Source organism: Ascaphus truei, chromosome 2 (assembly GCF_040206685.1).
Source record: "Ascaphus truei isolate aAscTru1 chromosome 2, aAscTru1.hap1, whole genome shotgun sequence".
Classification (NCBI taxonomy): Eukaryota; Metazoa; Chordata; class Amphibia; order Anura; family Ascaphidae; genus Ascaphus; species Ascaphus truei.
Genome location: NC_134484.1, coordinates 296,902,515 through 297,046,693, shown reverse-complemented (window position 1 = coordinate 297,046,693; position 144,179 = coordinate 296,902,515). Strand labels below are relative to the sequence as shown.

The following is a 144,179-nucleotide window of genomic DNA, read 5'->3' as shown; positions in this document are numbered from 1 at the left end:
TATTTATTTATTCTTTTACATTTATTTATTTAGTGTGGGGCTGCTGTGTGTGATTATTTTTCATTGTGGGTAGTGGGGGTGGGTGAAGGGGGTATTAGCCCCAACGGTGGTTGTTTAGGGCTTGCGGGGGGGGTTGCGGGATGGGTTAACCCCTTCATTACCGTAGCGGTATTAACTGCTACGGTCCTGAAGGGGTTAAGTGCACCCACAACCCCCCGCAAGCCCTAAACTCACACCAAGGGCCAAATACCCCCTTCACCCACACCCGCTACCCACAATAAAGCTGGCACGGTGGGTTAACCCCTTCATTGCCTTAGCGGTTACCCGCTAAGGTAATGAAGTGGGCTGTACATGCATTTTTCCTGCCTTGGATGCATGCCGGGGGCCTTCGGTGCTGATATTCCTGGGTATCAGCTCTGGAGACCCCCGGCATCAATCCGAGCCAGGAAAGGGGATGATTTTTTTTTTTATGGTCCCTCTCGCCGCTCAGCTCCAGCTTCTTGCCAACTTTTTTTGGCGGAGCTATTTGGAGAACATCTCTCCATTTTAATGGCGCGATCAGCGGCGAGATGGTGATCGGGGCTTCCTGCATATGGCCCTTTTTAAAACTGGCGAGATATTGCTTCTCGCCACCCGCGCGGCGAGTTTTTAAAACAAAAAAAAAACTGGCGCTTTTTACTCATCTTCCCAGTTTCTCGCCATTTACTAAATTGCTATAGGCATATTTGGCTAAAAACTGGCGAGAATGGGCTTCTCGCAGCGCTCTGCATAGGCCCCTTTATGTCTGTCATTATTGCTTAGCCCTGCATGGGGTAATTGGACATTTGCTATTTCAGTGGATAATAATCCTTGAACTTTGTACTAGTGCACCATGAGTGCGTGCTAATAGGGACCTAGGTGACCTTGTTCACTATCTGTGTTTGTGCTCTTCATAGGAGTAATACCAGGATTAGCTATGACTTTAATAATGGAACGTTATTTCTCCATGTTAACTTTAACAGAGTTTGTTAAATTGGTGATGATATTTGCATCTCATTATAACTAATGTCTATTATAACTAATACTATGATCTCTATGTGAGAAAACATGGCTTGATGTTAGTTTTATGAACTTTAGTGAAAACATATACTGTAAATATACTGATTCCATCATAGGGTTAGGTTTTGGCTCACCTGGTTTCTGTTTTACTAAACAGTTCTTTGGAGGTGTATGGCTCCTCCCTTCAGGATAGAACTTCTTACCAATTCACAATTAGCATAAAGTTATTATACACCTCGTTGTCAGTCTCCACTGAAGAGTAGGTGAGTGTTTATGGGTGAAACGGAATAGGTAGCGCTAAATCTAAAAAGGTATAATGGTGTGAATCCACCCAATGCATAGGAGAATGTGATAGTGACCTACTATCCAATTTGATAGATTATAGTCGGCTGCCTAAGATATAATTCTGACCACCTGGTCAGAAAAACAGTGATGTGAAAAAGATATATCTCTGGCACCTAACACATATAAATATATGTAAAAATAAAGAAATGTATACAACCAGGACTGGCAGATGATTCAAATCCCAGGAAGGACTCCAGATGGTAGAGGAATCATGTACATAGAATAAAACAAATAGAATACATAGCGTAATACTGCAAGGCTAAAACAAGATTAGCACAAACAAAACACATGAGCAAGACATATTATATTGGAAGCTAAAACGAACAACAGGTGTACTGAAATAATTAAAAACATTTAATAAACATCATAAATGTGTAACACTGATATGGGTAAATATCCTATGGAATAGGTCCCATTGAAGTTCCTCTGCTGTAGATAAACTGCCCACTTACCAGATGGAAAGTGGTAACATGCTGTGGAGATATCTGAGTGTCTCACCTCTCGTCTGTGGCGCAGTTGTTCCCAGCCTCTCTCGTCAACGCAGACGGCTTCCTGATCTCCGGCAAGGGCTGTCCGGGTGGAGCGCCACTCCTGGTCTCGCGAGGCCAGATGGAGACTCGCAGTCAACTCCGAAATCACCGACAATAGCAGTCTCCAGACAGTGCAAGGGTGCTTACTCATCTGCTGCACGATATCCAGGGAGGGCGATGGGCGTCCTCTCGGAGTCACACTCTCGGACTGGTAAGGGTCTTATCCTCCACACCTCTGTTCCTCCAGCTGGGTCTTCTTTCTTCCGGCTCCTAGCCAGAGCAGGCAGGAAGTGCCTCCCCCCATGGAGTTATCACTGGCATCTTTGGACTTCTTGCTGGATTTCCTGGACGATAATACAGATTATAGAGGTTTAGATGCTGCAATCTCTGTTGCGGGATACCCACTGCACCGCAGCTGTGGTGTTTCCCCTGCCGCACACCGTTTCTCCTGAGGCCGGGGCTGGAACAGCTGAGAGGCATGTGAGGGTCAACTCCGTGACGGAGCCAGTCAACTGAGTGGGATTTTCCTCCCCTGGGCACACGGCCACCTTGTACGGCGGCTAGGAGCTGGACGAGAGAAGACCCAGCGGCTCAGAGGAGTGTACAGTGGGAGGCTTGTAACGGACCAATGTGCCCTGGAGCGGTCCCTGTGGACCTTGGAGGAACGGAGGTGTGGAGGATAAGACCCTTACCAGACCGAGAGTGTGAATCCGAGAGGACGCCCATCGCCCTCCCTGGATATCGTGCAGCAGATGAGTGAGCACCCTCGCGCTGTCTGGAGTCTGCTATTGTCGGTGATTCCGGAGTTGACTGCGAGTCTCCATTTGGCCTCGCAAGACCAGGAGTGGCGCTCCACCCGGAAAGCCCTTGCCGGAGATCAGGACGCCGCCTGCGTTGACGAGAGAGGCCGGGAACAACTGCGCCACTGTAAGGAATCTGGTGTCTAAGCGCCGTCAGCGCGACCATTACTCACCTCCCGTCGGTACTCAGGCGTCCAAGCGTCTGCAGCGCAATTCCCACATACCTCCGTTGTCTGCCATTGGCACTCTGGCTCCTCGCCATCACAGGATTGCACCAACCGAAGAGGTGCCTGTTGAACCGCAGCCTCTGCGTGTGTCCCCAGCTCCGCGCTCTATGCGCACACGTGCATCTGTCTCTGTCCCCATGCGCATACGCGCGTCAGTCACCGAATCCACGCACACACGCACGCCAGCCCCAGATGTTATGTGCATGCATTCCCAGCTTACAGAGCACACGCCTAACAGAACACTTTTAACCACTGCTCCTGCAGTGAGGCGTCGCCCCCAAGCATCACACAGTTCCATGCAAATCAATGATTACACTCAGCTGGGCTGTAACACCTCCCTCCTATCAGGGAGGACTCCTTGCAGTCCTCCAGGCCTGCCCCCTTTTCCCATTGGTCTGCCCAGCTTTATTATGCCTGTGCTTCCCATCACTCGTCGCTCGACATAGTTCTGTATGGAAGCATTTGACTACTCTCTCAGTGACTCCTCAGGTATTGACGCGGATTGGACGACTACCCCCTCTGGCTCTCGACTTCGGCTCTACTTGGACTTCGTGACTTCTGGCATCCCTGTAACACGGCTTATACCTTCGACCATCCGCAACTCTCCAATCCCTGATCTTGGCAACGGCAATAACTACTCCTCCTCTACTACCGGTACCGGCAAGTATTGTCTTCCTTACTATACCTGGCCTGGCAAACACTAACACCACACTCCGGACGCGCTCCGTTTGCTGCGGGTGCGTGTATCCCTACGTCCCACCTCAGCACAGGGGACAGGTCTGGTCTGCGGGCAGCACCGGCGTAACATTATGTCGAGCCCACAAGATGCAGACAAGACTGAATTAGATATGAGGATTCCTAACCCCAAACCTTACGCAGGTGAATCTCTAGATTTTCGGGGCTTCATTAATCAATGTGAGGTACAATTTGAAATGGCCCCCCACCAGTTTTCTACTGGCCGAAAGAAGGTGGCCTACGTTTATAATCTGTTGACGGGTAGCGCACTGGCTTGGGCCTCCCCCATCTGGGAGCGGCGAGATGACCTTACCCAGAATTACTCAACCTTCAAGACGGAATTCAGGCAAGTGTTTGATTCCCCCGCACATCGGGAGGTGGCGTCTTCTTCTCTTTTACAGATTACTCAAGGGCAAAGACTGGTGACTGAATATGCCATAGAGTTCCGGACCCTTGCAGCAGAGACCAACTGGGAACAGGAGGTCTACGTCGCCGTATTCTGGCAAGGACTGTCAGACAGCATCAAGGATGTACTTGCTCTCCAACCCAGGCCAGGTCTTTTGGAGGATCTCATCACTCTGGCGATTAGAGTGGACCAACGTATTCAGGTACACCGCACGGAGCGCCAGCGCACTCGCTCGGTAACCTCTTCGTCTCTCTCTCTCAGCACTAATACAGTCCCCAGGTCCACTTCACCGCTCCGTTCTTCCTTGGACTCGTCCGAACCGATGCAGTTGGGGGTTCAACGGGTTCGCACACCAATACAGCAATTCCGCCGCGCCAGGGAATTGTGCTATTATTGCGGACCTGCAAAAACATCTGACCCAAGAATGTCCTCCATCTCTGGAAAACGGGAACACCCAGTGAGTATGAAGGGGCTCTTCGTGGGTGTTATGTCTCCTCGTCCCCTTCCCCAAAAAGGATTCCCTAAGAAACTCACTATACCCGTGTGCCTCTCAGGCCGTAAGTTCCGCGTCTCCACAGTAGCCTTCATAGACTCCGGAGCCGGAGGCAATTTCATGGATCAAGAGTTCGCCAAACACTACCAGATACCGCTCGTGGAGAAAAAGTTCTTCATCGCCTTGGTCGGAATTGATGGGCATCCACTCACGCCGGCATTTATCTCATTAGAGACGGTTCCGGTTGTACTTTCCTCTGATAATCACAAGGAAACCCTGACCCTCGACGTAATTCAGGCTCCAGGAACACCCATAACCCTAGGTTTGCCATGGTTACAACTACACAACCCACGGATCAATTCGACATCCACCAACCCCATCACTTGGGAACCAAGGTCAGGCGAACCACACCGACTCCTAGCAAATACCACCGTTCCTGAGACGAACCTCCCTATGGTTTACCACCAGTTTCTGGACGTATTTAATAAGGTACAATCTGACCTTCTACCCCCACACAGGTCATATGACTGTCCTATTGACCTGATTCCTGGTTACACATTACCTAAGTCCAAGACTTATCCTCTGTCTCTCCCCGAAACTAAGGCTATGGACGAGTACATCCAGGAGAACCTGAAGAAAGGTTTTATTCGTCCATCTACTTCACCAGCTGGGGCAGGGTTCTTCTTCGTAAAGAAGAAGGATGAAACTTTAAGACCTTGTATTGATTATAGAGGGCTTAACCGCATCACCGTAAAGAATCGCTACCCACTCCCCCTTATCACTGAACTTTTTGATAGGTTGCAAGGTGCCAAAGTCTTCTCCAAGCTGGACCTCAGGGGAGCTTATAATCTTGTACGTATACGTCAAGGAGACGAATGGAAAACGGCCTTCAACACGCGTAGTGGCCACTACGAATACCTTGTGATGCCTTTCGGACTGTGTAATGCTCCGGCCGTTTTTCAAGATTTCATTAACGATGTCTTCTGTAAATTACTCAACAACTTTGTCATAGTCTATCTGGATGATATCCTGATTTTTTCAAAGGATTTACAGGACCACATCTTTCATACATCTTACGTACTCTCTCGCCTTCGTGAACATCGCTTAAATGCCAAGATGGAGAAATGTACCTTCCATCACACTTCGATCCAGTTTCTAGGCTACATTATTTCCAGCAATGGTTCCATGATGGATCCGAACAAATTAAAAGCCGTTACTAACTGGCCTAGACCCGACTCTCTTAAATCCGTCCAGCGCTTCCTGGGATTTACTACCGCAAGTTTATCCATGATTTCTCCAGAATTGTTGCACCTATCACAGCCCTTACAAAGTCGGTTTGGTCACCAGAGGCCAATACCGCCTTCAACACACTTAAGGAAGCTTTTGTGTCCGCACCGGTTCTCCATCACCCCAACACTGATCTCCCTTTCGTGTTGGAGGTGGACGCCTCTGATTCTGGCGCCGGTGCCATTCTATCCCAGAGACCTTCACCCCAAGAAAAATTGCATCCCTGCGCATTCTTTTCGAAGAGATTTACCTCAGCGGAGAGGAACTACGACGTGGAGAACAGAGAGTTACTGGCCGTTAAAATGGCACTTTAAGAATGGAGGCATCTCCTGGAAGGGTCGAGGGAACCGTTCACCATCCTCACAGACCATAAGAATTTATTATATATAGAGAACGCTCGCCGTCTGGGTCCACGGCAAGCCCGCTAGTCTTTGTTCTTTTCCAGATTTAATTTCCAACTGTCATATATTCCTGGGTCTAAAAATGTCAAAGCCGATGCTCTCTCAAGACAACATTCTTCCGAAGAGAGACCAGAAGATTCCATGGAGACCATTTTACCTCACGAGAAGATTTTCGCCGCATCTTCCTTCAGAAGCTTTGACAAAATCGTCAAGTCACAAAGGTCCATTCCAAAGAACCTGAAGGTCCCCAGGGGCAAGCTCTTCGTCAGACCTAATTTCATACCCGAGGTTCTGGATTGGGGACATGCCTCGAGAGCAGCTGGTCATCCTGGCTATAAAAAGACTTTGGACCTTATACGTCGCAACTTTTGGTGGCCCAAGATGTCCAAAGACATTTTCGAATATACGCACGCTTGTCCGGTCTGTGTGCAAAACAAGACAATTCATCAAAGGCCTCACATTCTTCTCCTTCCTCTGCCCAACCCAGAACGTCCATGGTCACACATATCAATGGATTTTATTGTGGAGTTGCCAAGGTCCAAAGGGATGAATACGATTTTAGTAGTGAGAAAAATTTAAACTAAAAGCATGTGATCAGCGCTCAAACCTATAAACTATACCTAAATATTAACTAAAATAACCAGGTGCTTAACAATAATAAATGAATATTTAAAGTGTCCCCTATAAGGAAAAATCTAATGTGAATTCCTCACAGCCTGTTGTGGCAGGTTGGGGAATGGCTGCCGTGGGAATATAACAACCCTATCCACAAGGGCTGTATAACATACACAGAGAGATAACAAATGACACAGATAAAACAAACACAGACAATAATTCCCTGGCGCAATATCAGATAATAAACCTGACGAATCGGAGTAGTCCCATGAATCAAAAGATGGTATAAAGAAGATCCACAGTCCACAATGTCCCGTTCTTTTACACAGAATGCTGGTCTGAAAATACAAATAAAACAACCATTGCGCAGTACCCTATGGTCAGTATTCCAAGACCCCACCGTTGCTATCTACTTACTTAAAAATAGATAAGAATGGGCCTCAAAAGGTTTCTTTAAGTCCCCCCACGATTGGCTCCGACTGATTCCTGCTGCTGGTATCGCGCTTTACACTTCCAGCATCAGCATCACCATACCGATTGGGAACAGAAAGGGGCACCAATAGTATAGCACTATAACATTTATTGTTAAAAAATGACAAGCATAAAAACATGCACTCACATGCGAGAATGCCCTATGTGTGTCCTACAACGTGCCGTCCGCTTCACATGGGAGGATGCCGAGGGATTGCAGGGGGAGGCAGGAGCCGGCGTGGGTCCCCGCTTCGTGGCCGCGACTCGGAGCGCCTAGTCCCTCCTCCGATGACGTTCCCCGTCAATCAACCTCCTTTCCTTCCACAGGGTCTGCACGTTGCAGCACGTTCAACAAGCTCCACCCTACGCGCGTTTCGTGACTCTGACGTCACTTCTTCAGGGGTAATGGAGCTGTGGGGGCACTTGAGGTATTTTATACCCTTGTGCAAAGCTGACAGGGAGTTCCCATTAGTTGAATGTCTGATTGGGAACTCCTGTTGATTGTCCACTTGTTGGCTGATACCTGGCAATTCGTGTGTTTAGCAGGTTTAACCACTTCATGCCTGGACAGCCAATTGCACTAGATGATTACATTCTAGCATGCTGTAAAATACTTTACACAAAATTATTTAATACATCAGTATCATAAAAACCATAATAAAACTCTATAAATTGTAGAAATAAAAAGTTATTAGCAACCCTGTGGCTTATTATTCAATGTGCGAGATAGCTATTTGTATTGATCACTGTTGCTAACAGCATAAAGGACCCAGAGGTGGAAAGAGATTATTTGCATAGCAAAAAAACAAAAACAGATAACCTGGTTATGCAATATTCAACATCAGCAGTTACAGACCTAACTGTCCCTCAAAAAAGCTGCCAGGTCAAATTCGATGTTTAATCCTCTCGGGGTTAAGGTTTTGAGGGTATATATCCAGTAGCTTTCGCGTCTGGATATAAGATTGATTTTATCACCCCCCCTCCAATTCTGCTTGGGGCAGTCAATCCCTTTACAGATTAACCCTTCCGGATTTTGTCCATGTTTATTTTTAAAGTGACTGGAGACGCTATGTGTCTCCAGACCCCTTTTTATATTATAAACATGTTCTGCAAGACGTCGTTTCAATGGTCTACCTGTTCGCCCTACATATTGTAGTCCACAAGGGCACTCTAACAGGTAGACCACAAAAGGAGTCTTGCAGGAAATGAACGATTTGATGGGAAATCTGACACCTGTAACATTGGATTGAAAATGTTTGCATTTACTGCTGTACCTACAGCCAATACATTTGTCACATGTAAAGAATCCGTCCAATTCCTTAAGCCATGTTGTACTTTGTGTTTTTACGGAATTGAACGGACAACTCGGGGACAGTTGAAGCTTTAGATTATTGGCCCTTTTAAACACTATCTGGGGGTGTTTTGGTAGTATTGTTTTAAGTATAGCATCCCCCTGGAGAATACTCCAATGCTTCCTAATTATTTGTGTTATTTTGTTTGACATCCCATTAAACTTGGTTATAAAGGGGATGAACTCTACACCCTCTACTTGTTTTAATTTCTTTTTGTCCATACTGATAAGGACATTTCTATCTATGTCCTTTACACTTTCTAAGGCCTTCTCAACCATATTAGGATTATATTCCCTCTGGATAAATTTATCCTTAAGGTCATTGGCCTGCATCTCAAATATTTCTGGTTGAGAGCAATTTCTTTTAGTTCTTAGGAACTGGCCCTTGGGAATATTGTTAATCCATCTATGGTTGTGATGGCTAGACGCCAAAAGGTATGTATTGGCATCTACTTTCTTATAAAAGGTCTTAGTTTGAATAGACCCTCGCTCTATGAACAATGTAAGATCTAAAAAGTCTATACTTGTGGGGCTGATGTTGAAGGTGAATTTTAAGTTCATATTGTTGTTATTTAAGTATTTTTGGAACTCCCCAAGTTCCTCAACACCTCCACCCCAGATACATAGCACATCGTCTATATAGCGTTTCCATAGTACAAGGCCCGCCCCAAATGGGCCGCCGGAATGGATGTATTCATCCTCCCACATGCCCATAAAGATATTAGCATAACTAGGGGCGAACCTTGTACCCATGGCAGTGCCACATATCTGGAGGTAGTGGCTGTTGTCATAGCTGAAGAAATTATGTGTAAGTATATACCGTATCCCTTCTATTATAAAATCTCGAAATCCCTGTTCTAGACTATCATCTTGATTTAACACCCTACTGACTGCTCTGATACCTAGGTCATGATTTATGACGGTATACAGAGACGTCACGTCACACGTGACCCAAATATAATGATCTTCCCATTTTAGGTCCCTAACTAGATTTAATACGTGTGTGGTGTCTCTTAGAAAAGACGGGATTTTAGGGACATATTTCTGCAGAGTGGAGTCAATAAACTGCGACAAATTGGATGTCAATGATTTGATCCCCGATATTATGGGGCGTCCAGGGGGATTCCAAAGATCCTTATGGATCTTAGGAATAAAATAGAAAATTGGAATCCTTGGCTGTGGTACATCCAAGAACTCCAATTCACCCTTTGAGATATTACCATCCAAGAAACCCCTACTAAGGTATTCCTGAAGTTCTGTCTTGAACTCTATGGATGGATTACCCTGCAGTTTTTTATATGTAACTCCATCACTTAGGATTCTCAAGGACTCTTTTTTATAGTAGTCAGAGTCCATTATAACTATGCCTCCCCCTTTGTCCGCAGACTTAATAACAATTTGTTTGTTGTTTTCCAGACTCTTTACTGCATCTTTTTCTAACTTACTAAGATTGTTTTTGGGGATTTTAAACTCACTGGTTGCCTTTTCCATGTCCTGAATGACTAGTTCAGAAAAAGTTTCTAAGAAACTACCCTTCATGTGTTTAGGATAAAACACTGAGGGTCTTTTGAATTGAGTGGTGGAGGACGATCTGCTCTCACTATTTATATTACTCTGGAGAGTCTCCCTACTTACAGCATCTTTTATAAAGTACTTTTTAAGTGTTAACCGTCTAACAAATTTTTGGGTATCTATGAATAAGTCAAACATATTGGGTCCTTTAGAGGGAGCAAAGTTAAGGCCTCTGGACAAAACTTTTTCCTCAACCTCAGTGGTTTTGTAACTACTGATATTGAATATATTACCAACCTCTACCGGTGGCTTGGCTGCTCTGACTTTTTTCTCTTTCCTTCTTCCACCTCTTTTTCCTCTGAATCCTCTATTCTTTTGCGTCTCGCTGACCTGGGGGTGTCTTGTCTCCCCACTGCGTTCTCTACCTCGCTGTTTTTCCATATAGGGAAATTGTACTCTCTGTCGTGATCTAAAAAAGACAATTGATGTTGATTATTTTCATAGTTTAAAGAAGGTGCATTGAAGGGCCTGAAATTGTTAGATCTAAAAACATTATTATCATACCCTCTATATGCTTCTCTGGGTCCATCATGATAATAATCATGGTGCCCATACCCATCATTCCTATTGGCATACCCTCCTCGTGGTGGGCCATGGTATCTATGATGTTCCTCCCTTACAGGTGCTTGTGGCCTAGCTCCCATGTAGGGCCTATGGGATCCCATCTTTCTATTTAATGATTTTTCTTTTTCATTGTCTTTTTTTGATTTTGGTTTAATATCTTCCTTTTGTAGCACTTTGTTATTTGGAGTGGATTTCACCTCAACTGTGGGTGTATCCTCTGCAATAATGACTTTCTTTTCAGTTTTCCAGTCCCTTTGTCTATTCTGTTCATAATCTTTCTTGTCCCTGATAAATTTTTTCTGTTTGGAACTAATGACCTCTTTCTCTAATTTTTCTATTCTCTGAGTAATCTTTTCGTCTAGTACCTTGTACTCTTTGAGATCAGAGAATTGGCCTAATTTTTCTTGGATTTCTATAATCTCTTTATCCAAAACTTCTAGGGATTTTGTTCTGTACTGAATAGACAACTGGACTAAACCGAATGCACATGTATCCAGAAGATTGTTCCACTCTTTCATAAAGATCTCATTATCAGTTTCTAGAGTGGGTACCTTGAGGACCCTAAGTCCCCTTGGTATTCTTTTGTGTTCTATATATTTTCTCAATGCTACCACTTCCCAGATCTGCCTCATTTCTTGTGTGAGGAGTTTTTCTACTTTATTAAGGAGTGTATCTAAATTCTCAGTGTCTACATCTATATTTTCTACGTCTGCATCCTCTGAAAATATTTTATCTAGATTACAACTACGAAGTGCTCGACTAGAAAAAAGTGACATGTTTGTGATATGGTTGGCTGCTGATATGCAATAATGGATAGAACAAATAGTGAGAAAAATTTAAACTAAAAGCATGTGATCAGCGCTCAAACCTATAAACTATACCTAAATATTAACTAAAATAACCAGGTGCTTAACAATAATAAATGAATATTTAAAGTGTCCCCTATAAGGAAAAATCTAATGTGAATTCCTCACAGCCTGTTGTGGCAGGTTGGGGAATGGCTGCCGTGGGAATATAACAACCCTATCCACAAGGGCTGTATAACATACACAGAGAGATAACAAATGACACAGATAAAACAAACACAGACAATAATTCCCTGGCGCAATATCAGATAATAAACCTGACGAATCGGAGTAGTCCCATGAATCAAAAGATGGTATAAAGAAGATCCACAGTCCACAATGTCCCGTTCTTTTACACAGAATGCTGGTCTGAAAATACAAATAAAACAACCATTGCGCAGTACCCTATGGTCAGTATTCCAAGACCCCACCGTTGCTATCTACTTACTTAAAAATAGATAAGAATGGGCCTCAAAAGGTTTCTTTAAGTCCCCCCACGATTGGCTCCGACTGATTCCTGCTGCTGGTATCGCGCTTTACACTTCCAGCATCAGCATCACCATACCGATTGGGAACAGAAAGGGGCACCAATAGTATAGCACTATAACATTTATTGTTAAAAAATGACAAGCATAAAAACATGCACTCACATGCGAGAATGCCCTATGTGTGTCCTACAACGTGCCGTCCGCTTCACATGGGAGGATGCCGAGGGATTGCAGGAGGAGGCTGGAGCCGGCGTGGGTCCCCGCTTCGTGGCCGCGACTCGGAGCGCCTAGTCCCTCCTCCGATGACGTTCCCCGTCAATCAACCTCCTTTCCTTCCACAGGGTCTGCACGTTGCAGCACGTTCAACAAGCTCCACCCTACGCGCGTTTCGTGACTCTGACGTCACTTCTTCAGGGGTAATGGAGCTGTGGGGGCACTTGAGGTATTTTATACCCTTGTGCAAAGCTGACAGGGAGTTCCCATTAGTTGAATGTCTGATTGGGAACTCCTGTTGATTGTCCACTTGTTGGCTGATACCTGGCAATTCGTGTGTTTAGCAGGTTTAACCACTTCATGCCTGGACAGCCAATTGCACTAGATGATTACATTCTAGCATGCTGTAAAATACTTTACACAAAATTATTTAATACATCAGTATCATAAAAACCATAATAAAACTCTATAAATTGTAGAAATAAAAAGTTATTAGCAACCCTGTGGCTTATTATTCAATGTGCGAGATAGCTATTTGTATTGATCACTGTTGCTAACAGCATAAAGGACCCAGAGGTGGAAAGAGATTATTTGCATAGCAAAAAAACAAAAACAGATAACCTGGTTATGCAATATTCAACATCAGCAGTTACAGACCTAACTGTCCCTCAAAAAAGCTGCCAGGTCAAATTCGATGTTTAATCCTCTCGGGGTTAAGGTTTTGAGGGTATATATCCAGTAGCTTTCGCGTCTGGATATAAGATTGATTTTATCACCCCCCCTCCAATTCTGCTTGGGGCAGTCAATCCCTTTACAGATTAACCCTTCCGGATTTTGTCCATGTTTATTTTTAAAGTGACTGGAGACGCTATGTGTCTCCAGACCCCTTTTTATATTATAAACATGTTCTGCAAGACGTCGTTTCAATGGTCTACCTGTTCGCCCTACATATTGTAGTCCACAAGGGCACTCTAACAGGTAGACCACAAAAGGAGTCTTGCAGGAAATGAACGATTTGATGGGAAATCTGACACCTGTAACATTGGATTGAAAATGTTTGCATTTACTGCTGTACCTACAGCCAATACATTTGTCACATGTAAAGAATCCGTCCAATTCCTTAAGCCATGTTGTACAGTACTTTGTGTTTTTACGGAATTGAACGGACAACTCGGGGACAGTTGAAGCTTTAGATTATTGGCCCTTTTAAACACTATCTGGGGGTGTTTTGGTAGTATTGTTTTAAGTATAGCATCCCCCTGGAGAATACTCCAATGCTTCCTAATTATTTGTGTTATTTTGTTTGACATCCCATTAAACTTGGTTATAAAGGGGATGAACTCTACACCCTCTACTTGTTTTAATTTCTTTTTGTCCATACTGATAAGGACATTTCTATCTATGTCCTTTACACTTTCTAAGGCCTTCTCAACCATATTAGGATTATATTCCCTCTGGATAAATTTATCCTTAAGGTCATTGGCCTGCATCTCAAATATTTCTGGTTGAGAGCAATTTCTTTTAGTTCTTAGGAACTGGCCCTTGGGAATATTGTTAATCCATCTATGGTTGTGATGGCTAGACGCCAGTCCCTTTGTCTATTCTGTTCAAGCACCTGGTTATTTTAGTTAATATTTAGGTATAGTTTATAGGTTTGAGCGCTGATCACATGCTTTTAGTTAAAATTTTTCTCACTATTTGTTCTATCCATTATTGCATATCAGCAGCCAACCATATCACAAACATGTCACTTTTTTCTAGTCGAGCACTTCGTAGTTGTAATCTAGATAAAATATTTTCAGAGGATGCAGACGTAGAAAATATAGATGTAGACACTGAGAATTTAGATACACTCCTTAATAAAGTAGAAAATCTCCTCACACAAGAAATGAGGCAGATCTGGGAAGTGGTAGCATTGAGAAAATATATAGAACACAAAAGAATACCAAGGGGACTTAGGGTCCTCAAGGTACCCACTCTAGAAACTGATAATGAGATCTTTATGAAAGAGTGGAACAATCTTCTGGATACATGTGCATTCGGTTTAGTCCAGTTGTCTATTCAGTACAGAACAAAATCCCTAGAAGTTTTGGATAAAGAGATTATAGAAATCCAAGAAAAATTAGGCCAATTCTCTGATCTCAAAGAGTACAAGGTACTAGACGAAAAGATTACTCAGAGAATAGAAAAATTAGAGAAAGAGGTCATTAGTTCCAAACAGAAAAAATTTATCAGGGACAAGAAAGATTATGAACAGAATAGACAAAGGGACTGGAAAACTGAAAAGAAAGTCATTATTGCAGAGGATACACCCACAGTTGAGGTGAAATCCACTCCAAATAACAAAGTGCTACAAAAGGAAGATATTAAACCAAAATCAAAAAAAGACAATGAAAAAGAAAAATCATTAAATAGAAAGATGGGATCCCATAGGCCCTACATGGGAGCTAGGCCACAAGCACCTGTAAGGGAGGAACATCATAGATACCATGGCCCACCACGAGGAGGGTATGCCAATAGGAATGATGGGTATGGGCACCATGATTATTATCATGATGGACCCAGAGAAGCATATAGAGGGTATGATAATAATGTTTTTAGATCTAACAATTTCAGGCCCTTCAATGCACCTTCTTTAAACTATGAAAATAATCAACATCAATTGTCTTTTTTAGATCACGACAGAGAGTACAATTTCCCTATACGGAAAAACAGCGAGGTAGAGAACGCAGTGGGGAGACAAGACACCCCCAGGTCAGCGAGACGCAAAAGAATAGAGGATTCAGAGGAAAAAGAGGTGGAAGAAGGAAAGAGAAAAAAGTCAGAGCAGCCAAGCCACCGGTAGAGGTTGGTAATATATTCAATATCAGTAGTTACAAAACCACTGAGGTTGAGGAAAAAGTTTTGTCCAGAGGCCTTAACTTTGCTCCCTCTAAAGGACCCAATATGTTTGACTTATTCATAGATACCCAAAAATTTGTTAGACGGTTAACACTTAAAAAGTACTTTATAAAAGATGCTGTAAGTAGGGAGACTCTCCAGAGTAATATAAATAGTGAGAGCAGATCGTCCTCCACCACTCAATTCAAAAGACCCTCAGTGTTTTATCCTAAACACATGAAGGGTAGTTTCTTAGAAACTTTTTCTGAACTAGTCATTCAGGACATGGAAAAGGCAACCAGTGAGTTTAAAATCCCCAAAAACAATCTTAGTAAGTTAGAAAAAGATGCAGTAAAGAGTCTGGAAAACAACAAACAAATTGTTATTAAGTCTGCGGACAAAGGGGGAGGCATAGTTATAATGGACTCTGACTACTATAAAAAAGAGTCCTTGAGAATCCTAAGTGATGGAGTTACATATAAAAAACTGCAGGGTAATCCATCCATAGAGTTCAAGACAGAACTTCAGGAATACCTTAGTAGGGGTTTCTTGGATGGTAATATCTCAAAGGGTGAATTGGAGTTCTTGGATGTACCACAGCCAAGGATTCCAATTTTCTATTTTATTCCTAAGATCCATAAGGATCTTTGGAATCCCCCTGGACGCCCCATAATATCGGGGATCAAATCATTGACATCCAATTTGTCGCAGTTTATTGACTCCACTCTGCAGAAATATGTCCCTAAAATCCCGTCTTTTCTAAGAGACACCACACACGTATTAAATCTAGTTAGGGACCTAAAATGGGAAGATCATTATATTTGGGTCACGTGTGACGTGACGTCTCTGTATACCGTCATAAATCATGACCTAGGTATCAGAGCAGTCAGTAGGGTGTTAAATCAAGATGATAGTCTAGAACAGGGATTTCGAGATTTTATAATAGAAGGGATACGGTATATACTTACACATAATTTCTTCAGCTATGACAACAGCCACTACCTCCAGATATGTGGCACTGCCATGGGTACAAGGTTCGCCCCTAGTTATGCTAATATCTTTATGGGCATGTGGGAGGATGAATACATCCATTCCGGCGGCCCATTTGGGGCGGGCCTTGTACTATGGAAACGCTATATAGACGATGTGCTATGTATCTGGGGTGGAGGTGTTGAGGAACTTGGGGAGTTCCAAAAATACTTAAATAACAACAATATGAACTTAAAATTCACCTTCAACATCAGCCCCACAAGTATAGACTTTTTAGATCTTACATTGTTCATAGAGCGAGGGTCTATTCAAACTAAGACCTTTTATAAGAAAGTAGATGCCAATACATACCTTTTGGCGTCTAGCCATCACAACCATAGATGGATTAACAATATTCCCAAGGGCCAGTTCCTAAGAACTAAAAGAAATTGCTCTCAACCAGAAATATTTGAGATGCAGGCCAATGACCTTAAGGATAAATTTATCCAGAGGGAATATAATCCTAATATGGTTGAGAAGGCCTTAGAAAGTGTAAAGGACATAGATAGAAATGTCCTTATCAGTATGGACAAAAAGAAATTAAAACAAGTAGAGGGTGTAGAGTTCATCCCCTTTATAACCAAGTTTAATGGGATGTCAAACAAAATAACACAAATAATTAGGAAGCATTGGAGTATTCTCCAGGGGGATGCTATACTTAAAACAATACTACCAAAACACCCCCAGATAGTGTTTAAAAGGGCCAATAATCTAAAGCTTCAACTGTCCCCGAGTTGTCCGTTCAATTCCGTAAAAACACAAAGTACAACATGGCTTAAGGAATTGGACGGATTCTTTACATGTGACAAATGTATTGGCTGTAGGTACAGCAGTAAATGCAAACATTTTCAATCCAATGTTACAGGTGTCAGATTTCCCATCAAATCGTTCATTTCCTGCAAGACTCCTTTTGTGGTCTACCTGTTAGAGTGCCCTTGTGGACTACAATATGTAGGGCGAACAGGTAGACCATTGAAACGACGTCTTGCAGAACATGTTTATAATATAAAAAGGGGTCTGGAGACACATAGCGTCTCCAGTCACTTTAAAAATAAACATGGACAAAATCCGGAAGGGTTAATCTGTAAAGGGATTGACTGCCCCAAGCAGAATTGGAGGGGGGGTGATAAAATCAATCTTATATCCAGACGCGAAAGCTACTGGATATATACCCTCAAAACCTTAACCCCGAGAGGATTAAACATCGAATTTGACCTGGCAGCTTTTTTGAGGGACAGTTAGGTCTGTAACTGCTGATGTTGAATATTGCATAACCAGGTTATCTGTTTTTGTTTTTTTGCTATGCAAATAATCTCTTTCCACCTCTGGGTCCTTTATGCTGTTAGCAACAGTGATCAATACAAATAGCTATCTCGCACATTGAATAATAAGCCACAGGGTTGCTAATAACTTTTTATTTCTACAATTTATAGAGTTTTATTATGGTTTTTATGATACTGATGTATTAAATAATTTTGTGTAAAGTATTTTACAGCATGCTAGAATGTAATCATCTAGTGCAATTGGCTGTCCAGGCATGAAGTGGTTAAACCTGCTAAACACACGAATTGCCAGGTATCAGCCAACAAGTGGACAATCAACAGGAGTTCCCAATCAGACATTCAACTAATGGGAACTCCCTGTCAGCTTTGCACAAGGGTATAAAATACCTCAAGTGCCCCCACAGCTCCATTACCCCTGAAGAAGTGACGTCAGAGTCACGAAACGCGCGTAGGGTGGAGCTTGTTGAACGTGCTGCAACGTGCAGACCCTGTGGAAGGAAAGGAGGTTGATTGACGGGGAACGTCATCGGAGGAGGGACTAGGCGCTCCGAGTCGCGGCCACGAAGCGGGGACCCACGCCGGCTCCTGCCTCCCCCTGCAATCCCTCGGCATCCTCCCATGTGAAGCGGACGGCACGTTGTAGGACACACATAGGGCATTCTCGCATGTGAGTGCATGTTTTTATGCTTGTCATTTTTTAACAATAAATGTTATAGTGCTATACTATTGGTGCCCCTTTCTGTTCCCAATCGGTATGGTGATGCTGATGCTGGAAGTGTAAAGCGCGATACCAGCAGCAGGAATCAGTCGGAGCCAATCGTGGGGGGACTTAAAGAAACCTTTTGAGGCCCATTTTTATCTATTTTTAAGTAAGTAGATAGCAACGGTGGGGTCTTGGAATACTGACCATAGGGTACTGCGCAATGGTTGTTTTATTTGTATTTTCAGACCAGCATTCTGTGTAAAAGAACGGGACATTGTGGACTGTGGATCTTCTTTATACCATCTTTTGATTCATGGGACTACTCCGATTCGTCAGGTTTATTATCTGATATTGCGCCAGGGAATTATTGTCTGTGTTTGTTTTATCTGTGTCATTTGTTATCTCTCTGTGTATGTTATACAGCCCTTGTGGATAGGGTTGTTATATTCCCACGGCAGCCATTCCCCAACCTGCCACAACAGGCTGTGAGGAATTCACATTAGATTTTTCCTTATAGGGGACACTTTAAATATTCATTTATTATTGTTAAGCACCTGGTTATTTTAGTTAATATTTAGGTATAGTTTATAGGTTTGAGCGCTGATCACATGCTTTTAGTTTAAATTTTTCTCACTATTTGTTCTATCCATTATTGCATATCAGCAGCCAACCATATCACAAACATGTCACTTTTTTCTAGTCGAGCACTTCGTAGTTGTAATCTAGATAAAATATTTTCAGAGGATGCAGACGTAGAAAATATAGATGTAGACACTGAGAATTTAGATACACTCCTTAATAAAGTAGAAAAACTCCTCACACAAGAAATGAGGCAGATCTGGGAAGTGGTAGCATTGAGAAAATATATAGAACACAAAAGAATACCAAGGGGACTTAGGGTCCTCAAGGTACCCACTCTAGAAACTGATAATGAGATCTTTATGAAAGAGTGGAACAATCTTCTGGATACATGTGCATTCGGTTTAGTCCAGTTGTCTATTCAGTACAGAACAAAATCCCTAGAAGTTTTGGATAAAGAGATTATAGAAATCCAAGAAAAATTAGGCCAATTCTCTGATCTCAAAGAGTACAAGGTACTAGACGAAAAGATTACTCAGAGAATAGAAAAATTAGAGAAAGAGGTCATTAGTTCCAAACAGAAAAAATTTATCAGGGACAAGAAAGATTATGAACAGAATAGACAAAGGGACTGGAAAACTGAAAAGAAAGTCATTATTGCAGAGGATACACCCACAGTTGAGGTGAAATCCACTCCAAATAACAAAGTGCTACAAAAGGAAGATATTAAACCAAAATCAAAAAAAGACAATGAAAAAGAAAAATCATTAAATAGAAAGATGGGATCCCATAGGCCCTACATGGGAGCTAGGCCACAAGCACCTGTAAGGGAGGAACATCATAGATACCATGGCCCACCACGAGGAGGGTATGCCAATAGGAATGATGGGTATGGGCACCATGATTATTATCATGATGGACCCAGAGAAGCATATAGAGGGTATGATAATAATGTTTTTAGATCTAACAATTTCAGGCCCTTCAATGCACCTTCTTTAAACTATGAAAATAATCAACATCAATTGTCTTTTTTAGATCACGACAGAGAGTACAATTTCCCTATACGGAAAAACAGCGAGGTAGAGAACGCAGTGGGGAGACAAGACACCCCCAGGTCAGCGAGACGCAAAAGAATAGAGGATTCAGAGGAAAAAGAGGTGGAAGAAGGAAAGAGAAAAAAGTCAGAGCAGCCAAGCCACCGGTAGAGGTTGGTAATATATTCAATATCAGTAGTTACAAAACCACTGAGGTTGAGGAAAAAGTTTTGTCCAGAGGCCTTAACTTTGCTCCCTCTAAAGGACCCAATATGTTTGACTTATTCATAGATACCCAAAAATTTGTTAGACGGTTAACACTTAAAAAGTACTTTATAAAAGATGCTGTAAGTAGGGAGACTCTCCAGAGTAATATAAATAGTGAGAGCAGATCGTCCTCCACCACTCAATTCAAAAGACCCTCAGTGTTTTATCCTAAACACATGAAGGGTAGTTTCTTAGAAACTTTTTCTGAACTAGTCATTCAGGACATGGAAAAGGCAACCAGTGAGTTTAAAATCCCCAAAAACAATCTTAGTAAGTTAGAAAAAGATGCAGTAAAGAGTCTGGAAAACAACAAACAAATTGTTATTAAGTCTGCGGACAAAGGGGGAGGCATAGTTATAATGGACTCTGACTACTATAAAAAAGAGTCCTTGAGAATCCTAAGTGATGGAGTTACATATAAAAAACTGCAGGGTAATCCATCCATAGAGTTCAAGACAGAACTTCAGGAATACCTTAGTAGGGGTTTCTTGGATGGTAATATCTCAAAGGGTGAATTGGAGTTCTTGGATGTACCACAGCCAAGGATTCCAATTTTCTATTTTATTCCTAAGATCCATAAGGATCTTTGGAATCCCCCTGGACGCCCCATAATATCGGGGATCAAATCATTGACATCCAATTTGTCGCAGTTTATTGACTCCACTCTGCAGAAATATGTCCCTAAAATCCCGTCTTTTCTAAGAGACACCACACACGTATTAAATCTAGTTAGGGACCTAAAATGGGAAGATCATTATATTTGGGTCACGTGTGACGTGACGTCTCTGTATACCGTCATAAATCATGACCTAGGTATCAGAGCAGTCAGTAGGGTGTTAAATCAAGATGATAGTCTAGAACAGGGATTTCGAGATTTTATAATAGAAGGGATACGGTATATACTTACACATAATTTCTTCAGCTATGACAACAGCCACTACCTCCAGATATGTGGCACTGCCATGGGTACAAGGTTCGCCCCTAGTTATGCTAATATCTTTATGGGCATGTGGGAGGATGAATACATCCATTCCGGCGGCCCATTTGGGGCGGGCCTTGTACTATGGAAACGCTATATAGACGATGTGCTATGTATCTGGGGTGGAGGTGTTGAGGAACTTGGGGAGTTCCAAAAATACTTAAATAACAACAATATGAACTTAAAATTCACCTTCAACATCAGCCCCACAAGTATAGACTTTTTAGATCTTACATTGTTCATAGAGCGAGGGTCTATTCAAACTAAGACCTTTTATAAGAAAGTAGATGCCAATACATACCTTTTGGCGTCTAGCCATCACAACCATAGATGGATTAACAATATTCCCAAGGGCCAGTTCCTAAGAACTAAAAGAAATTGCTCTCAACCAGAAATATTTGAGATGCAGGCCAATGACCTTAAGGATAAATTTATCCAGAGGGAATATAATCCTAATATGGTTGAGAAGGCCTTAGAAAGTGTAAAGGACATAGATAGAAATGTCCTTATCAGTATGGACAAAAAGAAATTAAAACAAGTAGAGGGTGTAGAGTTCATCCCCTTTATAACCAAGTTTAATGGGATGTCAAACAAAATAACACAAATAATTAGGAAGCATTGGAGTATTCTCCAGGGGGATGCTATACTTAAAACAATACTACCAAAACACCCCCAGATAGTGTTTAAAAGGGCCAATAATCTAAAGCTTCAACTGTCCCCGAGTTGTCCGTTCAATTCCGTAAAAACACAAAGTACAACATGGCTTAAGGAATTGGACGGATTCTTTACATGTGACAAATGTATTGGCTGTAGGTACAGCAGTAAATGCAAACATTTTCAATCCAATGTTACAGGTGTCAGATTTCCCATCAAATCGTTCATTTCCTGCAAGACTCCTTTTGTGGTCTACCTGTTAGAGTGCCCTTGTGGACTACAATATGTAGGGCGAACAGGTAGACCATTGAAACGACGTCTTGCAGAACATGTTTATAATATAAAAAGGGGTCTGGAGACACATAGCGTCTCCAGTCACTTTAAAAATAAACATGGACAAAATCCGGAAGGGTTAATCTGTAAAGGGATTGACTGCCCCAAGCAGAATTGGAGGGGGGGTGATAAAATCAATCTTATATCCAGACGCGAAAGCTACTGGATATATACCCTCAAAACCTTAACCCCGAGAGGATTAAACATCGAATTTGACCTGGCAGCTTTTTTGAGGGACAGTTAGGTCTGTAACTGCTGATGTTGAATATTGCATAACCAGGTTATCTGTTTTTGTTTTTTTGCTATGCAAATAATCTCTTTCCACCTCTGGGTCCTTTATGCTGTTAGCAACAGTGATCAATACAAATAGCTATCTCGCACATTGAATAATAAGCCACAGGGTTGCTAATAACTTTTTATTTCTACAATTTATAGAGTTTTATTATGGTTTTTATGATACTGATGTATTAAATAATTTTGTGTAAAGTATTTTACAGCATGCTAGAATGTAATCATCTAGTGCAATTGGCTGTCCAGGCATGAAGTGGTTAAACCTGCTAAACACACGAATTGCCAGGTATCAGCCAACAAGTGGACAATCAACAGGAGTTCCCAATCAGACATTCAACTAATGGGAACTCCCTGTCAGCTTTGCACAAGGGTATAAAATACCTCAAGTGCCCCCACAGCTCCATTACCCCTGAAGAAGTGACGTCAGAGTCACGAAACGCGCGTAGGGTGGAGCTTGTTGAACGTGCTGCAACGTGCAGACCCTGTGGAAGGAAAGGAGGTTGATTGACGGGGAACGTCATCGGAGGAGGGACTAGGCGCTCCGAGTCGCGGCCACGAAGCGGGGACCCACGCCGGCTCCTGCCTCCCCCTGCAATCCCTCGGCATCCTCCCATGTGAAGCGGACGGCACGTTGTAGGACACACATAGGGCATTCTCGCATGTGAGTGCATGTTTTTATGCTTGTCATTTTTTAACAATAAATGTTATAGTGCTATACTATTGGTGCCCCTTTCTGTTCCCAATCGGTATGGTGATGCTGATGCTGGAAGTGTAAAGCGCGATACCAGCAGCAGGAATCAGTCGGAGCCAATCGTGGGGGGACTTAAAGAAACCTTTTGAGGCCCATTCTTATCTATTTTTAAGTAAGTAGATAGCAACGGTGGGGTCTTGGAATACTGACCATAGGGTACTGCGCAATGGTTGTTTTATTTGTATTTTCAGACCAGCATTCTGTGTAAAAGAACGGGACATTGTGGACTGTGGATCTTCTTTATACCATCTTTTGATTCATGGGACTACTCCGATTCGTCAGGTTTATTATCTGATATTGCGCCAGGGAATTATTGTCTGTGTTTGTTTTATCTGTGTCATTTGTTATCTCTCTGTGTATGTTATACAGCCCTTGTGGATAGGGTTGTTATATTCCCACGGCAGCCATTCCCCAACCTGCCACAACAGGCTGTGAGGAATTCACATTAGATTTTTCCTTATAGGGGACACTTTAAATATTCATTTATTATTGTTAAGCACCTGGTTATTTTAGTTAATATTTAGGTATAGTTTATAGGTTTGAGCGCTGATCACATGCTTTTAGTTTAAATTTTTCTCACTATTTCTTCTATCCATTATTGCATATCAGCAGCCAACCATATCACAAACATGTCACTTTTTTCTAGTCGAGCACTTCGTAGTTGTAATCTAGATAAAATATTTTCAGAGGATGCAGACGTAGAAAATATAGATGTAGACACTGAGAATTTAGATACACTCCTTAATAAAGTAGAAAAACTCCTCACACAAGAAATGAGGCAGATCTGGGAAGTGGTAGCATTGAGAAAATATATAGAACACAAAAGAATACCAAGGGGACTTAGGGTCCTCAAGGTACCCACTCTAGAAACTGATAATGAGATCTTTATGAAAGAGTGGAACAATCTTCTGGATACATGTGCATTCGGTTTAGTCCAGTTGTCTATTCAGTACAGAACAAAATCCCTAGAAGTTTTGGATAAAGAGATTATAGAAATCCAAGAAAAATTAGGCCAATTCTCTGATCTCAAAGAGTACAAGGTACTAGACGAAAAGATTACTCAGAGAATAGAAAAATTAGAGAAAGAGGTCATTAGTTCCAAACAGAAAAAATTTATCAGGGACAAGAAAGATTATGAACAGAATAGACAAAGGGACTGGAAAACTGAAAAGAAAGTCATTATTGCAGAGGATACACCCACAGTTGAGGTGAAATCCACTCCAAATAACAAAGTGCTACAAAAGGAAGATATTAAACCAAAATCAAAAAAAGACAATGAAAAAGAAAAATCATTAAATAGAAAGATGGGATCCCATAGGCCCTACATGGGAGCTAGGCCACAAGCACCTGTAAGGGAGGAACATCATAGATACCATGGCCCACCACGAGGAGGGTATGCCAATAGGAATGATGGGTATGGGCACCATGATTATTATCATGATGGACCCAGAGAAGCATATAGAGGGTATGATAATAATGTTTTTAGATCTAACAATTTCAGGCCCTTCAATGCACCTTCTTTAAACTATGAAAATAATCAACATCAATTGTCTTTTTTAGATCACGACAGAGAGTACAATTTCCCTATACGGAAAAACAGCGAGGTAGAGAACGCAGTGGGGAGACAAGACACCCCCAGGTCAGCGAGACGCAAAAGAATAGAGGATTCAGAGGAAAAAGAGGTGGAAGAAGGAAAGAGAAAAAAGTCAGAGCAGCCAAGCCACCGGTAGAGGTTGGTAATATATTCAATATCAGTAGTTACAAAACCACTGAGGTTGAGGAAAAAGTTTTGTCCAGAGGCCTTAACTTTGCTCCCTCTAAAGGACCCAATATGTTTGACTTATTCATAGATACCCAAAAATTTGTTAGACGGTTAACACTTAAAAAGTACTTTATAAAAGATGCTGTAAGTAGGGAGACTCTCCAGAGTAATATAAATAGTGAGAGCAGATCGTCCTCCACCACTCAATTCAAAAGACCCTCAGTGTTTTATCCTAAACACATGAAGGGTAGTTTCTTAGAAACTTTTTCTGAACTAGTCATTCAGGACATGGAAAAGGCAACCAGTGAGTTTAAAATCCCCAAAAACAATCTTAGTAAGTTAGAAAAAGATGCAGTAAAGAGTCTGGAAAACAACAAACAAATTGTTATTAAGTCTGCGGACAAAGGGGGAGGCATAGTTATAATGGACTCTGACTACTATAAAAAAGAGTCCTTGAGAATCCTAAGTGATGGAGTTACATATAAAAAACTGCAGGGTAATCCATCCATAGAGTTCAAGACAGAACTTCAGGAATACCTTAGTAGGGGTTTCTTGGATGGTAATATCTCAAAGGGTGAATTGGAGTTCTTGGATGTACCACAGCCAAGGATTCCAATTTTCTATTTTATTCCTAAGATCCATAAGGATCTTTGGAATCCCCCTGGACGCCCCATAATATCGGGGATCAAATCATTGACATCCAATTTGTCGCAGTTTATTGACTCCACTCTGCAGAAATATGTCCCTAAAATCCCGTCTTTTCTAAGAGACACCACACACGTATTAAATCTAGTTAGGGACCTAAAATGGGAAGATCATTATATTTGGGTCACGTGTGACGTGACGTCTCTGTATACCGTCATAAATCATGACCTAGGTATCAGAGCAGTCAGTAGGGTGTTAAATCAAGATGATAGTCTAGAACAGGGATTTCGAGATTTTATAATAGAAGGGATACGGTATATACTTACACATAATTTCTTCAGCTATGACAACAGCCACTACCTCCAGATATGTGGCACTGCCATGGGTACAAGGTTCGCCCCTAGTTATGCTAATATCTTTATGGGCATGTGGGAGGATGAATACATCCATTCCGGCGGCCCATTTGGGGCGGGCCTTGTACTATGGAAACGCTATATAGACGATGTGCTATGTATCTGGGGTGGAGGTGTTGAGGAACTTGGGGAGTTCCAAAAATACTTAAATAACAACAATATGAACTTAAAATTCACCTTCAACATCAGCCCCACAAGTATAGACTTTTTAGATCTTACATTGTTCATAGAGCGAGGGTCTATTCAAACTAAGACCTTTTATAAGAAAGTAGATGCCAATACATACCTTTTGGCGTCTAGCCATCACAACCATAGATGGATTAACAATATTCCCAAGGGCCAGTTCCTAAGAACTAAAAGAAATTGCTCTCAACCAGAAATATTTGAGATGCAGGCCAATGACCTTAAGGATAAATTTATCCAGAGGGAATATAATCCTAATATGGTTGAGAAGGCCTTAGAAAGTGTAAAGGACATAGATAGAAATGTCCTTATCAGTATGGACAAAAAGAAATTAAAACAAGTAGAGGGTGTAGAGTTCATCCCCTTTATAACCAAGTTTAATGGGATGTCAAACAAAATAACACAAATAATTAGGAAGCATTGGAGTATTCTCCAGGGGGATGCTATACTTAAAACAATACTACCAAAACACCCCCAGATAGTGTTTAAAAGGGCCAATAATCTAAAGCTTCAACTGTCCCCGAGTTGTCCGTTCAATTCCGTAAAAACACAAAGTACAACATGGCTTAAGGAATTGGACGGATTCTTTACATGTGACAAATGTATTGGCTGTAGGTACAGCAGTAAATGCAAACATTTTCAATCCAATGTTACAGGTGTCAGATTTCCCATCAAATCGTTCATTTCCTGCAAGACTCCTTTTGTGGTCTACCTGTTAGAGTGCCCTTGTGGACTACAATATGTAGGGCGAACAGGTAGACCATTGAAACGACGTCTTGCAGAACATGTTTATAATATAAAAAGGGGTCTGGAGACACATAGCGTCTCCAGTCACTTTAAAAATAAACATGGACAAAATCCGGAAGGGTTAATCTGTAAAGGGATTGACTGCCCCAAGCAGAATTGGAGGGGGGGTGATAAAATCAATCTTATATCCAGACGCGAAAGCTACTGGATATATACCCTCAAAACCTTAACCCCGAGAGGATTAAACATCGAATTTGACCTGGCAGCTTTTTTGAGGGACAGTTAGGTCTGTAACTGCTGATGTTGAATATTGCATAACCAGGTTATCTGTTTTTGTTTTTTTGCTATGCAAATAATCTCTTTCCACCTCTGGGTCCTTTATGCTGTTAGCAACAGTGATCAATACAAATAGCTATCTCGCACATTGAATAATAAGCCACAGGGTTGCTAATAACTTTTTATTTCTACAATTTATAGAGTTTTATTATGGTTTTTATGATACTGATGTATTAAATAATTTTGTGTAAAGTATTTTACAGCATGCTAGAATGTAATCATCTAGTGCAATTGGCTGTCCAGGCATGAAGTGGTTAAACCTGCTAAACACACGAATTGCCAGGTATCAGCCAACAAGTGGACAATCAACAGGAGTTCCCAATCAGACATTCAACTAATGGGAACTCCCTGTCAGCTTTGCACAAGGGTATAAAATACCTCAAGTGCCCCCACAGCTCCATTACCCCTGAAGAAGTGACGTCAGAGTCACGAAACGCGCGTAGGGTGGAGCTTGTTGAACGTGCTGCAACGTGCAGACCCTGTGGAAGGAAAGGAGGTTGATTGACGGGGAACGTCATCGGAGGAGGGACTAGGCGCTCCGAGTCGCGGCCACGAAGCGGGGACCCACGCCGGCTCCTGCCTCCCCCTGCAATCCCTCGGCATCCTCCCATGTGAAGCGGACGGCACGTTGTAGGACACACATAGGGCATTCTCGCATGTGAGTGCATGTTTTTATGCTTGTCATTTTTTAACAATAAATGTTATAGTGCTATACTATTGGTGCCCCTTTCTGTTCCCAATCGGTATGGTGATGCTGATGCTGGAAGTGTAAAGCGCGATACCAGCAGCAGGAATCAGTCGGAGCCAATCGTGGGGGGACTTAAAGAAACCTTTTGAGGCCCATTCTTATCTATTTTTAAGTAAGTAGATAGCAACGGTGGGGTCTTGGAATACTGACCATAGGGTACTGCGCAATGGTTGTTTTATTTGTATTTTCAGACCAGCATTCTGTGTAAAAGAACGGGACATTGTGGACTGTGGATCTTCTTTATACCATCTTTTGATTCATGGGACTACTCCGATTCGTCAGGTTTATTATCTGATATTGCGCCAGGGAATTATTGTCTGTGTTTGTTTTATCTGTGTCATTTGTTATCTCTCTGTGTATGTTATACAGCCCTTGTGGATAGGGTTGTTATATTCCCACGGCAGCCATTCCCCAACCTGCCACAACAGGCTGTGAGGAATTCACATTAGATTTTTCCTTATAGGGGACACTTTAAATATTCATTTATTATTGTTAAGCACCTGGTTATTTTAGTTAATATTTAGGTATAGTTTATAGGTTTGAGCGCTGATCACATGCTTTTAGTTTAAATTTTTCTCACTATTTGTTCTATCCATTATTGCATATCAGCAGCCAACCATATCACAAACATGTCACTTTTTTCTAGTCGAGCACTTCGTAGTTGTAATCTAGATAAAATATTTTCAGAGGATGCAGACGTAGAAAATATAGATGTAGACACTGAGAATTTAGATACACTCCTTAATAAAGTAGAAAAACTCCTCACACAAGAAATGAGGCAGATCTGGGAAGTGGTAGCATTGAGAAAATATATAGAACACAAAAGAATACCAAGGGGACTTAGGGTCCTCAAGGTACCCACTCTAGAAACTGATAATGAGATCTTTATGAAAGAGTGGAACAATCTTCTGGATACATGTGCATTCGGTTTAGTCCAGTTGTCTATTCAGTACAGAACAAAATCCCTAGAAGTTTTGGATAAAGAGATTATAGAAATCCAAGAAAAATTAGGCCAATTCTCTGATCTCAAAGAGTACAAGGTACTAGACGAAAAGATTACTCAGAGAATAGAAAAATTAGAGAAAGAGGTCATTAGTTCCAAACAGAAAAAATTTATCAGGGACAAGAAAGATTATGAACAGAATAGACAAAGGGACTGGAAAACTGAAAAGAAAGTCATTATTGCAGAGGATACACCCACAGTTGAGGTGAAATCCACTCCAAATAACAAAGTGCTACAAAAGGAAGATATTAAACCAAAATCAAAAAAAGACAATGAAAAAGAAAAATCATTAAATAGAAAGATGGGATCCCATAGGCCCTACATGGGAGCTAGGCCACAAGCACCTGTAAGGGAGGAACATCATAGATACCATGGCCCACCACGAGGAGGGTATGCCAATAGGAATGATGGGTATGGGCACCATGATTATTATCATGATGGACCCAGAGAAGCATATAGAGGGTATGATAATAATGTTTTTAGATCTAACAATTTCAGGCCCTTCAATGCACCTTCTTTAAACTATGAAAATAATCAACATCAATTGTCTTTTTTAGATCACGACAGAGAGTACAATTTCCCTATACGGAAAAACAGCGAGGTAGAGAACGCAGTGGGGAGACAAGACACCCCCAGGTCAGCGAGACGCAAAAGAATAGAGGATTCAGAGGAAAAAGAGGTGGAAGAAGGAAAGAGAAAAAAGTCAGAGCAGCCAAGCCACCGGTAGAGGTTGGTAATATATTCAATATCAGTAGTTACAAAACCACTGAGGTTGAGGAAAAAGTTTTGTCCAGAGGCCTTAACTTTGCTCCCTCTAAAGGACCCAATATGTTTGACTTATTCATAGATACCCAAAAATTTGTTAGACGGTTAACACTTAAAAAGTACTTTATAAAAGATGCTGTAAGTAGGGAGACTCTCCAGAGTAATATAAATAGTGTGAGCAGATCGTCCTCCACCACTCAATTCAAAAGACCCTCAGTGTTTTATCCTAAACACATGAAGGGTAGTTTCTTAGAAACTTTTTCTGAACTAGTCATTCAGGACATGGAAAAGGCAACCAGTGAGTTTAAAATCCCCAAAAACAATCTTAGTAAGTTAGAAAAAGATGCAGTAAAGAGTCTGGAAAACAACAAACAAATTGTTATTAAGTCTGCGGACAAAGGGGGAGGCATAGTTATAATGGACTCTGACTACTATAAAAAAGAGTCCTTGAGAATCCTAAGTGATGGAGTTACATATAAAAAACTGCAGGGTAATCCATCCATAGAGTTCAAGACAGAACTTCAGGAATACCTTAGTAGGGGTTTCTTGGATGGTAATATCTCAAAGGGTGAATTGGAGTTCTTGGATGTACCACAGCCAAGGATTCCAATTTTCTATTTTATTCCTAAGATCCATAAGGATCTTTGGAATCCCCCTGGACGCCCCATAATATCGGGGATCAAATCATTGACATCCAATTTGTCGCAGTTTATTGACTCCACTCTGCAGAAATATGTCCCTAAAATCCCGTCTTTTCTAAGAGACACCACACACGTATTAAATCTAGTTAGGGACCTAAAATGGGAAGATCATTATATTTGGGTCACGTGTGACGTGACGTCTCTGTATACCGTCATAAATCATGACCTAGGTATCAGAGCAGTCAGTAGGGTGTTAAATCAAGATGATAGTCTAGAACAGGGATTTCGAGATTTTATAATAGAAGGGATACGGTATATACTTACACATAATTTCTTCAGCTATGACAACAGCCACTACCTCCAGATATGTGGCACTGCCATGGGTACAAGGTTCGCCCCTAGTTATGCTAATATCTTTATGGGCATGTGGGAGGATGAATACATCCATTCCGGCGGCCCATTTGGGGCGGGCCTTGTACTATGGAAACGCTATATAGACGATGTGCTATGTATCTGGGGTGGAGGTGTTGAGGAACTTGGGGAGTTCCAAAAATACTTAAATAACAACAATATGAACTTAAAATTCACCTTCAACATCAGCCCCACAAGTATAGACTTTTTAGATCTTACATTGTTCATAGAGCGAGGGTCTATTCAAACTAAGACCTTTTATAAGAAAGTAGATGCCAATACATACCTTTTGGCGTCTAGCCATCACAACCATAGATGGATTAACAATATTCCCAAGGGCCAGTTCCTAAGAACTAAAAGAAATTGCTCTCAACCAGAAATATTTGAGATGCAGGCCAATGACCTTAAGGATAAATTTATCCAGAGGGAATATAATCCTAATATGGTTGAGAAGGCCTTAGAAAGTGTAAAGGACATAGATAGAAATGTCCTTATCAGTATGGACAAAAAGAAATTAAAACAAGTAGAGGGTGTAGAGTTCATCCCCTTTATAACCAAGTTTAATGGGATGTCAAACAAAATAACACAAATAATTAGGAAGCATTGGAGTATTCTCCAGGGGGATGCTATACTTAAAACAATACTACCAAAACACCCCCAGATAGTGTTTAAAAGGGCCAATAATCTAAAGCTTCAACTGTCCCCGAGTTGTCCGTTCAATTCCGTAAAAACACAAAGTACAACATGGCTTAAGGAATTGGACGGATTCTTTACATGTGACAAATGTATTGGCTGTAGGTACAGCAGTAAATGCAAACATTTTCAATCCAATGTTACAGGTGTCAGATTTCCCATCAAATCGTTCATTTCCTGCAAGACTCCTTTTGTGGTCTACCTGTTAGAGTGCCCTTGTGGACTACAATATGTAGGGCGAACAGGTAGACCATTGAAACGACGTCTTGCAGAACATGTTTATAATATAAAAAGGGGTCTGGAGACACATAGCGTCTCCAGTCACTTTAAAAATAAACATGGACAAAATCCGGAAGGGTTAATCTGTAAAGGGATTGACTGCCCCAAGCAGAATTGGAGGGGGGGTGATAAAATCAATCTTATATCCAGACGCGAAAGCTACTGGATATATACCCTCAAAACCTTAACCCCGAGAGGATTAAACATCGAATTTGACCTGGCAGCTTTTTTGAGGGACAGTTAGGTCTGTAACTGCTGATGTTGAATATTGCATAACCAGGTTATCTGTTTTTGTTTTTTTGCTATGCAAATAATCTCTTTCCACCTCTGGGTCCTTTATGCTGTTAGCAACAGTGATCAATACAAATAGCTATCTCGCACATTGAATAATAAGCCACAGGGTTGCTAATAACTTTTTATTTCTACAATTTATAGAGTTTTATTATGGTTTTTATGATACTGATGTATTAAATAATTTTGTGTAAAGTATTTTACAGCATGCTAGAATGTAATCATCTAGTGCAATTGGCTGTCCAGGCATGAAGTGGTTAAACCTGCTAAACACACGAATTGCCAGGTATCAGCCAACAAGTGGACAATCAACAGGAGTTCCCAATCAGACATTCAACTAATGGGAACTCCCTGTCAGCTTTGCACAAGGGTATAAAATACCTCAAGTGCCCCCACAGCTCCATTACCCCTGAAGAAGTGACGTCAGAGTCACGAAACGCGCGTAGGGTGGAGCTTGTTGAACGTGCTGCAACGTGCAGACCCTGTGGAAGGAAAGGAGGTTGATTGACGGGGAACGTCATCGGAGGAGGGACTAGGCGCTCCGAGTCGCGGCCACGAAGCGGGGACCCACGCCGGCTCCTGCCTCCCCCTGCAATCCCTCGGCATCCTCCCATGTGAAGCGGACGGCACGTTGTAGGACACACATAGGGCATTCTCGCATGTGAGTGCATGTTTTTATGCTTGTCATTTTTTAACAATAAATGTTATAGTGCTATACTATTGGTGCCCCTTTCTGTTCCCAATCGGTATGGTGATGCTGATGCTGGAAGTGTAAAGCGCGATACCAGCAGCAGGAATCAGTCGGAGCCAATCGTGGGGGGACTTAAAGAAACCTTTTGAGGCCCATTCTTATCTATTTTTAAGTAAGTAGATAGCAACGGTGGGGTCTTGGAATACTGACCATAGGGTACTGCGCAATGGTTGTTTTATTTGTATTTTCAGACCAGCATTCTGTGTAAAAGAACTGGACATTGTGGACTGTGGATCTTCTTTATACCATCTTTTGATTCATGGGACTACTCCGATTCGTCAGGTTTATTATCTGATATTGCGCCAGGGAATTATTGTCTGTGTTTGTTTTATCTGTGTCATTTGTTATCTCTCTGTGTATGTTATACAGCCCTTGTGGATAGGGTTGTTATATTCCCACGGCAGCCATTCCCCAACCTGCCACAACAGGCTGTGAGGAATTCACATTAGATTTTTCCTTATAGGGGACACTTTAAATATTCATTTATTATTGTTAAGCACCTGGTTATTTTAGTTAATATTTAGGTATAGTTTATAGGTTTGAGCGCTGATCACATGCTTTTAGTTAAAATTTTTCTCACTATTTGTTCTATCCATTATTGCATATCAGCAGCCAACCATATCACAAACATGTCACTTTTTTCTAGTCGAGCACTTCGTAGTTGTAATCTAGATAAAATATTTTCAGAGGATGCAGACGTAGAAAATATAGATGTAGACACTGAGAATTTAGATACACTCCTTAATAAAGTAGAAAATCTCCTCACACAAGAAATGAGGCAGATCTGGGAAGTGGTAGCATTGAGAAAATATATAGAACACAAAAGAATACCAAGGGGACTTAGGGTCCTCAAGGTACCCACTCTAGAAACTGATAATGAGATCTTTATGAAAGAGTGGAACAATCTTCTGGATACATGTGCATTCGGTTTAGTCCAGTTGTCTATTCAGTACAGAACAAAATCCCTAGAAGTTTTGGATAAAGAGATTATAGAAATCCAAGAAAAATTAGGCCAATTCTCTGATCTCAAAGAGTACAAGGTACTAGACGAAAAGATTACTCAGAGAATAGAAAAATTAGAGAAAGAGGTCATTAGTTCCAAACAGAAAAAATTTATCAGGGACAAGAAAGATTATGAACAGAATAGACAAAGGGACTGGAAAACTGAAAAGAAAGTCATTATTGCAGAGGATACACCCACAGTTGAGGTGAAATCCACTCCAAATAACAAAGTGCTACAAAAGGAAGATATTAAACCAAAATCAAAAAAAGACAATGAAAAAGAAAAATCATTAAATAGAAAGATGGGATCCCATAGGCCCTACATGGGAGCTAGGCCACAAGCACCTGTAAGGGAGGAACATCATAGATACCATGGCCCACCACGAGGAGGGTATGCCAATAGGAATGATGGGTATGGGCACCATGATTATTATCATGATGGACCCAGAGAAGCATATAGAGGGTATGATAATAATGTTTTTAGATCTAACAATTTCAGGCCCTTCAATGCACCTTCTTTAAACTATGAAAATAATCAACATCAATTGTCTTTTTTAGATCACGACAGAGAGTACAATTTCCCTATACGGAAAAACAGCGAGGTAGAGAACGCAGTGGGGAGACAAGACACCCCCAGGTCAGCGAGACGCAAAAGAATAGAGGATTCAGAGGAAAAAGAGGTGGAAGAAGGAAAGAGAAAAAAGTCAGAGCAGCCAAGCCACCGGTAGAGGTTGGTAATATATTCAATATCAGTAGTTACAAAACCACTGAGGTTGAGGAAAAAGTTTTGTCCAGAGGCCTTAACTTTGCTCCCTCTAAAGGACCCAATATGTTTGACTTATTCATAGATACCCAAAAATTTGTTAGACGGTTAACACTTAAAAAGTACTTTATAAAAGATGCTGTAAGTAGGGAGACTCTCCAGAGTAATATAAATAGTGAGAGCAGATCGTCCTCCACCACTCAATTCAAAAGACCCTCAGTGTTTTATCCTAAACACATGAAGGGTAGTTTCTTAGAAACTTTTTCTGAACTAGTCATTCAGGACATGGAAAAGGCAACCAGTGAGTTTAAAATCCCCAAAAACAATCTTAGTAAGTTAGAAAAAGATGCAGTAAAGAGTCTGGAAAACAACAAACAAATTGTTATTAAGTCTGCGGACAAAGGGGGAGGCATAGTTATAATGGACTCTGACTACTATAAAAAAGAGTCCTTGAGAATCCTAAGTGATGGAGTTACATATAAAAAACTGCAGGGTAATCCATCCATAGAGTTCAAGACAGAACTTCAGGAATACCTTAGTAGGGGTTTCTTGGATGGTAATATCTCAAAGGGTGAATTGGAGTTCTTGGATGTACCACAGCCAAGGATTCCAATTTTCTATTTTATTCCTAAGATCCATAAGGATCTTTGGAATCCCCCTGGACGCCCCATAATATCGGGGATCAAATCATTGACATCCAATTTGTCGCAGTTTATTGACTCCACTCTGCAGAAATATGTCCCTAAAATCCCGTCTTTTCTAAGAGACACCACACACGTATTAAATCTAGTTAGGGACCTAAAATGGGAAGATCATTATATTTGGGTCACGTGTGACGTGACGTCTCTGTATACCGTCATAAATCATGACCTAGGTATCAGAGCAGTCAGTAGGGTGTTAAATCAAGATGATAGTCTAGAACAGGGATTTCGAGATTTTATAATAGAAGGGATACGGTATATACTTACACATAATTTCTTCAGCTATGACAACAGCCACTACCTCCAGATATGTGGCACTGCCATGGGTACAAGGTTCGCCCCTAGTTATGCTAATATCTTTATGGGCATGTGGGAGGATGAATACATCCATTCCGGCGGCCCATTTGGGGCGGGCCTTGTACTATGGAAACGCTATATAGACGATGTGCTATGTATCTGGGGTGGAGGTGTTGAGGAACTTGGGGAGTTCCAAAAATACTTAAATAACAACAATATGAACTTAAAATTCACCTTCAACATCAGCCCCACAAGTATAGACTTTTTAGATCTTACATTGTTCATAGAGCGAGGGTCTATTCAAACTAAGACCTTTTATAAGAAAGTAGATGCCAATACATACCTTTTGGCGTCTAGCCATCACAACCATAGATGGATTAACAATATTCCCAAGGGCCAGTTCCTAAGAACTAAAAGAAATTGCTCTCAACCAGAAATATTTGAGATGCAGGCCAATGACCTTAAGGATAAATTTATCCAGAGGGAATATAATCCTAATATGGTTGAGAAGGCCTTAGAAAGTGTAAAGGACATAGATAGAAATGTCCTTATCAGTATGGACAAAAAGAAATTAAAACAAGTAGAGGGTGTAGAGTTCATCCCCTTTATAACCAAGTTTAATGGGATGTCAAACAAAATAACACAAATAATTAGGAAGCATTGGAGTATTCTCCAGGGGGATGCTATACTTAAAACAATACTACCAAAACACCCCCAGATAGTGTTTAAAAGGGCCAATAATCTAAAGCTTCAACTGTCCCCGAGTTGTCCGTTCAATTCCGTAAAAACACAAAGTACAACATGGCTTAAGGAATTGGACGGATTCTTTACATGTGACAAATGTATTGGCTGTAGGTACAGCAGTAAATGCAAACATTTTCAATCCAATGTTACAGGTGTCAGATTTCCCATCAAATCGTTCATTTCCTGCAAGACTCCTTTTGTGGTCTACCTGTTAGAGTGCCCTTGTGGACTACAATATGTAGGGCGAACAGGTAGACCATTGAAACGACGTCTTGCAGAACATGTTTATAATATAAAAAGGGGTCTGGAGACACATAGCGTCTCCAGTCACTTTAAAAATAAACATGGACAAAATCCGGAAGGATTAATCTGTAAAGGGATTGACTGCCCCAAGCAGAATTGGAGGGGGGGTGATAAAATTAATCTTATATCCAGACGCGAAAGCTACTGGATATATACCCTCAAAACCTTAACCCCGAGAGGATTAAACATCGAATTTGACCTGGCAGCTTTTTTGAGGGACAGTTAGGTCTGTAACTGCTGATGTTGAATATTGCATAACCAGGTTATCTGTTTTTGTTTTTTTGCTATGCAAATAATCTCTTTCCACCTCTGGGTCCTTTATGCTGTTAGCAACAGTGATCAATACAAATAGCTATCTCGCACATTGAATAATAAGCCACAGGGTTGCTAATAACTTTTTATTTCTACAATTTATAGAGTTTTATTATGGTTTTTATGATACTGATGTATTAAATAATTTTGTGTAAAGTATTTTACAGCATGCTAGAATGTAATCATCTAGTGCAATTGGCTGTCCAGGCATGAAGTGGTTAAACCTGCTAAACACACGAATTGCCAGGTATCAGCCAACAAGTGGACAATCAACAGGAGTTCCCAATCAGACATTCAACTAATGGGAACTCCCTGTCAGCTTTGCACAAGGGTATAAAATACCTCAAGTGCCCCCACAGCTCCATTACCACTGAAGAAGTGACGTCAGAGTCACGAAACGCGTGTAGGGTGGAGCTTGTTGAACGTGCTGCAACGTGCAGACCCTGTGGAAGGAAAGGAGGTTGATTGACGGGGAATGTCATCGGAGGAGGGACTAGGCGCTCCGAGTCGCGGCCACGAAGCGGGGACCCACGCCGGCTCCTGCCTCCCCCTGCAATCCCTCGGCATCCTCCCATGTGAAGCGGACGGCACGTTGTAGGACACACATAGGGCATTCTCGCATGTGAGTGCATGTTTTTATGCTTGTCATTTTTTAACAATAAATGTTATAGTGCTATACTATTGGTGCCCCTTTCTGTTCCCAATCGGTATGGTGATGCTGATGCTGGAAGTGTAAAGCGCGATACCAGCAGCAGGAATCAGTCGGAGCCAATCGTGGGGGGACTTAAAGAAACCTTTTGAGGCCCATTCTTATCTATTTTTAAGTAAGTAGATAGCAACGGTGGGGTCTTGGAATACTGACCATAGGGTACTGCGCAATGGTTGTTTTATTTGTATTTTCAGACCAGCATTCTGTGTAAAAGAACGGGACATTGTGGACTGTGGATCTTCTTTATACCATCTTTTGATTCATGGGACTACTCCGATTCGTCAGGTTTATTATCTGATATTGCGCCAGGGAATTATTGTCTGTGTTTGTTTTATCTGTGTCATTTGTTATCTCTCTGTGTATGTTATACAGCCCTTGTGGATAGGGTTGTTATATTCCCACGGCAGCCATTCCCCAACCTGCCACAACAGGCTGTGAGGAATTCACATTAGATTTTTCCTTATAGGGGACACTTTAAATATTCATTTATTATTGTTAAGCACCTGGTTATTTTAGTTAATATTTAGGTATAGTTTATAGGTTTGAGCGCTGATCACATGCTTTTAGTTTAAATTTTTCTCACTATTTGTTTTATCCATTATTGCATATCAGCAGCCAACCATATCACAAACATGTCACTTTTTTCTAGTCGAGCACTTCGTAGTTGTAATCTAGATAAAATATTTTCAGAGGATGCAGACGTAGAAAATATAGATGTAGACACTGAGAATTTAGATACACTCCTTAATAAAGTAGAAAAACTCCTCACACAAGAAATGAGGCAGATCTGGGAAGTGGTAGCATTGAGAAAATATATAGAACACAAAAGAATACCAAGGGGACTTAGGGTCCTCAAGGTACCCACTCTAGAAACTGATAATGAGATCTTTATGAAAGAGTGGAACAATCTTCTGGATACATGTGCATTCGGTTTAGTCCAGTTGTCTATTCAGTACAGAACAAAATCCCTAGAAGTTTTGGATAAAGAGATTATAGAAATCCAAGAAAAATTAGGCCAATTCTCTGATCTCAAAGAGTACAAGGTACTAGACGAAAAGATTACTCAGAGAATAGAAAAATTAGAGAAAGAGGTCATTAGTTCCAAACAGAAAAAATTTATCAGGGACAAGAAAGATTATGAACAGAATAGACAAAGGGACTGGAAAACTGAAAAGAAAGTCATTATTGCAGAGGATACACCCACAGTTGAGGTGAAATCCACTCCAAATAACAAAGTGCTACAAAAGGAAGATATTAAACCAAAATCAAAAAAAGACAATGAAAAAGAAAAATCATTAAATAGAAAGATGGGATCCCATAGGCCCTACATGGGAGCTAGGCCACAAGCACCTGTAAGGGAGGAACATCATAGATACCATGGCCCACCACGAGGAGGGTATGCCAATAGGAATGATGGGTATGGGCACCATGATTATTATCATGATGGACCCAGAGAAGCATATAGAGGGTATGATAATAATGTTTTTAGATCTAACAATTTCAGGCCCTTCAATGCACCTTCTTTAAACTATGAAAATAATCAACATCAATTGTCTTTTTTAGATCACGACAGAGAGTACAATTTCCCTATACGGAAAAACAGCGAGGTAGAGAACGCAGTGGGGAGACAAGACACCCCCAGGTCAGCGAGACGCAAAAGAATAGAGGATTCAGAGGAAAAAGAGGTGGAAGAAGGAAAGAGAAAAAAGTCAGAGCAGCCAAGCCACCGGTAGAGGTTGGTAATATATTCAATATCAGTAGTTACAAAACCACTGAGGTTGAGGAAAAAGTTTTGTCCAGAGGCCTTAACTTTGCTCCCTCTAAAGGACCCAATATGTTTGACTTATTCATAGATACCCAAAAATTTGTTAGACGGTTAACACTTAAAAAGTACTTTATAAAAGATGCTGTAAGTAGGGAGACTCTCCAGAGTAATATAAATAGTGAGAGCAGATCGTCCTCCACCACTCAATTCAAAAGACCCTCAGTGTTTTATCCTAAACACATGAAGGGTAGTTTCTTAGAAACTTTTTCTGAACTAGTCATTCAGGACATGGAAAAGGCAACCAGTGAGTTTAAAATCCCCAAAAACAATCTTAGTAAGTTAGAAAAAGATGCAGTAAAGAGTCTGGAAAACAACAAACAAATTGTTATTAAGTCTGCGGACAAAGGGGGAGGCATAGTTATAATGGACTCTGACTACTATAAAAAAGAGTCCTTGAGAATCCTAAGTGATGGAGTTACATATAAAAAACTGCAGGGTAATCCATCCATAGAGTTCAAGACAGAACTTCAGGAATACCTTAGTAGGGGTTTCTTGGATGGTAATATCTCAAAGGGTGAATTGGAGTTCTTGGATGTACCACAGCCAAGGATTCCAATTTTCTATTTTATTCCTAAGATCCATAAGGATCTTTGGAATCCCCCTGGACGCCCCATAATATCGGGGATCAAATCATTGACATCCAATTTGTCGCAGTTTATTGACTCCACTCTGCAGAAATATGTCCCTAAAATCCCGTCTTTTCTAAGAGACACCACACACGTATTAAATCTAGTTAGGGACCTAAAATGGGAAGATCATTATATTTGGGTCACGTGTGACGTGACGTCTCTGTATACCGTCATAAATCATGACCTAGGTATCAGAGCAGTCAGTAGGGTGTTAAATCAAGATGATAGTCTAGAACAGGGATTTCGAGATTTTATAATAGAAGGGATACGGTATATACTTACACATAATTTCTTCAGCTATGACAACAGCCACTACCTCCAGATATGTGGCACTGCCATGGGTACAAGGTTCGCCCCTAGTTATGCTAATATCTTTATGGGCATGTGGGAGGATGAATACATCCATTCCGGCGGCCCATTTGGGGCGGGCCTTGTACTATGGAAACGCTATATAGACGATGTGCTATGTATCTGGGGTGGAGGTGTTGAGGAACTTGGGGAGTTCCAAAAATACTTAAATAACAACAATATGAACTTAAAATTCACCTTCAACATCAGCCCCACAAGTATAGACTTTTTAGATCTTACATTGTTCATAGAGCGAGGGTCTATTCAAACTAAGACCTTTTATAAGAAAGTAGATGCCAATACATACCTTTTGGCGTCTAGCCATCACAACCATAGATGGATTAACAATATTCCCAAGGGCCAGTTCCTAAGAACTAAAAGAAATTGCTCTCAACCAGAAATATTTGAGATGCAGGCCAATGACCTTAAGGATAAATTTATCCAGAGGGAATATAATCCTAATATGGTTGAGAAGGCCTTAGAAAGTGTAAAGGACATAGATAGAAATGTCCTTATCAGTATGGACAAAAAGAAATTAAAACAAGTAGAGGGTGTAGAGTTCATCCCCTTTATAACCAAGTTTAATGGGATGTCAAACAAAATAACACAAATAATTAGGAAGCATTGGAGTATTCTCCAGGGGGATGCTATACTTAAAACAATACTACCAAAACACCCCCAGATAGTGTTTAAAAGGGCCAATAATCTAAAGCTTCAACTGTCCCCGAGTTGTCCGTTCAATTCCGTAAAAACACAAAGTACAACATGGCTTAAGGAATTGGACGGATTCTTTACATGTGACAAATGTATTGGCTGTAGGTACAGCAGTAAATGCAAACATTTTCAATCCAATGTTACAGGTGTCAGATTTCCCATCAAATCGTTCATTTCCTGCAAGACTCCTTTTGTGGTCTACCTGTTAGAGTGCCCTTGTGGACTACAATATGTAGGGCGAACAGGTAGACCATTGAAACGACGTCTTGCAGAACATGTTTATAATATAAAAAGGGGTCTGGAGACACATAGCGTCTCCAGTCACTTTAAAAATAAACATGGACAAAATCCGGAAGGGTTAATCTGTAAAGGGATTGACTGCCCCAAGCAGAATTGGAGGGGGGGTGATAAAATCAATCTTATATCCAGACGCGAAAGCTACTGGATATATACCCTCAAAACCTTAACCCCGAGAGGATTAAACATCGAATTTGACCTGGCAGCTTTTTTGAGGGACAGTTAGGTCTGTAACTGCTGATGTTGAATATTGCATAACCAGGTTATCTGTTTTTGTTTTTTTGCTATGCAAATAATCTCTTTCCACCTCTGGGTCCTTTATGCTGTTAGCAACAGTGATCAATACAAATAGCTATCTCGCACATTGAATAATAAGCCACAGGGTTGCTAATAACTTTTTATTTCTACAATTTATAGAGTTTTATTATGGTTTTTATGATACTGATGTATTAAATAATTTTGTGTAAAGTATTTTACAGCATGCTAGAATGTAATCATCTAGTGCAATTGGCTGTCCAGGCATGAAGTGGTTAAACCTGCTAAACACACGAATTGCCAGGTATCAGCCAACAAGTGGACAATCAACAGGAGTTCCCAATCAGACATTCAACTAATGGGAACTCCCTGTCAGCTTTGCACAAGGGTATAAAATACCTCAAGTGCCCCCACAGCTCCATTACCCCTGAAGAAGTGACGTCAGAGTCACGAAACGCGCGTAGGGTGGAGCTTGTTGAACGTGCTGCAACGTGCAGACCCTGTGGAAGGAAAGGAGGTTGATTGACGGGGAACGTCATCGGAGGAGGGACTAGGCGCTCCGAGTCGCGGCCACGAAGCGGGGACCCACGCCGGCTCCAGCCTCCCCCTGCAATCCCTCGGCATCCTCCCATGTGAAGCGGACGGCACGTTGTAGGACACACATAGGGCATTCTCGCATGTGAGTGCATGTTTTTATGCTTGTCATTTTTTAACAATAAATGTTACTGCACCGACACACTTTATTCGAGCAAATACCCAGTATGTACCTGGCAGATACCTGGAATGAGCCGCTCCTCACCTCTGACAAGCCCTGTTGCGTTTGCCTTCCCAGCCTGGGTTCATGCCTGGCTGACGGGCGGCTGATCTGTTAAATGATAATGATTAGGATTTAATAGGCTGCAATGCTTCGCGTGTCTACCAGATGGCATAAATTCATGAATTGTAATGCAGTATATATATATATACTGTGCAGTATTGCAGCCAGCGGGAATAAAATGCTTCAATCCCTGCATGGAAAATACCTCAATGCACTCGGGCAGAAAACAGTCACAAACCTCAATACACCCGGGTATACCCGAATTCGTGGGACTAGCCAAGCTCGAATAAAGTGTGTCGCCAGTGTATAGTGCTATACTATTGGTGCCCCTTTCTGTTCCCAATCGGTATGGTGATGCTGATGCTGGAAGTGTAAAGCGCGATACCAGCAGCAGGAATCAGTCGGAGCCAATCGTGGGGGGACTTAAAGAAACCTTTTGAGGCCCATTCTTATCTATTTTTAAGTAAGTAGATAGCAACGGTGGGGTCTTGGAATACTGACCATAGGGTACTGCGCAATGGTTGTTTTATTTGTATTTTCAGACCAGCATTCTGTGTAAAAGAACGGGACATTGTGGACTGTGGATCTTCTTTATACCATCTTTTGATTCATGGGACTACTCCGATTCGTCAGGTTTATTATCTGATATTGCGCCAGGGAATTATTGTCTGTGTTTGTTTTATCTGTGTCATTTGTTATCTCTCTGTGTACGATTTTAGTAGTGGTGGATCGTTTTTCTAAGATGGCTCACTTTATCCCGCTCAAAGGACTTCCCACCTCACCCGCCCTTGCTGATATCTTCACTGATCACATCTTTCGCATTCATGGTATTCCTTCGTCCATCATGTCTGACAGAGGGTCACAGTTCGTATCCAGATTTTGGAGAACTTTTACCAAAAGACTAGGGATCTCTTCTTCTTTTTCCTCAGCTTACCATCCTCAGTCCAATGGTCAAACAGAAAGGGTCAATCAGTCCCTGGAAAAATACCTTAGGTGTTTCATTTCCAATTCTCAGGATGATTGGGCACAACTTTTGCCATGGGCCGAATATGCTTTTAACTCCGCTACGAATGAGTCGACCCGAGAGTCGCCATTTTTCATCAATTACGGTTTTCATCCCCCATGTCTTTCCGTCTCCAACATTCCTTCCGGAGTCCCGGCTGTAGACGACCGTGTCACATCTCTGCAATCAGCATGGTCCAAGATTCAGTCTGCTCTTCTTACCGCCTCTCAACGGGCCAAACATCAGGCATATCGCCACCGCCGTCCGGCACCCAGATACAAGCCAGGGGATATGGTATGGCTGTCCTCAAGAAACATTTATTTGAAGGTACCTTCCCCAAAATTGGCGCCGAGGTTCCTGGGCCCTTTTCCGATAACTGAACAGATTAATCCGGTAGCATTCCGGCTTCAACTTCCCGACAGCATGAAGATACCAAACGTGTTTCACACATCTCTACTCAAGCCATTCGTATCCAGTTATTTCTTCCCCAACCATAACCGTAGGCCTGATCCGGTTATTACCCAGAATAGGGAAGAATATGAGGTCCAGTCCCTGCTCGATTCTCGCATATCCAGGGGTCAACTTCAGTTCCTCGTGCACTGGAAGGGTTTCGGCCCAGAAGAAAGATCTTGGGTTCCACTTCGTGATTTCCACGCTCCGGTTCTTCTGAAGACTTTCAGGAAGAGGTTTCCAAACAAACCATTTAAGGACCATCCTGAGGCCGTTCCTGAAGGGGGGGTACTGTAAGGAATCTGGTGTCTAAGCGCCGTCAGCGCGACCATTACTCACCTCCCGTCGGTACTCAGGCGTCCAAGCGTCTACAGCGCAATTCCCACATACCTCCGTTGTCTGCCACTGGCACTCTGGCTCCTCTCCATCACAGGATTGCACCAACCGAAGAGGTGCCTGTTGAACCGCAGCCTCTGCGTGTGTCCCCAGCTCCGCGCTCTATGCGCACACGTGCATCTGTCTCTGTCCCCATGCGCATACGCGTCAGTCACCGAATCCACGCACACACGCACGCCAGCCCCAGACGTTATGTGCATGCATTCCCAGCTTACAGAGCACACTCCTAACAGAACACTTTTAACCACTGCTCCTGCAGTGAGGCGTCGCCCCCAAGCATCACACAGTTCCATGCAAATCAATGATTACACTCAGCTGGGCTGTAACACCTCCCTCTTATCAGGGAGGACTCCTTGCAGTCCTCCAGGCCTGCCCCCTTTTCCCATTGGCCTGCCCAGCTTTATTATGCCTGTGCTTCCCATCACTCGTCGCTCGACATAGTTCTGTATGGAAGCATTTGACTACTCTCTCAGTGACTCCTCAGGTATTGACACGGATTGGACGACTACCCCCTCTGGCTCTCGACTTCGGCTCTACTTGGACTTCGTGACTTCTGGCATCCCTGTAACACGGCTTATACCTTCGACCATCCGCAACTCTTCAATCCCTGATCTTGGCAACGGCAATAACTACTCCTCCTCTACTACCGGTACCGGCAAGTATTGTCTTCCTTACTATACCTGGCCTGGCAAACACTAACACCACACTCCGGACGCGCTCCGTTTGCTGCGGGTGCGTGTATCCCTACGTCCCACCTCAGCACAGGGGACGGGTCTGGTCTGCGGGCAGCACCGGCGTAACAGCCACAGACGAGAGGGGAGACTCTCAGATATCTCCACAGCATGTTACCACTTCCCATCTGGTAAGTGGGCAGTTTATCTACAGCAGAGGAACTTCAGTGGGACTTATTTCATAGGATATTTACCCATATCAGTGTTACACATTTATGATGTTTATTAAATGTTTTTAATTATTTCAGTACACCTGTTGTTCGTTTTAGCTTCCAATATTGTGTGTCTTGCTCGTGTTTTGTTTGTGCTAATCTTGTTCTAGCCCTGCAGTATTACGCTATGTATTCTATTTGTTTTATTCTATGTACATGAACCCTCTACCACCTGTAGTCCTTCCTGGGATTTGAATCATCCGCCAGTTCTGGTTGTATACATTTCTTTATTTTTACATATTTATATGTGTTAGGTGCCAGAGATATATCTTTTTCACAGGTGAGTGTTTATGGCTGACAAAAAGAGAAGTGTATGTATTAATATTTCACACTAGGGTATTTGTGCACCCACAGTTTACCTTAATAATAAGGGAACTTTGTTTCTGGCTTTGGCCAGATTTTAACTGCACTAAATCACAAATAAGTGCTTCATTTATTTAACCCCTTCAGGGCACTTTCACATACTTTAGAAGGTTTAGTCCATAGGACAATAAGACATTGCATATATTCAGTGTAGGTACCTGTTAAACGTAGTCTACCTTGACGAAGTTGGCAGACTTGAATCATGTTTTGATCAAAAGATGCAACCAAATGATTACTTTGTTTCACAGACTTAGGTTCTAAATGTAAAAATGTCACTGGTATATTTTAGCCCAATTGGTACAGTAGGAGCGCAGGAATTGTTCTTTATTTTTCCTTTAGTGAACGCAACTTTACTATTAACATGACATTACTCAGATGGGCCGTAAGATGACTCAGGGCATAGATCTGCTTAGTAAACATGAGATTTAGTATAATTAGGCCTATTATTTTGTATGTGTTCTATGGAAAAAATTAGGGAAGCAAATAGTATTTAATTGACCACTCTGCATGAGCAATATTTGACAAATGCCTTAAAAAGAATTCTCCATTGATGATTGTCATCTGCTTATTGGACTGTATTTTTAGACGGATAGTTAAGTCAGCAATTATTACTTTGCTCTATAATAAATTATGCTAAATGATGTTGCAAGAGTATAACCTGCAGGAAATCTGTCTTCTAATGTGGACACTAAAGGAATAACTCATTAGAGAATATTCACTGTAAATATTAAACCATAACAGATATTTGACTTTAGTGGATGAGTGACATGAACTGCAAAATAGTATTTTCGTTGATTCTTCCAACAGTTAAATAATTAACAAACAGACATTAATTTTTGAGTTGGTGGATGGACATTGTTTCATCAAATAGCCTTTCAAAATGCCATCTATTTTAATATTTATCCCCACCTATAGCAATATTTCCATGCATATCTCTCACATTTTGCAACTGAGTGATAGGTCTATATAATTGAAATTGTTACAAATGAATGAATTAATTGTATTATCTTTTAGGATATGTCTAGTTTGATGCATACCATTTATGAAGTTGTGGATCAGTCCGTAAATCATTCTACCAATAATAGTAGTAAAACTCTCAGAGTAAAACTAACAGTAAGCCCTGAGCCATCAAACAAGAAGAAAGAAAGAGTTAATTCTAGCAAAGGTGAGTATTAGGTACTGTACTAGTTAAGGTACAGTATTTTTAGAACCGTTGTAAAAATCTGTTCTCATACTATAACACTAAATGGTGCTTTGAGTTTATACTAATTTCTGAAAAAATTGTAAGCACTAAAATGAAAGCAGAAATATTCATGCATAAGGCCTTATATGAATAAACTTGACTAGACATTGGTAAAATGAGCATCGGAGAGAAATCGAAATTTAGTTTGGTTGATTAAACTAAAGCATGTTGGCACCTACTGTGGAAAGGAACCTCCTGTGGCACTGAGGTATGAATGGAAGTATGATCTTGTGCAAAAGTTCTTGTCTTGTACTATTAACCTCAGGAAAAGAAGAAAAAATGCAAAAAACACTACAATAGTGTATTACCCAGGGACATAGTATGATAATATAAAGAGCAATTTATTCTATAAAAAATTAGTATAAAACAATTAGTATAAAACAATTAATCAGACAATGATGTCAGACTAAAATACATGTAAAACTTCCATGCGCTTGTGCACTAGGAAGATGAACTGCTCCGCCGTGGTAAAATTGAAATCCTACTCACCGGACGTGAATAAGACATGCGCAATGGTTTAAAAGTCTTTGCATCAGGTAACACCGCTCGCCGTGGGGTGGAATAGCCAGTTGATACGGGAGAATCGCCTTCAATACTCGTAGTCTCCTTGCTGTCAGAGTCCGGTCGATCGGCTCCACTGCTGACGTCACCGCCTGGATGGCACTGCTACGGTGTCCCTGAGAGGCCAAAAAACCTCCAACGCGTTTCGAAACTCCTATTGATGGGTTTCTTCGTCAGTGGAGCCGAGTAGGATTTCAATTTTACCACGGCGGAGCAGTTCATCTTCCTAATGCACAAGCGCATGGAAGTTTTACATGTATTTCAAGTCTGACATCATTGTCTGATTAATTGTTTTATACTAATTGTTTTATACTAATTTTTTATAGAATAAATTGCTCTTTATATTATCATACTATGTCCCTGGGTAATACACTATTGTAGTGTTTTTTGCATTTTGTCTTCTTTTCCTGAGGTTAATAGTACAAGACCAGAACTTTTGCACAAGATCATACTTCCATTCATACCTCAGCGCCACAGGAGGTTCCTTTCCACAGACTTCTCATCTGGTCGGAAGATACCAGATTAACCTTTTGGGCAGCTCAAGGACTACCTTCATTGAACTTTGTATCACAGGTTTTATATCTTTGTTTATCACTGTATTTTGTTCGCACGAGCGCTTTTTGCACTTACTATTTCACCATGTTGGCACCTACACAGATATTAACAACACGTGATTGATCTTTTTTTCCTAAATGGGAAAATACCTAACTATTCTAAATTGCATGCAACAGGAAAACACGTAATCTCTCACTGATTTACTGATTTACTGAAAGCATCCTTGATTTGGAGTCTCAGTGATTTTTATTTGTGTCATTTGTTTTAAACATAGAATGAGTATGCAGGTGTAGTTAGGACAAAAAGATCCCTTAGTGGTGCACTGCAGATATGTACTGTAATGAGATAGTTAAAAATATCATTTTTAATGACAAATTGTTAAAATAATAGGCTGAAAAATATAGTAAAAACCGCAGTAGCTAAATAAAGTGTGCTGGGTACACAGTCTCTTTAGTAAAAGATCACTAGAACAGAGTAATATAATAATATGTATCTGACCAGATAGTTCGAGATCCTATATCAAAGGTCAGTGTGAGACCACTAAGAATAAAGCTGGTGGGTCACAAATAAACCACTTGTATTGTATTGTATTGTATGTCTTTATTTATATAGCGCCATAAGTGTACATAGCGCTTCACAGTAGTAATACATATCATATAAATAACAAATAATATAAATAACAGATCATGGGAATAAGTGCTTCAGACATACTGTAAAAGTAACATTAAGGAAGGAGTCCCTGCTCCGAGGAGCTTACAATCTAATTGGTAGGTAGGGAGAACGTACAGAGACCGTAGGAGGGAATACTAGTAAGTGCGTCTGCAGGGGGCCAAGCTTTATGTGTCATGTGTCCATGATTATCCAGTGCTACTCAAATGCTTCTTTAAGCAGATGTGTCTTAAGGTGAGTCTTAAAGGTGGATAGCGAGGGGGCTAGTCGGGTATTGAGGGGAAGGGCATTCCAGAGGTGTGGGGCAGAAAGTGAGAAAGGTTTAAGGCGGGAGAGAGCGTTAGATACAAAGGGTGTAGAAAGAAGACATCCTTGATGTGGCAGGACGGCCTGTAGCCGAGGTCAGGGAACAGTCCACACGTATAGTTTCAGGATAAATAAAAACGTTCAGTGGTTTTATTTCTCCACAGTAACATAACATGCGGGTACACTGTCCCTTTAACAAAATAAATCCTGCTCCACTTTGGGAGAAAAACTGACTAATAACACAGCAGACCTATCTAGCAGGCTGGCTGGCGAAACCAGAACCAAACCATAAGGGTACTTTAAGCAGTCAGTAAACAAATGAATAATCCTTACTTTAGTTGAAGTAGTCTTTGGTGAAATCCCTCTGGCTAAGGGCTCACGCAGCAGTGTGCTTCTCTCTCTCTCTCTGGCAGCTACTGCCAGTCACATGATCCTTTATCTGCCTTGCTGGCTCTCAGGTGTCAGCTAAAGAGTTCTGATTTCCTAACTTCCACCTGAGTTAACCCTTATGAGTGCTGGATGAAGCACTCAGACATATGTCTCCCAGGCGTAACTGATAGGAGTTGACTTCACTCTGTCACATACCTCCCCTGTTTGTGTGTGGCTAGTGTCCCACACGGCTGAAGCCTGACCCTCCACTCCTTCCATTGACAAAAAATCAGCATTTCCATGGTCCTTTCCAGGTCTATGCTGAATATCAAAAGAGAAGTGTTGGAGGGCAATATACCACCTGGTCAACCTTGGACTTGTGTCCTTCATGGTGTTTAACCACTTCAAGGGCGCATGGTCAGTGACCAGGGTGAAGTGTACTCCGGCGACATAATGTCTCAAGGCCTCAATTGCCCATTTTACAGCGAGGCACTCCTTCTCAATAATGGAATACCTCACTTCCCTTGGGAACAGCTTCCGGCTGATGAACAGTATGGGGTGTTCAACACCATCAAATTGCTGGGACAGCACTGCTCCCAGTCCTACCTCTGAGGCATCCGTCTGGATGATGAAGGGCTCTTTAAAATCTGGGCTCCGAAGAACGGGGCCCTCTGACAGGCACTTTTTTAGCATGTCAAAGGCGTCTTGGCACTCCCAAGACCATTTAACTTGGGTCGGGGCACTCTTTTTTGTCAGATCTGTTAGGGGTGCAGATATTTCTGAAAAATTGGGGATAAACCGCCGGTAATACCCTGCTAACCCCAAAAGGGAGCGGACCTGTGTTTTTGTCTGTGGGGTGGGGACTTCCTTTATGGCGGCCACCTTGCTAGCTAGTGGCCTTACTATCCCTCCCCCAACGGCATAACCCAAGTACTTTGTAGTGGATTTACCCAGGGCACATTTTTTTGGATTTGCAGTGAGCCCTGCTTCTCTTAAGGACATTAGGACTGCCCTTAACCTTTTTATATGAGACTGCCAGTGTCTGCTATAGATGACAATGTCATCCAAGTAGGCTGCGGCATATGCCCTATGGGGTCGTAGTACCTTGTCCATTAACCTTTGGAACGTGGCTGGAGCCCCATGTAACCCAAATGGCATAGTGACGAATTGGTATAAACCGAGAGGGGTGGCGAAGGCAGTTTTGCATTTGGATTCTTCCGCTAGAGGTATCTGCCAATATCCTTTCGTAAGATCTAGGGTGGAGATATACTCTGCTTTACCAAGCGAATCAAGCAATTCATCCACCCTAGGCATTGGATATGCATCAAATCTGGATACAGCATTTACCTTCCGCAGATCCACGCAAAACCTCACCTTCCCATCCGTATGGTTTAGGGACCAACACGATAGGGCTACACCATTCGCTGTGGGACTCCTTGATCACTCCCAATTCCAACATGTCTATTATCTCCCTCTCTACCAGGTCTTTTCGGCCCTCTGGCAATCTATAGGGACGGGACCATACTTTTACGCCAGGTTCTGTCTCAATCCTATGGGACACTAAATCAGTCTGCCCTGGCAGCTCAGAAAAAACATCTGGAAACTGGTCACATACATCAAGTAGGTCTGACCTTTGTTCCGTTGTTAACTGCTCTCCCATGGGAACCTGATGGTCAGTGTACGTACTACCCTTTGGAAGCTTTGGACCCAAATCCGTCTCTCCTTCCCGAGGGTGAATGAACAGCGATCTCATCGTTTTCCAGGGTTTCAGGAGGTTCACGTGGTAGATTTGTTTACCCTTCCTGGACCCTGGTTGAGAGATCTCATAGTTCACCTCCCCGGTGCGGCGGCGAACTTGGAAAGGACCCTGCCACTTCGCAAGGAATTTACTCTCTGATGTCGGTAGTGGTAGTATCACTTGGTCCCCAGGTTGGAAGACCCTCAAGCGAGCATTTTGGTTGTACTGCCTCTCTTGACGTTCTTGAGCAGATTTGAGGTTTTCCTTCGCAAACCGACTTATCATGTCTAGGCGGTTTCTAAGGTCTATGACATACTGAAGGGTATTCTTGGAGGGGGAGGGCTCCTCCTCCCAGGATTCCTTCAGTAGGTCAAGAATACCCCGAGGTTGGCGTCCATATAGGAGCTCAAACGGGGAGAAGCCTGTGGAAGATTGGGGAACTTCCCGTACCGCAAACAACAGGAAAGGGAGAAGTTCATCCCAAGCTCGCTTTTCAGTGTCCACAAACTTCCTAAGCATAGTTTTTAAAGTACGGTTAAATCTCTCTACCAATCCATCAGTCTGAGGATGGTAGACCGAGGTCCGGACGGATTTTACCTCCAATAACTTCAGGACATCCTGCATTAACTTTGCCATGAAATTTGTTCCCTGGTCAGTTAACATTACTTGGGAAAGTCCTACCCTAGAAAACAGTTCTAACAGTTTGTGAGCAACCTGTTTAGCAGTGGCTGATCTCAGAGGGAAGGCCTCAGGATACCTGGTGGCATAATCAACAACAACGAGTATAAATTTATGTCCCTTCGCAGAGGGTTCTAAAGGTCCGACCAGATCTACCCCAATTCTCTCGAATGGGACGGCTACCAAGGGCAGAGGAATCAAAGGAGCCAGCTTCTGTCCTTTTTGGCTAGTTAACTGGCATTCAGGACATGTTTCACGATGTCAACATGTATGCCTGGCCAGTAAAACAGGGACGAGATGCGGTCCGTGGTCTTATCTCTGCCCAAATGACCACCCCATGGGAGAGTATGGGCTAGGGTAAACACTGTTTTAATCAACCCTTTAGGGACTAGCATCTGTCGAATGACCTCCCCTGTTTGTGTAACCTTATTCACACGATATAGTATGTCATTCAACAGTTCAAAATGTGGAAACACTTTTACACCTTGTTCGTCTATTATCTTGTTGTTGACCTGTACCACCTTCTCATATTGTCTAGCCAGAGCTGGGTCCTCCCTCTGCCTCTGACGGAAGTCAGGAAGATCCAGGTCTGGCAACACTCCCGTATCTATCTGTTCCCCACCCTGGTCATCCCCGGCCATGACCTGCAGTCCTTTGGGCTGACTAATGTTACCAAAAGTCCCAGCCTTTCTTAACCAGTCCTCTTTTTCCACACATCTCTGTTTACGTGTCTTTGGGACATGGTGTCTACGGGGGAAAATATCTGGGGAAAAATGGAACAAGTCTCCGGGCTTCTCCGGTACCAGAGAAGTAGGCTCCGTAGGAGTAGGGGCCAACAATGTTTCAAGGTAGGGCCAGTCTCAGCCAAGTAGAACAGGAGCAGGTAGCCAGGGAGCAACTCCCTCTAGTAGGCTAGCCTCTTGATCCTGGATACGCAGTGTAACGTTCGCCGTCGGGTATCTCTTTGTATCCCCATGGATACACTCGATATTCCAAGGAGAGTCATAAGATAGTCTATTGCTTGGAATTAGGCCCTCTAGGATCAGGGTTTTTCCAGAGCCCGAGTCCAGCATGGCGTTTACTTTTGTCCCCTCCAGAGATGCTGGGACTAACCACAGATTGTGGTCCCCTCAGAGACAAGCTGTGGCAGTGGTTCTGTCATATGAACAGTCCATTTCCTCATCTCCTGAGTCCGCAAACTCGGTCATCCGCGGAAGCTCTCGACGGGGCTCGGTGTTTGGACCTCTCCGCTGTTGGATGGGGTCCTCCCTTCTGGTTGGTGGGGTTATCCTCTCCACCGGGTGGGTGACAGGAGTCCAGGTTCTCGGGGAATACTGTGGGTGGCGGCCTCCCTTGAGTGATCCAGTGGCCTCGGACCCAGGATGGGCGTCTCTGCGGGAGTTTGTACCAGGAACCCTCCGAGATGGGATAGGGTCTTCCGATTGGGTTGACTGGATCTCCCGAGATGGCGGGTTGTAGACCTCTCGATTGTCTGCTCTCCTGCCTCTAGTATCACCGGAAGCAACTGGTGTTTGCACCGGCCGTTCCCAGCTATCCTGTTGGGTGTTGTCGCCCAGGAAGTTTTCCACCAAGCGGACCGCTGAATCCAGGGAAAATGCAACGTGTCTTTTTACCCAGGAGTGGGAGGAGGAGGGCAGTATCTGTATGAACTGCTCGAGCACAAACTGTTCAAGGATCTCTGCCTTGTCATGTTTTTCCTGTTGTATCAACCTGGCACATAAGTCTACTAAGTGGTGGGCAACGACCCGGGGTCTGTCTCGGTTTGTATATTTCACTGTCCGGAACCGCTGTCGGTAGGTCTCTGGCGTGAGGCCTAGGCGATCCAGAATAGCAGCCTTTAGTTTCTGATAGTCCATGGCCTCGTCCGCTGGAAGAGCCTGGTAGGCTGCCTGAGCTTCCCCTATGAGGAGTGGAGCCAGAGTCGTTACCCAGCGATCAACTGTCCAGCCGTGGGCCATGGCTACCCTTTCAAAAGTGAGGAGAAATGACTCTGGGTCTTCGTTTGGCTTCATTTTAGGCAACATCACCGGTGGGTTATTTGGAATCCCTGGTCTGCTTGGGGTTGGGCCTTCAACCAGCAGTTGGAGTAGCTTTTCCTCTCGCCGGGCCTGTTGCTCATCTTGCTGGGCTTGTCGCTCAGCTTGCTGGGTTTGTCGCTCATCTTGCTGGGCTTGTCGCTCTGCTTGCTTCTCTGCTAGCTGGAGCTGTTGCTCAAGGAACTGAGAAATTTTTTTCTTGTGGCCCTTCAGATACAGGGGCCGTCCGACATCCCACTTCTGACACCACCTGTGGCAGGACAGCCTGTAGCCGAGGTCAGGGAACAGTCCACACGTATAGTTTGAGGATAAATAAAAACGTTCAGTGGCTTTATTTCTCCACAGTAACATAACATGCGGGTACACTGTCCCTTTAACAAAATAAATCCTGCTCCACTTTGGGAGAAAAACTGACTAATAACACAGCAGACCTATCTAGCAGGCTGGCTGGCGAAACCAGAACCAAACCATAAGGGTACTTTAAGCAGTCAGTAAACAAATGAATAATCCTTACTTTAGTTGAAGTAGTCTTTGGTGAAATCCCTCTGGCTAATGGCTCACGCAGCAGTGTGCTTCTCTCTCTCTCTCTCTGGCAGCTACTGCCAGTCACATGATCCTTTATCTACCTTGCTGGCTCTCAGGTGTCAGCTAAAGAGTTCTGATTTCCTAACTTCCACCTGAGTTAACCCTTAAGAGTGCTGGATGAAGCACTCAGACATATGTTTCCCAGGCATAACTGATAGGAGTTGACTTCACTCTGTCACACTTGAGAAGAACGCAAGAGTCGGGATGGTGCATAGTGAGAAATTAGGGCTGAGATGTAACGAGGGGCAGAAGAATGTAAAGCTTTAAAAGTGAGCGGGAGAATTGAGTGTGAGATACGTGATTTAATCGGAAGCCAGGAGAGGGATTTCAGGAGGGGAGATGCGGAGACAGATTTAGGAAAGAGTAGAGTGATTCTGGCAGCAGCGTTTAGGATAGATTGTAGGGGAGACAGGTGAGAGGTAGGAAGGCCGGACAGCAGGTGGTTGCAGTAATTGAGACGTGAGAGAATGAGGGCCTGAGTCAGAGTTTTAGCAGTTGAGTAACAGAGGAAAGGGCGTATCTTTGTGATATTGCGGAGGAAAAAGCGACAAGTTTTAGAAACGTTTTGAATATGAGAGGAGAATGAGAGAGAGGAATCAAGTGTGACCCCTAGGCAGCGTCTTTGGGCTACTGGGTGAATGATCGTATTTCCAATAGCAATGTGGAAGGAGGTAGTAGGGCCAGGTTTGGGAGGAAGTATAAGGAGCTCTGTTTTTGCCATGTTAAGTTTCAGTCGGCGGATGGCCATCCAGGATGATATTCCAGAGAGGCATTCAGAAACTTTGGTCTGTATAGCAGGTGTAAGGTCAGGGGTTGAAAGGTAAATTTGTGTGTCGTCAGCATAGAGGTGATATTTAAACCCAAAAGATGTGATTAGGTCACCTAGAGAGAGTGTGTAGAGAGAAAAGAGAAGGGGTCTGTGACAGGGTGAAGTCAACCCCTATCAGTTATGCCTGGGAAACATATGTCTGAGTGCTTCATCCAGCACTCATAAGGGTTAACTCAGGTGGAAGCTAGCTAATCATGATGTAAGCTGACACCTGAGAGCCAGCAATGTAGATAAGGATCTTGTTACCAGCAGTACCTGCCTGTCTCAGATGAGAGCAGATGGATAGATGTGCTGCTAGCCAGAAGGATACAGCACACTACTTACTGCAGCCAAAGTAAGATTTCTTTCATTTGTTTGCATGACTGCTTAAAAAGACTCTTATGGTTTGGGTATGGTTTAGCCAGCCAGCCTGCTAGCTAGGACTGCTGTTTTAGTCAGTTTTCTCCCAACGTGGAGCAGGATTTATTTGCTTAAAGGGACAGTGTACCCGCATGTTATGTTGCTGTGGAGAAATAAAGCCACTGAACGTTTTCATTTATCCTGAAACTACACGTGTGGACTGTTCCCTGACCTCGGCTACAGGCCGTCCTGCCACAGGGTCCCAGGACAGAGCCCTGGGGTACCCCCACAGAGAGATCAATAGAGGAGGAGAAGGTGTTAGCAAAAGAGACACTGAAGGTACGATGGGAGAGGTAAGAGGAGATCCAGGATAAAGCTTTGTTCCGAATACCAAGAGTATGGAGAATGTGAAGGAGAAGAGGGTGGTCCACGGTGTCGAATGCTGCAGAGAGGTCGAGTAATATGAGCAGAGTGTAATGACCTCTGTCTTTGGCAGCGTGGAGGTCATCAGTTATTTTAGTAAGGGCTGTTTCAGTAGAGTGAGCAGTGTGGAAGCCAGATTGTAGAGGGTCTAGGAGAGAATAGGTGTTGAGAAAGTGAAGCAATCGAGAGAATACAAGACGTTCAAGGAGTTTGGAGGCAAAAGGCAGGAGGGAGACAGGTCGATAGTTAGAAGGACAGGTATCTGCACTTGTTCTTAAACAACCCTCCTTTTGTATTAGATCCGTAGAATTAGAGTCCGTCTATAAAAGACAGCTACCTGATATATGTTCATAAAAAATATTTTTGAGTGTTATGTAGTGACTAATATTCAGAATTGTTGATGTGGGTATGATAACTATTAAGCACTCTGAGATGAATGCTTGAACTATGACTGCTAGGCAGAAATAGCCTGCTGTCTGAGAGGTACAGAGCCCTGGCTCTTATAATGTTCTAGCGGAGTTACATACATTGTGGTTATTAGGATACAAAATAATACCTACACATAACCAGGTATGGGTGATACAGCTGTATCAGATGTTATGCGTACCGATATAGGATGTTAGAACCGTCCTTTCGGCACAACAGTTTATAGGCTCGAGACACACACTTTTTAACCCCTGGCTCCAGGAATGAGCCACCTATTTTACGGTAACAAAAAGCAGGTGTGAGCAAAGTATAAAGAGATATCCCTCTGTATTAATTAGGATGAACTCATGCCGAGTTTGGTTGTGATTACGTATTAAGTTCACAGTTTGATACAGTAAACCGTGTCCTAAAAGTGTAACCACTTAGAGAGATGAGCAATCCTGATCCTGGATATGTCCGTATAAATGAGCTTAGCTAAATTGATTAATCCATTTTATACCGAGCAATTAGTGTGACAGCAGTGCCAAGTGGGGGCTTAGTGGTCTAAATAACCCCTATGGGGGTTAAGCTGATTTATAGTTACGATGGTGTTGCTTTAGAACCGGGTTGGTAACACTATCGTTGTCCCTGTATATGATTGATTGAACTAGGAACCCTGGAGGTAACTCTGTGGTAATACTTGAACGATCGTGTCCATGGGAACCGGGGAAGGATCTTCTTAGCTTGGAGCCGGGGAGGTAGCTGGGTCACTGCCTCTACAATGAACGGGTCCACATAGAGCCAGAGTGACAATTCAAACCGTGTACTTGCTGTGATCGTGAGGGTATAGCACGGTGAGATAGATCTATAACAGCCCCTTGCGCATAGAGGCTGCCATGTGTTTAGAGAAAGCTTCTCTGGTAATGTAGTATATATATATCCATATACCCGCTAGTTCACTTTGTTGTGAACCAGTGGTGTCTTATAAGGACTATCCCTGCCGTATAATGCCATGCCCAGGTCTAATAATGATATCCCCACCGAGAGGTGTTGTAAGCCGCGATACTGCGAGACACAGTGGACTATGATCGTATGTGTGGGGCTTATGCGTGCAGCCCCGTTGTGGATGGATGAACCAGAGTACTGTCTAGTGTGTCGATGTCAGCGGTGGCTATGCCAGTGTAACGCGTAGCTCACCACAAGCAAAGCGCAACTGCGGTGCTGAGGTAGGGGATTGGATAACGCCGATCCACGGCCACGCGGGCGCACCTAGGATGTAGAGTAGTCGTTCAAGCCAGGTCAGGGTTATAGATTGGAGAATGGTTAAGGTACTTGCCAAGTTCAGGAGTGGAGAGTTTCGGATCGTCGTAGTTCGTAATAGGTTCAGGATTGGAGAGTATCGGATAGTCGGGGTACATAGCCAGGTTCAGGATAGGAGAATGTAGGATCGTTGGAGTACTTAGCCAAGGTCAGGGCTGGAGACTGGAGAATCATCGTACAAGCCGGATCAAGAATAGAGAGAAGCAGAGTCCAAGGAACTAGCAGGGTTCAGGCAACAAGAGGTTAAACAGGATACAAGGCAAGGCAGAATTCAGCAACAAGGATGTGGCAAGGCACAGTGTCACAATGACTATGCTCAGCAATGACTGATTGCAGACTGAGGGTATATATAGGAAGAGCCTATAGACACAAGTGTTCCCTATGATGCAACCTAATAATGGTTGAGGGTGGAACTGCTTGCTTGCTATCCTGTGAGCGTCACGGAGGCCAGGGGGCAAAGTTTAGAGCGTGCGTCACTCCAACGCTGATTACTGGGACCAGAGGGGGCGGAGCCAGTCACGCGCCGACCCGCGTGTGTCACGGAGGACAGAACTGCGCCTACGCCAACGTCAGAGGCGTCGACCTCAAGGGTTAAAGGAAGCTTGGGATCAGGGTGAATGAGAATGGGGGCAGATACAAAAGATCTTTTGAGACGAGCGAAAGACTGGAGAGCAGCAGTAGACCAAGATGCAGGGTCAGCTCCCTTCTCGGTCAATTCAGTAAGTGGGGCCGCAAGAGAGGAAATTTTTGGGATAAATCTCCGATAATAGTTCGAAAACCCAAGGAAGCGCTATACAGCCTTCAGGGTGATAGGCTGTGGCCACTCTAGGACGGCTTTGACCTTGGCGGGATCCAATGGTGAGCCCGGAATCAGAAATGATGTAACCTAGGAATGTTGTGGATGTTTGATGAAAATGACATTTTTACAGTTTGGCAAAAAGTTTGTTCTGGCGTAAGCGAAGGAGCACCTGTTTCACGTGAGAGATGTGTTCCTGTCTAGATTTGGAAAAAATCAAAATGTCATCAAGATAAACGATTACAAAGGAGTTGAGGAGATCTCTGAAAATGTCATTTACGTAGTCCTGAAACACAGCTGGGGCATTGCCCAGACCAAAGGACATGACCAAGTACTCATAATGACCGTTTCTGGTGTTAAAGGCCGTCTTCCATTCATCACCATGGCGGATCCTGACCAGATTATAAGCACCACGTAGGTCCAACTTTGAAATTTTTTTAGCTCCTTATAATCGATCAAACAGTTCGTTGATAAGGAGCAAGGGATAATGTTTTTTTTTACGGTAATTTTATTAAGGGACTGATAGTCTATGCAAGGGCGTAGGAATCCGTCCTTCTTCTTCACAAAGAAAAACCCTGTGCCCGCAGGAGAGGTGGATTTCCTGATAAACCCCTTCTGTAAGTTTTCCTCAATATATTCTTTCATTGCCTTGGTTTCTGGCATAGACAACGGATAAGAAGTCCCTCTGGAGGGTGTAGTGCCTGGAAGCAGATCGATGGGACAATTGAACGGGCGATGAAGGGGCAGAACATCTGATCGGACCTTATCAAAGACGTCCTGAAACTCAGCGTACTCGTCTGGCAATTGTACCTTCTCTTTCTCCTTCTCCTGCTCCTCGGACACGTTGGTACATCCGATACTAATTGCCTCCAGAATGCAATTCTTCTAGCAAAATGTCCTCCATTGGATGGGTTCCTTGTTGAGCCAATCAACCCGAGGGTTGTGAATCTGTAGCCAGGGTAGCCCGAGGATCACGCTGATAGCAGGAGTATGAATAACATTCAATTGGATCTTTTCCAGGTGTGTGTCTTGCACCCTGAGTTGTAGCACCTCTGTCTCCAGGGAGATAAATGCCGGCTGCAGAGGTCTTCCGTCAATGGCTTCAAGAACGATGGGCTTCTTTTTGTGCCTGGAAGGAACCAGATGGTGTTCCATGAAAGCTTGATCTATGAAGTTTCCACCGGCACTTGAATCGATGAAAGCAAGTGTACAGTAGATACTTGAAAGCCCTCCCCAAAGAGTGTAATGGGGACAAGAATGCGAGACGTGTTATCAGTATAGATAGGGGAGAGAAAAAGGGTTCCCAATTAGACACCCCTAGGACTCATGGGAAGCTTGCGTTTCCTGACTTTGGGGACAAAAATAGGCAAAGTGTCCTGAAACACCGCAGTGAAGACATAGGCCAGCGGTTTTGTGGCATAATTTCTCAGATTTGGAAAGACTGCTACCTCCTATTTGCATAGGTTCCGACATATCTGGAGTAGAGGCCTCAGTGGAGCTCACCTGACCAGGATTGATCCGTGCCAGAATAGTATGGTGGTGAACCTTCTCTGAACGTTTCTCCAGGAGGCGACGATCCACCTTGATACACACAGCAATGAGCTCCTCCAAATCGGTGGGGCGGTCGTAGGCTGCCAGTTCATCCTTCAAGGTTTCCGATAAAGCTTGCCAAAAGGCTGCGGCCAGGGCTACGTCGTTCCAGTCAGTCTCAGCAGCGAAAGTTCTGAACTCAAGAGTGTATTTGGTGACTGAACGACTGCGTTGGGAGACATGGAAAAGTGCAGAGGCAGCACATACCTTAAACCCAGCAAAGAGCGTACATGAGTTTTTGTTTGGGGGGTCAGAACTTCTTTCAGGGCAGCTACCTTGTCGGCTAGTGGCCTTACTTTTCCACCTCCCACTGCATACCCTAAGTACTTGGTTTCCTCCTTGCCTAAGGCACATTTCTTAGGGTTGGCTGTGAGCCCTGCCTCTCTTAGAGATTTGAGGACCGCTTTCAGTCTATTTAGATGGGCCCGCCAGTGTTTACTATAAATGACAATGTCATCTAGGTAGGCTGCGGCATAAGCCCTATGAGGTCTCAGCACTTTATCCATGAGTCTCTGAAATGTGGCTGGGGCTCCATGCAGTCCAAATGGCATTGTCACAAACTGGTATAAACCCATGGGAGTGGCAACGGCTGTTTTGCACTTGGACTTTTCCTCTAAAGGTATTTGCCAGTATCGTTTTGTTAAGTCCAGCGTGGATATATATTACGCGTTACCAAGGGCGTCAATTAACTCGTCCACCCTTGGCATCGGATATGCGTCAAACTTGGATACCGCATTGACCTTTCGGAGGTCCACACAAAATCTTACCTTCCCATCAGGTTTAGGGACCATAATTAGTGGACTACACCACTCACTGCATGATTCCTCAATCACGCCTAAGTGTAAAATTTCTTGTACCTCCTTCTCTACCAGGGCCTTACGGCTTTCAGGCAACCTGTAAGACCGGGAACGTACATTTACCCCAGGTGCTGTCTCTATCACATGTGAAACTAAATTAGTTTGCCCTGGTAAATCAGAAAAAACATAATTGAATTGTGTAATTAATTCTAACAAGTCCCCTTTTTGTTCAGAGGATAATTGTCTACCCATTGGGATTTTCTCGTCACCACAGATGTTCCCCCGTGGGGGCTGAGGACCCAGGTCCGTTTCCTCCTCCACCAGGTGGATGAATAGAGACTGCTGCACCTTCCAGGGTTTCAGCAAGTTCACATGGTAAATTTGTTTACCCTTCCTGGACCCTGGTTGAGTGATCTCGTAATCCACATCACCCGTGCGGCGGAGTACTTCGAATGGGCCCTGCCATTTGGCTAGGAGTTTGCTCTCACAACTGGGTAACAATAACACCACCTGATCTCCTGGGTGAAACACTCTCATATGAGCATTTTGATTGTAATGTCTCTCCTGACTGTCCTGGGTTGATCTAAGATTCTCCCTAGCAAAATGGCCGACCATATCTAGGTGCTTCCTAAGTTCCAATACATATTGCAGGGTATTCTTAGAAGGGGACCGCTGTTCCTCCCAGGACTCCTTTAGGAGGTCTAGGATACCCCGGGGTTGGCGGCCATACAGCAGTTCAAATGGAGAGAATCCCGTGGAGGCCTGGGGAATTTCCCGCACTGCAAACAGCAGAAAAGGGAGAAGTTCATCCCAGGCTCTCTTCTCTGAATCTACAAATTTCCTCAACATCCCTTTTAGAGTTCGGTTAAATCTTTCCACCAATCCGTCAGTCTGTGGATGGTAGACCGATGTCCGAACATACTTGACCTCTAGTAACTTTAAGACATCCTGCATCAGTTTAGCCATGAAATTTGTACCTTGGTCTGTCAACATAACCTGGGGAAGTCCAACCCGTGAGAACAGTTCAACCAACTTGTTGGCTACTTGCTTCGCCATTGCTGTTCTCAGGGGGAACGCCTCAGGATATCTTGTTGCATAGTCAACTATTACAAGAATAAACCTGTGTCCTTTCGCAGAAGGTTCTAGAGGTCCTACCAAGTCTACCCCAATCCTCTTAAAAGGGAACTGACGCCAAGGGTAGAGGAACCAAAGGGGCTGGTTTTTGTCCCTTCGGACTAGTTAGCTTGCACTCCGGACATGCCACACATAACTTAGCAATATCACTATGCATCCCTGGCCAATAGAATCAGGACGAAATACGGTCCAATGTTTTATCCATACCAAGGTGACCACCCCAAGGGACAGTATGGGCTAGAGTGAACACAGATTTAACTACACCTTGGGAACCAATATCTGTCTGGTGACCTCCCCTGTTTGTGTCTGCCTATTCACCCTATACAGGATATAATTTGATAATTCAAAATGGGGGAATACTATCACCCCCTGTGCATTCAATATCTGCTCATCAATTTTTACAACTTTATCATATTGTCTAGCAAAGACTGGGTCTTCCCTTGGCCTCTGGCGAAATTCAGGGAGGTATAGGTCTGGTAAATCTCCAGGGCCCATATCCCCCTCCGTCTGGCCATCCCCAGCCATCACTTGTGACTTCTGGCTACTAGAATGGTCACCTTGAGACCCAGATTTCTGCAACCAGTCCTGTTTGTCAGAGTGTCTTTGCTTCCGAGTCTTTTGAACCCGCTGTCTACTGGGGAAAAGGTCTGCCGAGAAGGGGAACAGTTTACCATGGTTCTCCTGAGCCATAGAATAAGGCTCCTCGTGAGAGACTGGAGCCATTAGGTCTGAAAAGAAAGGCCAGTCCCGGCCGAGCACAACGGGGGCAGGGAGCCAAGGAGCGACTCCTATTTCGAGGTAGGCCTCCTGACCTTTTACCTGTTGCCGGATTTTGGCCGTCGGATACCATTTTACATCGCCGTGTATACATTCTATACTCCATGGGGAGTCAAAAGAACACATGTTAGGCGGTAACAGTTCCTGGAAGACCAGAGTTTTCCCAGAGCCCGAATCTACAAGGGCCTGGACGGTTTTACCCCCAACCTGGGCTTGAAGTAGCCAGGGCTTGTAATTTTCTCCGGTGAAGGCCGAGGCGACGGTCCTGTTGAAGGAACAATCCATCTGTGGACAGTCCACGTAACGGTGGCCTTGTTCTCCGCAGGCAGAACATGGAGAGGGTTCCCTCGCCGGAGGGTGACGCGGATATCGCTCAGCTGGGCCGGATACTGGAGATCAGGCTTCCGATGGGTCCTGTGTGCGACGTCCTCCAAAGTTCCTCTCATGTGGCGACGAGTCAACATCAGGAAGTGGAGGAGGTTCTCGGCGGTGACCGGCATTTAGACCTCTCCTTTGTTGGAAGGAGTGCTCTTTCCGTGGAACTTGGCGGTGGCGTATGGATGGTCCGTAGTTTCCCTGTTGCTCCGGTCTCCCTCTTTGGGCGTCCACAAGTGCCTGTGTAGTCGGATCCGTCCCGTCCCGGACACTCGCCTGGTCCTCGGCCCCAAGGAAGTTCTCAACGAGTCGAACCACCAAAGCTAGGGTTTCAGCAGCATGGCGTTTTACCCAAGAGCGTGCGGAAGGGGGTATTACCTGTAGGAATTGTTCCAAAACAACTTGCTCAAGAATTACCTCCTTAGTGCGCTCCTCGGGTTGTATCCAGCGAGTACACAAGTCCAATAACCGCTGAGCGTGGACCCGGGGTCTCATCTTAGCGGTATTTTTCAGGCTCCGGAACTGCTGCCAGTAGGTCTCTGGGGTCAGACCTAAGCGATCCAGTATGGCAGTGTAAGAGACGTGTTCAGAGGTACGCAATGGAGACTGTTTTTTTTTCCTTTATTGGAGGCATATAAAAGGAATACAAACAGTGGTTACAATCGGGTCAAAACACAGAGCGTCAAAGTCATTGGCACATGACTGTTGGGTATATCGGATGCCTCAATAAATCCTTTTCCTGATTATATATGAGAAAGAGGGGGGGACAGAGGGTGGGAAGATAGGTGGGGACGACAAGAAGAGGGGGAGGAGGGGGGGGGGAAGGGTAGGGGGTCTCTTCGATCGTTCCCAGGCTATGGTTGTTTAGTTATTGGCTAGAACCTGTGGCAGGGGTGGGGCTCTTGAGTCGGGCCAGGGTTCCCAAGTGTTGTAAAATTGGGGCATTTTTTGTTTCAGCATGGCCGTGAGTCTTTCCATGTTCATAACCATGTTTATCCTATTCACAACTGTCCTCCTTGAGGGTGCCTTTACTTGCTTCCAGGCCGCCGCGACTGAGCATCTCGCCGCCGTTAGTATGGCGGAGGTCAGCCTGGTCATGGGGGCTGGGAGGTCCTCTATTGGTTTGCCCAGCACGTATGTCAGGGTGTCCAGGGGGATCTCCATACCTAGGGTATCATCAAGGAGTCTTTGGTTTCTGGTCCAGAACTTCTAGATCTCCGGACATGACCACCAAATATGGGTCATGTCACCCCTTTGACCACATCCTCTCCAACACAGGTCGTCCGTGCCGGGGAAAATCTGGCTCAGTCTGCTCAGGGTCAGGTACCACTGAAATAGTATTTTATAGATGTTTTCTTTTGTGACGGTACAAATTGAAGTTTTGGAAGCTGCTTCCCAGACGTCCTCCCAGTCCTCAAGGTCTATTGGTGTGTTGAGGTCTGCACACCATTTTTGCATGTAGGTATGTGTGGGTAGGGGGAGGTAGGTCTCGGTTATTTTGTAGATTCCCGAAATTAGTCCTTTCTGGTATTCTCTTATTCGACAGAGGGACTCAAATCTGGTCTGCGGGGGGAATTTCGAGGTCGGGGATAGAGCTCCAAGGAAATGCCTTACCTGTAGGAATTTGAATATGGGGAGATTGGGGGCTGTAAATTTAGTTTTGAGCTCTTGGAAGGACAGAGCTTCGTCATTCTCCAGCAGATCCGCAACCATGCTAATGTCTAGGTCCTGAAATTGACCGAACTGGGTTCGGGAGCACCCAGGAGGGAATTCTGGGTTCCCGAGTATGGGGGTGAGTTGGGAGGGGGATGAAGTTAGGCCATATTTCCCTCTGTTCTTGAACCAAGTGGACCACGTGCATTTCATTGCTCCAAGCTCAAGCTTCTGAGGTCTTTTTTCCTTGTACTCTTGGGACCATAATAATACCGGGAGGGGGATGGGGGATGCGTGGTGTGACTATTTCTAGCCAGCAGTTACAGCTCGGGGGGTTGTTTCAAACCACTGCTTGCCTGAGCTGGGCTGCTTGGTAGTATCTAACCACGTCAGGGACCCCCAGTCCTCCTCTTGTCTTTGCGGACAGGAGTACCGACCTCGGGACTCTAGGTTTACGTTGTCTCCATATATAACGTAGGATATGTGATAGTATATTTCTTAATTCGGCTAGAGGAACTGGGACTGGAAGTGTTTGGAAATAATACAATAGGCGGGGGAGGATATTCATTTTAGCGGAGACAATTCTGCCAAACCAGGAGATCTGGTATGTGTTCCAAGCGTCTAGGTCCCTTTTGATTTGGTCAAATAGGGGGGGTAGTTTGCTCTGTACAGTAAACTGTATGAACTAGTGATTTTTATTCCCAAGTATTGGGGGGAGAATAGGGTTTAGCCTGTTTGCAAGGATTTTGCTGAAGAGTTTAAGGTCTGTGTTAAGCAGGGAGATCGGTCTGTAATTACCGCATTGTAGCGGGTCCCTTCCTTCCTTATGAATAATGGCTAAGGTGGCAGCTGAAATTGTGCCCGGAAGCGGTTCTCCTTCTAAAAAGGAGTTGAACATATCAATTAGGTAAGGGGAAAGGGACGATATGATTTTTTTGTAGTAGGCGTTCGAAAAGCCGTCTGGGCCTGGGGTTTTGGCTATTTTAAGAGAGCTTATGGCTTGGGTCAGTTCCTCCTGCGAGATTTTGTGGTTCAGGGCTGTGAGCTCCTCTTCAGTGAGAGAGAGTAGATTGCATCGCGCCAGAAATTGCGAGGCAATATCTGCGGTGTCTTTTTCTAGGTTAGGGGGGTGGAGATTATAAAGGTCTGTGTAGAAATTTGCAAATTCCTGAGTGATTTCTTTCTCCACATAGGTAATCTGGCCGCTTTTTGTGCGGATCCTCGTGATTTGGGCTTTTGCCTTAATACCTCTTAATTTTGACGCTAGGAGTTTGTCTGCCTTATTGCCCCTATTGTAGAACCTTTGGTTGGTCCATTTGAGCGCTCTCTCTACTGTACCTCTACTAATTGGGATAATTTTAGCTCAGATCTTGTTTTGTCAAGTGTTCTGAATAGTCTTTTGGAGGGGGCCTTTTTGTGTTGTTGTTCGAGGGCTAGTATCTTATCCGTTAGTGCTTTTTGTACTTTTAGCTTGGTTTTTTTTTTGTGGGATGCTAGAGAGATTAGGTCTCCTCTGATTGTAGCATTGTGGGCTTCCCAGAGCGTTGACGCTGCTGAGACTGACCCTCTATTTATTTCAAAGAATGAGGCAAATTTTCGCTTAATTGATTCCACGACTTGCGGGTCATTGAGGAGGGAGTCATTAAGTTTCCATTTATACGTGGAGCTCTTAAAAAAAGGCAGAGAGAGGGTCAATTCGACTGGGGCATGGTCAGACCACGTAATTGGGCCTATGTTGGAGTGGGAGGCCGCCTGGAGAACGTTTGTGGTGCCAAGCAAATAGTCGATCCGCGAGTAAGACTGATGTGGGGCTGAAAAGAACGTGTAGTCCCTCTGGCCTATGTGCTGGGCCCTCCAAATGTCTGTGAGGGAAAAGTTATGTAAGATCTCTCTGAACTTTTTCGCTTTTTGCTGAGTCTGGGCTGTGTGGGTGGTAGTGGGCATATTAAATTTGTCTTGGTCAGGTGAGAGAACCATATTAAGGTCCCCGACCAGTAGCAGGGAGGCAAGTATTGATTGGTCTACGGAGTCCAGAAGGTCCTGTATGAAGTGAACCTGGTTTTCGTTGGGGGCATATACGTTAATGATAGAGATTGGAGTTCCTGACAGGGAGCCCTGCAGAAGTAGGTACCTTCCCTCCGGGTCTCTAGTTATATTAGCGGGGACAAAGGGGACATTGTTTTTTATCAGTACAGCGACTCCTCTTTTTTTAATGGGGGATGAGACATAGAAGGCCTGAGGAAAGGCGTGTTTGAACGTATTAGGGGGGTCGTTTGAATTAAAGTGGGTTTCTTGAATACAGATAATGTCGCCCTTGGTTTTTCTAAGTTCCTGTAGTGCTAATTTGCGTTTCTTAACTGAGTTGAGGCCCTTAACATTAAGGGAGATAATTTTAATTGACGACATTATTTGGGGGGATTATTCCCAGATTTGAGTATTCTTGGCCCTGTGTGTTTCCCATGACGGGGGTGATTTGTTTCCTTAAGGGGGGGGAGAGGGTGGCCATGTTTCCTGCCTCATGGTCCTCACTGATGAGAGAGATTGGGGAGAGGGGGAGGGGCCTGGGAGGGGGAGGGGGGGAAGGGGGGAAGACACACATGGGGAGAAAGAGAAGCGGGCTTTAGGGGAGCCCAAGAGTAATTTCCATTAGCACCATTGTGCAAAGGAAGGGGGTTCAGAACCCCTTCCGGGGCGCCAATCATGGGGCACTGCCAGGCTGGGAGGTCCAACACCCTCCATAACTGGGTTAACTGGGGAGTCTGCCTGTGGCCGTGGAGGGGGGGATAACTCGGGAGAACTACGTACATTCCCAAAGGTGGGACAGCGTGGTGTTGGGGGAAGGGGGTAGCTCTTTGAGCCTATTAACTTTTGGACACCTTAGTGTTGGAAAGGGGGAGGACATAGCATTAGTTGAGGTGGAACTCATTTACATCATGATACAACCAATTTTAGAACAGGGAGCTCTGGGGGGTGCCGAGAACTACTGAAACGAGCTTAGTCTGTCGTATTGATCCAATTGCGCTAGGGATAGGGGGGGAAGAGAGGGGTGGGTGAGAAAGGGGGGGGAGGGGGGCGCGGGAGAGGAGGGTTGGGGAGAGGGGAGGGTTGGGGAGAGGGGAGGGGGGAAGGGGGACGTATTCGCGGGGACTTGGCTTTGTGGCAAATGCAACACTTTATATTCAGATTATAGTCCTTCTCGTTCTGGGGGGGGGGGGGGATCGGTCGTGGAGCATAGAATGGGGGTACACGGGGAGTACAGCCAGTCTTGCGGTATTGGCTATACACAGTACCTTTGAAGCGGGCTTGAAGCGGGATATGGGGGTGAACGTTGAACCGGGCAGGGGGAAAAAGGGAGGGGGTGGGGAGGGGTGGGGAGGGGTTGGGGGTAAGCTTGGATTATACGACCTTTCCTCGGAGGCTGGTAGCAGGGGGAATCAGTCCTCTGCCCCGAGGTTCTGGATTTGCGCCGCAGCTTAGAGTCTTACAGTCCGGGAGGGATACCCAGCTGCTCTGTCCGGGCTGTTGGGGGTCGGGGAGATGGGCTCCGTGGGAGGGGAGGTTCTGCATATTGTTCAGCCCAGTGTATCTTGCCCGTTATGACCCCCCCTCTTCTGGGCTGTCGGAAACGTTGATCGGTGTGGTGCGTTAGACAGCTGTCACGTGCTAATCCTGGTCTGTCGTTGCGGAAGGAAGGAAGGTCCCGCGGCACCGTGTCTCATCGGCTGATCCTCGGGGATGGCTCATCTGCGCTGAAGGATGGACGTCAGCCGAGGCGTGATGTGGAGGTAGCGGGTGCGAGGGGGTGAGACAGAGCGAGGTAAGGAGGGGGGAGAGGGGGGTGGGGAGATGTGCTCGGGGCTGTTCGGGAGTAGGACCTTGTGCGGGGGAGGGGGGACGGGGGGGGTGGGAGGGGGGGTTAGTAGATCCAGCCAGATTGTTTCTTTAATGGCTCAGGAATTAGTGCAGGAATGAGTTGGTGGAGGTGAGTGGGTTGTTGGATATGGGGGTAGCCAGGTGGGGGTGCAGGGATGATAGGGCCGTTCGGGACACAGCTGTGTGGTGGTAGACTCAGTGGACCCTCTGGTTAGCGAGTCGTTCTGATGTTCGTGGAGTTTCCACGGACTCCGGTCGTGCCTCACGGGGGGGGGGGGCGTTCCTCTTCTCGCGGAAGGGTGATGCCGATGGCTTTTAGGAAATCATTGGTGTCCTCAGGGTCCGAAATAGTGTAAAATCTTCCGTTCCTTGGGACTATTAGTTTGAAGGGGAAGCCCCAATGGTAGGTGACTCCCCGGTCTCGTAGGAGAGTCGTGAGGGGCTTCATCTCCTTCCTCTTCATGACCGTGGTCCTGGATAGGTCACTGTAAATCTGGACAGTATAATCATCTATTTTGACATCTCCAGCTCTTCTCGCGGCCGCCGATATCTTTTCTTTCGCGGTGTAGACGTGGAATTTCGCGATCACGTCCCTAGAGCGGTTAGGGTCAGGGGATTTTGGACCGAGGGCTCTGTGTGCTCTGTCGAGCTGGAGATCATGCTCGGACAGTTCAGGAACCAAGTTTAGGAAGAGTTTTTTAAGGTAAGGCTGGATGGATTCTGGTGGGACTGATTCAGGTATTCCTCTGAATCGTAGGTTCTGCCTACGGTCCCGATTTTCGTGGTCCTCAAGGGCGTTTTTGAGGTCAGCAATCTCGTGCCCCATCCTTGCCATGTCATCCTCCGTATTAGAGTGGGCTGTCGAGATGTGCCTCAACTGCCTCGGTCCTTGCGGTTAGGGTGCTCAGATCCGTCCTGATGTCACGTAGGACCGTCTCCAAGTCCTCCAGAAATCCCCTCCTCATCCTGAGGAGTAGAGACTCCAAAAATTCTTTATTAAGCTCCTGCTGGGCCGGGACAAATTGGCCGAGCAACGCGGCCTCCGCGGCGTGCTCGTGCTCCTCGGCGCCATCTTGCAAGTCTGAGGACGGCTCCATCTGTCGCTGAGTCGGCTGAAAAAACTTGGTGATGGGGTTCTGCGTCTTCTTTTGTTGCTTCCCTGTCATGGCCAATGTCTCCGGGAGGGTGCTGGCCACTTTTGAGGGGGTAAGTTCGCCGTTTGGGTGCTATATTGATTAGCTTTGTGGGGAAGGTGTCGGGAGCTCGTTGCCTACCCTGCCATTCACGGTGACGTCCAATGGAGAGTGTTTTAAGGTGAAATTAAAATAAGGCTTTATTGCGCCTGTTGCTTTAAACACAGCAAACATGTAAATCAGCAAACAAAATCCGCTCCACTCTGGAGTATATATACACTTGTGATCCAGTTCTCTTTAACTGCGTGGTTAGCCCAGCGATTCACCAGCCCAAATCATAGAGACATATATATATATATATATATATATATATACAAATATAGCTGTATGCTCATCTGCATGTCTTAGGCAGGTCTGCAACCCCGCCTTTCCCCATTATCACCCAGCATACAGCACTTCCACTGCAGCAAGGGATTCTGGGAAATGACATGCAAATGAGCACACAGTGTCACTTTTTGCCTCAATAACCATTTTTAACATGGTTCCCTATAGGCTTAAGCTTGCTGCATGGTCACAGCTTCGAGCACAGCCAGGGTTAAGGTGCATACCCAGAAAACCACCCACAGACAGCTGTTTCGACCTTGATGGGTCTCATCAGTGTGGGGTTGATTTTACTGGGAATGCAAGAGAGGCTTATGGGATAGGCCAAACCATAATACTGAGTTAAGTTATGGTGAGTAAAAAAAGTGACAAAAACCTTCCACAGGAAAGCAAATATGCAAATATAGCTGTATGCTCATCTGCATGTCTTAGGCAGGTCTGCAACCCCGCCTTTCCCCATTATCACCCAGCATACAGCACTTCCACTGCAGCAAGGGATTCTGGGAAATGACATGCAAATGAGCACACAGTGTCACTTTTTGACTCAATAACCATTTTTAACATGGTTCCCTATAGGCTTAAGCTTGCTGCATGGTCACAGCTTCGAGCACAGCCAGGGTTAAGGTGCATACCCAGAAAACCACCCACAGACAGCTGTTTCGACCTTGATGGGTCTCATCAGTGTGGGGTTGATTTTACTGGGAATGCAAGAGAGGCTTATGGGATAGGCCAAACCATAATACTGAGTTAAGTTATGGTGAGTAAAAAAAGTGACAAAAACCCTCCACCAGAAAGCAAATATGCAAATATAGCTGTATGCTCATCTGCATGTCTTAGGCAGGTCTGCAACCCCGCAATCCCTTGCTGCAGTGGAAGTGCTGTATGCTGGGTGATAATGGGGAAAGGCGGGGTTGCAGACCTGCCTAAGACATGCAGATGAGCATACAGCTATATTTGCATATTTGCTTTCCTGTGGAGGGTTTTTGTCACTTTTTTTACTCACCATAACTTAACTCAGTATTATATATATATATATATATATATATATATATATATATATATATATATACATGTAGAGGTATCAGTACCGTGTTAGCCGAGCTTCAATAATCAAAAAATAAATAGATGATACCGTTCTGTGGCTAACGAAATGCTTTTATTTGTGCGAGCTTTCGAGATACACTGATCTCTTCTTCCGGCGATGTTACAATGAATGAAGCAAGGATAACTTGAAAACAGTGTCTCTTGGAATGTTATCTGTGCTTCTCCTTCCCCCGGTGTGGATGTGTTTTATGGCTAGAGGTGTCAAAGGGTAACTGAAAGCAAGTGAAGAAAGAGTGTGTATGTGTATCAGTGTGAATAAAAATGAATGGAGAGCCCACAGTATAAACAGTGCTCTACACAAGATGTGTGTGGAGTGAGAGGGATATAAATGGTGTGGGTGGGTGTGGAAATGTGAGAGTTTGTAGCACAACTAAAAGTGTGTGTGGATACTATGTGGTCCCTATTGGTGTATATGGATGGAAAAATAAGGAGTATTAGTATGTGTGAGAGACAGCTGTGTGTGCATACATATAGCACAGTATCTACAGACATGGCCTTTAGCGCTCATGGGAAGAGAGTTCGCTAGTGTCAGTAATGACTCATAAAATTTCGATCTCTGTTTAGGCCACTGCTAAGTGTCCCGAACAGTTGCATAAATTTGTATTCATGCAACCGTCTCTCTTTCGGGGTTTTAAGATTACCTTTGAGTATGGCAACTCTCAGATCGTTCATCTTATGGCCAGAGTCAGAGAAATGTTCGCCAACAGGACTGTCTCTTGTTCCGCGTGTGATGCTGTGGCGATGCAGGTTCATTCTCTTGTTTAGCCCCTGTCCTGTCTCACCTATGTAGTAGCAGCCCCCTGGGCATTTCATGCACATGATGAGGTACACGACATTGCTGGAGGAACAGGTGAACCCTCCTCTGATTTTGTATTCCCGATTCTTGTGTGGTATTTGTATTGTGTCCGCTGTGTAGAGCATTGCGCAGGTTTTGCATCTTGGGTCCTGGCATGGTTTTGTCCCGCATTCAGTTGTACTGCTGAATACTTTACTCCTCACCATAATATTCTTGAGATTATGGGGTTGTCTGTATGATAATAAGGGTGCTTCAGGGAAGACCTGTTGCAGTCTTGTATCTTCCTGGAGGATGGGTTGTAGTTTCCTGGCGATCTTGCGTAGGTCTCCTAGGTGTGGGTTATATGTGACCACCAAAGGAACCCTGTCGCTTGTCTCCTTCTGTTTGTATTCAAGGAGATCACTTCTTGGTATTCTGGTGGCTTTGTGAATTTGCTGGTCTACAATTCTGTGGTTATATCCACGGTTTATAAAGTCTGATCTCAAGGCTTTAATCCGCTGGTCTCTGTCTGCTGTGTCGGAGCATATCCGGTTGTATCGTATGGCTTGACTGTAGATGGTTGCATGTTTGGTGTGTGTCGGGTGGAAGCTGTTGTCCCTCAAATAGCTGGCTCTGTCTGTAGGTTTGCGGTATACAGAAGTCTGTAGTTGGTTGTTCTTTATAGTAATGGTGGTGTCTAGAAAATGTACTTCATCCGGGGAATGGGTGAGTTTGAGGTTGATGGTCGGGTGGAACGTATTGAAGTTGTCAAAGAACTGTAGGAGGTCCTGTTCGCCAGAGGTCCAAATCAGGAGGATGTCATCGATGTAGCGAAGGTATGTAAGGGGTTTCAAGTGACAGGTGGACAGAAAGTCACTTTCCAGTTTTGCGCAGAACAGATTGGCATACTGTGGCGCCATCCGAGTACCCATAGCGGTCCCGGTTGTCTGGAGGTATGTGTCATTTCCAAATGTGAAGTAGTTATGGGTCAGAATAAATTCAATGCATTTAGTCACTGTCTCTGTGAGTGGCTCCTGCGATCCCAGAAAGTATCTGCAGGCTGAAATCCCATCCTCGTGGGGGATGTTTGTATAAAGTGACTCTACATCCATAGTTGCTAGTAGTGTTCCTGTAGGGAGGGGGCCAATGGCATTCAGTTTGTTTAGCAGGTCGGTGGTATCCTGGATATAGCTGGGTGTGTTCCTGACAAGTGGTTTTAGAATGCCCTCCACCCAGCCAGAAATATTCTCGGTAAGTGTGCCAGATCCAGAGATAATAGGGCGCCCAGGGTTACCCTCTTTGTGAATTTTAGGGAGCATGTAGAATGTGCCAGGTTTTGGGTTAGCTGGTATCAGGTCCAGAATTTGTTCTCTTGTGTGGATCGGGAGTGTTTTAATGATCCTGTTGAGTTCTCGCATGTATTTTTTAGTTGGATCCTCCTGCAGTTGGGTGTAGTACTTTGAATCAGAGAGTTGCCTGTGTGCTTCCCGCAGGTAGTCTGTGGTGTTCATTATGACCACTGCTCCTCCCTTGTCCGCAGGTTTGATTGTTATGTTGTGGTTGGCCTTTAGCGATTCTATGGCTCTCCTCTCCATCAGTGTCAGATTATATGTTTGTTTCCTTACTTTGTCCAGGATGGTGGTTTTGGCGCTGTGTCTGAAGCTTTCAATGTACCGGTCCAATGTGGGGTTGCGCCCAGTTTGTGGGATCCAGTTTGATTTTTGCTTCTCCCTGCTCATGTGCAGCGGCTCTCCTTCTGCAGTGTTGGCATAATCTTGGTTGTGTCTGTCATGGAAGAACTCCTTAAGACGCAGCCTTCTGAAGTATTCTTCTAGGTCACTGCACAGCTCAATCTTGTCCATAGGCTTGGTAGGGCAGAATGTGAGACCCTTTGATAATACTGAGGACTCTGCTTGATTAGGTGTGTAATCTGAGAGGTTAACAGTGCAGTCCTGTTCTTGGTGACTGTCAATGTTTGTATTATTAGTTGTTTTGCTGGCTGCTGCAGAGTATCTCATTCTTAGCCTCAGTCTGTGCAGTTTCTTTTCCTTATTGCTAATTAGACCCTTCAGGAGTTTTTCATGGAATGTTTGGAGTCCTCTCCATGTGTCTGTGTGAATTTCTCCTGTATCCAGGATGCTGTCTATTGTCACCTTTGTCTTTCTCCTGTTGCTGTAACAGATGCTGATGAGATGGTTCATTAAAACACTCCCGATCCACACAAGAGAACAAATTCTGGACCTGATACCAGCTAACCCAAAACCTGGCACATTCTACATGCTCCCTAAAATTCACAAAGAGGGTAACCCTGGGCGCCCTATTATCTCTGGATCTGGCACACTTACCGAGAATATTTCTGGCTGGGTGGAGGGCATTCTAAAACCACTTGTCAGGAACACACCCAGCTATATCCAGGATACCACCGACCTGCTAAACAAACTGAATGCCATTGGCCCCCTCCCTACAGGAACACTACTAGCAACTATGGATGTAGAGTCACTTTATACAAACATCCCCCACGAGGATGGGATTTCAGCCTGCAGATACTTTCTGGGATCGCAGGAGCCACTCACAGAGACAGTGACTAAATGCATTGAATTTATTCTGACCCATAACTACTTCACATTTGGAAATGACACATACCTCCAGACAACCGGGACCGCTATGGGTACTCGGATGGCGCCACAGTATGCCAATCTGTTCTGCGCAAAACTGGAAAGTGACTTTCTGTCCACCTGTCACTTGAAACCCCTTACATACCTTCGCTACATCGATGACATCCTCCTGATTTGGACCTCTGGCGAACAGGACCTCCTACAGTTCTTTGACAACTTCAATACGTTCCACCCGACCATCAACCTCAAACTCACCCATTCCCCGGATGAAGTACATTTTCTAGACACCACCATTACTATAAAGAACAACCAACTACAGACTTCTGTATACCGCAAACCTACAGACAGAGCCAGCTATTTGAGGGACAACAGCTTCCACCCGACACACACCAAACATGCAACCATCTACAGTCAAGCCATACGATACAACCGGATATGCTCCGACACAGCAGACAGAGACCAGCGGATTAAAGCCTTGAGATCAGACTTTATAAACCGTGGATATAACCACAGAATTGTAGACCAGCAAATTCACAAAGCCACCAGAATACCAAGAAGTGATCTCCTTGAATACAAACAGAAGGAGACAAGCGACAGGGTTCCTTTGGTGGTCACATATAACCCACACCTAGGAGACCTACGCAAGATCGCCAGGAAACTACAACCCATCCTCCAGGAAGATACAAGACTGCAACAGGTCTTCCCTGAAGCACCCTTATTATCATACAGACAACCCCATAATCTCAAGAATATTATGGTGAGGAGTAAAGTATTCAGCAGTACAACTGAATGCGGGACAAAACCATGCCAGGACCCAAGATGCAAAACCTGCGCAATGCTCTACACAGCGGACACAATACAAATACCACACAAGAATCGGGAATACAAAATCAGAGGAGGGTTCACCTGTTCCTCCAGCAATGTCGTGTACCTCATCATGTGCATGAAATGCCCAGGGGGCTGCTACTACATAGGTGAGACAGGACAGGGGCTAAACAAGAGAATGAACCTGCATCGCCACAGCATCACACGCGGAACAAGAGACAGTCCTGTTGGCGAACATTTCTCTGACTCTGGCCATAAGATGAACGATCTGAGAGTTGCCATACTCAAAGGTAATCTTAAAACCCCGAAAGAGAGACGGTTGCATGAATACAAATTTATGCAACTGTTCGGGACACTTAGCAGTGGCCTAAACAGAGATCGAAATTTTATGAGTCATTACTGACACTAGCGAACTCTCTTCCCATGAGCGCTAAAGGCCATGTCTGTAGATACTGTGCTATATGTATGCACACACAGCTGTCTCTCACACATACTAATACTCCTTATTTTTCCATCCATATACACCAATAGGGACCACATAGTATCCACACACACTTTTAGTTGTGCTACAAACTCTCACATTTCCACACCCACCCACACCATTTATATCCCTCTCACTCCACACACATCTTGTGTAGAGCACTGTTTATACTGTGGGCTCTCCATTCATTTTTATTCACACTGATACACATACACACTCTTTCTTCACTTGCTTTCAGTTACCCTTTGACACCTCTAGCCATAAAACACATCCACACCGGGGGAAGGAGAAGCACAGATAACATTCCAAGAGACACTGTTTTCAAGTTATCCTTGCTTCATTCATTGTAACATCGCCGGAAGAAGAGATCAGTGTATCTCGAAAGCTCGCACAAATAAAAGCATTTCGTTAGCCACAGAACGGTATCATCTATTTATTTTTTGATTATATATATATATATATATATATATATATATATATATATATATATATATATATATATATATATATACCATAATACTGAGTTACAGGAAAGCAAATATGCAAATACAACTGTATGCCCATCTGCATGTCTTAGGCAGGTCTGCAACCCCGCCTTTCCCCATTATCACCCAGCATACAGCACTTCCACTGCAGCAAGGGATTCTGGGAAATGACATGCAAATGAGCACACAGTGTCACTTTTTGCCTCAAAAATCATTTTTAACATGGTTCCCTATAGGCTTAAGCTTGCTGCATGGTCACCAAGCTTAAGCCTATAGGGAACCATGTTAAAAATGGTTTTTGAGGCAAAAAGTGACACACTGTGCTCATTTGCATGTCATTTCCCAGAATCCCTTGCTGCAGTGGAAATGCTGTATGCTGGGTGATAATGGGGAAAGGCGGGGTTGCAGACCTGCCTAAGACATGCAGATGGGCATACAGTTGTATTTGCATATATATATATATATAGATAGACATAGATAATAGTCTTATAAGAAAAGTCTTATCTGTTAGCTGGGTTGCTGTAGGGGAAGCTTCTCTGCTCTCTTGGATCCGCACCCTTGTGTGCTAAGGCCATGTCCAGCTCCAAGTTTAGAATCTTGTCCCCTTTGTCTTGTTGTCAGCTTGCCGCTCAAGACATCTGTCCTTCCTTGGTTCAGACCAGTTGTGGACTAAGGAATCTCCCTTCCTGTCTCAGAGGCAGGCTTTATATAACACCTGTAATCAGCCAGGTGGTGTTAGTTAATTGCCTACCAGCAGTTAACCACCACACTGCTGGATTAGAGGCACATTTGTGAACAGGGATAAATCCCCTGTTTCAGCGGCTTTTACTTGTTTGTAATCCATTGACTGGTCTGCTGGGAGGCCCTGATATGAGGCCATGGCTTCTCCTATGAGGAGCGGGGCCAATGCGGTTGCCCAGCGATCTGCAGACCAGCCCTGGGCTTCGGCAACGCTTTCAAATGTCAGTAGAAAAGCCTCTGGATCCTCATTCGGAGCCATTTTCCTCAGGAGGACCAGGGGGTTGTTCACAAGTTCTGGACTGGCAGACCCCTGGGATTGAGTCAGCAACCTGGCCATCTGCTCATCCTGTGCTTCCTGCTGCTGGATTAGGAGCTGGGTTTGCTGCTGCAATAGTCTTTCATCTCTCTCTGCCTGTAGTCGGGCCTGCTCGCACAGAAACGCTTTTAAAATTCTTCCATTTTTTTTGTTTGTGTGTGGCCCTTCAACTGCAGGGGCCTCTCAAAATCCCGGCTCTTCTGACACCATATGTTGCAGGGTACATGGAACCAGATGCGGGTTCTCTTGATAAGGCTTATTTATTTAGCCATAAAAAATACAGCACACAAAAACAAAACAGCTTCTTTTCAGCATACAAAAAAACAAAATAGCTTCTTTCAAACATGTATTTTGAAGACAGACCTTAGAGCAGTAATCTTACTTCAACATTTCAGTACTCCCTCTTGATCAGACAGACTGCATGTGTGTGCAGCCTGTGGTTTTTAAAGCTTCCTAATGAGGCAGCTGGGATGTGACTAATTAAGCAGACCTCCCAGCTGAAAGTTAACCTCGTCACTGCTGCTGGTGACGTTCATTCACCCTGTCACACTGCTGCATACTCCTCTTGCAGAGGTTGTTGTTTGACCCTGTGGCCTGCTGCTCTTTCTCCCTTCGCAGAGGCTAGCTTAAACTCCCGTGCTGAAGCACCCCGGAGACCTGCTGTGTGCTATCTCCTGGAGCCCGCAACCTGCTGCTTCTACCCTTCGCAGAGGTTGCTGTTTGGACCCTGTGGCCTGCTGCTCTTTTTCCCTTCGCAGAGGGCAGCTTGAATTCCTGCGCTGAAGCATTGGTTTTCCAGTGCTGCTTGGCGGTGTGCCCTCTCCGGTCAGCCTTCTCTCTGCTGAACTCTGGTCAGCCTTCTCCTCGCTGAGACCGGTACCATGGGCTTTGGAAGCCACTCGCGTAGACCCCGCTCCCGACCTGCAACTTCTATGCTGAAGCAGGAGGACCTGCTTGATTTCCTGTTGCCGATTCCTTACTATGACTACCCAGATGTCTTCTATCCCGACCCTTGTTCGGCCATCGACTGTCCTGTCTTCTCCTACCCCGACTTCGGCTCGTCCAACGACTACGCTGACCTCTCCAGTCCTGAACCCGGCCTGTTTGATTATGAACTTCGCACTCTGGACCAGTCTGCGCGGTCTAAGGTCGGTGATTTCATAACCCAACCACAGCCCCGCGGTCCGGCCCCGGTTTGTGGCGAGCACAGGCGTAACAGCCCCGTACATACGATCATAGTCCACTGTGTCTCGCAGGATCTCGGCTTAGACCACCACTAAGTGGTGATATCATTATTATAAGACCAAATATTTGAGCGCAAATACCGTAATAAATAATGAGATGAAATAGATAAGAACAAACAAAGAAAATATATAAATACTATCCTGCAATGGGTATTGCTTCTGAAGTGGATTCAGTCCAAGTCCACAAAGGCGATGAGAGCAAAAGATCAAGAAGCACTCGCATCCAGGTGGGTATGTATTAAAAAGAAAAAAAGAAAATAGTGCAATACAGTAAAAAAAAAAGGGGAAAAATTCTCCAAAGGTATATAGCAGCAATCCTACTCACATTTATTGTGAGTAATAGGAGCCTTTTGGTTATTAGGAGTAACCAACGCGGGTCGTAGATCGTCAGCAGGGTAGACAGGAGAATACCAAAAATAGAGGAGCGGACACAGAGGATAGTGCAGATTGCTTTATAGTAATTAAAGTAATTATAGTATTAAAAAACCGTAACATACATACATAAACAAAAAACAAGTTACGGCATAATGATACCACTGGACTAGTATGTCCCTTGAAGAAGTTTTAACGGACGAAATGCGTAGGGCTGCACTGCAAGCAGAAGCAAGTGTTTTTTTGAGCAGTGGTACTGTGAGGTATTGCCCACCTGAGTTTGATATCATTATTAGACCTGGACAAGGCATTAAACGGCAGGGATAGTCCTTATAAGACACCACTGGTTCACAACAAAGTGAACTAGAGGGTATACTCTGGATATATATATACTACATTACCAGAGAAGCTTTCTCTAAACACATGGCAGCCTCTATGCGCAAGGGGCAGTTATAGATCTATCTCATTGTGGCTATACCCTCATGATCACAGCAGGGACACGGTTTGAATTGTCTCTCTGGCTTATACGGACCTGTCCATTGTTTTTCAGCCTATTATTTTAACAACTTGTCATAAAAAAATATATTTTTAAATATCTCATTACATTTCTGTAGTGCACCACTAAGGGATCTCTTTGTCCTAAGTACACCTGCGTACTCGTTCTATGATGTCACCCGGCAGGTTCGCCCTTATGGGCTGAACCACCTGGGGGCGTGGCCTAGCGCTCGGTCGCTAGTTCCCCTCACAATTTTATTGCAGGCTGGAAAAACTTCCCGTGCAATGCGGCGGCCCCCCTCGCAGTGCCCGGCCCCGTTGAGGGGCGGCTCTTGTCCCTGCAGCATCCGCCACAGCGGGCGCTGCAGTAGCCAGCGGGGACCTGGCCTTACTGGGCAGAACCACCAAATATGTACCAAAACTCCCAATTGTCCACAACCCCTCCAACATCTATCCGAAGTCCCCGGAAACATCTCTTTTAATCTTTGGGGGGTGTAGTATCATCGTAACAAAATTTTATATATATTCACTTTTGTTGCCATACATATAGAGGTTTTGCCTGCATTATCCCAGATATCCTCCCAGTCCTCCCTTGTTATTTCAGTATGGAAGTTCAGGGCTCACTGGTCCATATATTTATGGTTTGGGGTATCTTTCTTAAGAGTTTGCCCCTGGTATATGGATGATATCAAACCTCTTTGGTATTTTTTTGTTTTACAGATGCAGCGGCCATTCTTCGAACACTTCACGCGGTGTATACCTCGGAATACCCATGTGATGGCGCGCAATTTCTTCCACCCGTACCGCCTTTAGATGCGATTGCAGCCGAGTGCAGAAAATTGCATTTTAGTGTTATGGTTTTTAAATATCTGAAATTGACACAGTTGCATAGTACTGTACACATTGCAATTCATTAATTTCATTGCATTTAATTGCACACAATCCATGAAATTCAAACAAAGCAACCGCAATAAACACGTGTGCCTGGCGCGATTGGACGTTTTAATGCTGCGTGGAGTACAGCTGCGCACACGAAAACGGCTCTGTGATTTGTTCGAATAACGGCCGCTGCATCTGTACATAGAGCCTGAAATCGTTTAGATCTATGAAATTCCTCATCATGGAGGCCCTGGCACACAAAATGTCAGACTTGCATATACCTAAATAGCTCAATTTGAGGCAGACCATACTTTCTCATCAATTCCTCAAAATACATTAGTTTACCCTTTTCTAATAAATCTCCCGCATCCAGAATTCCTCTCTGTTTCCAAACTTCAAAATCGTGACCCTGATAGCCCGGGATGAACCCTGGATTACCGAACAGAGGCGCGAGCCTAGAGGGGTTCGACACCATCTTATATTTATTTTTGCCATCTGCCATATTTTCAATGTAAATCCAATTACTGTAGGTTGCGACTGCCTCCTGGCTCCCGTCCCAGATCTAGAGCACAACATAGACGTCAGCCCAGTCTGGCCTTTTAGCGAGCTCTTCAGGTCTACCCAGGCATAGACTCCTCTCGGGGAGTGCCAGTAAACCATTTGTTTCATATGGGAAGCTATATACTATTTTAGATATTTGGAACAGCCATACCAGCTCCTTCCTTGGCATCCAACATATGACCTAGCTATCCTTGGTTGTTTATGTTTCCAAATAAACTGCATAATTCGATTCTGATTTTTTTAATATTTGAATGCGGAACAGCTAACGATAGTTGGAAATAGTACAAAAGTCTAGGGAGAATATTCATCTTAACTGCGGTTATACAGTATGTTCCATCCAAGATATACAATAAGAATTCCAGACTTGCAAATCCTTTTTTGATTTTGGAGAATAGATCAGGGTAGTTATATTTATATAAGTTATAGTCTCTTGTAAGAAAAATTCCTAAATAACAGCATATGTTGTCCTATCCAACACCACCACATTGTTCGTCATCTCCTAATTCTTTAAGTGCAACATTTTCTCTAAAAGTAAGATTGTATTTACTTGTGGTGTTATTAATTTTCTCCAGATCTTGTGTCACTAGTCTTGTAAAGACCTCGACATGTGCACGTACTTCATGTGGTGGTGTAAAAGTGGATTTTTGCTTCAAATCGGTGAAGGGCCCTCAGCACTTCCTACCTGGACAAAGCGCCTATTCCTAGCGTGAAACGTTCGTTGGTCATGACATCATCGCGTTGACATTTGCAGAGACACGTGATGAACTGCCCTTACCTTTACTTAATCTTTACTAAACACCATTCATCAATTGCGTTGCTGTCTGATCCAGTCAGCAAATTAGCATTCACACGTTATTGACCTTGTGTATATAGCTACCTACTGCAAGTGACTTGTTAGGCTCTATCTTTCTGTATATAACTATCTTTTACTTTATCTTTTATTTTTAACTAACTACAGAATTCCCTGTTCACATTATACTGAATAAAGACTTTTAGGTTAGTTCATTGGCTGATATCTATTAGCCACTCCCCATTGGAGGTATAAAGGATGCTGGATGACACACATCAGCGCCTCCTACCTTGACAAAGCGCCTATTCCTAGCGCAAAACATTAGTTGGTCATGACGTCATCGCGTTGACGTCTGCGGAGGCACGTGATGAACCGCCCCTACCGTCGTGGATACCGGTTGTATACCGCCATGTTGTGCTACAATTTTTACTAAATATCTAATTACAGAGGGTTAAATATCCTTAACATATCTGTTTTAGTGGGATTGTTTGGTTCTGTACAGACACTATTGGCTATTACTATGATTCTGCCATTTACATTATTTAACACTATCATGTATGTATCACTCTGCTGCAGCATCTCTGATTAACCATGCAGGATACTCCTGGTACAATACAAAACATGCTATCACTTATATAGCTGTATTTGTACAAATATTGGTTTGGATTCTGGGCAATGGTCATGGCTCCTTGCCTTTAGATCATAGAGTTTAGCTGCATTTTGTGTACACACTTTATATGCATGACCTATTAAAGTTATTCACTACCACACATACACTTAAGATATGAGAGGGATATGAGGGCAGTTTGAGTACAATGAGTTTTACTATCTGTTATTTTACACAATTCAGTGTTTAATGACTCATTGATACCTCTTCATCACTGGTTTTAACATTTGTTTATTCTTATTTCTACACTGTATATTAATACACACATTGCATCGTCGTCTCACCATTTTTCCATTAAACAATTTATTATTTTCTAGCCATTTATGGCTTTTAGTAGTGTCTGTCCTTCCACAATGATGAGAGCAGTTGCTAAATGTGATTGATGCCTAATGATAACCTGATGTGTTATATCAGAGAGCATGGACTCACTGCAGAAAGACTCCGGAGAATATAAATGCCTCCAATATCTTATCCAGAAAGTCCCACCTTATCCTATCTAACACATTCTCCACATCTAGACTCAACAGCATAGCTTTCGATCTGGATTTATGTATTTGGTCGATGACATTAATAATTTTACTTTAATATCTGATGCCTGGTGCTCGCAAATGTCACCTGATCATAATGAATTAATCTTTGGACTATTGGATTCAGTCTGTTGGCTAAAATGTTGCTATAGATTTTCAAATTCGTGTTATGTAGTGAAATTGGCCTGTAGGATCCTTTCCCTCTTTAGGGATCACCACTATATTGGCCTTTGTCATCTGTGGAGGAATTTGTTTTCTGCTTAGAAAATCATTAAATAGGTCCAATAGATGAGGTCCTAAAATTCCTAGAACATTTTTATAATAGAGATTTGAGAAACCATCTGGGCCTCAAGCTTTCAATGGCTTCAAAGAGCTGACCGCTTTTCCTAATTGTACCGGAGTTATTTTTGCGTTTAAAGTTTTAAGATCTTCTTAAGTCAATCTCTCAAAGTCCTCAATCTGGTTCAAACTCGGGATTTTAGCATTCTGGGGTGAATTGTCTAGGTAATGAAGATCTGTATAAAATTTAGCACATTCTTCTGCTATCTTTAACGGATTGTAGGTCACTCTCCCATTTTTCATTCTAATAGCGAGAACCAAGGCCTTTATCTTAATCCCCCTAAATTTGTTTGCTAATTGACGATCTGCCTTATCACCCTTGTCGTAATTCATCTGCCTAGTCCACTTAAGGGCCTTCTCTACATCCTCCAATTGTACTCTCTTGAGTTCCTCCCTTGCCTGATTCAGAATTTTATATACTTCACTTGACGTTTTTTGTTTTTTTTCCAAAAGTTTTTTATTAGGCATTATTTGAAATACATTGTATGCTGAATAAACATCATTTTGCCTAATACAGGTTTTCTTGTTTTAATGACAGTAAGAGGGAAAGACTCAACGCGCCCCCGACCTTCAAGCGTGGATCGGCAGGGTTGGCGTGAGGATAGAAACAGAGAGTGGGGAGGAGAGGGGGAGAGGCAGGGAAGGAGAGATGGAGAGGGGGGGGAGGGCTCGGTCTGGGGATGGGAGGGCCCTTCCTCCTCAGTCCATTGCACGATATTCCTCCGCTACTACTGTCTTCTGTTGTGGTAGATGGTCATCGTTAATCTGTAATACGGGACAGCCACGGTTCCCATGTGTTATAAAAGGGCTCCGTTTTCCTTTTTAGGAAGGCCGAGAGCTTTTCCATTAACATAACTTCCTGTATTCTGTTTTTAACAGTTTGCCTAGGGGGGGGAGACACCTTCTTCCATGAGGCCGCCACCGCACATCTAGCCGCCGTGAGAATGAAGGAGATCAATTTACTTGTTGGGCGGTCAATGTTCTCGATTGGCCTGGCCAGCAAGTAGGTCAGCGGATCAATGGGTATTGTGAGGTCTGTGACCTCTGTGATTAGAGTCTGTATGGTTTCCCAGTATTTCTGAATTTCTGGACATGACCACCAGATGTGGGCCATGTCACCCTTTTGTCCGCAGCCTCTCCAACATAGGTCGGAAGCCAGAGGGTAGATTTGATTTATTCTAACTGGGGTGAGATACCAGCGAAACAGTATTTTGTATATATTTTCTTTGATTGTGGTACATATGGAAGTTCCTGAGGCTGAGTCCCAAATACTTTCCCAGTCCTCTTGGTCTATAACTATGCCCAATTCTGCTGCCCAATGGAGCAGGTAGTCATGAACCGGAGCATCTGTTGCCCTTTCTAGTTCTGAGTATATTTGTGTTATTAGACCTTTTTGGTGTGATGTCTCTTTGCATAGTCTTTCGAAGTTCGTGAGAGGGGGAAATTCCAACGTTGGTGATATTGATTGGACGTAGTGCCGAATTTGGAGATATTTGAAGACGTTCAATCCCCGTATTTCGTATTTGTTTTGTAGCCTTTGGTAGCTCAGGAACTCCCCAAAGCTCAGGAAGTCAGCAATCGCCCTTATGTTTTTGGTTGTTAATTGCTCAAATTGTCTGGGCTCACAGCCTGGTGGGAATTTGGGGTTTTGGGTAATTGGTATGAGTTGAGATTTGGTGGTTGTGAGCTTAAATTTCAGTTTGCATTTCGTCCAGGTCTCCCATGTATGCCTCATCGGTCCTAATTGGAATTTGTTTTTCTGCAAGTCTTCACTGCTCAGGGACCAAAGGCATGCTGGCAGAGAAGGCGTGCCGGCGTATTGCATTTCTATGTCTAGCCAGCAATATTGGCAGGGTTCCGCGTTCCATACTACTACCTGCCTTAACTGGGTGGCTTGGTAGTACCGCATAATGCCGGGGACCCCCCAGCCCCCTCTCCCCCTCGAAGCAAGTAGAACTGTTCCTGCGACTCTTGGTTTTTTCCCCTGCCAGATGAAGTGGAGAATTTGTTTCTGGATATTTTTCAATTCTGTGCCAGGGATGTGGATCGGGAGTGTCTGGAAGTAATATAGTAATCTGGGGAGTATGTTCATTTTCACCGAGATCATTCTCCCGATCCATGACATTTGGTATGCTCCCCCTTTATCTAGGTCTAATTTAATTTTCCGAAAGAGGGCTGGATAATTATGATGATATAGAGAATGGTAGTTCCCCGATATCTTTACTCCCAAATATTTGATATAGGAGGAGCACCATCGGTAGTCAAAATTTAGTTTAAGGAGTTTCATCTCTGGCTCTGGCAGGTTGAGGTTTAGCGCTTCGGATTTATCGTTATTAATTTTATAACCTGATATAGCTCCGAAGTCTAAAAGCTCTTTTTGTAAGTTTGGGAGGGAAATCTGGGGTCTTGAGAGTGTTAGTATTATATCGTCCGCAAACAAGGATATTTTGTAATGCGTACGCCCAATTACTATCCCTTGAATATCTACGTTGTTTCGAATTGTAGCTGCCAGGGGTTCTATAGTTAGTGCGAAGAGGAGAGGGGACAAGGGGCACCCCTGTCTCGTGCCGTTTTGAATGCCAAAGTTCTGGGCATTGCGCCTCCTGGTAATTTTACCGTTGCGGATGGATCTTGGTAAAGTCTGCGGACCCCTTCTAAATATGCGTCTCGAAAGCCAAATTTACGCATAGTATGGTCTAAAAATAGCCAGTCAATTCTATCGAACGCCTTCTCTGCGTCTAGGCTGAGTAATATTGCTTTGGTTCCTGTGAGGTGGATATGCTCAATAATATTAATTATTTTACGTGTGTTGTCCGAGGCCTGTCGACCTGTCACGAATCCGACTTGGTCAATGTTAATCAGCCTCGGTAGAATGGGGTTTAATCTGTTGGCCAAAATTTTGCTATATAGTTTGAGGTCGTTATTGAGAAGGGAGATTGGACGGTAGCTTCCACATTGCATCGGGTCTCTGCTTTCCTTATGGATTATGGCTAGGTTGGCTAGGGACATGGAGGTGGGGATCGAATTTCCCTCCATAAAATGATTGAACATTTTTAGTAGATGCGTGGATAGTATGGGCAAGAATCTCTTATAGTAGACATTAGTGAAGCCATCGGGGCCAGGAGACTTGGAGATCTTTAATGCTTTTACCGCTTCTTCCAATTCTTATTTCGTGATCTCCGCGTTGAGGATCTCATTTTCCTCTTCAGTCAGGGTGGGGAGTTGACATTTATCTAAGTATTTTTTGATCGCTTCTGATGCTTTTGGTTCTGACCGACCAGTTTTGGGTCGTAAATTATAAAGTTCTGTATAATATTTTGTGAACTCCACTGCTATTTTTTTGTCACTATATTGTGTTTCGCCAGACCTATTCTTGATCGCTGTTATTTGGGACCTTTTTTGGATGCCTCGTAATCTGCTGGCCAAAAGCTTGTCCGCCTTGTTACCCTTATCATAATAATGCTGATTAGTCCATTTAAGGGCTTTTTCCACGTCTTCCATTTGGGTCTGTTTGAGCTTTTGTCTGGCTATTGTTAGGGCTTTATAGGTTTTTTTTGCAGGATTAGCTTTATGGGATTGCTCTAATTTTAGGATGTTATCAGTGAGTTCCGAAATCAATTTTTGTTTCACTCTTTTCCTATGAGAGGCAATAGAGATAAATTTGCCTCTAATTGCCGCCTTATGGGCTTCCCATAGGATCGCTGGAGATGACACCGACCCTGAGTTAAAGAAAAAGTAGTCCTTGAGGGAGGCTCTGATCTCTCTCTCTATCTCGGGGTGGTTCAATAGGGAGTCATTCAATCTCCAGGAATACGATGTCGTCTTTTCGAATGGTGTGGATAGGGTCAAGGTGATTGGGGCATGGTCTGACCACGTGATGGGGCCGATGTCTGATTTCGTGGCTGCCTCTAGGATGTTTTTGGTCAGCAGAAAATAATCTATGCGCGAATAGGTCTGGTGAGGTGTCGAGTAAAAGGTATAGTCTCTCTGGCCCTGATGTTGTGATCTCCATATGTCCACTAATGAGAACTCGTCCATTAGTTCCCTGAACCTTTTCCCCGTGATTTGGGAGTGGGTTGTACGGGGGTGACCCAATGCGGTTGATCTGTCCTCGGTGGGGTCAAAGACCATGTTTAGGTCTCCCCCCACTATCATCGATGACAGATATCCCGGGTCGATGCCCTCAAGCACTGTTTTCAGAAATTCTGTTTGATTTTCGTTTGGGGCATATACATTGATTAGAGCGATTGCTGAGCCCGCTAAGGAGACATATACCACGAGAAATCTACCCTCTGGATCCTTGGTCGTTTTGACATGATTGAATGGAGTTCCTTGTCTGATTAGTATAGCCACTCCCCGCTTTTTACTACTAAATGATGCGAAAAAGCATGTTGGAAACACTTTTTTGAATAAATTTGGGGGGTCTTGTGATGTGAAGTGGGTTTCCTGCAGGAATACGATGTCTCCCCCTGCCTGCTTCATATCTTGGAGGGCAAGCCTCCTTTTTCTATTATTTTGAAGTCCTTTGACGTTGAGCGACACTATCTTCACTGGGGCGTTAGAAGCCATGTGTGGCTTTTGTGGTCGTGGTTTTTAAGAACCCTCCCTTCCCATCTGGGGGGGGGCCTGACTTTATGGCTTAAGAGTGTTCTTAGCCCTGGCAAACATCTCAAGGTAGCTTGTTTTTTTGAAAGATTGACTGAGTGGTCTGAGGAGGGAGGGGGGTAGGGGGGGGCAAGGGGGGGGGTTTGGGTAGGACTGCTGGGACAGAGTCAGCGGTAAGGAGAGGAAGAAGATGAGGTTCATGTACGAACCTAACAGGTATTTGCCTGGTCCTTGGGCGACCGGCTTTTGGGCAATCGTGCCCATCTGGGTTGACTCCGGTGTCGGCAGCCGGTGGGCAGTGTAGGGGGGGGGCTGAACCCTCTGGTTCTTTGTTTTTTCCCTCCTGAATTCTCATTCATGCCCTTTGTTATCTTACGAGGGGGAGGGGGGGGTTCCCTCGAGGTAAGGGTTGCCCTCTCAGGGGGCTGTGGGTTGTGGGCCTTTTTGTCTAGGGGTGTGCGAAAGAGGGGGAGGGGGGGAAGGCGGTAGGTGGGGGGGGTAAGAGGGGGGAATGGGGGGGGAGAAGGTGATAGAGGGGGGGGGGCAGGTAATACAAGAGAGAGATTCTAGAGAGTGTTTCCGCGTCACAGGTGAAGGTATGTGCACAGCAGGTAAATAGATATTGACATTAGGCTATCATGCATACTTTTATGTATCAGTGTTCTCGGTAATCAGGAGTGGGTACTCTTCTTTGAAACGTCCAGAACTTGGAGTGGTTCTCCTGTGTATACATTGGTACCTCTGCATGTTGCTGGGTCTATGAGCGCACAAATCTTGGGGGGAGGGGGGGGAGAGGGCGGAGAGGGAGGGGGAGGGAGGGGGAGGGGTGATATGGAGGGGGAGGACAGGGCGGCAGTGGGGAGAGGGGGGGGGTGGCGGTGGGAAGGGGTAGTGGGGAACATTTCGGCACCATGCTTTGGTTCGCCTGGACAGTAGTCATACAATTCTTCACCTCAATAGGTCATACACACAAAAATCGCATGTACAATAGATAGACAGTCAATTACTTTGATAAGCCATATCGACAGTTAAACCATAATAAACTTTGTTTTGGTTGCATATGGGGGGGAGGGGAGGACCTTAGTGATGGGGTTCATGTTCACTGTAGTGTCTGGGGGGGGGGAGGAATAGGGGGAGAGTGGGGGGGGAGGTGGGAGGAGGGGATGATTGAGTGTGATTAGGGATAGGATCGTGGTGGGGTTGCTATGAGCCTGCGGATGCACACCTTTGAGTCTGCGGATAGGCTTGCTCGGTGCAAGCTGCGTAGTGATTTCTCTAAGTTATGCGGTCAGCTCGGGGCACTGTTCCGCTCGTTATTCTTCATTGGGGTGCCGTAAGGGACGTGGCACCTTGGGATTATTGAGTAGCAGGTGAGGTGATCTTTGTGCTGGGTGGCTATGTAGCGGGGTGTTTTAGGAGGGGGGGAGGGGTGTGAGGGGGGGGAAGAGGGGGGTGGGGGGTAGTAGGTGGTATCGGGGAGGGGTAACGGGGGGTGTTTTGGCATCTAGCTTTGAATCACTTATACATTAGATATACAGATATTCACATTGGTAATACACATTGGTAATACATATAGGCAGTTATACCAGGGTGGTCTCAGCTTTGGTTGCGTGCGGTGAGGTTGGGAACCTTTATGATGGGGTTCGTCGTATCCGGGGGGGGGGCGGGGGGAGGAATGGGGAAGGGTAACGGGCGGTGTTTTGGCATCTAGCTTTGAGTCACTTATACATTAGATATAGTTATTCACATTAGTAATACATATAGACAGTTATACCGGGGTGGCCTCAGCTTTGGTTGCGTATGGTGAAGCGGGGAACCTTTATGATGGGGTTCATACTTATTGTTCTATCCGGGGGGGGGGGAGGGGCAACGGGGAGTATTTTGGCCTAATGCTGTGCGCCACTTATACAGTAGATATACAGTTATTCACATTGGTAATTCATATAGACAGTTATGACGGGACGGCCTCAGCTTTGATTGCGTGTAGTGAGGTGGAGAGCCTTTATGATGGGGTTCGTACTTATTGTTCTATCCGGGGGGGTGGGCCTGGGGGGGGAATGGGGAGGGGGGGATAATGGGGGGCAGGAGAGAGTGATTGAGGGTAGGTCTGTGGGAGGATTATTGCGGAACCATAATTGTATTCTTGTGGGTGTGTGGGCTAACTTGCTATCTACGGTCAGTATGCAGCTGCTTGAAACAGTGCGGTCGTGTCAGGGCATTGCTCTGCTCGTCACCATGTCCCGAGGTGGTTCGGGGGGCGTGACACCCTGCGTTTCTGGAGTGGCAGGTGAGTTGATCTGTGTGCTTTGTGGTTAAGCGGGGCGCAGTTTAGGAGGGAGGGGGGCGAAGGGTCAGCGAGAGTAAGAGATGCGGGGGGGGGAGAGCAGAGGGGGGAGGGGGGTAAGGGACTCTTTAATGGGAACCCGAAGTAGTGCATGATTGGCTGTTTGGTACTGGGGGTGTTGTGCAGATTGTAGTATGTAGGTATTCTATTGTGCGCTCATCTTAGCGTGTTGGGGGGGGGGAGTGTGGGGGGGGAAGGGAGGATAGAGGGGGGGTGGGACGAAGATGAGGGAGGGGGCCATGGGGAGGGGGGGAGGGGGGGACCATGGGTGGGGAGGGGGGGGTAATGGGGAGGGAGGGGGGGGCAATGGGGAGGGGGGGCAATGGGGAGGGAGGGGGGGTAATGGGGAGGGAGGGGGGCCCTGGGCGGGGAGGGGGGGGTTGGTCCGTTTTTTAGGTTATTGTGATAGATAGTAAAGGGCATTATAACGTAGCTACAACTTGGTTCTCAACAGGGATTTAAACTGCACATAAAAAAGGTGGGGGGGGGTGAGTTTCGCGGCACAGAAAAAGTGCTTAACAGTCTCAACAGGGGTAACGGTTTCTGTATCAGTCTGATTGGTGGGGGGAGCAGCTATTTCTCGCCGGGTCCAGATATAACGTTTATCTGGGGGGGGGACAATCAAACCTGGTCTAGGCGGTGTCCACGGGTAGGTCGAGGAGTTCCCAGCGGGGCTTGGCCGGTAAGGCTACCAGGTGGATCGGGTTTCTCCTCTCCCGCCTCCGCGCTTCTCGACTCGCCTATTCTGCTTGTAGAGGTGCACATGTTGGCTCCCACAAACCGAGCCATGGAGTGCTGGGGTCTCTCCGGTCAACTGGTTGGTAGAACAACAACTAACGGAACTGTGTAGGCACGCCAGCTTTCTCCATGGCCCCCAGAAGGGAGGCAAGGGCTCTGGGTCGCAGGGCTTCTCCTCTGGGCGATCAGGTCTGTTGCTCCTGCTGGCCGGCCAATCTCTCTGATGCTCTTATGGGTCTCCGCTCCTGGCTTGCTTCTCGTGGTTCCCTCCGCGCATTGTTCGGTGCATGTGGCAGCGTCAGGCCTAGTTTGCGGGCGAATCCCTGCATCTCTTCTGGTAGTCTGATGGATCTCTGCTTCCCGCCTCTGCTTACGACAAGCCGGAACGGGAATCCCCACCGGTAGGGTATGCTGTTTTCCCGCAGTAGTTGGGTGAGTGGCTTGAGTTCTCGGCGGCGCTCAATTGTGATCTTGGCGAGGTCACTGAATATTTGCACCGGCTCATTTTGAAAGGTCAGGTTGTTCGCCTCTCTGCTCGCCGCCATCATTTTCTCCTTCGTGGAGTAACTATGGAGGCATACTATGATGTCCCGCCTTCGTTTCGGGTCATTCGAGCGGGGACCCAGTGCGTGGTGTGCTCGATCTATTTCTAGATCTCTTTTGTCCAGGTCCTTGCATAGAGTGTTAAAGAGATCAATCAAATAGAGTTTCATTAGTTCAGGGAGAACCGTTTCTGGGACATTCCGAATCCTGAGATTCTGCCTCCGGTCCCGGTTCTCCTGATCTTCTATACTGTCCTTCAGGAGTCTAACTTCTTCACCCAGGCGCATGATCTCATCATCTGCCGCCGCTTGAGCTTGCAAAGATTCTTCTAGTTTGCTCTCAAGATCGTCAGCTCTCTGTGTGAGGGTACTCATCTCTTCACGCAGGCCTGTTACCATTTCCCTGAGGTCCTGCTTGAGGGTTTTGTGTAGTCTGTCATGCATGTTAGAGAGCAGTTCCTCAAGGTAGGTGCGTGTGATTTCCCTTTCCAGGGCTGGCTCCTCGGCCTGCGCGCCTCCGTCTCGTTGTGGGGATGTGGCCGCGTGGTTTCCGGCGCCATCTTGGGGTCCCTGCATGCTCGCAGGGCCGCGTTTTTGCTGCGGCTGGAAAAATTTCGGGACGCCTTTAGAAGCTGGCGCTTTTGCCTTCTGGGGCATGCTGTGTGGTTCAGACGTCTTTTAGGGCTATTTTACGTTGGTTTCGTGGGGGGTAAAGGTCTTTTCTGATCTTTTTATGCTTGAGGGTTCTCAGAGCTCCCCGACTAACCCACCATCTTGGATGACGTCACCGGAAGTCTCCCTTGACGTTTTTTTTTTTTAATGAGTTTTCTAACTTTATAATTTTCCCGGTTAAATATTTTTGTCTTTCCATTTTTATTCTCTTTCTGTATGATGCTATTGAAATAAGCTGTCCTCTGATCATGGCCTTATGTGCCTCCCACAGAATCGCTGTTGTTTCTACAGACCCATTGTTAGACTGGTATTAGTTTTTAAGTGAGTCTTCAATTTGTGCGCTAATCTCTGGATAATTTAGTAAATAGTCATTCATCTTCCAATGAAATTACTGAATCTTGGTGAGTGGTGGATCAAACAGAATGGCCACCGGGGCCTGGTCCGACCAAGTAATAGGCCCTATATCTGAGTGGACCAATACTTCTAGAATATTTGGAGATACAAAAATATTATCGATTATAGAATATGAATCATGTGGGGGCGAATAGAAGGAATAATCTCTCTGCCCTTTATGTGAGCACCGCCAGGCGTCCAACAGACCAAATTCTTTGATTAGCAATCTAAATTTCTTTGCTACACTGTATGTCATTGCGGAGTGTGAATGCATGGATTTGTCCATATCCGGATCTGGGACCATGTTGAAATCACCTCCTACAATATATAGCTGTTCTTGATTATCCCCCATTGACGCCAATGTTTCCCTTAAAAAAACAATTTGTCCTTTGTTGGGCGCGTACTCATTAACTTATGCAATATGTTGGCCTAAGGGAAGACAATGGGCCACCAATGACCTCCTTACCTGGTCTCTCTTGACCTCCAATGTCTGGAACGGGATACCCTGTTTGATCAAAATCGGAACCACCCTTTTCTTACTGGTAAAAGACAAATAAAATGCGATAGGGTATGTCCTGCTAAATGTATTTGGGGGGGTCTTTGGAATCGAAATGTGTCTCTTGTAGAAAGACAATATCCGCTTTCAAATTTCTAATTCCTTTAGAAATTTCTAATGTCTACGTTTACTATTAAGGCCTTTAAAGCTGCAGTTCAAACTGCCGTTTAAAAAAAATATATAGATTTTTCCCATTCAATATGTGCATCAATACAATCTGCACACTGACAAGTGATTAGCTAAGCTGCAGATCGATCCGTTCTCCTGTAATCAATCGCTTTGCTCAGGGTTATTTAATTCAGCATTATGGGAAATGTAGTTCTGGAATATGATTGACTGGGCATTTACTAGATAGAATTGGTGGACTGCTAGATAGAGGGTGGGGCTCAAGAGCCAGAGCCTATCAGAAGGGGAAGGGGGCTGTCACTTTGTAAAGGCTTCCTACATTCGAAACATTAAAAAAAAATGTAAAACATTTTTTTTATATTTTTGAAATGTACAAGTATTTTCTTATAGTCAGTGTTCGACAAATCACCCAAAAATCTACTCGCCGAACAAAAAATCTACTCACCACCTAGCCCCGCCTTTAAAAATAAATTAATTAATAAATTTCTACATAAACAGACAGACAAGTTCCTCCTTGAATACACTCAGAAAGGTAAGTCAGAGCGATATGGTTGATAACATTAAAAACCTTTTAATCACCAAATAGTAAGAACATATTGTATAGAGGAAAATGTTAGAAGTAGTCCACGGCCAGTCCCTTAAAACAAACCAAGAAAAGATCTTCCCAAATAGGTGTATGGAAGATAGTGGGGACAATACACCACCTAGGTGTGGGCTACAGAAAACTGCAAACTCTCGCCACAAAATAACTTCAGACTTGAGAACCTGTCCTGTTGGCAGGAATTCTATTATCAAAAACCAGCACACCTATAGAAAAAAGTATGCTGATACTAGATCTGAAGAAGGTGTGGGCTACAGAAAACTGCAAAGTCTCGCCACAAAGTAACTTCAGACTTGAGAACCTGTCCTGTTGGCAGGAATTCTATTATCAAAAACCAGCACACCTATAGAAAAAAGTATGCTGATACTAGATCTGAAGAAGGTGTGGGCTACAGAAAACTGCAAAGTCTCGCCACAAAGTAACTTCAGACTTGAAAACCTGTCCTGTTGGCAGGAATTCTAATATCAAAAAACCGGCACACCTATAGAAAAAAGTATGCTGATACTAGATCTGAAGAGGCGGTTCATATACAGTTCGTGAGTCATAAAGCCCTTACATCCGTATACATAGACCACAAAGAATGAGGGTGTATGTCAACTCCAAAACACAAATGAAGTCAACAGATGATGTGGAGAGTAATACATATAACATAAATTAAACCACATACAAAGCTATTAACTACGTGGCTAGTAAGTAGTAACCTCTGCGTAGGGCAAGCACAAAGCGTGCTCTGCTAGTGCCCAGAGGCACGGTTCAGTGACCGTATCCAGTTATGGCCTCAGAATAATATAACACAGTTAATGCAGAGGTCACTGAATAGGGTCTCTGCAAGATGGAAATACAGAGGTTCACTGAGTGGAGTCTCCCAGATAGCAGGCAACAGAGGCACTGTACTTAATCAGAGTGCTCCTGGCAAAATAAATCAGTGCATGAGATGTTGTCCATAATGAGTGTTGCACAGAGTGATGTTGCCCTAAGTGTGTGTGGGTTACCCCTAATAATGCTAACTATGCTATGACTGACCACCCATAGTATAACTTAGCTTTATGGGGAGTGGGGTTGTCCGTTGCAGCAGCTCACGATCTACAGTGTAGGCAGAGGGGGCGGGGTGCCGAGTTGAAGGGTTGTAGCCTGCTAAGTCAGCAGCTGCAGCCGCAGCAGTTTCATCCCACTGCTAGGAGGCGTCCGCTCGGTGTGATGACGTCATCACGTTCTGGTCACCTGACGTACGTTTCGCGCATGATCGCGCTTTCTCAAAGGTATATGCACTCATTAAACGTGCACTTTAAATAGCTCTCAGTTGTTGTGGCAACCAGGGGGGAGTGGCTACCCTTGATTGCTTGCTGGGTTAACTGTTGCGCTGCCTGAATTGCTGCATGCGAGTGATGCTTGAACACGCTTGACTTACAAATAAATAAATATACTGATGTTAAGCCTACGTGTGTATACATAGTTGTAGTTAGTAGAGTGACACTTAGTTGCTTACAATGAGTAGAAGTACAGATAAGTGCTGCAATAAGATGCATACAGATAGAGAATGCATACATTGTCCCTGTAACAGGTGAGTCGCCCATGTTGATTAGAACAGGGGGAGTGTACACAAATGTAAGGTAGATAGCGACGGCAAGTGTCAAGTGTCAACTGGGACAGGAGGGGGGGGGGGGTTAATGGTATTGGTTTTGTGGGTCTGCCAGGGTATAAAGTCATCATAGTCAAATGCAGAATTGTGTTTACATAAAAATAGCCATAGATACTCGTGAGTATCAAGGTCACGCATGTCATTCAATTAAAGTTTTGATGATTTATCCCAGATCGTTCAAATAAATGGGGAGAAAAGAAATTCCTCATTGAGTCCCTTTGGGGCCAATGTACCCAAGATATAGATCCATCGGGATTCACGTTTCAGGATCTCATTATCCCAATCTCTCCCTCTGCTGTGACTAGACACTGCCTCAATGCCCACGAATTTTAGAACTGTGGGTACTCCCTGATGTCTATTGTGGACGTGGTTGGCAACGGGGGTATCGCGGTGGTTGCGAATATCCCCTAGATGCTCAAGTATCCTGTGCCTTAATTGCCGTTTGGTCTTACCAATGTATTTTTTATTGCACGTACAGACAATTTGGTACACCACGCCCACAGTTCTGCAATTTATGAACTGACGGATATTGAAGCTGTGTGTGTCATCCCAGTTCTGGAAGATCTTGGTAGGCATGCAGGAGGAGCATGCTCGACACTTGTGGCATTTAAAGAAGCCGGCGGATCTGTTGGCTAGCCAAGTGCCTGTGGAGGGTCTTTGGTAATGGCTATGTACCAACAGATCCCGGAGATTAGAGGCTCGTTTGCTCACCAGTGTTGCCCTATCGTTCAGGACCTCTCTTAGGTCAACATCCTCACGTAATACGTGCCAGTGTGTATTAATGATGTTATAAATCTCAGGCCATTGGTTGTTAAACCTACCAATGAAACGTATAACGTTTTTGTCATTTTGTTGGCTGACCTTATCATCTAGCAGTGTTTTTCTGTCTGTAGATCTTGCTCTCTGATACGCTTTTTTAATAATCCTGTTGCTGTATCCCCTTTCCTGAAATCTAAGTTTCATGGCTGCCGCCTTTGTCTCAAAGTCTTCATTGGATGAACCGTTCCTCCTCAGGCGTAAGAACTGGCCCGTTGGTATACCCCTTATCAGGTGTTTCGGGTGGTGGCTATCTGCTCTGAGGAGGCTGTTCGTGGCGGTAGACTTACGATGAAGGGACGTAGATAAGGTCCCGTGTGTAGTCTTTGAGATCAGGAGGTCAAGAAACGTGATGTTCGTCTGGTCAACATCAGAGGTTAGTCTGAGGTTGAGGGGATTGTCATTAAGCTCACGAATGAACTCTTCAAAGTGTATCTGAGTATCCTGCCACAGGACAAAGATGTCGTCGATAAACCTTATCCATAGGAGGATTTTAGAGGTGTACCGACGATGACACTCTTGGAATACCACCTCCGCCTCCCACCAGCCCAGATATAAGTTGGCATAGGTGGGGGCGCAGGTGGTCCCCATGGCTGTGCCCCGGAGTTGATGGTATAGTTTACCATCAAAGGTAAACACGTTATGCGTAAGAATAAATTTAGTAGGTCTAGTACCAGTGCGTTATGGCTACCAAACTCACGGGATCTCTTGGTGAGATAGTATTCAACAGCCTGGATGCCCCTCTCATGTATTATAGAAGTATACAGAGATTCAACATCCAGGCTGATGAGTAACGTGTCCTCCTTGATAGTTACCTCCCTTAATTTATTAAGAGCGTCCTTTGTGTCCCTCAAGTAAGAGGGTAGTGTGACTACAAAGGGACGAAGCACCTTGTCGACATATATACTGCTGTTTTCAGTAATATTCAAGATCCCTGATACGATAGGGCGTCCCGGTGGCGCGTCCAGGCTTTTATGCACCCTAGGGAGGGAGTAGAAAGTGGCCATCCTTGGGTTTTTGTTAAGGAGTGCCTTACTTTCTGTGAGGGAAAGAGCTCTATTTTGGACGCCCACGTCCAAAATAAGTTTGAGGTCATGTAGAAACGCATTTGTTGGATCAGTCCTCAGTATCGCGTAACAATCGCGATCGGATAGGAGGCGCAGGTTCTCCTTGACATAATCTATAGTGTTGACTATCACGATGTTGCCCCCTTTGTCTGAGGGTTTGATCGTGATAGTCGAGTTAAGTTTTAACTCATGTAGGGACTGTCTCTCCAACTGGGTCAGGTTTGTATTGCAGGGTCTGGGCTTAAGCTGTTCAAGATCTGCAGTAACGAGACCGATAAAAGTAGCAACATTATGGCACGTCTCAAGTGCCGGTGTGAACCTTGATTTTGGTTTCATCGTGGTGAACGGGCCTTCGCCCGGTGGTCTTAAAGATTCCTCTTCTAATGCCGCTAAATTGTTTATAGCTTCTAGATATTGGTCATCAAAGTCCTCTTGACCTATTGCCCTGAGATGGTTCTGTGCCCTTCTTTTAAAGAACTTATGCAATAATAACTTGCGACCAAACAAATACGTATCTTTGATCCAGTCGAATCTGGAGAAGTTCTCAGTGGGGGAGAAGGACAGCCCCTTCTGTAGGACAGCCACTTGGCCCTCACTCAGGACCACGTCAGATAGATTGATCACCTGACTAAAGTCGTCGGTGGCGTTTGTCAGCGACGGCAGCGGGATCGTCGCTTTGTTCCCCCCTGTACCCCCAGGTGTCTCTGTCTCGCAGCCCACCCCATCTGACCTCTTCGGGTCTTACACGTTCTGGGGGTGGTTGGTGGCGGGGGTCCTGGTCTAAAAAACCAACCCTAGATATATCGGCTGGTCCCTGTTCTCTCCTTTCCCCTCCGTCACTTTCCTCATTGGACGTGTCCCAGTCAGTCGAGGACTCGGGGTGGCGGAAACGAACTTTTTTGTTTGTTTCCCTCTTTTGTTTGTAAATTTTACCTTCTTTAAAGTCCTTTGTGTCGCGAATATATTTACGCTGCTTCCTTTCTTTTAATTCACGCGTAACTCTACCTATCGTATCTTCCAGTTTGTTCTCTAGACTAATAAATTCAGAGTTACCTCGCCATTTCTCTGCATCATTGCGTTGTTCTGCTAATTCTGTATTTACAGTAGACAGTGTAACATTATCTGTTTCAACAAGTAGTTTCATTAAAGAGGCGGAACAAATGCCTAGGATCTTGTTCCATTTAGCAAGGAACTCAGGGTCAGAGTGTGGGGTTGAGGGGGGCAGGTCCACTCTTAAACCTCTAGGGATAAGTTCGGTGGATATATACTTTTCTAAGCTCGCTACCTCCCACCAGAGTTTAGCGCGTCTTTTATAAATTTTCTCTAGGCCTGAAAAATAAGTATTTATGCTAGTTACCCCTGTTTCTGATAAATCCCCATCTAACGAAAAGACATTGTCCGCCTCCGTTCTCCATGCAGCAAAGTCAGGCAATTGTGACAGAAATCCAGCCATAATAGTGTACAAAACTAGTCCAAAAGAAATAGTGGGTGTGCGAGCTGGGAGCAAGAGTGGACATTTATACTATCCTCATTTTGCTGACGCGGGAGCTTCCCCTTCCCCTGTCCCCTTCCCTTCCCCCACCCCCAGATTAGTTAATAAATTCCTAGTAAGAACAACATTCGTTTTTGACATTAGTTTATTTATTGTATTACATTATACTACAATTAGTCCTTGTTACGTGTGTGTGTGTGTGTAAATGTCGGATTTAGAAAAAAAAGCCAGATGTGAATGACTAGTTTCCTGAACCCCATAACTAGTGCCTGGACACCCCCGCGTCACAATATCTAAAGCAGCAATCCCCCTGGGATCTTACCTGATCCGCAGTCCCTCAGTGTCCAGGTACCCTCATTCCCGCAATGTTATACATTGGAGGGGAGGTGTTCCTTACCTGTCTTCTGGGTTAGGGGGAATTCCGATGTCTTCCGTGTGAAGCTCGAGAGTTAGATCTGGAAGATAGCAGTATAGGTTATTTCGGTGTAGGTATAGGGCAGTTAAGATATATAGGGTAAATAAGAGATCCAGATCCAGAGTATAAGAGAGAGTGGGTGAGAGAGCGAGAGTGGGTGAGAGATCGAGTGTGGGTGAGAGAGCGAGAGTGGGTGAGAGAGCGAGAGTGGGTGAGAGAGCGAGAGTGGGTGAGAGAGCGAGAGTGGGTGAGAGAGCGAGAGTGGGTGAGAGAGCGAGAGTGGGTGAGAGAGTGAGAGTGGGTGAGAGAGCGAGAGTGGGTGAGAGAGCGAGAGTGGGTGAGAGAGCGAGAGTGGGTGAGAGAGCGAGAGTGGGTGAGAGAGCGAGAGTGGGTGAGAGAGCGAGAGTGGGTGAGAGAGCGAGAGTGGGTGAGAGAGCGAGAGTGGGTGAGAGAGCGAGGATGAGAGAGAGAGGGTGAGAGAGAGAGTGGGTGAGAGAGAGAGTGGGTGAGAGAGAGAGTGGGTGAGAGAGAGAGTGGGTGAGAGAGAGAGTGGGTGAGAGAGTGAGTGAGAGTGGGTGAGTGAGAGACACACAGAGACAGAGAAAGAGGGAGAGAGGGAGACAGAGACAAGGAGAGGGAGACAGAGACAGGGAGAGGGAGAGGGGGAGGGAGAGAGGGAAAGAGGAAGAGAGAGAGAGAGAGTGGGTGAGAGAGATAGAGTGGGTGAGTGAGAGACACACAGAGACAGAGAGAGAGAGACACACAGAGACAGAGAGAGAGGGAGACAGGGAGAGGGAGGGAGAGACAGGGAGAGGGAGACAGAGACAGGGAGAGAGGGAGAGAGGAAGAGAGGGTGACAGGGAGAGAGGAAGAGAGGGTGACAGGTTCCGCGTGAGACCTCTGGAGACCACCTGTGGTTTTCTCGGGTATCTCACGGGTATCAGGCTGGTGGTTCCACGGGTGACACATGCGGGGATGAAGCGGTGGCCTCACATCTGTGGGGGCACCGCGGACCCGTAGTCTGCGGGGATGAAGCTGTGTGGTCCCACTTCTGTGGGGGCACCGCCGACCCGTAGGTGCGGGGATGAAAATGTGTGGTCCCACTTCTGTGGGGGCATCGCGGACCCGCAGTAAGCACCCGTGAGTTCCCCAGACCCCCGTGGGAACCACCCGAGGCCCCGCAGACACCTGTGGGTCTGACCCGGGGCTCCCAGACATCCTTGGGCCTACCGTGGGGACCCAATTGTGGCCCATGGTGACCCAAGGAGACCACCTGGGGTGTGAATTTTTTTTATTGTGGGTAGCGGGGGTGGGTGAAGGGGGTATTAGCCCCAACGATGGTTGTTTAGGGCTTGCGGGGGGGGTAGCGGGAAGGGTTAACCCCTTCATGACCGTAGCGGTATTAACTGCTACGGCCGTGAAGGGGTTAAGTGCACCCGCAAACCCCCCACAAGTCCTAAACTCACACCAAGGGCCAAATACCCCCTTCACCCACCCCCGCTACCCACAATAAAGCAGGCACGGTGGGTTAACCCCTTCATTGCCTTAGCGGCTATCAGCTATGGTAATAAAGCAGCATTTTCTGTATTTTAATAATATTGGGCAGGAGCTTTGATTTGTGGCTCAGGGAACCCCCTGCTCACTGTACAATATTATTAAAAATACAGTCATGCTGCTTCGTTACCGTAGCACATAGCCGCAAAGGTAAGGAATGAGTGTTTATTATATATGTGTTTTATTCATACTGTAGATGTGCAGGGGGGTCTCCGGAGCTGAACCGCTGTGGTTTTAGGTCCGGGGACCCCCTGCTACCCGAGATACAGGCCCCTTTATGGGGTGCCGGTATCCCTCTGCTTGGTTTACATGCTGCGGTCACGTGATCGGGACCATGAAATGCAGAGGGATACCGGCACCTCATAAAGGGGCCTTTAGCTCGGGGAGCAGGGGGTCCCCGGACCTGAAACCAACGCGGTTCAGCTCCGGAGACCCCCTGCACATCTACACTATGAATAAAAATGTATTTTAAATAATTTTTAATGTGCCGATGTTTGCGCAGAGAGAGCAGCGGATCTCTCTCTGCTGCAAACACATCTTGCCAGGGGACGGCCTATAGTATCATTGATATGCATATACAGTACTGTATGTGTATGTTAGGGGTTATAGGGGTTGTTGTTATACAGTATATACTGTATATATACAGTATATACTGCATTACAATTCATGAATTTCTCAGCTTCAAAGACAACAGCTCGCAAATGCCCCCATGAGTTTTTACACAGCATTGCAGTATTGCAGCCAGCGGGAATAAAATGCTTAAATCACAGCCGCGAAAAAAACGCAATACACCCCGGGAGAAAACGACACAAAACCGCAGATAAACGGGATAATCTGAAATTCGCGGAGCTAGCCGAGTTAGAATAAAGTTGGTTGCCACTGTACACACAAGAATGAAAAAAATGGAAGAATTTTTTAAAGAGTTTTTGTGCGAGCAGACCAAACAGCAGGGACAGTTAATGCAGGAGCAGGCCCAGCTGCAAGCAGAGAGAGATGAAAGACTTTTGCAGCAGCAAACCCAGCTCCTAACTCAGCAGCAGGCAGCACAGGAGGAGCGAATGGCCAGCTGCTGACCCAATTCCAGGGGTCTGCCAGTCTAGAACTTGCAAGCAGACCCCCGATACTCCTGAGGAAAAGGGCTCCGAACGAGGATCCAGAGGCTTTTTTACTGACTTTTGAAAGAGTTGCCGAAGCTCAGGGCTGGGCTACAGATCGCTGGGCAACTGCTTTGGCCCCGCTCCTCATAGAAGCCCAGGCCTCATATCAGGGTCTCCCAGCAGATCAGGCAATGGACTACCGACAAGTAAAAGCCGCCATACTGGATCACTTAGGTCTGACCCCAGAGACCTACCGGCAGCAGTTCCGGAACATGAAGTACACAGCTAAGATGAGACCCCGGGTCCTCGCTCGGCAATTATTGGACTTGTGTACACGCTGGATACAACCTGAGGAGTAATACAGCACTAAGGAGGCAATTCTGGAGCAGGTGGTTTTGGAACAATTTCTACAAATAATACCCCCTTCCGCACGCTTGTGAGTAAAACGCCACGCTGCTGAAACCCTAGCTTTGGCGGTCCGACTCGTGGAGAACTTCCTTGTGGCTGAGCAGCAGGCGAGTGTCCTGGACCCGACTCCACCTTCACTTGCGGACGCCCAGAGAGGGAGGTCGGATCAATGGGGAACCTACAGCCCATCACAGAACCGCCAAGTCCAATGGAAGGAGCAGTCGTTCCAGCAAGGACGGAGTCCAAATGCTGGTCCCCGCAGAGACCCTCATCTCCTTCCGGATGTCGGCTCGTCGCAAAATGAGAGGAACTTCCGAGGACGTCGCCCACAGGACCCACCAGATGCCTGGTCTCCAGTAACCAGTCCAGCGGAGCGCTATCCACAGCCCCCTCCTGCGAGGGAACCCTCTCCATGTTCCGCCTGCGGAGAACAAGGCCACCGGTATGTGGACTGTCCACTGATGGATTATTCATTCAGCAGAACCGTCGCCTCGGCTTTTACTGGGGAAAATTACAAGCCCTGGCTACTTCCAGCCCTGATTGGGGGAAAAACCATTTAGGCCCTTGTAGATTCGGGCTCTGGGAAAACTCTGGTCCTCCAGGAACTGTTACCGCCCAACGTGTGTTCTTGTGACTCCCCATGGAACATAGGATGTATACACGGCGATGTAAAACGCTATCCGACGGCCAAAATCCGGCTACAGGTTAAAGGTCAGGAGGCTTACCTCGAAGTAGGAGTCGCTCCTTGGCTCCCTGCCCCCGTTGTGCTCGGTCGGGACTGGCCTTTCTTTTCGGACCTAATGGCCCCCGTCTTTCACGAGGAGCCTCCTTCTAGGGCTCAGGAGAACCCTGGCAAACTGTTCCCCTTCTCGGCAGACCTTTTTCCCAGTAGACACCGGGTTCAAAAGACTCGGAAGCAAAGACGCTTGGACAAACAGGACTGGTTGCAGAAATCTGGGTCTCAAGGTGACCATTCTAGTAGTTAGAGGTCACAAGTGATGGCTGGGGATGGCCAAAGGGAGGGGGATATGGGCCCTGTAGATTTACCAGACCTGTACCTCCCTGACTTTTGCCAGAAGCAAAGGGAAGACCCAGTCCTTGCTAGACAGTATGACAAGGTGGTGAAAATTGATGAACAGATTTTAGATGCACAGGGGGTGATAGTATTCCCCAATTTTGAGCTATCATAGGATATCCTATATAGGGTGAATAGGCAGACACAAACAGGGGAGGTCACCAGACAGATATTGGTTCCCTAGGCGTTTGTTAAATCTGTGTTCACTCTAGCCCATACTGTCCCTTGGGGTGGTCACCTGGGCAGGGATAAAACATTGGACCGTATTTCATCCCGATTCTATTGGCCAGGGATGCATATTGATATTGCTAAGCTATGTGCAGCAAGCCCGGAGTGCCAGCTTACTAGTCCAAAAGGACAAAAACCAGCCCCTTTGGTTCCTCTACCCTTGGTGTCAGTTCCCTTTGAGAGGATTTGGGTAGACTTGGTAGGACCTCTAGAACCTTCTGCGAAAGGACACAGGTTTATCCTTGTAATAGTTGATTATGCGACAAGATATCCTGAGGCGTTCCCCCTGAGAACAGCAATGGCGAAGCAAGTAGCCAACAAGTTGGTTGAACTGTTCTCACGGGTTGGACTTCCCCAGGTTATGTTGACAGACCAAGGTACAAATTTCATGGCTAAACTGATGCAGGATGTCTTAAAGTTACTAGAGGTCAAGTATGTTCGGACATCGGTCTACCATCCACAGACTGACGGATTGGTGGAAAGATTTAACCGAACTCTAAAAGGGATGTTGAGGAAATTTGTAGATTCAGAGAAGAGAGCCTGGGATGAACTTCTCCCTTTTCTGCTGTTTGCAGTGCGGGAAGTTCCCCAGGCCTCCACGGGATTCTCTCCATTTGAACTGCTGTATGGCCGCCAACCCCGGGGTATCCTAGACCTCCTAAAGGAGTCCTGGGAGGAACAGCGGTCCCCTTCTAAGAATACCCTGCAATATGTATTGGACCTTAGGAAGCGCCTAGATGTGGTCGGCCATTTTGCCAGGGAGAATCTTAGATCAGCCCAGGACAGTCAGGAGAGACATTACAATCAGAATGCTCGCATGAGAGTGTTTCACCCAGGAGACCAGGTGATGTTATTGTTACCCAGTTGCGAGAGTAAACTCCTGGCCAAATGGCAGTGCCCATTCGAAGAACTCCACCGTACGGGTGATGTGGATTACGAGATTGCTCAACCAGGGTCCAGGAAGGGTAAACAAATTTACAATGTGAACATGCTGAAACCCTAGAAGATGCAGCGGTCTCTATTCATCCACCCGGTGGAGGAGGAAACGGACTTGGGTCCTCAGCCTCCACGGGAGAACATCGTGAGTGACGATAAAATCCCAATGGGTAAACAGTTGTCCTCTGAACAAAAAGGGGACTTGTTAGCAATAATTACACAATTCCAGGATGTTTTCTGACTTACCAGGACAAACTAACTTAATTTCCCATGCAATCGAGACAGCACCTGGGGTAAAAGTACGTTCCCGTCCTTATAGGTTGCCTGAAAGTCGTAGGGCTCTGGTAGAGAAGGAGGTACAAAAAATGTTACACTTAGGAGTGATTGAGGAATCATGCAGTGAGTGGTGTAGTCAACTAATTATGGTCCCTAAACCCGATGGGAAGGTAAGATTTTGTGTGGACCTCCGAAAGGTCAATGCGGTATCCAAGTTTGACGCATATCCGATGCCAAGGGTGGACGAATTAATTGACGCCCTTGGTAACGCTGAATATATATCCACATTGGACTTGACAAAAGGATACTGGCAAATACCCTTAGAGGAAAAGTCCAAATGCAAAACAGCCTTTGCCACTCCCATGGGTTTATACCAGTTTGTGACAATGCCATTTGGACTGCATGGAGCCCCAGCCACATTTCAGAGACTCATGGATAAGGTACTGAGGCCCCATAGGACTTATGCCGCAGCCTACCTAGATGACATTGTCATTTATAGTAAACACTGGCGGGCCCATCTAAATAGGCTGAAAGCGGTCCTCAAATCTCTAAGAGAGGCAGGGCTCACAGCCAACCCTAAGAAATGTGCCTTGGGTAAAGCGGAAACCAAATACTTAGGGTATGCAGTGGGAGGTGGAAAAGTAAGGCCACTAGCCGACAAGGTAGCTGCCCTGAAAGAAGTTCCGACCCCCAAACAAAAACGCAGGTACACTCTCTGCTGGGTTTAGCAGGGTACTACCGGCGGTTCATCCCCAACTATTCGGGAGTGGCAGCCCCTTTAACGGACCTCACAAAAAAGTGTGCCCCTACACAAGTGGTGTGGTCAAGGGATTGTCAGAGAGCCTTTGAGGACATAAAAAGGTGTCTATCAGAGGGTCCCATCCTTAGAAGCCCAGACTTCAACAGCCCTTTTATAGTGCAAACAGATGCATCAGAGATAGGGCTAGGGGCAGTGTTGTCACAACAGTTTGAGGAAGTTGAACATCCTATCCTTTTCCTGAGTAGGAAATTGTTCCCAAGGGAAAAAAACTACTCAGTGATTGAGAAAGAGTGCCTCGCAGTAAAGTGGGCAATCGAGGCTTTGAGGCATTACCTGGCAGGAGTCCATTTTACTTTGGTGACGGATCATGCTGCACTGAAGTGGTTAAATAGCATGAAGGATTCCAATGCTAGATTGACTAGGTGGTATATGGCCCTCCAACCCTTCTCATTTGAGATTCAGCATAGGCCGGGGAAAGAGAACGCAAATGCTGACTTCTTTTCTAGAGAAGGGGTGGATGGTCGGGCTTCAGCCATGCGTAGCCCCAGCCACACACTAACAGGGGAGGAATGTGACAGGATAAATAAAAGCCACCAGTTATATGCCTGGAAAACCTATGTCTAGTCTGCAGTGCAGCACTGACTAGATTAACTTCAGCTGGGAACCTCAGGACAATTAGTTGGATCCCAGCTGCCTAATCAAGGTGTGTTAAAACCCAGGCTGTAGACACATGGAGCTGGCTGTTGAGGAGAGAGTAGTAAGCTGCTAAAGAGATTCCTGTAACAAGGTCTGAGTAGCAAGGTAGTTGAATTGTGAACTGTCTGTCACCTGCATAAGAAAAGGGTAACTGCCTGATTTATAGACTGTCTGCTAAAGAGAAACTGTTTTGTTTGATTTGCGGAAGAAAAAGCCATTTTCGTTTGTTGCTGATGAAAAGCTATTTTTGTTTGTTGCTGATGAAAAGCTATTTTTGTTTTGTGTGCTGTATATCTTTTAAGGCTAAATAAATAAGCCTTGTCAAGAAACCCACGTGTGTAGTTGCATGTACCCTGCAACACTAATGATGAGTGATTCTCTCTCTTTTGGTGCTCTCCCTGACATATTCAGATCTTGACGCCGACCGGTAAGGTACTCCCTTTAGCATTTGCATATATCCTGGCTTTCACTGCTCACAGATACGAGGCATCCAGCTGACAGGCGCGCTATTCAACTGATCAGCAATACATCTGGGCTTATTATCGTGAGAGTGTGCCATCCATCTACTTACTGGAACTAATTTTGCATTGCTTCTATTTGGAGTTTAAAGTTCTTCACCTATTTTACCAAAGGAGGATTTACATGGCATATTAATATACGGGACTCATTACAGACTGATCTTACCTCAGGATTAACCCCTTACTTGCTGCAGCATCCTCTGCTATTCCTTATTATTCCTTTGTATTTATTGTTCATGTGCAGTTTATTCATTTAGGATTGTCATTTCCACCTTCAGTTCTGTTTTATCATTTACTGATTCTTTATTAAATTGTTACTATATTACATTTATCTCAGGAGTGTGCGCTCACAGTTTTTTGTTTTCACACGTGGTTTAGGATCTAGTTAGTCCTTGTTGAGCAGCCTTCCTTTGGTTTATATATTTTAGCATACATCTTAATCTCTGCATGTATTAGCATTCAGTTTTTATTTATTTATACTGTATTTCCTTTACTAAGTGCTGGTTAATTTCTTATGTAATGTGTGGGCTTCTCTGATTGGAGCAATGCTCGATAATGAACCAATAGGAGTCATGCTCACATTCTATGCTGGTTAGACCATCCCATTCAAACAAATGGGACTGCCAGGGACCCCTGCTGTGTTAACCTTATGGGTCATTAGTCAATGCAGAAATGCCTTAAACTTGCCTTAAACAAGCCAGGTTACACCCAGCACATACCCAGAATGTAACCGTCTATGTAATACGGGGAGTGAACCCCATGGTGTTCGGTGCTCTAAAAAAGTGTACTGTATATGTGTAAATATGGGTCGGTTAATAATCCTTGGTTAGCTTTGAAAATTGGTGGAAAAGTGATCCCACTGCAATCAATAGATAAACCGTTAGATGTATGACTGGAGCAATAAAGCAATAATGCAGACTTAGTAACCTTAGGGGGGGGCCCGTTGTGCAGGGGTTGGTAGGGAGACCGGATGAGAAGCCTAGTATAGAAACTCCTCTCCTGTACTCACGTATACATCAACCGAAACCTGCTGCCCTTAACCCGCCTGGTGTCTTCACTGCTTGCTCTGTAGAACTCCCGGCCTACTCCTCGTGTGCGGCGCCTCCGAATGACGTCATCGCCGTCGCCAGCCTGGTGAGTCCGGGAGGGTTAACAGGATGTATCACGAACACCAGCTATCCCCGCAACTGCAAGGGGAGGAGATATCCGAGCGTCTGTTCCGTAGTGCAGGGGATCCTTAGCGTGCCCCAGCCGTGTAGGTAGAAACAGCAAAATTGAAGAAGAAACTTTCGGTGGTCACTGCAAACGTAGGAACTCAGCCACAGACGAATTAAAATCAATATTTATTCAAATCTTGGTGCTGGACATCACAGAGATTCACATCCTCTGACGCGTTTCATTCCGTTAGGAACTTTATCAAAGAGTACAATGAATTTGTTCACAGGTATCTTAAATAGGCAGGTTCCTGTCTCCCATTGGCTGGATATATAATTGAATCAGTTGAAGGCTATTAGTAAATCACTGATTATAATTGAGCCCTTATGTGGAGACGAATCCTGTCTGCAAAGATATACTGTGAATATACAATAAACATTCAACAAACAAGTGATGACGAAAAATCAATATACAAATAGTTGATAACAAATAAAAAATTAAAAACAAAGCCAAGTAATGTGCAGCAACCTACATATAAAAATATAGTGATAATACTTTTGCACTGTGAGGATATATTTAGATTTGTGGTAGGAAAAAAATGATAATAGATATATATACATACGAATCTATAACTCTCAAATATTGGGACTGGATGAACCTTGCTTGTTCATTAAAGGGTAAGATGTACATATATAAACCAATACTATATCAATGTATATAGAAAAATTAATAAAGATATTTGACATGTATACACATACGTTGATAATCATGAATTTGTGTACAAATTAAGTACAATTATACAATACTGCGAGTATTTCATTGTTATATACTTTCATAAATGTATAAGGGTCATATAGTATACCCTAAATGTGAGTCAATTGGATACTTTAAATGACATTGATGGTTAGTAACATATAGCTGTCATGTGAATTAAAAAAGTGTGAAACCCTAACTCAAGCGCTAAACCTAGATATGTGTGAAATACACGTGAAAAACAAATACCAAATGTGATTAACAAGAGGTCAAAGCTGCCATAGGTTTCCCACAAAGCAAATATCTCAATTTGCATAAAGGACTGTGAAAAATGAAAGGAGGATACCTGGCGCTTAAAGAGTCACTGTGTCCTTATGAAACAGTCTGATCTTTAAAGAGTGTCTCAAAGTCCAAAACTTGAAGTGGATGGCTGTAGTTTTTCTTCACTGCTGCTGTTCTTCAATACACCTGAAATTGATAAAAGGGTACACCATTGCGCAGTACTACTGATGTTTGATGTTAACCCCTTATTGCCAACTTCCCCAGTGTGGACTGAATACACTTACAGGAGTGTTTCTTTCAGGATACAGTGGAGACAATCTGTGCTTTATTCCCTTTCCGTTCTTTATACACCACGAATCCCCTGGGTGCTTCCTTTGTCTCTTGGGATTTCGTGATTCCTGCTGAGATGGAACAAGTGTCTTCACCTGGGTCATGCAGCTCAACACACCTAGAAGGTTGAGCTACATGACCCAGGTGAAGACACTTGTTCCATCTCAGCAGGAATCACGAAATCCCAAGAGACAAAGGAAGCACCCAGGGGATTCGTGGTGTATAAAGAACGGAAAGGGAATAAAGCACAGATTGTCTCCACTGTATCCTGAAAGAAACACTCCTGTAAGTGTATTCAGTCCACACTGGGGAAGTTGGCAATAAGGGGTTAACATCAAACATCAGTAGTACTGCGCAATGGTGTACCCTTTTATCAATTTCAGGTGTATTGAAGAACAGCAGCAGTGAAGAAAAACTACAGCCATCCACTTCAAGTTTTGGACTTTGAGACACTCTTTAAAGATCAGACTGTTTCATAAGGACACAGTGACTCTTTAAGCGCCAGGTATCCTCCTTTCATATAGCTGTCATGTGTATGAATTACATTGGGGACAATATCCAAATACTACATGTTTTGTATTGATAAAAAGTGCAGTAAATGAGATAATTGATACAAAATATATGAATTGAGATGCATGGAGACACACTCTCAAGACTCCCTTAGACATCAACCATGTAAGAAGTGTTTTAACTCCCACTCATGGTTAATGCCGTGTGGGTGGAGGATGTGAATCTCTGTGATGTCCAGCACCAAGATTTGAATAAATATTGATTTTAATTCGTCTGTGGCTGAGTTCCTACGTTTGCAGTGACCGCCGAAAGTTTCTTCTTCAATTTTCCAGAATGTAACCGGGCTAGTTTAAAGGCAAGCTTTAGAATACTCGTGGTCTCTTCTGTATATACAGTGGTGTGAAAATGAAAGTATACCCTCTTTGAATTCTATGGTTTTACATATCAGGACTGTAAGAGATGTGTGCAGAGGTATGCAATGGAGACCGTTTTTAAGGTGAAATTAAAATAAGGCTTTATTGCGCCTGTCCTTTTAACATAGCAAAACATATGAAAACAACAAACGCCTATCCATGTTTAAGGGCTAACTTACTTCTGTTACACTGTTAACAGGGATAAGACCCTGTTGCATACCTCCCCTGTTTGTGGGAAGCTCGGGTTTACCATGGCCAAAGCCCATCCTTCCACTCTCATTCGAGATATCTCTGTGACTTGAATGAGAGTGGATGGAGGAAGAGAACCCTCAGTCCTGCTGGGATTGGAGCCCTTTCTCCAGTTTATTTGTGTCTCCTCCCGAAGGTGCTTTAGATCAGCACTCCTCAGTCGCTCGAGGAGAACTTTTTCCAAGTAAAGTCTTTTTACCGAGTGCGCGGTCAAGAGATTTCCCTTGCATCGGGCGCTCCTCTTTTGTAGGCAGATTGTATGGCGACAGTTGTAGAGCGTTTGAGAGTAACCCTTTGAGTTTTCCGCTCTTGAAGCTGTCCTTCTGCACTCATTCCACTCCATGGTGTTGAAGAGAGTACAGGGAAAACGGCGGTGCATCTGCTGCTGCTGCTGAAGATTGAACCCGAGCAGTGTCAAGACATTTTGTAGAATGTCCCCAGGGCGGGCTATTAAATTTCAAATTTATGGCAATTGAGTATGTAGAAATGTTAAAAAGAGGGGGTGACAGGCTAAACATCTTATATAAACGTGAGATGTATTGGATGTTTCAATTTAATACCAGGACCCCTCAAGGGCTCAATGTAGACTGGGAACTGCAGCACTTTTTATAAAGAGGGTAAAAGAATGACTTAAGTAAAGAGTCTGTGATTATAAAAGACACAAGTTTGGAATACGTGCAATATTGTTTGATCCAATTATACCTAATATTGAAAGTTACACCACGGTATAATGAGTTTATCAAATTGATTATTTTAATCAAATGATATTCAAGGCTAAGTGTCCTTATTTCAAGAATACAAATTTATTGAAATTAATTCCTTATCTTAGCTTAAACTTGTAAATTGTACTGCACCTATATCCGTGTTTGATGGTACAATCATTTTTGATCTTCTTGTAACCATATAGTCCATAGGACCCTATCCTGCTAAACTACAATGTCATTTTGAATAACCTTATGTTTAACTAGAAAGATTTAGCATGATCTAGATATCATGCATATGTGGCAATTATTCCTAACTTAGGTTCTAACTGTATATATTTTCTTTGTGTACTGTGAGGGTAATACACAGCAATTTGTGTGTTTTTATGTATTACTCCACTATAGTGTTAATAGTGGTTTTTTAATTGTCTTACTTCATTATATGGATCATTGTTCCTTTATATATTGCAGTGTTGAACAGTGCTAGACATACTGATTTAATGTGTCTTGAGCGATGATCCTAATGTTATTTGTTCTTAGGAGTATACCCACCATTTCCTTTTCTTGGATAAAGCTGTCAGTCAGTCTTTGTTTACATTTAGGACGTCCCGTTTTTTAAGGCCTATGATTGGCCAGAAGGGCCGTCGCGTCATCAAGGGGAGGATACATTCACCTCCCATGCAATTGCACTGTGAAGCACAGCTGGGTTTGCTTCAGGCTATTGTGCCTTACACCAGCTAGAGGGGAGTGACACCTCCCACGCTTCCGATTGGCCCAAATTACACAGCGTCATAGGAGAGGAGAGGGAATTGTGGGTATTTACGTATGTGATCATTGTAAGTGATTTTACTCTTTGATAAAGCGTGGGATACCACGGGAAACGCGTCAGAGTGTTCTTTTTGGCTGTTACTATGCCCTAAAATAAATTTTTGCAACTAGGATATTTTGTGGTTTGCAGTTTGTGGTTTCCAATCTTCAGCAGCAGCAGATGCACCGCCGTTTTCCCTGTACTCTCTTCAATTGTTCCTTGGTAGGAGCACGCAGGACAGGACCAGGATATCCCCAAGGTCAGCAGTGAGTAATCCATTTACTTCATTTATGTGATCAGTCCCACACACGGTTACCTAGACCACCACATAAGACTTACCTATATGGCTAGTGGCATAATCTATGGGAGTGTGTTTAACATTGGACTATCTGGAATCCTGAGTCTTATGAACAGTCCTATGCTATGAAGATGTTTATATTTTTATATCATGATCAAACATTGCCTACTCCTGGTTAGCATCACAAGTGGGAATTAACCCTCCCCTTCCCTTCCACACTCCATGGTGTTGCCAGTTCAGCTTCTTTTGGATTGAGTTGCAATTCCACCTCCACTTCCAGAGAATGTTCCATCTTCTCAGCTTCATCCGCTAAGGATTCTTCGGGTTTTGATTCTGCACGTATAGCTTTTTTTGTTGCCTGTTGGGTGGCTAGTGCTTGTTTAGGTGGTTCAGACTTTGCAACCTTGTTTTTCAGATGAGCGGTGTTCCCAGCTCTCACTGTACCCTTTTTCCTTTGGGTTTTTGTGGCTGTAGGATACTGACGCTTGGTCAGGGTCAATACTTGTCTTTGTAGTACTGTAATCTCATCCGCGAGAGATCCCTGTTTTTTGAGTGCGTCTTGCAAGTCTCTTCTCAGGGAATTTATCTGCGCACTTTGCTTTCTCTGAGTTTGTATCAGTGTCTCCTTCATATTCTGGAGCTCTGTAATTTTTGTCGTCAAGGTTGCCGCTGCGCCTGTTTTCTCCTTGGTGTACTGACTCAAGGGGATGGAACAGACTCTCTGTCTCTCCAGCTCTTGCTCCAGTTTCTGGGCCTTCTCCCGCTCCCTCTCATACAAAGTCACCTGGTATCGAAGGTCCGCCTCTAACGATGCTCTAGTGACATGCAGCGTGGCCTTTAGCTCCTCAAACTGCTCTGTGGGGACACACTGGGTATTCAGACGTTCCTGCAGCGCTTGTACCTCTTTAGCAGCCTGCAAATTTTCTTCCTCCAGAGTTCGCTGCTTCTCCTCTGCATTCTGGAGATGTGTATGCAGACCTTGTAGTTGGTTCTGCAGTCGGTGCTCTGCTTCAACTTTTTCACCTTCCAGTAGTTTCTTTATTTTTTCCAGCTCATGGAGCTTTTCATTCTTTCTATTGACGTGGTCTGTCAACTCAGAATTTTCTTTTTCTAGTCTTATATTTTCTCTTTTTCCAGTCTCTGTAATATTCAGGGCCTCCTTGTAGCCCGCACCTCTGCTTGGAGACTGACTGTCTCCTGGCGTGAGACTTCCATCTCTAGTTTGAGGGTCTGAAGCTCCTTCTGAGAGACTTTGAGATCTATATTAAGATTGACAATAGTTTTTTTTAATTGTCCAGCTCCTCCGCGAGACTGTGAAGTTCCTTTTTGGAGACTTCCAGTTTTGTGCAGCAGCTGCTGATCTCGTGGTGTGAGGCATTCAGTTCTATGAGGAGAGTGTGAACCTCATTCTGAGAGACTTCCACCTCTCTATGGCACTTGTGAACCTCTTGCTGAAAGACTGTAATCTCTTTCAGTGCCTCCTCATATTTCTGCTTCAGATTAGCAATAATTCTATCAGATTTGCTCTGTTTTTCATCCATGGCGGTAATAGAAGCGTTTGGTGTATCTAGATCTGTCCTTAGATCCTCCAAGTCGGTCCCAGATTCAGAGTACATTGCGAGAACAGTCTTCTGTAGCTCAGCATTATCTTCCCTCTCCAGTTTCAATTGTTCCCGGAGCAGATCACAGTCACGCCTGGCAATTTTCAGGGTATTTTCAGGGCTGGTCAAGGGAGCATCACTCATTGGTTCCGGCTCCGCTTCCCTGGTATGGTTGGTTGATTGTTTCTCACTATTAGCACCGGACAGACACTTCTTTGGGATACACGACTTCTGCCTTGGGCCCTTTGGATATTCAGTCATCCGCGGGACGAATTCTCCATTTTCTGTAGGCTGCAGGGCATCTCGGACCCCCTTTTCCTCCGTGGGATCTGCAGATGTGTCTGTTCCTTCCACTGTAAGTGAAGAACCTTTTTTCTTTTTCTTTTTCCGCCTTTTTGTTTTTGACGACTCCGTCCCACCAGGGACACTGGGGTCTTCGTCTTTATTTGAAATTTCAGCAGCTTCACTGTATCCGCCATGTTTTCCTTGCAGTTGCGTTATGTGGCGTAAATATTCAGCGATCTGCTGTTCCCACTCTTCCTCCTGCCGATCACATTCGTCATCATAGAGAGCGGTCTTTTCGGTTTATACCGAGTTCAGGCACCGCCACCATTCTTGGGGTGTTCTGTGGGTGTGATTTGGTTCGGATCCCCCGTAAGAGATGTCTTCCTCCTTATCGGACCGGAAGGGCCACTCTTCCATGGGGTAGGGTTCATTACAGGAACGCCGCATCTTGTCCTCCATTTTGGGGTGACCAGGTGCATTTTTCTTCCAGACCTCAGGAGGCGCTATTGCAACTGTTATCACTGTATTTGCTAGAACCCCAAATTGTGGTAGTCCTACAGGTGGGCCTATTTTGCTTGTAGAGGTCGCAGCTCTCACAGGCATCTCTGTAGACTTTTTCTTCCCTTGGGTAAGTTTTACAATATTAGCAATACTGTGCATGCATTCACTCATCGTTTGAATAAGGCCTGAAGGGACACTGCTCCGTGTGGTGGGGTTCTTTACACCAGGAACACATTTTCATCCCCATTTTTGCAGAGTCTGTATTTGACTTCAGCTGGGCGGCCATTTTAAATTCCCAGAATCAGTACCTTGCGTCGGTCACCGTCTGTAAAAGTTTCCCTGCTTCAGCACAGTCTTGCATCAATTTTCACACTTTTCTGCATATACTCCATTCACAGCTGGTAGTCCTATGCGGTGTGGCAGCCTTTACTTCCAGAATCAGTACCGCTCGTGGGTCACTGTCTGTATTCACTGCTTCAGCGCAATTTTTTTTTTTTTTAAGAAAACAATAAACAAAGCCTAGCTCCTCTGGAGCGCTAACTCACTTCTTGAACCCTGACTACGGCTGGAAGGCAAAGCCCCTTTTTCAACAACCATATTACACATTATTGTGATAGGCAAGTAAGGTTTAGCTGCTTCAGCAGTCTCTCTCTCTCTCCTCTTGGGATTGTGGAAAAGAGTCCATCTGTGGCTTTCTTCAGTGCAGTGTAGATTTCCTGCCTGGATGTGTATCCCTTTAATTCTGGTATCTGCTGCATGTGATTCTTTGCTTTGTTACTCAGGCTGTTTGCAGGAACTGTATGCAGGCAAAAGCACAAACATTTTCACAGGCAGTCTCCGGGGCCCCCTTGAACTTCAAGGGCCACCTCTCATCCCAACTTCTGACACCATATGTAAGAGATGTGTGCAGAGGTATGCAATGGAGACCGTTTTTAAGGTGAAATTAAAATAAGGCTTTATTCCACCTGTCCCTTTTAACACAGCAAAACATATGAAAATAACAAACGTCTTTCCCTGTTTAAGGGCTAACTTACTTCCCCAGTCCCTTTCTCCAGGGCTGGAGGGATAATCCCATTACCACCCTTTTCCCCAAAGTATCAAGAGATACCTTAAAGCAGGTGTCAGTCTCTGGTAGTTTCCTGGGTCCCCTGTGTCCAGGAATATAGGTCTTTGGGTGTCTTGATCTGCAGAGCCTTTCTGCTCAAGACCTCTTTCCTCTTGTCAGCACCCTTGTGTACTGAGGAAATCTCCTCCCTGTTTCTGGGAAACGGGCTTTTTCACAGAGCTGTGATTAGGCAGGTGGAGTGGTTGATTGCAGGTGTGGAATTAACCAGCACAATGCAGGATTAGAGGCAAGCCTGTTAACAGGGATAAGACCCTGTTACAAGGACATAATAACAATCATCTGTTCCTTAGCAGGTCTAAAAATTAGGTAAATACAACCTCAGATAAACAACAACACATGACATATTACACTGTGTCATGATTTATTTAACAAAAATAAAGCCAAAATGGAGAAGCTATGTGTGAAATACTACGTACACCCTTACTGCTTACATGGGAATTAAGATGCTAAGTAGCAGACAGGTGCTGCTAATCAAATGCCCTTGATTAATTGATCATCAGCAAGTGTGACCACCTCTCTAAAAGCCGAAGTTTTAGCAGTTTGCTGGTCTGGAGCATTCAGGTGTGTGTTAACACAATGCCAAGGAGGAAAGACATCAGCAATGATCTTAGAGAAGCAATTGTTGCTGCCCAGCAATCTGAGAAGGGTTATAAGGTAATTTCCAAACAAATTAAAGTTCATCATTCTACAGTGAGAAAGATTATTCAAAAGTGGAAAACATTCAAGACAATTGCCAATCTTCCCAGGAGTGGACGTCCAAGCATATTTAGGTTTGCAAAGTTGCATCTGAACAAACCACAAAACTTCTGGAACAATGTCCTTTGGACAGACGAGACCAAAGTGGAGATGTTTAGCCATAATGCACAGCGCCATGTTTGGCATAAACCAAACACAGCATATCGGCACAAACACCTCATACCAACTGTCAAGCACATTGGTGGAGGGGTGATGATTTGGGCATGTTTTGCAGCCACAGAACCTGGGATCCTTGCAGTCATTGAGTCGACCATGAACTCCTCTGTATACCAAAGTATTCTTGAGTCAAATGTGAGGCCATCTGTCCGACAGCTAAAGCTTGGCCGAAATTGGGTCATGCAACAGAACAATGATCCCAAGCACACCAGCAAATCTACAACAGAATGGTTGAAAAAGAAAAGAATCAAGGTGTTGCAATGGCCCAGTCAAAGTCCAGACCTCAACCCAATTGAAATGCTGTGCCTGGACCTTAAGAGAGCTGTGCATAAACAAATGCCCACAAACCTCAATGAACTGGAGCAATGTTGTAAAGAAGAGTGGGCCAAAATTCCTCCACAACGATGTGAGAAACCGATAAAGTCATACAGAAAACAATTACTTCAAGTTATTGCTGCTAAAGGTGGTTCTACAAGCTATTGAATTATAAAGTGTACTTAGTTTTTCACACATGGCTTCTCCATTTTGGCTTTATTTTTGTTAAATAAATCATGACACGGTGTAATATGTCATGTGTTGTTGTTCATCTGAGGTTGTATTTACCTAATTTTAAGACCTGCTAAAGAACAGATGATTGTTATTATATCCTGATATGTAAAACCATAGAATTTAAAGAGGGTGTTATTTCTTTTCCACACCACTGTGTATATTTAAAAAAAGGAGAGTCCTGGGTTCACATTTTATCTTTAAATGTTCAATGTTTTTTAGCATTAATTTTTGTGTAGTAATTTGCTCTTGGTTTCTCGTTAAGGCTTAGTGTCCTTTATATCTATAACCAAGCAAAAAAAAACAGCTCTTCTAAATCCTCACTCATTGCCGGGACTCTCATTCTATGTATTCACCGATTTCGGCCATCGATCAGCTTTAGCAAACCGGTACCCGAAAAGCAGGCCGCCAACTCCAAACCGTGGATTAAAGTCCCTGTAATAGACTGGAAAAAGTATAGGGGGGGACTCGGAGGAAATCAGAAAGAAAAAAGGAGCCAAATGTAGTTGCATAGTTGTAGGGGTATCTTTCCTTCCATTGGTTGCTGAGCCGCTGGTCAAGGAGATGACCTCAAACTCGCCGGGAGATCCTCAAAGCCATTGTCAGTCTTGAATCTTTTATCTCCGGGCAACCGCACCTTCTTCCGACTGATCATCCTCCGTGTTATCTTCTCTGGGATTTCGGTACTGATTCATACCTTCGCTGGGTGTCATATCCAGTGCCGCTAGGAAAGACGATGATTCCTTAGGATAGCGGAAGGAAACCTGTCTGCCTCTGTGGTTTACCACCAAACGGAACGGAAAGCCCCATCGGTATTAGAACCCTTTTCCTGGAGCACTGCCATCACTGGACGCAGTCCTCTCCTCCTCTCAATTGTTATCTTGGAAAGATCCTGGAAAATCTGGATGGAGCCGTTTTCAAATTTAACTGAGCTGCTGTTTCTGCAGCCTTTTATAATCCTTTCCTTGGTTGCATATTGGTGGAGTCTTATGACTACATCCCTACTTCTTTTTGGATCTTCGAATCTCGGTCCTAGGGCTCTGTGAGCTCTGCCCATCAGAATATCGTCATCTTGCAACTGTGGGTCAATTGACGTGAACAGTCTCTTAAGGTATGGCTGGAGGGCTTCTCCGACTCAGGGACATGGCGGATTTATAAATTCTGCCTCCGCTCACTTTTCTCTAGATTGTCGATACCATTCCTCATAGCTCTTATCTCTTCATTGAGACGCAGGACCTCGTTGTCACTATTTACCTGGTTTTGTAACGAAGTGTCCAATTTATCTTCAAGCTCCGCAGTTCTTTTAGCCAGTATGGAAACTTCTGCTTTAAATTCTTTTACTGCTCTATCCAGCGCTGACTGAAAGTCCGCTTGCATTTCTTAAAGCGTTGACTGAAAGCTTGCTTGCATTTCTTTCAGCATGGTCCGGAGGTCTTGCTTGCTAAATACTGTGTCTTCCTCGACCGTACTCAGCTCACTATCTGGACTGGGTCTCCCCACTGCCTCTTCTCCTGCTGCAGCCCTCTCTGCTGAGTTTCTCAGGGTGGCTTTTCTGTCAGAAAGGTCACCTTCAGCTCTTGCAGCCTGCCTCACCTTCCCTGGATGTTGATATGGCCACGCACTCCCGTGCGCTCAGCGGCGCCATCTTTAATCCATCTTCTCTCCGCTGCCACCGACTGTCCGTGGCTATAGCGGGAGAGATTGGGCGTTCTCGGCTTCGGCGTCTTCTTTGAAGCCATCCCTGCAAATTCCCTCAGTCAACGCAGCGTCTCGCTGGATTGATCGGAGCCTCGGTCGAGTTTTATAATCAATTATATCGACGGATTGTACGGAGCTCCACCGCAGTGATGTCACACTCGCGCCTCGCTTTTTTCCCTCTGTCATAGCTCTCACCTCTGGTTCCTCTTCTGTGATGACTTTCTGTTGAGTCTCTCAGTGTTGCCCTTCTTTTTAGGTGTCCCCCTCCATTCCCGCAGCTTGCCTCTCCCCTCCCTTGTCAGAGCTCGATACCGCGCGCTCCCGTGCATTCACCTCGGTGCCATCTTTGTTTACCTTTTTGTCTGCTGCCGATGACTGGTCGCGTCTTTATCGGGCCAGAGCTGGGGTCCCCGGCATCTGATCCTTCTCAGGGGGCATCCCCACGGACTCCCCCGGACGATGCTATGGTCCATGCCCCCAAAAAATCACAGATCAGGGGTTTATATCTTTTTCTGGTGGCGGAGTGCACAGAGCTCCCCTAGAACACTTGCATCCACGCCGACGTCACACGCGCGCGCCCCCAACATTTTTTTTTAAATCAGTACTTCCATTAAATGCCAATAGTTTTAATCCAGATCCCTAAAATGTCACTGATTTTGTTTCTTGAAGGTTGTTTCTCTGCAATCACTGGAAATTGTTTTCATAAACAGTGTCCAATCCAGGGTGGTGATAAAAATGGTAAAATAGTGTGACGCTTTTTTTTAAGAAAGCAACAAACATAACATGTTTATATTAGAGGAAAAAATATCAATAAATAGCTGCCATTATTTTCAATGCTAACCTAAGACAAGTTTTATCTGTATAGGAAAGCTATTAGAAAAAGTTACAGTACATGCCCTTTCTATTTTTTTATTTCGGCTGAAACAATCGGTATGTTTATTTCAGATCGTGACGGTACCCGAACTGAGCACCCTGAAGGAATGAGAACTGCGGAGAAAAGATTGTCTTCTCATGTCAGGTATAGGACATGATTAAGTTGCCTAAAAAGAAAACAAATTACTGTATTTTGTCAATCTTTATAATACTGTCACATTGAAGGGGGAAAACGATTGGAGGCGTGACACATGCTCATCTCTTGTGTTCTGCTCAAGGATATCTTCTGTTTTCCTTTTCTTTTTTTTAAAGCCCTTACCCACCTGAAGCCTCTCTCACTACCCCACACCTTTGGAATACCCTCCCGCCCCAATATCTGACAAGCACCCTCTCGCTCCCCCTTTAAGGCCCATCTTGAAACAAACCTCTATAATGAAGCAATTGGGTAACTCCCTGGGCTAATACTATACATCTGACACAACACAGGGCATTTCACACCGCTCACTCATAATTAGACAATTTTAAATGATTGTAATTCTCAAGTGTTAAATAATAACACAAAATGAGTGCTACCTATGTACAGAAGTTAATCGTATTAACAATTGAATGAACACGTGACAAAGTCACAAGAACATTCACAGAAGTACATTTAGGGTGCACATCACAGTAGTAATTTTTAATTTTCTAAATAGATATACTGAAAAAGTGAAAATAAAATAAAATATTGTTAAAACACGTTGAGCTGATATTACTGATCCCAAAACAACAACACTATTGAAAGGTGACTGCACAAAGATTGCCAGGCACTGAGACTATAATGTGCTAATCACTAAGTCAACCTCCTGCTACACTGGCGACACACTTTATTCGAGCTCGGCTAGTCCCACGAATTCGGGTATACCAGGGTGTATTGAGGTTTGTGACTGTTTTCTGCCCGAGTGCATTGAGGTATTTTCCAGGCAGGGATTGAAGCATTTTATTCCCGCTGGCTGCAATACTGCACAGTATATATATATATACTGAATTACAATTCATGAATTTATGCCATCTGGTAGACACGCGAAGCATTGCAACCTATTAAATCCTAATCATTATCATTTAACAGATCAGCCGCCCGTCAGCCAGGCATGAACCCAGGCTGGGAAGGCAAACGCAACGGGGCTTGTCAGAGGTGAGGAGCGGCGCATTCCAGGTATCTGCCAGGTACATACTGGGTATTTGCTCGAATAAATTGTGTCGGTGCAGTAGATGTGCATACATCAAGTCCAAAACCTGCCAATCAATGCAAAGTCACAAATACAAAATGTGAAGGAGCGTCAACACACATATAGTATGTGTCGCTGTTAATCATAAACTTAGTGGGCTGTGTACTACTGCAAATTTGCAGTCCGTAGGAGCAAAAATTATTCCAAAGAGTCGGGTTGCACAGTTAGTAAGGGGATTCTCTCATTGACTAAGCTATCATATGAACGCTACTTGCTGTCAAGTAACACAGCTCCAACATCGCTGTCAACATGTACTGGGAGTCCCTGTAACTAGTGTCAGACAATGTAAGGAAAAATATATAACTGTCAACCCAACATGAGATGAAGTATCAAGAATCAATGCGTGATACTTAGCTGAATAGCCGCTATCCTCTACTCCATAACGGTACACAGCACTGCTAAGGCGCTCCCGCTGTAGACCGGTTGTTTGGGATCAGCTGCTCAACGTGATGTGACGTCACCACGCCACAATGCCCACGCCCACGCGTTTCTCTCCAGGCGGAGCTTCGTCAGGGGCAGGTGGATGACGGGACTACAGACCTGCCTCACTTAAATAGCAATAAACAGATACAATGATTGGTATAATTAACCTTTAACTGCCAATAAGTGATATACTAGGCATATGTTGATCGCGGTGCAAGTCTGTAGATTCCCGATTGATGTCACACTATACCTACTGGACAATATTGGTATTTGAGTAAATCTAATATGTTTTCAACAATGTGTAAATTAATGAAACAATAATAGCAAACCGCACTGCTATTGATTGACAGTATAATGCTGCAACTGGATACTCATTGGCGAGCAAGTGGTTCACCGCAAGGGAGAGCAGGGCAACTCCTATAGATATCTTATTTACAAACACTCATGGACCCATCATTGGGAGTAAAGTGCACAGCTAATATTTACAATATATACAGAGGGGGAAAGGAATCCAACCATGTGCACCTTGGATATAATATGAATATATTCATGGCACAGTGCATAAACAGCAAATCCCAAGGGATAGACAGAATGATTAAATAAAAGGGGTGAATGTAAAGCCCTCATTTAGGCCCAATGGATATAGGGTTTTTAAGCGATATATCCATTCAGCTTCTCTTTGCAGAAGTCTGCGATCAATGTCACTTCCTCTTATAGTATTCCTTATACGATCAATCCCTATAAACTGAAGGCAGCCTGGGTCACCATTATGTCTTGAATTAATATGGCGTGCAACTGGTGTGTCAGCTTTATTTAGAACAGAGTTTATGTGTTCTAACACGCGTCTACGCAGCTCGCGTATTGTTTTGCCTACATATCTGTAGCCAAACTCACAATTGATAAGGTAAATGACATTAAAGCTTTTACAATTCACAAAGTGTCTTATTTCAAATTGCTTGGATTTGTCATCACTATCAAAGGTTTTTGTGGTGAGCAGATATTGGCATGCCTTACAGCTGCCGCATCGAAAGCAGCCTTTGGGTGGATTAGGTAGCCATGTTTTTGGAGTCTTATGTTGATGATGACTATGTACCAAGTCGTCCTTCAGATTTTTTGACCTCCTACTGGTGATACTAGGAGTGTCATTCAGTACAGAGGCTATATCGCTGTCGGATTTTAATATATCCCAGTGTCTAGAGAATATCTGTTTGACATCATCCCATCTTTGGCTATAAGTGCCAATGCATCTTATTACAGTATCTTTTGCTTTCACATTAGGAACAAGTAGAGTGTCCCTATCACATTGCAGTGCCCTATTGTATGCCCTTTGTTAATTTTTCAAGGAATACCCTCTATCCAGAAACCTACTTTTAAGATCTTGTGATTGTAACTTAAAGTCCTGTAGGGTTGAGCAATTGCATCGTAAGCGCAAATACTGCCCTGTTGGTATTCCTCGAATTAGAGAGTCTGGATGTTGACTCTTGGCCAGTAACAAATTGTTTGTTGAGGTAGCTTTTCTAAACACTGTGGTTTGAATTCTGTGATAAGGATCTATAGTTATATTCAGATCCAAGAATGTGATCTTGGTTTGGCTATACTCAGAGGTTAAATGTAGATTTAGAGTATTGATATTAAGTCGCCTGATAAAATCAATCAACATATCTTTGGGACCACTCCAAATCAGCACAATATCGTCGATAAATCTGAGCCATAAATCTATGTACTCAGTAAATATCGCGTTCTCTTCTGTGAAGACAATGGTGGCTTCCCACCAGCCCAGGTACAAGTTAGCATAGGTTGGGGCACAAGACGTTCCCAGTGTTTTTTCACTATATCTATTTAGAAAATTAAAAATTACTACTGTGATGTGCACCCTAAATGTACTTCTGTGAATGTTCTTGTGACTTTGTCACGTGTTCATTCAATTGTTAATACTATACATCTGATATGCATTTACCATGACCCCTTGCATACGGTATAAACATAACACCCACCTACTGCCTCTCTAAGTTCTCACTACTTACCACTTAGATTATAAGCTCTTCAGGGCCTGGGACTCCTTTTCACATTGTCTCCTATTGTTTTGTTACGTGTATTACTGTTGTAAAGCGCTATGTACATGGATAGCGCAATAAAAATAAAGATATACATACATCATGTTATCTGTCAACATAGCCATGATATTTATTGCTTCCATGTTTGCTGTATTTCTGCTCTTTGTCCTCACCCACTTCCTTTTTAATCTTCCTCATGTAAAAAATTGAAAGATACATGATACAAGTGAGTGCTAGGTTTTATTGGGCCAACTATGATTTTATATCATATATGCTTCAAATCATAGTTACATAGTTGATGAGGTTGAAAAAAGACGTACGTCCATCAAGTTCAACCTATGCTAAATTTAGACAACAGATACTTTATCCTATATCCATACTTACTTTTTGATCCAGAGGAAAATACTCATACAGTAGGTTTGTTCTTAAAGCATGGCCTATTCTGTTTCCTCAAGTGGCTCATCAGTTGAAATGTTTATAATACTTTGAGATTTAATTTACCAGTAGATTGGAAAAGCAGCATATGGACTCTTAATTTTCAAGAATTTTTGTTAATTGTGTTGTAAGCCCACTCTTCCTGTACAGAACTGTGCAAGCCTGAGATTAAACTCCACCGACAACAATCATTGTTGTTAGCCACTGACTAACATGTATTTTTTTAAACTATAATCTTTTTACCTGAACAAGTATTGACAAATTCAAAGTGTTAGTATCTCAACTACTGTATTCCAACATACCAATACTGCTTATTTGTTAATGAAAACATTTTGTGCACAAAACAGCTGGTGTGCTTTGGTGAATCTAGTTATTTATTTGTTTTCTGTAAATGAAATGTAAGGAAAGGAACTGTGTTTATTTAGCCAACAGGGAGAAGGGAAAAAGGAACCCCACAATTTCTTATTTGAAATTAAGTTGTGTAGCCTATTTGCATACTTGGGGTAGTATTCCAAAGTATAAAGTATACATAAGAACAGCTAAATATTTCCATACCAAAACATTGGTGTTTTTTTTCACACTCTACTATTAAACATTTGGTTTGCTAATCAGCACTATATTAAAATGAATAAAAATGTATTTTTAAGGAGCCCCACCAATGATCAACAGTCATATAATGAAGGTGGTGAGCATTACTGTGTAGATGAAAATACAGAGAGGAGAAACCATTATCTTGACTTGGCTGGAATAGAAAACTATACTTCTAAATTTGGTCCAGGTAAGCACAAAGAAAAAAAAATGTATCAGACAGGTTTAAATAAATTGGCAACGGTATAATGATTTAAAAAAAACTATTTTATGAATAAGGCTGCAGCCCCACTGGCACTGACATCACCAACTTTCTAAGCATGAGCGCTGGGTGTCCTGCCTATTTTGCAAACACGTGTGGGGGGTGGGGGCATTGCAGGCAAGTTGAGCGCTCTTGAAAGTACATTTTGTTTGTTTACTCAAGCGCCAAGCTTGGGTGAGCGTGCGTGCCCACGCGCACCGCGTGAGCGGGGACTTCCACATATAGACATATGTAAGTAAAAGCGGCAAGCACAGCATGCTCAGCGCCAGCGGGGACACAGCCTAAGTATAGTAATGTGTGCCTTCCAATAGGCACATTCTATAAATAAGTATCTTATTGTCATGGTTTAAATTCATATGATCAAAAGGCAAATACACGTTATTTTGCGACGACACATAACAGAGTCAGTTTCTCCTAATTTGTAATGTCTTTCCTTTGATTTGACTTTTAATAGTGCTCAAAACTCATGTACAGTATGTTCTCTCCATTCTAATTGTCATTTAGTTGTTGTTTTAAGCTTCTTACAGCTAACACAAAAGCAAAATAAAATACATATATTAGTTATTAAGAAAAACAATTGTTAAATTAACATTATGGGTCTCACTCAAATGCTTGTAAATAATGTTGACTTTCTAAATCTCACCAATAACTCCCAACAGCTTCAACAACTCTGAAAAACTCTCCACACCTCTCTAAATTTGTCACATCTCTTTCTTATTTAAATTTAAAAAAAGGTACCCCCTAATACTGAAGTACTCATTTACTCCACATCCTAAAATTTAATCTGTGAATAATAGACTTAATATTTCAGAGGGAGGACAACTGGTCAGTAACTTCTGACCTGAATAATAACTTCAATCATGTGCTCCTTGGCAAATATCCCCGTGCCACACAAACCAAAAATTATTAGATTGTAATTTGCTCATGTAACCCCCTGTGTCTGCTATCAGCACAGGACATGGCCCCTTTAAGAATTACATTCCTCTGGACCATGTGACTGTGCTTAGCCAGTGGAATGACAGTTGTGACAGTTGGAAAGGGAGCTGAGGGAGTGAGGGTGTGCAGGCCCATCTTGCACAAGAGAGTCTATGCAGGACCCCCAAGAGAGAGGGAACTGCAGAGAGAGAGTTGCTCCACTGGACCAGTGCATGCAGCAGGACCCAGCAGAGATCAGGACTTGACAGTGCAGATGGAAGCAGGAAGACAGAGTCTACTACAGAGAGAGATTAGGGAGCTCAGCAGTGCAGGAATTACACCAGGTATTGAGTGAGCTAACCCACAAAGGATATAAACTGCAGTTATATTGCCATCACAGTTTGATCTTTGTGAAGCACCAGGCCTGCAACACACACACAGTTTATGAGCTACAACGATTGTGCTAGCACACCAGGATTTACAGGCAAGAGCCCCATGATTGGGATGCCGGACAGAGATAAAAGTTATTATTTGTTTGTGCAGCGTTCGCACTGTTAGTATAGTTTGTTAAAGCATACTGTATATGGAGTGATTCTGAGATTAAGAGTCACCGTACTGATTCATATGAGATATGTAACACCACAAATTATAGCTAAATGAGTATATACAGCTTATTATAATTCATTACCACTGTGTTGTGTCTAGTCACTACAGTCTCACATAACATGTACCACACACTATAAGAATTAAACAGTAACCCATAGGACTCAGGCTCCCACCTCAGTGATAGGCCATATAATCTGAGGTAAAATAAAGAGGGGTTACACACAGTGGATATGTAAGAAAAATAAATAAATAGCCATGAATATTGTTATACGGAATATGGACATTGTTTTCCTAGAATTTTTTTTCAACAAGTTCTGTGAAGACATTGAAATCTATTGTTTTTACAGGATCGCCTGAAGCTCAGCCAAAGCAAGAACAAAATAAGAGCTCACATTCTCAGAGCAGATCACGTTCACAGGTATCTGACGTCCATCCAGTGCATCATCGAAGGTCCCAGGTACTTTCTGATTATTCAGTGCCGGTAGTGGAACCTATGCCTCGGGTTTCAGAAATGCAGCAAAGGGTTAAAAGTCAAGATAAACAATTTATAAAATCTCATAAGGCCTCTGGAAAACCTTCTGCACTGCCTAATGGACTCAGTAGTGGAAAGTCAGGAAAAGGAATGAACTACTATATGCCAGTAACACCATCTCAAGGAGTTCAGAGTGGGCAGGATGTTTATCATCTCCAGCAACAGCAACACAATCACAAAAAGTATAGACAGAAGACTAAGGACATTCACTCTCCATTAAAGGCCACTCATTCACAGCCAGGAGTAATGGAACATGAATTAAAACGGGATTTGCCACCAGTTCTAACCAATGAGGGCTATATCATGCCAGTAATTCAGAGACACGAGCATCACCATCATCACGAACACCATCATCATCATCACCATCACTACCATCACTACCATCAGTCATGAGAAAGGAGGAATACTGTAACATCAGACTAACATTTTGTGCCCTGGGGAGAAGCGACAGAAAGAGAAGTACAGTAGGATAGGAAGACAAAATATTATCTTTCTAATGCAGTATTTCAGCCTCTACCTTGTCTGCTTCTAAAGGCACGTGGAAATGAATCCATGAATGTGCATTACACATTTTCTCTTTTTTCACTAATTATTTTACTTTATATCTCAGGTTTATATGCAGCTGTGAGGTTGCACTTTTTTTTTTTACTATTAGGTTTATAAGCAATGTTTTTGAATAAGCATTTTTATACCACTGCTATTTTAAGCTACTATACTGTTACATGTAATTTGAAATATTCTATATATTTGTCGGAGAAGCATTTATAACTTCTTTTGTTTGTTTCCAATAAAGAAGAGGACTGTCTGTAACATCACATAGTGCTTCACACTATGCTCCATCATTTTTACACATTCTTTTTGTTAACATTCATCACTTTCCATATCTTTATATGAATCAACAAACATTGTGCAGTTATCTTTAAATTTGTATTGAAAAGTGAATGTAATACATTATAACCATTTTATATACAAATTAATTTATTCATTTAAATGTGAACAAATTATTTTAAAGCATTTAAACTTGTGACAATTTAGGAATTTGATAGGGAGTTGCCAGAGCAAACAAACACATAACAGTGTGTGTGTGTGTGTGTGTGTGCGTGCGTGCGTGCGTGCGTGTGTGTGTGTGTGTTATGATGTTTCTGTTGTATGCATAATGTTTAACTGGAAACTGATTTCACAAGCAAAACGGATTACATTGTTTTATTGATTTATACTATTTAGACATTTCTCTTGATGTTTACAATAAATTCAGATTTTGACATTACTAAGATTACAAGTTAATATTTAGCTTCACTTCCTATTAAAAAATACAGAAATTTCATGAGGGCAACATTAGCTTTACTTTTGTTATCAGAGTAAATATTGCATCGTATATTACTGTTAAATAAAATAATTTATTATCCAGTTACACTATTTGGTAAAGAAGTAGAGGTTGTAATGTACTGTAACGGGTATTCCCTGTGAATACAGACGCTACTACCTGCTGTGTATACCTGTGTGGCTCTCAGGAGCCTAAGCCTCCGCTCGGGGAGCCTGGGGTACATACATATAATACAATCTCGTGGTGCAACGCCTCCACCTGGGAGGGATCCCAACGGATTGGGAGGAGGCCCTCACAAGAAACAATCACGGTAAGCAAACGGTTGTAAAACAGAACAGGCTTTACTGCATATATGAGCATAACATTTACTAAACACATTAACGGTTAGCACTGCATAAGGATATTGCATAATCCCCACACCCACCACCGTGTACCCCCACACCGTGTCCACAGAATAACCCCCCTTATCCCGTGGTCAGCGCTGCCACTATGTGAGAGTACTCTCATGTGTGCACGTGCGTAACGTTACCTGCCCAGTGCGACGGCACCTGGGCGTTAAAGACTCTTCACAAAGGATCAGACGAGCTTTAGGGTGATGTCCGGTTCCTCCGGTGAGGAGATCTGTGAGGGCGGTCCACCCTTGGTACGGTTCCGCTCTCTCTGCTGAGCAGGCTTGATCCCAAGCCTCTAGATGGAAGCGCAGCGTCCGCTGTGTCCTTAACTGGCTCTGGATAGTAATGGGCAGGGTCCCTAACCTAGGGCCTGTCCCTTAAACAACTCAAACTACTGGGTGGCTCAGGGCTATCTGGGGCCTAGGGGGCTGCTGGCCTAGTGCAGGGAGTCACTGACTCCTGCACCCTACCTCCTTCCCCTAGTTTATCCGGGCGCCGACTGTGTTGCTGCAAAACCCTGTGAAAAGTATCTAATCTCCTCTGCAGGAAGATGCTGTAGCCCTATTGGCTCCCTGGTGTCGCGTGGGGTCCCCTAAGGCTCATGGGACCTGTAGTCCCTGCTGTGAGCCCTCCTCTGATAGGCCCGTGTTCGCGCGCGTGTCCTGCGCATGCGCGAACTTCCCTGCTGGCCACCGCACCAATATCTCCACTGCGCATGCGCGCGAAATCCACAATGGCGGCGCCCTCGGCAGGGACCATCAGGCATCCCCGGCAACCGGCCACACGCGTCCCCGGCAACCGGCTGTATCTGAGAAGAGCGCGCGGAGCGCGCATACGCCCCCACACCTCCCCGCGAACGGCCGCTCTGCTCCCAACCGCCGCAGTGAGTACCCGGAGGGGGGGGGGTCCGCAAACAGAAGGGGAGACCTGGCTACATCCTACCCCTGGTAAAAACCCCAACGACCTCGCTTGGGACACATAACTTGATAACTATATACTGCACCGACACACTTTATTCGAGCAAATACCCAGTATGTACCTGGCAGATACCTGGAATGCGCCGCTCCTCACCTCTGACAAGCCCCGTTGCGTTTGCCTTCCCAGCCTGGGTTCATGCCTGGCTGACGGGCGGCTGATCTGTTAAATGATAATGATTAGGATTTAATAGGCTGCAATGCTTCGCGTGTCTACCAGATGGCATAAATTCATGAATTGTAATGCAGTATATATATATATATACTGTGCAGTATTGCAGCCAGCGGGAATAAAATGCTTCAATCCCTGCCTGGAAAATAACGCAATGCACTCGGGCAGAAAACAGTCACAAACCTCAATACACCCGAGTATACCCGAATTCGTGGGACTAGCCGAGCTCGAATAAAGTGTGTCGCCAGTGTACGCAGTTATATAATGAAAATGGCACAACATAATTATATAATGAAAATGCAACAATCAAATGCGATCTTTTCTCGGATCACTAATTCTCGGATCAGAGTGCTCTCAAAATCTCGCCCTTGGTCTGAGTGAAGTCAGTTTGGAAGACCGTAGTGAACGAAGTACCTCTCCCATAGTATTTTTGCGACTGTGATGTCCTTCTGGTCTTTCGTGGGGAAGGCCTGAGCATATCGGGTGTAATGGTCCGTGATGACCAGCACGTTACAGCTTCCTCGGGTATCGGGTTCAATACACAAAAAGTCCATACACACCAGGTCCATTGGGCCAGAACTCTTAAGATGGGCCATGGGTGTGGCTCTGGTAGGCAAAGTCTTGCGTTGTATACACCGGGAACAATGGCGGCAGTGTTGTTCCACCGCTTCCCGCATCTTGGGCCAGAAGAACCAGTCTCGGACTAACCCAAAAGTCTTCTCTACACCGAGGTGTCCATGTTCATCATGTAGAGACTTCAACACCATATATCTCAAGTTTTGGGGTAGAACCAGTTGTCGCCTATCAGGGTGGTTGTGATATTGGACTACCCTGTAGAGCAAGCAATTGTCAATCTCGAACTTGTCCACCTCACGCATTAGCAACGCGATCAGGTCTCTGGGAGCACTTTTCAGTAGAGCTGGATTCTTTCTTTGAACAGCTTGCCGAATGATGCTGATTACTGGATCTCTCATTTGATAGTCCACTAAGTCTTTCCATCTTATGACCTTGTCTTGGGTTATGTTCATTCCCTTTGGATCGCAGTAGGCGGCTGGGATAGCCTGCGACTGGCATCCTAACGAATCTGCAACTCGTAGTTCAGAGAAGGCCACCTGATCATTGATGACGGCCGCTATGCTACATATTGCTCGCATCCCTGGCCCGGGGATCTCTTTCCATTCATCATCATCAGGAGTAGCACTTAGTCCTGGTCGTCGTGATAGAGCGTCAGCTCCAATGTTCAAAGGCCCCGGCTTGTACTTCAGAGAGAATCTGTAGTTACATAGGGTTGCCAGCCATCTGTGCCCTGCTGCATCCAACTTGGCGGAAGTATTGATGTACGTGAGGGGATTGTTATCAGTCCTTACTTCAAACGTAACACCATAGAGGTAATCATGAAGTTTCTCTGTGATCGCCCATTTGAGAGCCAGGAACTCTAGCTTGTGTACAGGGTATTTCTGTTCACTGGGTGTCAGAAAGCGGCTGATGTACACTGGCGACACGTTTATTTCGAGTAGGGCTAGTACCGCAAGCCGGGACATGTCCCGGCTTGCTAGCCCCACTCCCTCGGCATGCCGCGCGTCACCGATGCGCGGTCACGCGTCATCGGGAGCCTGCGCCCCCTGCACGCACGTCCAGGGCTCCCCGAGGGAGCCCTGGTGTCCCGCGATGTGGGAGACGGCGGCAGGGGGTTCCGGGGGACCCGGCGGACCCGGCGAGCGGAGGAAGAAAGCCCCGATCGGAGGGCGCTCCTCCGCGGCTTTGGCACGCGCCGGGCACCCTCCGGCGCGCGCCAGGTTACTGCTGCGGCCGAGACCGGGCAAATGCTCGAATAAACTCGGCCGCAGCAGTAGGCTACAGGCCGAAGAACCTCTGGGTGCTTCTGATGTAAAACAGCACCCAGTCCATTGAGACTGGCATCCACATGCAGAACGTATGGTTGTTCTGGATCAGCATACGCAAGCACTGGGGCTTCAGTCAGGCTTTTCTTCAAGTTCAGGAAGGCCCGTTCACACTCGGACGTCCACTAATCGCCAAACGGTTGACGGGCCGACATGGCCTTCCTTCCGGTATCTTCGGGGTATATCTTCAAAAGATTGTTCAGGGGTTTAGCTCGACTAGAGTACCCTTCCACGAAGCGACGGTAATACCCACAGAAACCCAGGAATGATCGCAGTTCCGTGACATTCTCGGGACGCGGCCAGTTCACTACCGCTTCTACTTTGGCCGGATCGGTAGCAATTCCTTGAGCATTCACGATGTGTCCCACGTAGGTCACCGAGGTGTGACAGAACCGACACTTGTCGAGGGATAACTTCAATCCTTCTTTTCCAAGACGGTCTATCACCTTAAGCAGCCTCTCTTCGTGCTCTTCCAGGGTCTTTCCGAAGACAATGATGTTGTCCAGGTAGACAAGACACTCCCGAGGGTTCATATCCCCGATTCTTTTCTCCATCAGTTGCTGGAAGGTAGCAGGAGCTCCACATATACCTTGGGGCATTCGCGTAAATTGGTAGAAGCCCAGGGGGGCAGACGAAGGCTGTCTTTTCCTGGTCCTCTGCACTCATAGGTACCTGGTAGTACTCAGATCGTACGTCGAGCACACTAAACCATTGGCTCCCGGTTAGAGCATTCAGGATCTCTTCAATGCGAGGAAGGTTGTATTGATTGGGTACCGTACGATTATTCAGAGTTCGATAATCGACGCACAATCTTACAGATCCATTCTTCTTCCTTACCACCACTATGGGTGATGCATAAGGACTCCGAGACTCCGTCAATATCCCAGCGGTCTCCATTTCCTTCAGGACGTTCGTAACATCGTCCACATCCCTGGGGGCTATGCGATGAGAGCGTTCACGGAACGGAGTGGCGTCACTCAACCTAATGGTGTGTTGGGCGCTGCGACTGCGGCCCACATCCATCTCGCTGGTGGAAAATACCGTCCTTCTTTCATTCAGCTTGGCCGTCAGTCGATCCTTCCACTCAGTTGGCAGCGTCGAGTCTCCGAAGTTGAAATCCAGATCGACTAACTGCTCACCCACTGCAGCGGCGTTCACCTGGGGCACTGTTTCTACCGGGCTGACGGGATATATGCTGCCCAAACTTTGTCCTGCATCAATGTTCATCGGGAATGGAGAGATATTTTGAACATACACGTAGGTTCGTAGAGGAATTTTGGTCGTCCACTCTCTCACTTCATTTATTACCCTATACCCTCTCTGAATCTCTTCCTAAGGGGTACTCTCAAGAGAGAACAGATGACCGGTCTCATCTCGATTGGGATAACAGCACCAAAAGCCATGCGTTGCACTCCCCCCTGGTAAAATGGTCGTCAGTCCGCATTGACGATTGTAGAGGTCTCCGTGATGCTCTAAGGCATATACACTGTTGCACTCCTCTCTCAGTACAGGGTCAAGGAGTCGATTGGCCATTGGCAATTCATTGGTCTCTTTCAGGTAGGCTCTGATTACGGCTTGCACTATATCCGTATTTCTTCCCAAGATGACCGGGTACTGACACTGTCCTTGAGGCTTCGGGCATACCATTGCCTCCACATGCATGGGATGCTTCTTGCCGGTATTCAATTGAAGAATCTCCAGTTGAACTCTCACAATCCCATCGATGGGGTAATCTTCATTGCTCAACCCCCTCACCTTCATATGTTCCGCCGACCACAGGGGACAGTGCTTGAGGTGTTGGTCATAGAATTGTCGGTATATTATGGTCACTTGGGACCCAGTGTCCAGTAAAGCAGAGGCATAGACTCCTTCTACTACCACACGAACGATGGCAGAGGGGCCTACCTGACAGTAACCATCCCCGGCCAGAGTTCCATCGTCTGGGCTTAGGTCAGTAGGAGCTTCGGGAGGCGCAGGGGTGGCCTCGGATGTCCTGGCTTCTGTGGTCTGTATCCGGCAGATCATGGACCTAGCCAAGCTTCCTTTACTTGGCGTTTTCTTATCTTGGGTGACTCCTTCAGGGCACTCTCTGGAGAAATGGCCTTTCTGTCCACAACCATAGCAGACGATATCTTTAGGATCCAGTCGTCTTGGGTAAGTGGGGGAGGACCTCCCCGAAGTCCGGCCTTTCATTGAGGGCGACTTGGGTGGCTCCTCTTCCTCTTTGACAGATTTCTTGATCCGGCGAGCAGAGGCTCCCTGGATGTCACTCGCAGGGGGATCTTTGACGTTGGTGTCCGTATGAAGCTTGGTATAGGCTTCATGCCCCTTGATGATCCCAAAAATGTCCATGAAGGTAGGGGGAGGCCTCTCTATTAGTGAGCACCTGATCATGATCACTATGTGATGCGTGGGAATGGCCCCTCGGTGGAACTGCTTGCGCCAGCTCACTCTCCTCTTCATCTTTGCCATAGATCTGGACTAACAAGTCTACCATCTGATGAGCAGAGAGATCAGGGTTTTGGTCACGCTGTGCACTGACCATGGTGGCTGCCGGGGGTCAGAGGCTTTCCAGGATTCTCTGACGTCTTACCGCTTCAGAGCAGGACCATTCATCGATGACCTTGAGGGTGTGTTCTTTCCAAGACTCAATGCTTTCCTCACCTGCGGGGACAGGAACCACTCTGGAAAACGCCTTCAACTTCTTTAATTTTGAGCTTGGGCGGGCGTAGTTATAGCTTCCACAAGCTGCGGGAATGTCACTCCTAGCATGGAGCCGCCACTCTCTGAGAAACTTGCGATCCCCGCTCCCTGACTGTTAGGGGTTGGTGTGAAGCTGTTCATTAACCGGTTAGGGACCGGTAATGTTGGCGGGCTACCGGCCCAGCTGGTGGCCCCTTGCCTAGCATCAGAAGAGAAAGTCACTCGGGGTAGGGATACATCTGATCTGATGGGTGTACTGGCGGCCATATCTTTGCCTTCCCAATCCGCATGTCTGGTAAGGGAAGTTACGTGACTGGAAACGGTTCCAGGGTAAATGAGAGGGCACCCTTGCGGTAAAGTCTCTGGTAGATACACTACTTGTGGGCCTCTATCAGGGGGTATAGCTTGTTCGGTGGCCAGCAGTAGGGGGTTCTCTTGCTGGTCAATGTTGTAGTGCTTGCTGATGAGGCGGGCGCCCGCCAGACCAGGTAATGTCCTTACTGCGCAGCAGACAGTAAACATGGATACACCGGCAGGCACCCCATCTACGGCGACTACATGTCGCAGGAGCTCTCCTAGTTTTTCGGCCCAGTCGGCCACTTGTTGGGGTGTGAGCGCAGGCATGCTGACTTATAGGGTATTACGTGAACTACTGAGTAGGGCACCCCAGGGCTGATCTCAGCAGCGCCTCCAAATGTAACGGGTATTCCCTGTGAATACAGACGCTACTACCTGCTGTGTATACCTGTGTGGCTCTCAGGAGCCTAAGCCTCCGCTCGGGGAGCCTGGGGTACATACATATAATACAATCTCATGGTGCAATGCCTCCACCTAGGAGGGATACCAACGGAGTGGGAGGAGGCCCTCACAGGAAACAATCACGGTAAGCAAACGGTTGTAAAACAGAACAGGCTTTACTGCATATATGAGCATAACATTTACTAAACACATTAACGGTTAGCACTGCATAAGGATATTGCATAATCCCCACACCCACCACCGTGTACCCCCACACCGTGTCCACAGAATAACCCCCCTTATCCTGTGGTCAGCGCTGCCACTATGTGAGAGTACTCTCATGTGTGCACGTGCATAACGTTACCTGCCCAGTGCGACGGCACCTGGGCGTTAAAGACTCTTCACAAAGGATCAGACGAGCTTTAAGGTGATGTCCGGTTCCTCTGGTGAGGAGATCTGTGAGGGCGGTCCACCCTTGGTATGGTTCCGCTCTCTCTGCTGAGCAGGCTTGATCCCAAGCCTCTGGATGGAAGCGCAGCGTCCGCTGTGTCCCTAACTGGCTCTGGATAGTAAGGGGCAGGGTCCCTAACCTGGGGGCCTGTCCCTTAAACAACTCAAACTACTGGGTGGCCCAGGGCTATCTGGGGGCTAGGGGGCTGCTGGCCTAGTGGAGGGAGTCACTGACTCCTGCACCCTACCTCCTTCCCCTAGTTTATCCTGGCGCCAACTGCGTTGCTGCAAAACCCCGCGAAAAGTATCTAATCTCCTCTGCAGGGAGATGCTGTAGCCCTTTGGCTCCCTGGTGTCACGTGGGGTCCCCTAAGGCTCATGGGACCTGTAGTCCCTGCTGTGAGCCCTCCTCTGATTGGCCCGTGTTCGCACATGTGTCCTGCGCATGCGTGAACTTCCCTGCTGGCCACCGCACCAATATCTCCACTGCGCATGCGCGCGAAATCCACAATGGCGACGCCATCCACAAGGGCATCCCGGCAACCGGCCGCACGCATCCCCGGCAACCGGCCGTATCTGAGAAGAGCGCGCGGAGCGCGCATACGCCCCCACACCTCCCCGCGAACGGCCGCTCTGCTCCCGACCGCCGCAGTGAGTACCCGGAGGGGGGGGGGGAGTCCGCAAACAGAAGGGGTGACCTGGCTACAGTACCAATTGATAATATGCACTTGTGTACATTCCTTCTGAGGTCTGACATCAATTTTCTACATTGTTTATGAAAATACATTTTGTCTTCTGAAGATCAAATGTAAAGTTACATTTCATTTGTGGCATTACATATTTCCTCATTAATATGTAATTTCTGACCACTTCCAACATTTTATGGAAATTGTCATGATTTACAAATGAAAATTTACTGTACAACAGTTGTGTACACAGAAATGTGATCTTGTGGAAAATAAGAACTAATTATTCTACTATAAAGGGATGGATCACTAAAAATGAAAATGTTGCTCTTCATAATAATATTAATGGGTAGATTTATCCTTCCAGCCTTCAAAACTGCCTTTTCTCATAAGTAGCCTCTCATAGACCCTTTACAGGTTTGACCTGGAATTTTCAGGCGTGCTGGATTGCAGTGGGCAGGGACAGTTTGTTCTATAAATGTTGCTACGAGCTAATTTGTTTGTTATTGTTTCTATTCAGATACAGCAACAGTTAATGCTCTCATGGACACATTGCCAGTTGGGATCAGACACCATTGTGTATTAATTAACTGCTCATGAAAAAGAGGTGGGGCTAAAGCCCTATTGTACCTGTCGGCAGAGGTTTTTTTTTTTTAATCATACTCTCTGTTGCTTCTTATCACAGAATATTTTCAAAAGACTGGTGAATGATCCATAATATGAAATAGCCATTTCTCTGCAAGAAGTCAGGTGGCACATAAGTGCCACGGACTTCCAACAATATAACCATGTAATCGCTTAGGGTAGATATTGTGTTCATGGGCTACCCCAATACCGCAAATGAAAGATGAGACCATACATAAATATTTCTTTTATATATTCCCTTTTTCACCCTCATAACTATACAAAAAAATTGCAAAGGGATTCACTTTCAATTCTACCTTTATTCTGGCATCTTTGCTATTGCGTTTAATATTAATAAATAGCCCTATTAAGGACACTGTGTATGGTACATCCTGGGGTAATTATTACTATGCTTTTCTCAATTTGAATTGCAGGTCTAAATTAGCAAAGCTAATAATTTGTATAATGAAATGAATAATTAATTTGCCTTATTTCTCATTCAATAGATTGTGCTGCAGCTTTAAAATACAAAAGGGATACATACAATAATCATGCACATATTATACCGTTTTGCAATAACAGATTCCTAATTTAGATTATTATGTATTACTGAGACAGTGCTAAATGTATTGTTTTGTCACACCTACAAAACTATTTTCATTGTTTTGTAGAAAACGGAAAACGTACTACTCAAAAATGTAGAATAGGTAAGTTAAATTAAGGTGTTTTCTAACCTTTTGTTCCATTCCTTACATATTGGATTTTATGTACAGATCTGCATTTCATTGTTTGTATTCTTACAATATATTATACGATAGTAATACATTTAGACTATACCACATTTGTACTGATATTTTTGTAAAAAATGCTTTTTTACATTATTACTATGGATTTAATTCAGAATCATTGTAAAGTGTTTTACCCGACCATAAATAAAGTCTTATTTATTTAGAATTTGCATAATTATTCTGTAGATGAAGGTGTTGCCTGGCTCTACTTCTCCCCTCTACATTACTGTTGGCAGGACTATCCTATACCCAGTATCACAAACACACTGCCTAGATGCTACATTTGACTTCTCCATTAACATTCTCCTCTCATATTCACAATGTAGCTAAAACCAATCATTTTTTCTTCTGCAACATTGCAAAAATATGCCCTTTCCTGTCGCACTACTGCTAAAACTTTAAGGCAGGCCCTCATTCATTCCCATCTTGACTATTGTAACCTTCTACTGTCCGTCCTTGCAGCCTCTCACCTATCTCCCCATTTTATCCTAAATGCTGCTGCTAAAAACACTTTACTCTTTCCTAAATCTTGCTGAAATCCCTCTCCTGGCTTCCTATTAAATCCTGTATTACTTAGAAAATGTTCCTCTCAAGGCAATACATTTTCCTGCCCTTCCTTACATCTCATCCTTAATTTCTCGATATACAGTACACCTGCTCGGCTTGCGTTCTGCTAAAGGATGTCTTCTGTCTACTACTGTTATATTTAAAGCCCTCTCCCACCTAAAACTTCTCTCACTCGCTGCCCACAACTCTGGAATGTGAATAAAGAAACTTATCTAAAAGTGGCGCTCTACATAAATCAATTAGCTAAACATAGTGATATAATGATGATTGAAATAATCAAAAAGTGATACTTATACAAACACATAAACAGGTGCTGCTATGACCCGGTGAGGATTGCTCTGTCAGTCCTCGTGGTGAGATGTAGGGATGATTCTCCGGGAAGCGCAGGGATATGTGGAAAAAAATATATATAGATAGTGCAATATTGATGTGGTAAATTCAAAGTAAATTGGCTGATCTATTGTAGATGTACTCACAAGTGTGAGAGGATTAAAGGCACGTAAAGGTATCTTTCCATAATATGGATATCACACGGTAGTCAGGAAATCAGTCTTAGCCCCATATAGACTCCAAGAGACCTTAAAGAAGAAGACTGGACATAGTGCAGACTGTATACAAGGATTTATATAAGGTACACTGGCGACACACTTTATTCGAGCTCGGCTAGTCCCACGAATTCGGGTATACCCGGGTGTATTGAGGTTTGTGACTGTTTTCTGCCCGAGTGCATTGAGTTATTTTCCGGCAGGGATTGAAGCATTTTATTCCCGTTGGCTGCAATACTGCACACTACATATATATACTGCATTACAATTCATGAATTTATGCCATCTGGTAGACACGCGAAGCATTGCAGCCTATTAAATCCTAATCATTATCATTTAACAGATCAGCCGCCCATCAGCCAGGCATGAACCCAGGCTGGGAAGGCAAATGCAACGGGGCTTGTCAGAGGTGAGGAGCGGCGCATTCCAGGTATCTGCCAGGTACATACCGGGTATTTGCGCGAATAAAGTGTGTCGGTGCAGTAAGTGAAAAGTATTACACTCACATGATTTCAAAAGTTTAAAAGCATTTCGATCACACGCAGTGGATCTCAGCAGCCGGATAGATGGTGTATCTGGTTCCCCTCCTTCTGTGGCGTGCGTGTCACTGGTTGTGTTCCAACTGCACCGGAAGTGATGTCATCCGCTTCCAGGGGTTCCGGCCAATGGTAAAGACGTCACTCTACGCGTTTCACCTCTTCGGTTTCATCAGGACTCCAATTTAAATAAATATTGCAATAATAGTCTTCGCTCTAATTCCAAATTTTACGAGCTCTTGGACACCTCGACCTGTAAAGAGAGAATATTTAATATTAATAATCGCACATACAGTGTGCTGCTCATGCATAACGCTATGGAACCAGGTTTAAACGCATATGTTCAGGTAATGTGCCTCTAATTCAGCAGTGTGGTGGTTAACTGCTGGTAGTCAATTAACAAACGCCACCTGCCTGATTAGATTGCTTAGAAAAGCCTGTCTTTGAGACAGGAAGTGAGACTTCTTAGCTCACACCTGAGCTGAAGTTGGAGACAGAGCAGAGATTCCTTAGTCCACAACTGGGCTGAACCAAGGAAGGGCAGATGTCTTGAGTGACAAGCTGACCACAAGACAAAGGGGACAAGATTCTAACCTGGAGCCTGACATTTCCTGTGCACACTAGGGTGCGGTTCCAAGAGAGCAGAGAAGCTTCCCCTACATCAGCCCAGCTAACAGATAAGACTTTCATTTATAAGACTTTTTATATATGTTCATTTCATGCAATATGTTTGGGGCTGGGAGACATGCTTATCTAAAGGAGTGGTGGATTGCATAGTATTTCACTAGAAATACTCCCAAGTGAATAGAAGCTTTGTTTTCCCCTTGTTTGGATGGTTTCCTGATGTTAAGGAAACAGGCGCAATAAAAGCCTTATTTAATTTCACCATAACCAGTCTCCCTTGCATACCTCTGTGAGCGTCCGCCTACAACGTCACTATGGAACCTGGTTGAAAATAACACAGTAGATGCATGAATTACAGTACTGTATATTACCTGACAGTGTCGCTGGATTGGATGTCTTTCCTACACGAACGTGGTGTTGGCTTCGTCTTGAAGCTAAACCTGCCAGACATAAATGAACATAAGCATTAAACAATGACAAATATTCAACTGCCAACATATTGCTGTATCTGTTACTGTACATGTTCAAATCAAATCAAATGGTACATACTGGAATTAAGAGATTGTTTTTTTTTTTAGAGAAGAAAATACATCGCATACATGAATTACAGTACAGTACATTACCTAGCAGTATTGATGGATACGTTTCCTGCACGAACACGGTGTTGTCTTTGCCCGACTCAAAAGAGAGAACTCCAGCCATAGAGCCCTATGATGCCACAAAAGGGCATTGATGGCTTCTTTGAAGGCTTTGAAAATGAGAGGGTTCATTTTAAATGCTGCTTCAGTTCACTTCCAGACTTTTCCTCAAATTAAGCGGAAGCACCTTCTCCCCTTGAGCCATCAAAATGTACATTTTGGCACAACTCATAATGTTCAAAACTGACATGGTGCTTGAAAAGTAGCAGGGCTAGTCGACTAGGCACTCCTGTTGTTCATGTATTTGATCACAGTGTCTGTTGGAATTAGGCTCATCAGGATGTCACATGCTGGTCTTGACCGCCTCACCAGTTGTCGTTGTCTTTGTGGGGCTGCAGGAGTGCTATGGTGAGCAGGCGCGGCTAGATGCTGTGGGAGGATGCTGTCCTCCTGTAGTACTCTGTCTAGGGTTCTCATCGCAGATCTTACCTCCTCATCCAGGATATTCTCCAAAACAAGGGTATAACGAGGAGACATGGGGTGGGCAGGGTGCCGCCGCTGGTGCAAATGGTGGAGGATAATTTTGGCATTGGAGAGGGTTCACGGGTGCATGGTGCCTCGGGGTGGTAAGAGCACCTCCAAATCTCCCTACTGCTGCTGCAGTGGGTATACAGGCACAAGCAGCAAGGAATAGAGACCCCCAATGTCTCTCTAGATCCTCTCCAAAATCAGATCTAACTTTGCCTCCACTCTGTCACTGTATTGCTGTGTTGGGACAGGTGTTCCGCAACCACTAAACAGTTCCAACATGCATGCGACCAATCTGGAACCGGTGGGCAACGTAAGCTTGAGGAGATGGGGGAGCCAGCTTGTCTTCGATGGAGCGAGGTGAGATGGGGAGTCCGGTTAGCTTTGATGGGTGCAGGGCAAGGTGAGCAGGGGAGACTGGTTGGGCAGCGATGGGTGCTGGGTGAGGTGAACAGGTGTGGGGGGTCTGGTTGGGCTGTGCTGAATGCAGGTGAGATGCAAGTGTACACTGTCAATTTTAAAGATATACACATATACGGCAAATCCACTGTCCACTGCATAGATGTTTATAGTTATATAGTAGATGAGTTCGAAAAAAGACATACGTTCATCAAGTTCAACCTATGCTAAATTTAGACAACAGATACTTTATCCTATATCTATAATTACGTTTTGATCCAGAGGAAGGCAAACAAAAAACCCCAGTGTTATAATCATCCAAAGATATCTCATAAGGGGAAAAATAAATTCCTTCCTGACTCCAAGAATTGGCAATCGGATTACACTTTGGATCAACATTCTTCCCATGTTTACTTATTTGGTATATCCCTGTATACCTTTCCCATCTAAAAAGATGTCCAACCTTTATTTGAACAAATTTATTGCATCTGCCATCACAGTCTCCATGGGTAATGAATTCCACATTTTAACTGCCCTTACTGTAAAGAACCCTTTGTTGCTGGTGAAATCTCCTTACCTCCAAACTAAAGGGATGCCCCAGAGTCCTTTGTACTGCCCTTGGGATGAATAGTTCTTTTGAAAGCTCCCTGTACTGTCCCCGAATATATTTGTATACAGTTATCATATCCTCTCTTAGACGTCTCTTTTCTAATGTAAATAAATCTAATTTAGCTAGCCTCTCCTCGTAAGTTCAATTGTCCATCCCCTTTATTAATTTGGTGGCTCTTCCCTGCACTCTCTCTAGTTCCATAATGTTTTTTCTAAGGAGTGGCGCCCAAAATTGTACTCCATATTCAAGGTGAGGTCTTACTAATACTTTGTAAAGGGGCATAATTATGTTTACTTCCCTTCCATCCATTGCCTGTTTAATGCAAGATAAGATCTTGTTTGCCTTTGCAGCTCCTGCATGACTTTGGGTACTATTGCTAAGCCTGCTGTCTACAAGCATTCCTAAATCCTCCATCAAGGATTACCACAATGTATCTCCATTTAATTTGTAAGTCGCCTGTTCTTGCATCCCAAATGCATAACCTTACATGTATCTGTATTAAATCTCATGTGCCATTTACCTGCCCAAGTTTCAAGTCTCTCCAAGTCCTTATGGAGATAAATTACACCCTGCTCTGATTCTACTACCTTACACAATTTAATATCATCAGCAAAGATGGAGACTTTGCTCTCGATCCCAACCTCAAGGTCATTAATAAACAAGTTGAAAAGCAGTGGTCCCAGTACCGATCCCTGAGGTACTCCAGTCACGACCCTAGCCCAACCTGAAAAAGTTCCATTTATGACAATCCTCTGTTGTCTATCCTTCATCCAGTTTTCAATCCAGGTGCATATATTTTTACTGAGTCCAGTTTGCTTTATTTTGTACACCAGCCTTTTGTGTGGAACCGTATGAAAAGCCTTTGCAAAATCTAAGTAGACCACATCAACTGCATTACCCTGGTCTAAATTCCTACTTACCACCTCAAAGAAACAAATAAGGTTGGTTTGGAATGATCATAAATCCATGCTGACTATTATTAATAATTTTGTTTTCCATTAGGTATTCCTGAATATAATCCCGTATTAAACCGTCAAGTAGTTTCCCAACTATTGAAATCTGGTTTACAGGTCTGTAATTGCTCCCTTTTTAAATATAGCCACCACATCTGCTTTACGCCAATCTTATGGTACTGAGCCTGTGGAAATGGAGTGCTTGAATATTAAATGTAATGGTTTGGCTATTGCTGAATTTAACTCCTTGAACAATTGGATGTATGCCATCGGGACCAGGTGCCTTATTTACTTAATTTTTTTCAAGTTGTCTTTGAAATGTTTCCTTAGTTAACCAATTGTCCATTAATATGGGAGTTGTGGCTTCCTCCTGCGGTACTACAATTGAAATGGATTCTTCCCTGGTAAACACAGAGGCAAATAATTTGTTTAATACCTCAGTTTTTCCCTTATCTCCAATAATCTGCCTACCCATCTCATACTGAAAGGGTCCTATATTTTTTTCCCTAATTTTTTTGTTTGTTATTAAGCTACTTAAAGAACTTTTTAGGGTTGTTCTTACTTTATATTGCAATCCCTTTTTCATTATTCATTTTTGCTTATTTGATTGCACTTTTGCTACATTCCTTATAATTCTGATACGATGCCTCCGTCCCTTCTGACTTAATCTAAATGCCTGCCTCCTCTTTTCCATTTCCTCCCCTACCTGTTTATTTAGCCACATTGGTTTGGACTTATTTATTTTATAACTTATTACCCAAGGGTGTACACTGATGAGTGTGCTTTTCTAACAATGTTTTAAAGACTGCCCATTTATCTTCTACATTTTTCCCTGCCAAAGCATCAT

General features: G+C 44.4%; 1 protein-coding gene across 1 annotated transcript; it reads left to right on the top strand.

Moving 5' to 3' along the window:
- Positions 1 to 46,658: 46,658 nt before the first annotated feature.
- NKD2 (NKD inhibitor of Wnt signaling pathway 2) lies at positions 46,659 to 128,400 on the top strand. Its single transcript, XM_075586371.1, has 4 exons — positions 46,659 to 46,868; positions 120,173 to 120,245; positions 124,925 to 125,055; positions 126,996 to 128,400. Exons 1-4 carry the CDS (start codon positions 46,721 to 46,723, stop codon positions 127,571 to 127,573), a joined length of 930 nt encoding a protein of 309 aa, XP_075442486.1. The 5' UTR covers positions 46,659 to 46,720; the 3' UTR covers positions 127,574 to 128,400.
- The last annotated feature ends 15,779 nt before the right edge of the window (positions 128,401 to 144,179 follow it).

Excerpts from the sequence above, each read along its gene's own strand:
- NKD2 (XM_075586371.1), top strand. The coding sequence starts at position 46,721 with ATGTCTAGTTTGATGCATACCATTTATGAAGTTGTGGATCAGTCCGTA. Across the intron at positions 120,246-124,924 it reads AGATTGTCTTCTCATGTCAG|GAGCCCCACCAATGATCAAC; the intron begins GTATAGGACATG and ends TGTATTTTTAAG. Across the intron at positions 125,056-126,995 it reads TACTTCTAAATTTGGTCCAG|GATCGCCTGAAGCTCAGCCA; the intron begins GTAAGCACAAAG and ends TTGTTTTTACAG.